The 127,104-nt window shown below is 36.1% G+C and overlaps 2 protein-coding genes across 7 annotated transcripts; both read right to left on the reverse strand.

Moving 5' to 3' along the window:
* Nucleotides 1–948: 948 nt before the first annotated feature.
* On the reverse strand, nucleotides 949–55,619 carry LOC138715522 (zinc finger protein 184-like). 5 transcript variants are annotated; one of them, XM_069848557.1, is made up of 8 exons: nucleotides 55,481–55,619; nucleotides 40,020–40,157; nucleotides 39,804–39,941; nucleotides 39,587–39,724; nucleotides 39,371–39,508; nucleotides 39,154–39,291; nucleotides 29,059–29,141; nucleotides 949–1,232 (listed from the first exon to the last, which is right to left on the reverse strand). In XM_069848557.1, exons 2-8 carry the CDS (start codon nucleotides 40,077–40,079, stop codon nucleotides 1,187–1,189), a joined length of 741 nt encoding a protein of 246 aa, XP_069704658.1. In that variant the 5' UTR covers nucleotides 40,080–40,157; nucleotides 55,481–55,619; the 3' UTR covers nucleotides 949–1,186. The 5 variants fall into 5 exon arrangements, with proteins under 5 accessions (XP_069704658.1, XP_069704657.1, XP_069704654.1 ...); XM_069848556.1 differs by lacking the exon at nucleotides 949–1,232 and adding an exon at nucleotides 11,360–14,397; XM_069848553.1 differs by lacking the exon at nucleotides 949–1,232 and adding an exon at nucleotides 11,443–14,400.
* A 4,497-nt stretch (nucleotides 55,620–60,116) lies between these two features.
* LOC138715525 (zinc finger protein 664-like) lies at nucleotides 60,117–94,324 on the reverse strand. 2 transcript variants are annotated; one of them, XM_069848558.1, is made up of 5 exons: nucleotides 94,196–94,324; nucleotides 80,814–80,911; nucleotides 75,472–75,609; nucleotides 73,719–73,801; nucleotides 60,117–63,839 (listed from the first exon to the last, which is right to left on the reverse strand). In XM_069848558.1, the coding sequence occupies exons 2-5, from the start codon at nucleotides 80,904–80,906 to the stop codon at nucleotides 63,077–63,079; spliced, it is 1,077 nt and encodes a 358-aa protein (XP_069704659.1). In that variant the 5' UTR covers nucleotides 80,907–80,911; nucleotides 94,196–94,324; the 3' UTR covers nucleotides 60,117–63,076. The 2 variants fall into 2 exon arrangements, with proteins under 2 accessions (XP_069704659.1, XP_069704661.1); XM_069848560.1 differs by lacking the exon at nucleotides 94,196–94,324 and having other exon boundaries at nucleotides 80,814–81,803.
* Between the last annotated feature and the right edge of the window lie 32,780 nt (nucleotides 94,325–127,104).

Consider the following 127,104-nt stretch of genomic DNA (forward strand, 5'->3'; position numbering starts at 1 on the left):
GCTGAGTGATCACAAAACTGTCACCATTTTTGTAAAATGTTTCACAGCGAAATTATGTTGGCTACAGACCACAGCATCATCATGACTAGATGTGGGCTGCAACATGCCAGTAGCAGCATCCCTGCCACTCAAGCATGAGCAGTGAGAAGTGTGATGTTCCTGTTATGCATTAAGATCCTTACCCTCTGTTGGGGGATATAAAATGCATTAAAATGAGACACTTTGATTCTATAATCAAATATGGATTATTCTAAGAAAATTTAATCTGTAGCTAGACATATGAGATGTTGCAAATATTAAGATCGAACTCGACAAAGAATGTCGAGTCCAACCTTAATATCTGCAATGCTTCATATTTCTGTTTCACAAATGACAGCCCTTAAGAAAAATACAGGCGTGCATAAAAGGACATTATGTGAATCAAGAAGGAGGGAAAATTAATTTCTCCTGGGAAGATTAAAAAAAAATATACAACCCCAACTAGGAAATGCATGAGACATAGTGCAAAACTTAGTTGACAATGCAGTCACACATGCATTTCCAGAAATATAACTAAAAACAAATTAGGAAATTTTCCTGGCTAAAACAATGCCTCAATATGTAACATACAATTGTGTTACATATTCAGCAACAATGCCTCACATACAATTGCGTTACATATTCAGCAACGAACCAAGAGAAATCATCAGTTGGGAATATGTATGCATATGAAATGGCTTTTGAAACTTTTCCATTGTGAAAAAAAAAAGGAAAGAAAAAAATAAGATGAAGTTGCAAAATTATGTTACACTATAAAAAGTTCCTCTGGTATATGCATAATCTCTCCACTTGGTTATAGTAGTTGGAACCCTTCTTGGAAATAAAAGTGCAAGGGATCTATGGTTTGGGAATCTGAATGGTACAATAGAGAATAGCGTTTAGGTGGCTGGTGAAATGTTGGTAATGAATATCACCTTCATTACAGTAACTGATGGATTGTATTTATTTACTTACTCATCCAAACTTTTACTCACTTATTATAACTCTATAACATAGCCTATATTTCCTCCATATATACTTAACACTATCAATGGGTCTCCAAATCCCCATACGTAACAGTACCTTACTGAAGTCTTTAAACAAAGCACAAACCGAAGACACTTCCCTCACAATTGAGACTTCATCTTCCTCTGTTGTTGCTGTCAATTTACTCTCCTCTTTTACAGCAATCACGACAAATCTCTCCTCTCCTTCTGCAAATAATAAATATAATAGATAAGAATGATGCATGCAGATTGAAACATCGAAGAAGGCTGAAACACAGCAAAATAAATTAACAAGAAATGAAACTTAATACCAATCAGTGCAATTTTATTGACATCAAAACAATGTGAATGTGATTGGACTGCGCACAATAAATGAGTTACAGTTGAAGTTTCTTCTTACACAATGAGATGAATGAAGAATATGTTTGAAACATGGGCACGAGGTACAGACAATAGCATCAGTAAAATCTGATATTGAGTTACCGTGAATAAATAGTTAAAAGAGAGAGGTGGAGACTTACTACTACTTTTAATTAGGTCTATACATAATAAGTAGCAATAATTTCACTATTGTGGATTCCAATTTAGCAATAGGCCTACTTAAAAAGTACTGAATAAATTAAATTTTCTGCGAGTTCGCTTCAGAGTGTTACAACAAAACAGAATGACAATAAAATACGTAACACTGTGGCTAAGAACGAACATATATAAAAAAAGAGAAACAATTCTAGTTAATGTAAACGGTTGTAAATAAATGGATATCATTATTATTTTTGTTATTTAACAAGTCGAATTCTATCTCAGAAATATCATTTTCAAGGTTTTTAGTTCATGGTGCTTTTTCTCTACCTGCATTCAGTCTGAATTATCCAGTGATCATGCATAATATAAATAGGGCATTCTTATGTTGACCAGTCACACTCCAGCCTCTAACAAAATCTGATTGCAGATGGTGAGTGGTCATACACCAGCATACTGATAGGTCCGAACATGCAATTCACTGTGCAGATCAGTTCCAATCCACCTACTACTGCCTAGCTACCTTGGGACTGATGCTCTACGCTGCTATCTATTCTTGGATTAACATTCGGACATTGTGGCAGTTGCCTGAACAACATTCCAGAACTACCTGATATCTTGAAGTAGGCTCCAAAGGTCCAGAGCAAAGTAATGGAAATGGAAGCAGGTAATATATTCAATGAAGTATATTTCACGATATGGTAGTACCGGTATATGACGGATATCTCGTAGAATATTAGTTTAAGAGCAAATATGAGATAGAAGAGTCTGCATCAGTTCTTCAAGACAGCTGCTTCCCTTTACAAACCACAGCATTCGGAAATGGGAGGCAGTGTGAAGGGATATACAGCACTGAGGAGCAGCACTGGCTTGGAACATGCCATAAGAAAACATGAGTAAGGTTCTATGTAAATTTTCTTGAGAAATATTATTAACCCCCAGAATAAAACAAACTGTGTACGACTCCTTGCGACATTAGTGACCAGACGATATGAGAGCAGAGAGGATTACTGTGGTTTACAGAAATATTATTATTAAGATTAATCTAAACAACTTACCACATATAAAAAATACATAGGCTACGTTACAAAACGTCTCCAAAGACATCACAAACTACACAATTATTTAGAATAGGCTACAGAAATATACAGTACCAAGGAAGAGTCGCTATTGGTGTTCCCAATCAATAAGTTGGACGACGTAAGAGGCTCATACGACATCAAGTATGTCTAAATATTACATAGCAAATACGAAAGTGTTTTAATAAAACTGTGGCAATTTAACTTACCTGAATAGGATTAATAGAATACTAACAAACCTACATCAGGAAAGTATTAATATAAAATACATAATAAATCAAACCAAAGCAGGAACTGATTCTTGCCATCATAACGACTGTAAAAACAATATATATATATATATATATATATATATATATATACACCCATACAGTCAACTCTGGATATAGTGAACTCTGTTATATTGAACCTAAATCTTGGTCCCAACCCACATACATTAAAAAGTACATTAATATTTCCGTTCATAGTGAATCCTCACTTCCGTTATAGTGAACCTTGTATCCTGATAAATTCTTATTTGAAGTCAGACCTTCTTGTATAAAATTGAAAGAATGTGTTGAGAACAACATTCTAAGTTTCTCACTCCTTTAGTCGAAGGACAAAGGTAGGATTAGTGATTCCTAGACAATGAGCTGTACTGCAAATCCAGGTAACGCATGACGATCTTGCCTCACTCCACCGTCAAAGGGTTGCCATTCTGTTCTCAGGCACTTTACTCTACCATTATTACTAATCCTCCACTGTCAAAGAGTTGCCATTTGTTCTCAGAAACATTTCCACTATGACTGATAGCGTCAAAACAACGGAAAATGAAATTGCCTTCTTTTATTAAAAGGGGGCGGACATTATGTCTAGAGCATAAATGAAGGTAAGATGTAAATGGCTTTCAAAATCCATCAACCCTCTCTCAGTTTCCATTAGGTGACACTGGAAATTCCAAGGCTGAGTACGTAGTCACACCATAACAGCGTTTGTCATTTGCACCTGATCTAGTGTTCCAACAGTGAATGTACTTTATAAAAATGTCAAAGCGTAAAATGTTTTCTTTGAAAAATAAGGCAAATATTATAAGTGACTTTGAACGTGGTCTTTTGCAAGCAGACGTGGGTCAACAGCATAGTTTAAGTAAATCAACTGTGAGTAACAGTATACAGTGTAATCCATTCCACAAAAATGAAATATTTAATTTTCTTGTTCACAATTTCATTCATTTCTGTCATTTAAAGTTAGGGGAGAGACACTTCGGATATAGTGAACGAAATATGCAAGTCCGCAGAGGTTCACTATATCCGGAGTTGTGTGTAGCTCTATATATATATATATATATATATATATATATATATATATATGTTTTATTTATTTATTACATGATTCTGTATTCACGTCATGGCGGATTAGATATTATATATAAAATATAATCGTATTCTCCAGTGCCCTCTTATATTCTAGATTACGGTACTGATAAAGAAGTAATCCAACATACTGTCAACAGTCTAGTATATACAATCACGAAGCTTGAGTTGTTGAGAGTACTAGGAACAATAAACTGTGCCGGTACTATTTCGCATTGTCTGTGATGAGGCAATAGTAGCAATCCTAGTGGTTAGCAACTATCTATGAATGCATATTCCCTACATATTGAGCTTCGTGACTGAGGGTACTAGGAACAATAGACTGTGCCTGCATACTAGTTCGGAGCGCGGAGACGCTGGCTGAGGAGGTAATATGTGCAGTGTGTCGAGCCAAGCCAACGCATCCCATCACAGAAGCCAACTTTCTGACCATAATTTACAATGTCTTCTTCGACTGTGTTCTACACGAGCATTGACCAGTTGGTGAGGGGAAAAATGAATTAAAAAATTCAGGAAAATCAATGTTAATGATCAGCAAAAATAATTTGTATCATTTGTTATTTACATCATCTGATTCCTACCCCCCCCCCCAACTCCTGCTGCACAGTTGATGTCCAAGGGATAGAACTGAGCTAGCGAGCAAACTGTGCCTGCTCCATAGTGCACTGACATGACGACTCCTGAACTAGACTGTGATACTGTAGGCTATTTCCGCCATAACCTTTCATGCCCTATTATGTAACGAAAGATCCTTCCCACCGTCATATTGCTTACACACCTCAATACTGCGAAGGGTAGAATGACGCAGCAGCTATGAAGAAATGGTGAAGGCGCTCTTCTCGAGGATACTTGGCCTTGAATAAGTATTCTGCCAAATATCCGGCAAAATGATTTTTCCTCACTCCAAAACGAGGAATGCTGCCCCTCAACTCTCCCCACACGCGCTGTATTGTGTTGGTGTGTGTTCCTGTGCCAGGGTCTACAAAATTGTAGGTATGATTCACCGTGAGGTGTACGTAGCTTTCTTCCCGTAAACAATTATAGGCACGCCAACAGTCACTCACAATGGTGGTCCCAGGCAAAATATATCTATTGATAACAGTCAACAAAGTGTCGCTGTCCCTTGATTCCACTGGTACCAAAAATGTTTTCTTGCTTGTGCGGTCCAGGCCCCCAAACACCCACTGTCCTGCCCCTATTCTGCCACTTCGATATTTAGTTTTCCCAAATTTTGCCTCCCCTAACTCCACCGTAATACCTTCCCCACCAATCTGCGCGTTGTCTTCCTGAATGCAGCCAATAAACACTTCTCGGCAGAAACTATACCAATCTACAATTGTCGAGTGCGATAAACCTAATTCTTCCTTTATAAATTGGTGTCTAGGTGGCTTGAGATGGAGCAACACAGAGACAAAAAGGAAAACATCTTCAATTGACAAACGGGAATTTTCCAAAAATGTTCCTTTTCTGGCAGAACCGTACCATCCACACTTTTTCGCTTTCCTCTTAAGCTGTTTCATGTATTTCCCACAACGAAAACTCAGAGTACTTTCCAGCAATTTTACGTTTCCGCCACAACGTTTACAATTTGCCTCTCTTTTCAGCACGCCGTGGTCACACAAAAATGTCAGCACTTGATTATCCGCTTTCAAACACACAGAATCGAAAAATTTAATCTCACATCCATTGCACGCCATTATTACACAAAGAAATAGTATGAAACATGCCGGGGCAGAAAATATTTTAGTGTTACATATTATCCACGTAGCTTTGGAATTGCGTATTATCGAACGTACAGTGAAAAGCAAAATATTCAGTGAAGTTGGGAAGTTACAAAACTAGTAAAGTTACAAAAGTACCTAATGAATTCTACACTGGATAATTTTCACTGTAAGTCATGGTTAGACCTCGGATGTTCAGGCAAATTCCTACTTTTTTCCTGGGACTAAAATCTAAAAAATATATATTTTATATTAGGGCCTACACGTGTATGGGGTCAATTTGGCAAAGTTTTATAATGCCTTAAGCGTTACAGATTATCCACGTAGCTTTGGAATTGCTTATTATCGAACGTACAGTGAAAAGAGAAATATTCGGGAATCTTTTATTAAAGGAGCCTTTTGTGCTCGAGGTTGTGGGTTCGATCCTGGCTTAGCTCAATGGCATTTAAGAGTGCTTAAATGCGACAATCTCATGTCAGTAGATTTACTGGCATGTAAAAGAACTCCTACGGGACAAAATTCTGGTACACCGGCAGTTGCGAGCGTCTTAACTAAACCATAATTTAAATTTAATTTAACTTAAATCCAATTATACAACATTTTTAACGTCTAGGAAACAATGGTACATTATGGTAGTAATTAAGACGCGAGTATGTTTGTTTATGAAACGAGAACAAGCGAGTTTCATAATTTTCGTACGAGCGTCTTAATTGCCATTATATTAAAGTTTTATACGACTTTTTATGCTCGACCATATTTCTAACTTGAAATTATTCATAAGTATTCATGTTATGATTATCTAAGTGAAGAGGGGAACTGACCTTCTAAATTGTGAGATGTGCACAGACGCGAAAGTATTGATTTTTTCCGAGGAACGAATGTTATTGACCTTTTTTTTTATAATCTAGAGAATAACATGAACATTAGTCTTGATATAACCTGGAAATTGATTTAGAATTGAAAAACGAGATGAAAAATTGAATTTATTTGGAATATTATTTACAATTAACGCTAATTATTATAGTAACAGAATATAACCTTCTGTGACAGTATTGGATTTCCAGCCTCCATGACTTTTGGCTAGTTGTCTTTCGATTGCATATCCGAGAATAATCGATACTTGCGATTTTATAATGGTACAATGGTGATTTCTCATTGGCTGAACAACTGAACTATAATGAATAGGTGTATTTTAATGAGGTGCAGTAAAGGGCTACTACAAGGTGTATAATTACTAAATTTCGGCATGGTCGAGCATAAAGATATTGTGACGCCCACGTGAGATTCTATCTCACGACCGACGGAGGAGAGGCTAAGTCGGTCTTGTGTTGGGCGGGGTTCGCGCGCATCTGCCTCCTGGGGCATGGCTACGCGCGGTGAAGGAGGGGAGCAGCAGCGTGCGAGATGATTCAAGAATGGACACACGCGTCGAAATATCGCGAACTATCTAGAACTCGTACTTTCTCGCAACGATAGTTTAGCTATAAAAGAAAAAACGCGACCGAACTTGGGCAGTTTTTTCAGTTGATTAGTCAGCCAGTCAGTGATTAAGCCAGAGCAAGCAAGCCAGTCTTCGACTCGAGTGTGCGTCCGCAACTGTATCAGCATCCGAAGCCCTGAGTTCGAGTGCAGTGGACCGCAGTTGGAGGGACCTGAGTTCGAGTACAGTGAACTGTCTCTGAAGGTCTGTGGTTCGAGATACTGTGAACTCGAGTGACTGAGCTAGAAGAACTGTGAACTGAGAACTGATAGTTCTGATTTGTAAATATTAGTTAAGATTAACAGTTCATTGTTGTTCGTAATAGTCCAAGTAAATTGTCATTGCCGTCAGTGGAGTGCTATAACGAATACTGTGTTGAGTGAAAATCCTATTGTTGACGAGAGCGTTTAAGGTGAATTGTAGAAAGGAATTATTGTTGGAAGAATAAAATCCTATTGTTGAGTTGAAATAAAGTTCACAATATTTATGGAAATTTGACATAGAGGAATATATCGTTATATACTTTAACTTACCTAAGCACTTCTTCACATAGGTATTCGTATCATTGATTACTAAATTATAATAGCCAGCAATTCGATATTAATATAACTGGGAAGATTAGCATGAGCCAACCACGCGCCTAAGGCAAGACTCTTCCTCCCTCCTGCCAACCCATTACAATACAATACCAGGAGATGATAGCATCATCATCTACTGGCATACCAATGATTGGCTCGTGTCTTACCTTATGAGGTGTACAAGCCAATCTTTTACAAAGCTTTTCGTGTAGAATATAGAACTTGTATTGTCAACTTGTATTGTCTTACCTTATGAGGTGTACAAGCCAATCTTTTACAAAGCTTTTCGTGTAGAATATAGAACTTGTATTGCCTTACCTTATGAAGTGTACAGGCCAATCTTTTACAAAGCTTTTCGTGTAGAATATAGAACTGGTATAACTTTAACCCTTATTGCAAGTACTGACCTACAGTTCCAAACATCTGTCATTCCTTTACAAAGGATTAGGTTAATTTCAATTAGCTTTGTTCCCTAGTTAATTGACAAAGTTATAGTTTAGTGAGGCAACATTAATCCATTGTACAAACGATAAAGTTAGCTTAACTTAGCTTGGTTTCTAGTTCAGAGTTTAATGAGGGGACAGTAATCACTTGTAGTTACAAACAATTAGGATCTTGGTTTTACTTAATCCCTAATCCAGTGTCAAGTTTAGAGGGTTTCATCAAGCAATAGTTATTCCTTATACAAATGATTAGGTTTGCTTGGCTTAGCTTAGTCCCTAGTTCAGTGTCAAGGTAAGAAGGGTTAGTAAGACAATAATTATTTCTCATTCCAAAGAGCTCAAAAGAAGAGCTTGACTTGGCTTAGCCCCAAGTTGAACAATAGGGTTAGAGCTTATGGTTAAGCCAGTAACATGCTGTATCAGACAGGATGGTTTTGTCTTGGACTGTCTGATGTGATGGTGATTACATGCATTGTTATGAAACTACAACATATTGCATCTGACATCATAAGAATGTACAGTACAATTATTTAGTTCTGACAATCACCGGCAATGTGCACCTGGGTCAGGCGAGTCCATCAAATTACGCCAAGGGATGTTCAGGTTAGTCTGTTGCTTGCAGTCAGAGCGATCGGATGTCATGCATGCGGTGTAGCATTGTAAGGGTTTATAAATGTGTTCAGGCAACAAATTCAAGAAGGAATAGTACGAGAGCTGTGAACAGAAGTCGACAAAAGAGAATGTGCAGGCTATACTGTTTGTAAAGTCTCAATAATGTATAAAATTAGTACAACTAAAGAAGCAAAGCTTGTGATCGGGTGCAGTTCAGTTATAATACTTATATACTTAGGAAAACTTATTATATATCTTTTACGTGTTAAATTTTATGTTACCTTGTGACTTATATACTTACTTACATGACTTATATACTTACTTATATGACTTATATACTTATTTACATGACTTATATACTTACTTACTTATATGACTTATATACAGTGAAAGCTCTCCTTACGGACACTCCCAAGATACGGACAGATTTTTATGTCCCAACTGAAATAATATAGAAATAATGATAAATTTAACTCTCGTTTACGGACACTCTCAGACACGGACAGCTGTTTCACAATCCTAAAGCTTGCTTCACCTCCTGACTGCGGACAGAACTTGATTTTCAAGAACTAATGTGTTTCAAAAATAGAAAATTTAGTTTTGAGAACTGTACAGAAATTCCTTAACATGAAAGAAGACAATAAGGGTCTCGTAGGCTACCACTAGCCCAGCCGGCTACCCCTTGTTAGCTGGAAGCGGGTGGATAAACAAAGTCATAAAATTTAACCTGTCTGATGGGTCCAAGGTTTCCGCGATCGTGAAATTGTATTCAACACATGAGAGGGTTAGTACGGTTATTCTCTTCACTTCAATCAGTTGTTCTCTTTCGAGAGACATGGCACCTTAACGTACAGGTTGAGTTGAAAACTGTAAATTACTGTAATGCATAACTGTAGGCGTAAAATAAAATTGCATGGCACAGTACTGTATTTTCCTTTTTCGGTCTTATCTACTGTAGTTCAAAGTTGCAAAGCATTTACTGTAGTAAACTGTAATTAGAATTAAACTACAGTAATACATTTCATTTAAAGCGTAAAGGGATACATAATGCATATTATAAGTTTACTGTTTGATTGGGGAGCCTCCCTCCCAGATGCGGACAGACTATTGCGTCCCTTCGTTGTCCGTAAATGAGAGGTTTCACTGTACTTACTTACATGACTTATATACTTACTTACTTATATGAATTATACTTATTTACAAATGGCTTTTAAGGAACCCTCAGGTTAATTGCCGCCCTCACATAAGCCCGCCATCGGTCCCTATCCTGTGCAATATTAATCCACTCTCTATCATCATATCCCATCTCCCTCAAATCCATTTTAATATTATCCTCCCATCTACGTCTCGGCCTCTCCAAAGGTATTTTTCCTTCCGGTCTCCCAACCAACACTCTATATGCATTTCTGGATTCGCCCATACGTGCTACATGCCCTGCCCATCTCAAACGTCTGGATTTAATGTTCCTAATTATGTCAGGTGAAGAATACAATGCGTGCAGTTCTGCATTGTGTAACTTTCTCCATTTTCCTGTAACTTCATACCTCTTAGCCCCAAATATTTTCCTAAGAATTCTCAAACACCCTTAATCTCTGTTCCTCCCTCAAAGTGAGAGTCCAAGTTTCACAACCATACAGAACAACCGGTAATATAACTGTTTTATAAATTATAACTTTGAGATTTTTTGACAGCAGACTAGATGACAAAAGCTTCTCAACCGAATAATAACAGGCATTTCCCATATTTATTCTGCGTTTAATTTCCTCCCGAGTGTAATTTATATTTGTTACTATTGCTCCAAGATATTTTTCGAAGGATAAATCTCCAATTTTTGTTTCCATTTCGTACAATATTCTGGTCATGAGACACAATCATATACTTTGTCTTTTCGGGATTTACTTCTAAACCTATCGCTTTACTTGCTTCAAGTAAAATTTCCGTGTTTCCCCTAATCGTTTGTGGGTTTTCTCCTAACATATTCAAGTCATCCGCATAGACAAGAAGCTGATGTAACCCGTTCAATTCCAAACTCTGTCCATTATCCTGAACTTTCCTAATGGCATATTCTAGAGCAAAGTTAGAAAGTAAAGGTGATAGTGCATCTCCTTGCTTTAGCCCACGGTGAATTGGAAAAGTATCAGATAGAAACTGGCCTATACAGACTCTGCTATAAGTTTCATTGAGACACATTTTAATTAATCGAACTAGTTTCTTGGGAATACCAAATTCAATAACAACATTATATAAAATTTCTCTCTTAACCGAGTCATATGCCTTTTTGAAATCTATCAATAACTGATGTACTTTACCCTTAAACTCCCATTTTTCTCCAATATCTATCGAATAGAAAAAATCTGATCAATAGTCGATCTATTACGCCTAAAACCGCACTGATGATCCCCAATAATTTCATCTACATACAGAGTTAATCTTTTCAAAAGAATATTGGACAAAATTTTGTACGTCAGCTATACAAATAATAATATAATATATAATACAAATAAAATACCAAGACATATTACAGTGCATACAAAACGAATTAGAAACAATACAAGGATATTATTCTACACATACAAAAAATTATCCACTTTAACAGGGATACAACATGTAGAATATGTCACCGAGTTTCGGCAATGAAAGTCCAGTTATATTGTTTCGAATATTTTATTCTTGTTTCGGTTTACAAATGGAGAGTATAGATCTATGTTAAGAATTAATTAATGAAGTGTGTGCAATATATTTTCTCTTCTTATGAAGTGATATTCTTAAATTAGTATTAACTCAGGACAAATTTTTCATTCTGGTTCATTCAATGTGTATACTATCACTTTAGTATTGCAAAACTCGCGATTACAAATGAAGCAAGTGTTCGTACGGGTCAATAGCTGCTCTGAATGCAGTACGGCTAATTTTATTCGCAACTTCAGCGTCCTCATGCCCATAGCGAGTAAAGATATCTTCATTGGGCGCGGACACGTGACACTAGCACTCGGCTGTGGTTCATAGTCTTGCAACAGTAACACTTGAAATTCTTTTTAGGTTTTCTCCAGAATAAGTATACATTAGTAGACCTTAGAAAACTCACGATTCTTTCACCAGTGAAAAGCAGCCATTGAAAGTCTCTACCACGTCAATGCCTGCATCTCTTCCTAGCTCTACATAAAATAATTCTACTAATTTTCGGTTGCAGACAACTTGTGCTTCTTTATATTGCAGCGCCTTTCTATCAGAGCTTATTTCAGAGAAATGGATTCATATGACATGACAAAAGTCAGAATTTAGGCTCCAAAATGAAGGAAGTATTCGCGAAACTGAAACTGAACACAGCTTACAATATAGGAAATGATAAGCACAGGATAACCAACAGACTGCTATCAATAAGCCTGAATTTTACACCTAAAACACAAGTGATAACACAAACTTCTAGAATTTGTATTGTGAATGTTTTAATTTCAATGGTAGCAAACTCTTAATAAAGCAAATTAATAAGGATATGAATGTGCTAACAAGCAAACGTTCTGATGGGGGCAGATAAAAAAGTTAAATTTTTTTCTTCTACCATGTTAATAATGTCAAAAGAAGTGCTTATACAAATTTTGGCCACTCGACGCAATTACGAGGGCCGTAAAAAATAAATTCGCCAGAAACAGTTAACAGAAAGAAAAAACATAATTTCACTGGACAAATTTATTAGAATGGCCACAGCTTGTTGAGCTATTTTTCAACATATTTTCCATCGGAATTGAGACATTTCTCATATCATAGGGTCGACAGAGAGAGGTGCAGACACAGTCAAACGCTGGTTCCGGACTGAGGTGGCAGACTTCTACGACATAAAAATTGATCCCATAGTATGAAAAAGTCTCAATTCCAGTGGGGGATATGTTGACAAATAGCGTAACAATTGCTGCATCTGTTTCAATAAATATTTCTATGAAATTGTGCTTTTTTCTATAAACGACCCCAAGGAAAATCACGTTCTGGACGGCCTCGTAATTGCGGTCGAGTGGCCAAAATTTGTATAAGCACTTCTTTTGACATTATTAACATGGTAGAAGAAAAAAATTTAGCTGTTTTATCTGCCCCCATCAGAACATTTGCTTGTAAGATGACAAATTCAAGGAACAGATAGCATTAGAGCAACCATTGCATGCATGTGCCACCAAAAAGCAGGAAACAAAGAATGTTTGAGGTATACTGTATCAGAATGTTTTATTATACTACATACATTATGTTTAAAGAAAAGAACAATTTTCTTGTTTTATCATCAGCGTAGAACACCATAATTACGCATGACTCAATTTAAAATTATACGTAATGAATAATGTTCTTAATTTCATCCAATTCCGTTGTTCTATATTATGTGTTACATAGACTGTGCAACTGCAATATCTTTGTTAACATCCTCAGTGTCTCATGAGCTTAATTTTAGTCCAAACACTTAGCTCCAGCGGAATATAATATATTATCACGACAGCAATTTCCAAAATACCACATTTAAAGAAATAACAAGATGTCATTATTCAATCATACAATACTTTCACAAATAGAACGTTATTGCTAGAAATGCGTAAAACGTACACATATATGATGAAAATTAATAATGGAAATAAATTGAAGAAACTTGTATTGAAGATATGTTGTAATAATGCATACTTAATTTCTTCATAACATTCTTAATTAAATAAACCTTTAATTATGTGTTCATAATAATCGCGTATTGAACCTCAATAACACGGTTATTTACCCTTTCTATTTTAACATCACTTATAATAAACTGGTTTGTGTGGAGAGAAATGTTTTCCTCTGTGCACATTATATCCACCGAAAGAACAATCAAACCCTCAGTGATAACATATTACCTATAAAAAGAACTACGTATCTGAACCACTGTCAATTATCTACAGTGCTTCGCATGGCTTCTCAACTACGTATGTACTGATGCACCTTTTCTTCATGGTATTCTATCGTCTGAAGCATGTCATGTAGTCGAGCAGGTACGTATACAGTTCGCAAACAACGCGTTGGAGTGGTTTCTCTCCTGTGTGCAGTATGGAACAGATGAGAAAGATTTCCCGCATATATTGCATTTCAATGCCTTCTCGCCCGTGCGAGTACGAACGTGCAGCCTATAGCATTTCTCACAGGCATCACATTTGAATGGCTTCTCGCTCGTGTGCGTATGAATATGTTCTCTCAAGCTTCCCAACTGTGAGAAACATTTTCCACAGATATCGCATTGGAATGGTTTCTCGCCAGTATGGGTACGTAGATGAGCTTTCAAATTTCCAGACTCTGAGAAAAATTTCCCACAGATGTCGCATTTGAATCTCCTTTCGCCAACGTGTGTGCGAAAATGTATTTTGAAACTATGGAGAGTCTGCAACAATTTTCCACAAATAACACATCTAAGAAAACCATTATCTGTTTTACTGGGTAAGTGTGAAAGCAAATTCTTCTTTCTTCGAAGTATTTTCTCATAAATCTGATGATCAAGTGTACATTTAAAGAGAGGATTTTCTGAGGACACAGCATTTCCAGGGTTTGTGCACTTCTCCAGCAGTGATTCATTCCAGTCAATATTCAAACTGCTGCAATCAAAAGATGCATTTAGTGAAAGACAGAAAAACAACATGCCATAAAATAGTAATTTGTGGTAAATAAATTATGTATGAAGAAACAATCACCGATGCTGCCTAAAGCAGTGGTTCTCGAATACTGTGAAGACGAGAATTATTTTGGGTGAGACTTTATGCATTTTGTTAAAGACAGACACTTTTTTAAAAAGATCACTGGAACCTGGTCCATCTGGCAGTAACAAGAATAAAAGGAAAAATAGATTGCAACTGTCGCCATTACCAGGCTACAAGGCCACCTGCGTGACATTGAACCATGGCTCCTCAGATGGAGAATCAAATTAAATACATCTAAAACACACGCCATCTTATTTAGCAGAAGAAATAAATTCAATAGACCGGGTATAAATCACACGAAGTTAGCTATAAATGGATCACAAATCGAGTGGAAAACTTCAGTTAAATATCTCAGAGTAACACTAGACAGATAGCTCACTTTTTCTGAACATATAATACAAAAACTCAGACTAGCCAATGCTAGAATGGTGGAGCTTTATCCAATATTAAATAAAAGCAGACATCTAAACATACACACAGCTCTAACTTTGTATAAAACATTAATTAGGTCAGTAATACTATATGCTTGTCCTGCTTGGGGACATGCACCTATTACAGTCCGTAAAAAATTACAAGTTTTCCAAAACAAAATTTTAAGATTCATCACAGGACTTGCTAGAGTAACTCCTGTTGGATTGATTCATGAAGAACTAGACATTTCGATCATTCAAGAATATATTTCAAATCAAGCATTCTGCACGTACACCAAGTCTTACAGCAGTGCGAACCCACTAATTTCTTCACTAGGAAATTACAATTCTGCATTAGATAAACATAAAAGACCTAAGAGTGTACTCCACCCTCTAGCTTGGAACGACAACGTACAAGACGAATACCAACTTGAACTCCAAACAACCACTTGACTCCTCAGACATACATGTCAATTAATGCACTAATAATGTTATTTCTCTGTTCCAGGGTCATCACGTTATTGGCTGCATAGATGCTTTGAATTCTTTGTAACTAATTAATATGTATTTTAATGTTTGAGTACGTCAAATGATGATTAAATAACAACCTCCCACCACAACATATTCATGACCCCATTGTAGCCAATTGGCTTGTCGTCAGCACGACACCTCATCCTGCTCAAGGTTTTTCCATGGTTTCCCTTGAGTAATAAGACAAATGTCGGGATGAGCCCTAAAAGAAACGGGCCACGGACCACTTCCCTTCCCCCACTCTTTCTCTTCTTCTATCACAAAGAACTTGCTAATTTCTTAGATAATAAACCTGTATTATGATAATAGGGGAAATAATTATACTGTAAGTTCACAGGGCTAACGGCTTCGAAGCTGGGTACCTGGTTCTAATGAAGTGCACTGGTAGCAATCTAAAACATGGGGGTATGAAATAGTTACTCTGCCTGCCATTGAAATTCACTTCAACTAAATCCCCAAGGTAAAAAAAAAAACAGTGTTGGGTTCTTAGTCATTTTCCCCATGTGTAGTGTGTCAAAAAGTGTTGCCATAAAACGGACGAAGCCATCAAAGCTACTTACTTTGACATTTAAATACCAAATATTCAGACATTAAAGCCTGTAGAATTCTTTGAAAATAAGCTGAACTACTTCCATAAGGAGCAAGCTTTTTTCCTTTGGGAACCATTATTGACGAAAAAGGATTACTAGTAAGTTATTAACTTCTATTTGTATTACAATGCAAAAGCCAGTAAGTCACATACACTTGCCGAAAATATGATTTTACCGACAGCTATGAAAATGGTGCAAGTTGGTGAAAAAGAGGCTGACAAGCTCAAGGAAATACCTTTCTCCAATAATAAAACTCAAAGAAGAATAAACGACATTACATAAAATATTTGTTTGAAAGTTCTTGAAAATATTCAAAAGAGCACTTGACATTGCAGATGGACGAATCCACAGTATTTGTAAGATGTGGTGCTTACCAAGAACAGTAGCTAAAAATTTTCTGATACCATTTGCAACGTCATATTTAACCGAAATGACTTTCTCAACTGTCATCAAAACAAACGCAAGAAGTTGTTTTAAACTTGAAAATTATATCATTGTGTGTGCATCGAATACAGAGAACAACTCTGTGAAGCTATAGCCAGCAAGAAACTAAATGCTCCGTCCTACAGGTCAGACTATAGTGGGGGATGTCATTTGGCTTGGATCTGTGGCAGAATACAGATCAGTTCCTGTGATGTAGGTATGGTTTAGTCCAAATACTGTAGTTTCATACAGCACTGTTGTATTTGCACCACATCAGCGTATTTAAGATCAATCTTAAAGTGTATAAGGGCCCATCTCTCTATCAGTTAGTGGGTGTGAAAGTATGACGTCATGCACCAACAGAAGCGAAATTCGTAAGGTCGCTTTCTACATCATCAAGTTATCTATAGTCGATCTCCCTACTTCACTTATAGTACAGCCTGCCCGGAAGATCTGAAAACGTCACTTGGGAGGGGAGAGAACATAGTGAAAATAGCAAGTGCGTGCACGCTAAACATCGAATTTGAGTTGCTAGTCCGAGTTTTCAAGTTCTGCTATCCCGTCCATTTTACCATCACTGATGCCACCGAGACTTACGATACTGGGGTCTGTGATGTTATAACTCATGCTTTGTAAATACAACATTTTCACGAACAGGACGGCACTTCCAAGATTGGAGTTTACGGAATATTTGACAGACGAGGGTTTGTGTAAGAGGGGGATCCAGGAAATAACGACCGTTCGCGCATACCCGCTGCGCAGCTGACTCCCCTTCATTGTTTGAAGGTCAACTGGCTTCCTTAACATGTGTTCTCATAATGTTGTGAATACTGGTTGCAACAAGTCGCCATTGTGCATTTTGTGTTACTTCAAAATGAACGACGTGATTGATAATCCCGCCGACTGTGAGGTGAGGAGTGTGATTCGATTTTTGAATGCCCGACATTTGAAACCTGCAGAAATTTACCGGCAATTGAAAGAAGTGTATGGTGATACTGTAATGAATGAAAGAAATGTGAGAAAATGGTGCGAAATGTTCAACAATGGGCGAACAAATGTCCACGATGAAACTCGATCCGGACGCCCATCACTCATCACAGAAGACCTGAAGACTAAAGTGAACGACAGAATCTTGCAAGACAGGCGCACATCACTCGACGAATTGCATATTGCCTTTCATGACATTTCTCGTTCTTTGCTTGGTGAAATTGTGTTGCAACATCTTGGCTACCACAAAATCTGTGCACGATGGGTTCCACGGCAACTAAGTGACCACAAAACTCAGAGAATGGCCTCAGCATTGACATTTTTGATGCGATATCACACAGATGGAGACGCCTTTCTTGATCAAATTGTGACTGGTGATGAGACCTGGGTGTCTCACAACACCTCATAGACCAAGCGCCAATCACGTCAGTGGCATCATCCCTCATCACCCAAGAAACCGAGAAAATTCAAACAGACTCTCTCAACACAAAAAGTCATGGCTACTGTCTTTTGGGATCGCAAAGGTGTTCTTTTGCTGGATTTCATGCCAAAAGGCACTACGATCAATGCAAATCGTTATTGTGAGACTTTACGAAAACTACGACGAGCCATCCAAAACAAGAAGCGAGGAATGCTTTCGAGAGGAGTTGTGCTTCTTCACGAAGCCGCACACTGCTGCTTCAACTCGAGAATTGCTGGATCAATTCGGTTGGGAAATCTTTGATCATTCGCCCTATAGTCCAGACCTTGCTCCTAGCGATTTTCACCTTTTCACTAAGCTGAAAGACTTTCTGGGTGGTACGCGTTTTGGAAGGGATGAAGAGTTGAAGAAGACAGTGAACACCTGGCTTAATGAACTGGCGGCAGAGGAGTATAACACGGGAATTCTAAAGCTAGTGAACAGATACGACAAATGTTTAAATGTAGGTGGTGATTATGTAGAGAAGTAAAGGAAGCTTCAGTTATGTAACAGACTTTGTTTTTTCAAATAAATATTTTTTTTTTAATTATTACAACAAACGGTCGTTATTTCTTGAATCCCCCTCGTATTTGTATGATGTTGGTTTCAATAAACCATCACTGTAAGGAATGGTCTCTTTTTCAAGCCATTCCTTCAATACATTTGTTGAATTTTAAGTGGAAGTTCTATTTAAAGCAGCATTACCATAAGGAGTGTTATCAAATGCAACAGAATGTGAGGTCAAATTTGGAATCAAGTTCTCTCAATTCCATTTCTCATAATTAACTTGGATTGTTTGACAGTGGTAATTCCCAGATCTCATCTGAGATTTCGAAATTATAGCTCGACCAACTACAAAAAGACCTTCAACTTTTCCAATATTCACGTTGCCATGGAGAAGGAGATGTCATGACTATGCGAGCAGCTCGCTAGTCAGACTCCAATTGTGAATCCGATTCAGAAGCTGTGTCAGTAGTGGAGCTTTCACTTTTCAAAGGCCTGCAACGCACACTTGCTTTCCTTCCATTATTATAAATTACAATCTGTTTTAACTAGCCTATACACAATAAATCGAAGTGGAATATTAATTGATTGAAAAGTGAAAAACTGGATGCGAACACGACTGTTGTTTCGAATAGTTTAAAACGTACTCGCTGCGAGAAGTCGATCTACAACACAATAGACCCCACTATAACAACCTGCGCACTAACGAACACTGGTTTGTGGCGCAGGTTTTAATGTCAGTGGTCGGGCTATAGTATGCCATTAGAAACGAAGCGCAGCTCACCTCCAATGTGTATTATTACTCGTTGCAGGTGCTGTGAGGTACAAAATATTTAAGGAGTGGACTTTCAAAACATAGTTTTGTACATTATTTATTTTCAAAGGAAATTGAAAAAAAAAAAAAAACGCGATAAGGAAAATGAAAAATCTCGAAACCAACTCCATACCTACATAACTGAAGAAATTACTGTATTTTCATGCAAAATCGTCTGTATAATATGGAAACTAAAACATATGTACACATATATGATTCTTTAAAATATATTCATTTCTTCTCCCAGCTGGATAATTAATTACAAATAATCCCAGGTGGTGTATCCTCCTTTCACTAATATCGTAATTTTTAACTAATAGCGACATACTTGCTTTCGTTTCTCCCAGCAATATCCCAGATTTTAGCAGAGTTCTGGCACTAATATTGCCCTACTAAAGCCAATTGCGTCTTTCAGTTTCATTCTAAACGCAGTGACTGTTGCAACACGTTTCTCGATTATGTAAAGTCGTACACTGTCCTTCGCACTACACTTTCATCATGCGTCTAGTCCGAAGATACTCGTTTTAAATTATTATTCTCTTTTTCTATGACGTTTCTAAAGACGTACCATTGCTACTCTTAATTTTCCTGGTTTCTGCAACATGTTTTCATACTGCTAGAGGACACATACTACTCGCTTTTGAACTATGTGTAGAGGAATTTCATTCCCTTGAGAAGCTTCCTTGGATGTAAACACCAATACATCGCTTATAACTTCTTTGGTTCACTATAAAGTTTCTTGTTTATGTTACTTAATTAGTTAGGATACAATTAATTATGATACTTAATCACTCATTTAAAGTTTGTGTGACTGCAACCTGTGTATATTTTGTGTGGCTTTACTTTGTTTATAGTGTTTTTTCTCTCTCTCTTTATTTTTAGTGTAGCTTTATTTTGTAAATAGTGTATTTTTTTTCTCTGTTTATTTCTATTATTGTACTTGTATTCCTGGTGTTGTGGAAGCGAAGGCCTTATGGCCTTAACTACATCAGAATAAATAAATAAATAAATAAATAAATAAATAAATAAATAAATAAATAAATAAATAAATAAATAAATAAATAAATAAGTAAGTAAATAAATAAATAAATAAATAAATGAGCTTCTTCCCGTTTAATTTTGAAATAACTTCTGGAGCCATTTCTTTAACTACAATTGCAAATTACAAACACTTAAACTCTATATACACAATTTAAATACATACACATTATAAATGAAGGCTCCAGGAGAAAAACATGTTATAGTCCTGTCGCTCTAATTTCTGGCAGCCAATCACATTGCAGGTCGGCTACATTTAAACGTGTGTGTCTTGTGATTCGCTCATGAAGATGTTAAGCATTTCCTAAGGCTGGATAAATACTTAATATATAATCGCCCGCCATTTTGGCTCTTTCGTTTGCATTCCCAGAAAGCACACGAGGACGTTATTTGCCACTTAATTATTTGCTGAATTACAGTGCGTTTGATTTATTATCATAGGAGCTATGGCATGATAATGTTTAACGATGTGGCAAATAGATCCCTCGTCTGGTAGCTGGGCAACAAAGAACAAAAATGGCGAACGATACTACCTACCTAGACTTTATAGAGCCTCCACTTCCCAAGATGTAAGCAAAGAGGAGGAGTTATGCCGGGAATAACAGCGTCGCGACTATAAGTCCAAATTTTTCAATTTTCTGATTTTAATGCTATCTTGTGGTTAAATGGGAGTGCTACAAGATGCCAACTTCAAACAGGGGAAGAAATTGCTTGTTCCCAAGTAATAAGCAATAAAGGAAATAAGTGGAGGGGAAGAAGCTGCCATATCCATGTTAAACATGGAAAGAACATGTGAAGTCAATGGTATTTTTTATATTAGTGTGCCTGAAAGAATTAATTTATTACACAGCTGTTATTGGTTGGTATTCATTGTTAGCAGTTAGCTGTTGTTATTATTTCATGACACATTGTGTTAAAATTATTCATAGTACAGAGTTTATTATGAATTTAATCATCTTATTAGAAAATATTACATAGTTATCATCAATAGTTGTGTCATCTAGTAACGAAGAAGAACCTTCTCGCATTGAAACAATTCATTCAAAGAAAAAACGTAAGTACGGGTGGATGGCTGAAGTTAGCAAGTTAGTCCAATTACAAAGTCATAAAACAGGTCGACTGTCATTTTTTGAGCTTGTTAATGAAGTGAAAAGGAAAGAAATTATTAAGATAATGAATGATACGAGAAGAGAAACTAAATTAAACTTTTATAAAGTGATGGCAGTTCCTATAATATTAATGGCTGTGAATTTTGAACTTCAACTAAAAAAGAAGAACAAAAGATTACAACAGCTGAAATGAAATTTTGAATTGAATATCTTTAAGTTAACAGATAAAATAAAACAATATAGAAAGTCGACAGAATGAATGATTCCCGCATTACAAAATTAGTTTTCAATTATAAACCGTTAGGTATAAGAAATTTTGGCAGACCAAGAAAAAAATAGATAAAACTTTTTGACTAAAACCTATGAAACTGGAATGAGCCTTGTTGGCTTAAACAGTGAAATGTTGATGCTGAATGATATGAAATCACATGGCAAGATTAATAACTATTTCTTTGGCTTGATTACTATATTGCCAGTACAAAGCCGACGATCTAGGAGAGATGAATGTGATGCAAATTTCCGTGATGCTGCCTACGCCTATCATGTTTGTGTTTCTGTGGATGGAAAGCCAACTGAGTTAATGGTGTGCCGAAAAGCATTTCTATCACTTCATGGAATAGGCAGAGGCAAAGTAGAATTTCTCTTAAGATCACTGAAGATGTCAGGTGGTCCACCAATAGATCAGCGTGGTAAACACAAAAATCGTGAGCACAATCTTTCTGAAGAAACAAAGAAACAAATCCATGACCATATCAACAGCCTAAGTGGTAGAGAGAGCCATTACACCCTCAAAGATACTAGAAGGAAATACCTACTGCAAGAACTTAACATAAAGAAACCTTATGAAATGTTCAAAGAGAAAAATCCTGTCTTATCTGTGCATTATGAAACATACAGAAATATTTTTAACTGCGATTTCAACATTGCTTTCGGGTATCCCCGAACAGATATGTGCTCACAATGTGGTATTTTCTGTGCAAGAAAAAGTAGGTTGGAGGCTCAGATTTTAGCAGCTAAAAATGAGGAAGAAAAAAATAAATTAGGAACTGAAATTCAGGACATCACAAGTGATAAGGATATTCATCTCACGAGAACAGAATAATGGTACAGTCTGAAACGAAACGCAAAACTTTAGAGCAGGAAAGAGACGCAAAGGAGGCAAATGTATTTGATTACAGCAGAAATTACCCTGGCCTAACATTACGACAAGCGAAGTGCATTACAGAAGGCAACTCTCTGCTTTTTTCTTCAACATTCACATCTTGTCTACTGGGAAAAGTGTTTTCTATGTATACCCTGAAACAGGGCAGCGATGAAGTTTGTCCTCTTCGTCATCACTTTATCTGCAACTACTTGGATGAACAAGTAACAGACCTGAGGACCTTCTGTGGCTCTTGCCCAGGTCAAAATGAAAACAATACAATCATGAAGATTTTTCACCATCTCTTGCACAAAGAAAAAAGGCTGAAGTCTATCACTTCTACGTATTCAGTTCGAGATCATTTCTACAATGAGTGCGACATGAATTCAGGATTAATCAAACAGAATACTGAAGCACAACTTCCACGTGAATGGACTGATGTTATCCGCAGTTCAAGGGAGAAGCCTTGCAGACTTGAAGTTGTCCAAGTTGATCAAGATATGATTAAAAATGGGCTGGTCATTTGAATGGTATCTATCATAATAAGTTGCCATGTGCTATCTATCGTATAAAGGGTCTACAAGTAAATGAAAATCATCCTGGGCTCATACAATGTCGAAATCTCTATTCTGGAATTTGGAAGGACATCCCAGTTTACCTACCAAGAAAGAGAACTATGCGAAGTCAACAGCATCAGCAGCAATGTCCAGTGAAATTCACCATTCCTGATACACTCTATGAAGGTATGACACAATAGGGCCTACTAACATTTCTACTGTGTAATTTAATTTAATTTATTATTAGAATACTGTTTATTTATTTTAGTTCATTGTTTAGGACTTCTGGAGAATTCTAAAGAAAAGAACTCTGATCTTCAGGTACTCAAAACATTCTGCACCAATCCACAAGCAGTCGAATATTTTTCAAATCAAAGACACAAGGAATGAAAAAAAGCGAAAATCTCTTCAATAATAATAATTAAATAATAATAATAATAATCCGTGGCGCTACAGCCCATGAAGGGCCTAGACCGACCAGCCGGCTGCTGGCCTCACGCCCACATGTCGAAGCAAAGGTGGATGATCATCCAACCAGAATAGAGGTATCGTGTGGTTAGCACGATGATCCCCTCAGCCGTTATAGCTGGCATTCGCAACCGGATTTCGCTACCTATCGTAGCTCCCCAAGTGCATCACGATGCTGGGTGGGCACCGGTCCCATACACTGGCCGAAATTTCATGAGAAAATTTCTTCCCCCATGAGGACTCGAACCAGCGCGCACTCCGTAACGCGAGTCCTAGGCAGGATGCCTTAGACCGCGATGCCATGGCGCGGGACAATAATTAACTTTTTTTTTGTATATTAATGATTTAAGTTAGATCATTGAGTACCTCTATCATAAGATTATTTAATATTTTCTGTGTTTTAATATTGTAATTATAGGGAAAAACCTGCTATGTCCTTATTTTCTCGAATATGTTTTACTTATCCAACAATTTTTGTAACATTCAAAGTGAGATCCCTTGTTTTTTGTGTTTTCAATTGTCATAAATGCATTAAATGATAACACAGTAGGTAGAAAATAACAAAAAAAAAAAAAAAAGAATAAGATATACATTTTAAAAGTCTGTAAACTTTAAAAACCTTCTCCTGTAAAATTTAGAAAATGTGACTTAACGTGTTTTTCCCCTGGATTCTTCAAATGCATCCACTGAATATTTATAAAACTTCCGTAAAGTAACACAAAGAGATTCAATACAAGCACCTATCAGGAAGCGAACATCTGGCAAATATTTTGCAAGTGGACTTTATGCCTGATCAGGAACCGGTATCTGTCTTTTAAATCTCAACAGACTTGAAGCTTTCAGATCTTTCATGCGACCTGTACTTTATAACTACTGAAATATTTTATCCTTACATTCAATCATGTTTATGTTCATGTTCCTAAATACAAAATAAATGTATATTAATAAGAATTTTTCTGTTTTATTTTGTAAATCCTCTTGCAATCTTCCCTCCAATGTTCTTACTATACAAATCCTAAAAAGTCGCAACCCAAACTTCTGCAATTATTGCACCATTTTCTATTATGTGCTAACAGTCTATATTTCTGTACTTCAATTTCATTAGCACAGTAGGATATTGTCACGGTATGTTTGGATCTTTAATATTGTAATCCGGCAGAATGAAAATTCGGCTATCTTTCCTGAGCATGTATCTTTATAAAACGGTTTCCGGTGTATCAATCTTTGACTATTTCGGTGCGCATGCATCGATCCCCTTCGACCTCCCACCTGAATGCTGGAGGGGAAGGGGATCGTCATGTGGATGACAGTCGGAACGCAGGGGGTTGGGGAATTGGTCTGAAGCAGGCTGTGAAGAGGGCAGAATCAACCGAGCTGGTGAGATCAACTAACTTGAATTTGACCTTTGGTATGTAATGAGGATACACCGGAAATCTGGAGCTTGTAACTGTGGGATAGGTTATGTGTGGGTTGAGAGGTTTTAATAGATATGTAAAAAGGGCTGTTGTTGAATGAGATATTCTTGTCACTTGTTTTTGAAAGTTTGCTGTTAATTCTATATAAGTGAAAGATTATAATAAAGGGAGATATTATAAATTTGGGATTGTTCTGAAATTATTTTTCAAAGTTTTTCAATCAAAAACTGATGTAGTGAGAAACCGCTTAAATATTAAGCAAAATTGAGAAATTTTAATATAATTCAGAGGGAAGTTTAAATCACATGTATTCCAGAGGTAAAGAAGAAAGTTTTGATATAGGACTCACAAGCGTCAAACTAGTATACACAATTATAAAGAAAATAGCAAATGATAAAAAAATCGGCAGTAATTTGAAACTGAAGACAAGTCAATATATATCGGTAAATATATATACACAGTGGGCCCAAAAAAAAGGCACTAAATTTAAATGGTTATATTCCAGTAGATAATGATTTCACTTGAAAGTTTATTTCAAAGGCAAATTTCACAGTCCTTGTAGACTGGGGAAGTACTGTGATAATTTTTTACCATTTATTAAACACTAGCCGTACCCGTGCGCTCCACTGGACCCATTAGAAATAAATATAAAGTAATTACATAATTAGAATAGGACATTTGATCCAGGGAACATTCGTATTTGATAGAAGGATAAATCGTTTAATATGTTACTTAATTTAAATTGCATCCAAATAATTAACATGCGATCATTTTGGTCCAGAGACACTCATTTGGTGCAATGACAATTCCTTTAACATGCTTTTTAATTTTTATTATATGCAACCATAGTTTAATGAAGATTGACATCATTTAGATTTAATGTGTATATTTTATTTTACTTGTTATAGGTTTCCATTGAATTATGGTAATAACTTAATTTTAACCCTTGTTTTCTACGTATTCAGTAAATGGTGCTTGGCCCACTATGGTACTGAACCTTTCAAATAAATTATATTATATAATATACATATTATATGATATTATATTATATTATATTATATTATATTATATTATATTATATTATATTATATTATATTATATTATATTATTATATTATATTATATTATATCAGAAGTTACTGTAATAATATTATAGCATTATGTCCATCTAGAGAAACTACACTTTCCAATGGTGAAATAATAATTAATTATACAAATCGGTTAATTTTGCTTCCGATATTACTTCATACAAACACAGAAACATTCTCTGTAGGCTATCGTTCATAGCTTTCGATTGTTGCTGTCCAAGGCCCCTTATAGACGAAGTCATTTGTTTTTTAATTCATTACACGGCCTTAGATGGCAGTTATTTTAATTTTAAAACTCATTTATCTCATTAAATATCAGTCCTATCAAAATTTTGCAAGGAATAAAACTTATCGCAAATTATTTTGAAAGAAACTATTGTTATGTAACATTTTTCACAAAAATCAATAATAAGCGAGATATTTCGATTTATTTAATTCAGGCCCCCTTATAACCCCCCCCCCCCTTTTAAATAATGTATTTTGAATGCCATATAGCCTAAAATCTAAGTTACAACGAACTTAATTTATATTCCAATTTTCATCGAAATCCGTTCAGCCATTATCGCGTGAAAAGGTAACAAACATACAGACAGACATACATACAAACAAAAATTTCAAAAAAGCTATTTTCGGTTTCAGGGTGGTTAATTATATATGTTACGACCAATTATTTTTGGAAAATCGAAAATTACCAGAAAAATTTCGGCTACAGATTTATTATTAGTATAGATTATTTTTTATTTTTTGTAAGGTAGTGCAAAATCGATCGTTTATGCCGAACTAAGCATTCTGGTCTTACGAGTTCAGCAGGCCAAGCCGTTTGTTGTGCTATCATCATTTGTTTTCTTCCATTTCGAGTTTTCATTTTGTGAATAATGGGTCAGTTAACGAATGAAGATAAGATTTTCATTACACATTTGTACCAATATGATAATTCATCTGCCCGTCAAATTGTAAGGAATTACACTCAGCAAGAATGGTTTGTTTCAAGTGTACAACAATTGATTAGCAAGATACGGATACGATATCTCTCCTGAGAGATTACTGCATGAAAGATCGCATTTCTCAGATTCTCTACTGGTTTCCGCTGGAGTTTGAAATGTGATCTTAATCCTGTGGACTATTTTATATGGAGTCAACTACAAAAAGCAGTTTACTACAAAACAAGAATTCGTAATATTGAATATTTAAGAAAACGGCTTCTTGAATATTGGGATCGGCTTGATCAAAGACAGATGTCCAATGGTATTGGACAACGCCTACAAATGGTTGTGCGGGCAAATGGCGGTCACATAGAGCATCGATTTTAATTTTGATTATTTGAAAGATCATTAATTATTATTATTAATTTTACCAACATTCAGTTTCTGCATTTTGAAATAATAAATTGTCTTCAAAAACCACATTTTTCGCATTGTGTATTGACCTCCATACGATTTTAATTGAGCCTCAAAAAAACATAATAAAAAGTCCTGCTCATCTTTAAAGTCCAATCTTTCCAACAGTGTATTCATCATAAGTTAATGTTATGTATTTCCGAAAATAGAGTATTTCTAATTTTGTGCCATTTTTTTTGTCCACATAGTGCATAGTTGCTAACTCCAGCCAACATAAATAATTTGCGTGTCTTCAGGTATACTCTCATGATGATATTGATGATTTGTGAGACAGATCTCAAATACTGGATGTAATTAAATTCAAGTGATAGTACAGAGAGGAATTCTCTTAAAAAATAAAAATGGCCATAAAAATTCTGAATAATGTAGATAACTACCCAAGTGCATTGAACTATCTATCCTATCTATTTTCAAGCAGGAAATACTAGAAAATATGAAGATACAGGAGAGGGAATCATTCTCAACTTATGATATAGGAGCAGAACATCAACTTGTGATGAAAATAATAAGGCTGCATAAAATTTCGGTAGTGCTAGCTGGCACTTAATTAGATCGTGATTCTGACCCTTGAAACTTTAGTTGAAAATGTGTGTGCAAGGAGTTAGAGATCACATATGAAGGCCATCTGCAAACTAAGTTTTATTCTCATGTGGACGTAAGTTTTGTACGTAATAATACCTTCTTTTTTTTTTTTTCGCAGGAATGGATTGTGAGTGAAGGTAATGTAGCCTTTAGTTACTTTACAGCGACAGTTGCAAAAGTGTAAATCATGCCAAATGTGAGGTCCAATTAGTAAAAAGATATAAAAAAAAATTAAAGCAGTTGAAGTCCATCAGCAACTTTGCGAATTTTGTGGAAACTATGCACAGAAAGAAATCAGAGGAGTGGGGCCATAAAAAAAAACATCAAACTTTCTCCAACAAGAAACTAATGGTCAAGAAAATTAGCAGTTCTGGTAGATTAATTGGAACGAGGCACCACAATCAATGCAGGGATGACAGACATGGTGGAAGTTAAGAAGGGCCTTTCACTGTTCATGCATTGCTCAAATTATAGGCAGCAGAATTCTGTGACAAGGGTATCCTAAAACTAGTGAAATGCTGTGATAATTTATTGACTCTCTTTTGATGGAAATATGCTAAAAATAATCGAATGTTGCAGTTTCAAGTCTGCAAGTGAATGGATTTCTGATAATGACCTAATGGAAGTTACTACCTGGATAATCTTCATATTTGCGTGCTATGACGACAATGATAAGTCTGGAATATCCAAGGCAATGCTCGTTTAGTTTGTTCCAACTTGAATTGAAGGTGTGGATTTTTGTAATCTCCGTAGGGTAAGAATGCCCTAAACAAAATCAAGATGAAAAATATTCTAGAAATGCGGAGATGAATTATAGAAAAAAAAATAATACTTCTTAAAATATCATAAGATGGATTATGGCTTTTGAGCAGCAATTGTATTTCAGTCCCAGATAGATAGACGTTGACATGCACAGCAGCCTACACAACTGCTTATACAGAGAAGAAAATGCATTAAAACAGCACAAATGTATGCATTATGCCATTAGATAACTGAAACAGTGAAATCAAGGAAGGAGTTATGAAAAGAAAAACTGCACTCACCTCTCAGCCATGACTTGATCCTCCTGTGTTGGTGCTTCCAACGAAAGCTCCTTCTGCACTGTGTCCACATCACGTGACTCTTCCTGAAAAAGAGCAATCAACAAAATAGAGAGCTGCAGCACTAGTATTAGCTGGAGAACTAGTCTCCAGGTTTGTAAGCTGGAGATCTGAAGTTGATTCATATAGATTCCGAGCAGAATTTTAATAGAAGAAAGGTTCCAGAACAAAATTATCATGAAGTTTTGCTGTTCCCCATACCACAATCCCATTATTAATGTATCACCACCTCAAGTGTCGTCGTCATTGTCATCATCATCATCATCATCATCATCACTGAATTAAATCCATGGGTAACTACTATACAAATATTATTTAAAATATTGTCACAAATTTATGATATAAAGAACACTAACCACTTTAAGAATGAAAACTATTATAGAATCATTAACCTCAAATCTGAACTTACAGACCTGTTACTAAATCTACGTATTACTCTGTGAAAATATTTATTAACCCAGAAATGCCTGAAATATCTTTTTGCAATTTTTGTGTATTTTACAAATCACATTTAATGCAGTATATAATTGAAGTACACCTATGGTGTGGAAACATTCTAGTTGTAACTGGTTGAGCTAGAAACAGGTGTCCTTTTAAAAGGACAGTAGGCATATGAGCATACATTTTGAGGAAGAATTGTAAACTATGCTTACATGAAAGGAAACAATGTATTTGTTACAATTTATTATTACAGACGTGGACAAATTATTAACAAAATTGACGATTTTTATGATACTTCTGTTCACAAAATTTGACTTTTCAATTTAGATTACAGTTGACAATTCTGCGTATTTTTGTCATTACAATAGACAGAAATATGCAAAAATGTCAACTTTAGTTTCAACTGAAGAGTTAAATTTTGTAAAAATATATAATAAAAATCTTAAATTTTGCTAATAAATTATAAATTAGCAAAAATGTCAACTACAGTCTAAATTGAAGAGTCAAAATTTGTACAACTATAAAATAAAAATCTTCAGTTTTACTAATAATTTGAAAATATCCAAAATGTCAACTGTATTCCAAATTGAAGAATCGAATTTTGTAAAAATATATAATAAAAACCTTCAGTTTTGCTAATACTTTGTCAATATGCAAAAATATCCAATGTAGTCCAAATTTAAGAGTTAAATTTTCTAAAAATATACAATACAAATCTTCACCTTTGCTAATAATTTGGAAATACGCAAAAATGTCAACTGTAGTCTAAATTGAAGAATCATATTTTGTAAAAATATATTGTAAAAATCTTCAACTTTGCTAATAATTTGTCCACGTATGTATTATTATTATTATTAACAAATTATTACGTTGTTATTTTATTATAGTTTATTATTATTATTATTATTATTACTAATATTATTCTGAAGAGCGATGCATTGTGGCTATATTCATTTTAACTCTAGAATGCTTTCGTCATTGAATAGTACCGTACTGCTATTGATATGCAAAAATACGTAATAGGTGAAAAAATGTTATGTTTCGAGGAAGAGGTAATATTGGGAGAGAAGAGACGATACATACAATGAAACAATTGCCGTGGTAATGTCGAGAGACAGGTTTGAGTTCATTTTCTCAAATCTACATTGTTTTTTTTTTTTAGTAGGTTATTTTACGACACACTATCAACATCTTAGGTTATTTAGCGTCTGAATGAGATGAAGGTGACAATGCCGGTGAAATGAGTCCGGGGTCCAACACCGAAAGTTACCTAGCATTTGCTCATGTTGGGTTGAGGGAAAACCCCGGAAAAAACCTCAACCAGGTAACTTGCCCCGACCGGGAATCGAACCCGGGCCACCTGGTTTCGCGGCTAGACGTGCTAACCGTTACTCCACAGGTGTGGACTCTACATTGTTATGACAATGACAATTTAGATAGAAAATAAGTCCTCTTCCAAAAATAGTAAATGAAAAACAATAGAAACTTACAGTATGTCCAATCAATACCTCCCTTCAGAACATCACATCACCAGTCTTCCACTTGTAAACAGATCTTGCTGTGCAAATCTGGCTTTCAGGTGTGGCGCCCTGTGAAGCAGACTTGAATAATTTCAAGGGAAAAATTGTTATGGAGCCGGGTATCGATCCTGGGACCTTTGACTTAGCGCACCAGCACTCTGCCGACTAGCTACCAGCAACTACACCTGACACCGTCTCAACTTTTCTCTTTATATCCATACACCTCAGTGGGCTGACAAGACGCCAGAAACCCAATTTTGAGTGCACACGAACACCGTGTGACTTGAATTGTGGTTTTCTGTTAACGTATACCTGAAAGCCAGATTTGCATGATATACATATGTCACTGAGGTAGTTCCCATTGTGCAACAGAACAGCCTTACACTTATCTTTGAACTGTCAATGAAAAGTCTTCACTCATGAGGGTCACACGAGCATCAGTAGCATTAAACACGCCAGCTATGTTGTTACAGAACACAAGTTTGTCAGCATAAGAAATCTTTTTCCCTGTTCTGTAAAATGTGACAGAAGTTCCAGGTGCTAATACGATTTTATCTTTCAATCTCGAAGCCAGAAGTTTCGAGATGCTCTTAGGAAGGTAAATCTCTTACCAGATGATCATTTAACTCAGCCTGTGTAAACTGTTGAGGCTGCTTTGAGTCTTCAAGTTCACAGATAGTTGAAAGTCCATGTCTGATGACCGTGGTACAACTTCTTCCAGGCTTGAATTGCTTTCACCACCAAGATTTGCAGGTCGAGAAGGGACAGGCTCTTTCTCACTATGTGCAACTGGACGACTTGCAGAGTCCAAATTAGTAGGATATTTTAAAGCACTTTTATTCTTTCTAGTTATACTTGCAATGTTGCACAAGCAACACTGAAGGCCAACTACTTCCGTTTGCCATAAACCCACTGCCTTATATTTTCAGCACATGTAATGGGGAGCCTACTGTTTGTCCAGATTGCCAACTGGCATGCCAAAGTAAGCTTTATAAAAGTCTGTTATGTATCTTCTCTGTTTTTTTTTTACTTGGTTATTTAACGAGGCTGTATCAACTACGAGGTTATTTAGCGTCGATGGGATTGGTGTTAGCGAGATGATATTTGGCGAGATGAGGCCGAGGATTCGCCATAGATTACCTGACATTTGCCTTATGGTTGGGGAAGACCTCGGAAAAACCCAACCAGGTAATCAGTCCAAGCGGGAATTGCACCCGCGCCCGAATGCAACTCCAGATCGGCAGGTAAGCGCCTTAGCCAGCTGAGCTACGCCGGTGTCTCAGTTTTTGCTGAGTATAATTACCACATGTATAGCAAAACGAATCAGGGCTATCTTCACACCGACGACAATGGACCACTTCACACGCACATTCGAACTCACTGGAATTCAAAAGATCAAAATTCTACGGACTGGAGCCAGACCATTGACAAAACTAAGATATTTCTTAAAAATCGCCGTTTTGTAGGGAGAATATTCCAACTGTCTCTTTTGTTACTGAGAACAAAGTGAAGCAACCTACCAGCAACCTACCAGCAGGGGCATATTTTGCGGGCTACCGGCGGTAGCCCAAGGAAATTACAAAAGAAAAAGTTTATAATATAACATAATGTAATAATTTTGTATTATTAGTTTTACCATAGTAATTAAAATTAAAGTAATTGTTAGATATATTTTGTGTAATAATAGGGTTAGCGGTAGCCCAAACCCTTTAACCAGTATATGCCACTGCCTACCAGTAATATGCTGGGCTCAGGTCGGTAATCTGTCGACTACAAGTAGAAAACAGGGAACCCAGGGTGAGAAGGAATTGGAGAGAAAATTGTGAATCATTTTTATTCTGATTAAGTCTCTCAGAAAAGTAATTTTATGTATTTGCTCAATGAAGAAAAATTAAAACTAGTATCTTCTATAATACCAATTTGAAACAAAACTAAGGCTGGTTTGAGAGCTTCCATTAGGTAAGGAATCAGAAAATATGAAGTTTTCATTTAGCATAAATTGTGTATACCAGTGTATGGCCAGCACAATCTCTACTGCAGCTCTGGTCAAATGATAATTGGATGCCCCAGTAAATTAGAGCTATTCACGCATGGATCCAGAAGGAAATACTGGACTTCAAGAGCGCAAAACAAAATCGGTGCATAAAACTCAAAGAGAAATTTAATATGAAATAATACCATCATACTTTCAAGTGGCTTAGAGAAATGAGCCAGTTTATAATGTCTATGGGTGAGTACTTACTTACTTACAAATGGCTTTCAAGGAACCCGAAGGTTCATTGCCGCCCTCACATAAGCCCGCCAGCGGTCCGTATCCTGTGCAAGATTAATCCAGTCTCTATCATCATACCCCACCTCCCTCAAATCCATTTTAATATTATCCTCCCATCTACGTCTCGGCCTCCCTAAAGGTCTTTTTCCCTACGGTCTCCCAACTAACACTCTATATGCATTTCTGGATTCGCCCATACATGCTACATGCCCTGTCCATCTCAAACGTCTGGATTTAATGTTCCTAATTATGTCAGGTGAACAATACAATGCGTGCAGTTCTGTGTTGTGTAACTTTCTCCATTCTCCTGTAACTTCATCCCGCTTAGCCCCAAATATTTTCCTAAGCACCTTATTCTCAAACACCCTGAACCTATGTTCCTCTCTCAGAGTGAGAGTCCAAGTTTCACAACCATACAGAAGAACCGGTAATATAACTGTTTTATAAATTCTAACTTTCAGATTTTTGGACAGCAGACTGGATGATAAGAGCTTCTCAACCGAATAATAACACGCATTTCCCATATTTATTCTGCGTTTAATTTCCTCCCGAGTGTCATTTATATTTGTTACTGTTGCTTCAAGATATTTGAATTTTTCCACCTCTTCGAAGGATAAATCTCCAATTTTTATATTTCCATTTCGTACAACATTCTGGTCACGAGACATAATCATATACTTTGTCTTTTCGGGATTTACTTCCAAACCGATCGCTCTACTTGCTTCAAGTAAAATTTCCGTGTTCTCCCTAATCGTTTGTGTATTTTCTCCTAACATATTCACGTCATCTGCATAGACAAGAAGCTGATGTAACCCGTTCAATTCCAAACCCTGCCTGTTATCCTGAACTTTCCTAATGGCATATTGTAGCGCGAAGTTGAAAAGTAAAGGTGATAGTGCATCTCCTTGCTTTAGCCCGCAGTGAATTGGAAAAGCATCAGATAGAAACTGACCTATACGGACTCTGCCTATGGGTGAGTACACGCCTACTAAATGCAATATTGTTATATATACAGACTGCACCATAAGTAGTGTTATTAATCTCTGGGGATTTCAAACAAAAAGGTTTAATACAATTTTGCTCGTTTTTGGTTCCTTTTCGAGATAAAAACTGTTTTATATAAAACATTCCATAGCGAGTTTTGGGAAAGCCATCAATTTAATTCCCAATATGCTCAGTCAATTTAAGAGAGCAATGTATTATAATAATAATACATTATTGGAAGACTTTTAGTTTTCTCCTTTAGATGTGCATAAATTTGATCCAAACAAATGTAACTTTTCGTTCTGAAAAGGAATTTTAAAATGTTACATTTGTTTGGATCAAATTTCTGCATATTTAAAGGACAAAACTAAAATTCTTTCAATAATTTATTTTCATAATACACTGCTCCCTTAAATTGACTGAGAATATTGGAAATTCAGTCAATGGCTTTTCCAAAACATGCTATGAAATGTTTCAAATAATACAATTTTTATCTCGAAAAGGAAGTAAAAAGTAGCAAAATTGTATTAAACTTTTTTGCTTGAAATATCTCAAGGAATAAGCCCCTGAAATCAGAGACATTACTTACTGTTCACCTGCATATTAATAGTTAAACCAAGACAAGTTATGAAATTTTACCCATTTAAACTATGTTTTCAAAGAGATGTTACATGCAGCACTCAAAGAAATTGCTGCATATTATTTTATGGCAAAGCTATGAAGAAATATGCGAATTAACTTTTGTGCTCAAAACAATATTGCATTAAACTAATGTGCAAAACTTTTTGAGCAAAAAATAAAACACATACATCGCATATTTCATAAGTTTTTAATAAAATAATACGCAATACATTGAGCAATGTATTTAAGTTTAAAAACAATATTACATACTATGAAATATCATTTAATCACCATTTGATTAGTTGACTAGACGTACAAATTCAGTTAACATTCGGGGAGTTTTTAAAAATTAGCAACAAATATTGGTATACTATACACATTAAACTAATTTACAATTCATGTTTTGATTTTCAGGTAAGTCAGTTATTAAATACAATAAATAACGTTTTAATTTTTCAATCTTATGACATCAATTTAATATTAACATTTATCCTCTATTTCGTTGCATTTCTTTATGAAAGTTTCGAGTATTGACTGCGCAAGTCCATACCTTTCAGCCACTTCAGTCCCCTAACTTATCACTAAATGCAGTCGTTTTCGTGTTATACCTGCCATCATTAAAAACTAACACTCTAAAGTGAAAGGTGTCAGTGACAGGAACTATAAAGTCAAATACTCTTAAGGGTGACATGCCCTTGGAGAAGGTACAGTTCTACTTAACACACTCCTTGCATAGAATGCCAAAATCTGTCAACAAAAGAATGAAAGAGGGTAAACGAAATAACAAAAAACATCAAGAGGGCGATACCAAGTGGAGAGTGAAATACTAAACATAAAAACCAAATAAATTTAAAAAATGTACATATTACGTTTTTATCATTACATTGGGGTTTCTCAAAAAATTGATCATTGTAATGACGGATGAAACTTTTTTTTTACTTGGTTATTTAATGATGCTGTATCTACTACTAGATTATTTAGCATCGATGGGATTGGTGATAGCGAGATGGCTTTTGAAGAGATGAGGCCGAAGATTTGCCATAGATTATCTAACATTTGCCTTATGGTTGGGAAAAACCTCAAGCGGGAATCGAACGTGTGCCCGAATGCAACTCTGGATCAGCAGGCAAACACCTTAGCCAACTGAGCCTTGCCAGTGGCGATGAAACATACTGAAAGTATAAGAAATACACTGGGACCGATCGAATTTATCATTATATTGGATTTCGTTGTATGGAGGTTCGACTGTATATTCAACTCTGATATTTACACATTGCAGTGTATAATGCTGAAGTCATGAGTATGGGCAGAAAATGTCATTATGATACTTTAATCTGTTCAATATCTTGACTCAGACTTGTCACTAGGTTCACAATTTCATCTTGAATAAAGGCTGGTTCACAATAAACTGGGAACGGAAACGACAACGAGAACGGAAATGTTGTTAAAATAAATGTATTTAAATGTGAACATTCACAATTAACTATTGCAAATGGTCACATTTAAATACATTTATTTTAACATTATTTCCGTTATCGTTCCCTTTGTCGTTTCCGTTCCCGGTTTATTGTGAATCAGCCTTTACTGTTCTGTACCTTAATCAAAATACGTACATTTTTCACTTTTAAATTAGTTTCAAGTAGTTTTTGATGAGTATATGACTGTCTACAACAGCCAATTTCAGTCGTAAATGCCTATATTTACATTACTTCCTTCTTAAGGGCTCAAAATATAAATTGGTACAAGTTCGCATTTTTTTATTGAATTCAATTTTTTCATTTTCACCCAGGCAGGTACATATATATGATTTTTTATGATATTTGGCACAAAGTGTCATCTCATGTGTCCCACAATTTAACAATTATTGAAATCATATTAAATAATGCTGTTACATCTAAACTGGTCACAGAAAGAATGAACAGCCAGAAAGCTATACTTGCGCCAAGAACTTTTCATAAAAATCTAAATACACATTTGATTTTAACTTTCCGAGCCACCGACAACGGTGTCAAGTAATATCTCATGCAAATGATCCCGGTTGGACACAGGCACCTTTCGCGCCATCTTGCGTGCCACCACCAATTCAGCAGTAATTATTCATTTCATCATCCAATAAAAACAAAAGGTCGTAAGATTTTTACTTCCACGAGCATTTCATGTGCTCTCTAACAAATTTGGTAGACAGTGGTTGTTATTAAGTCCCTCGAGGCGATAATATATTATTTTAGGTTACTTACGTTTTCTTGATTCATCCAATTATACCAAAATATTTATTACGAATCAAGATTAACTGTGGGCACAGCTGTATATATTGGACTGATGCAAAAGTTCGCAGTGTTTCTTCACTGTGACAAAAAAGTTTCAGAGACGAACAGAAGACAGAAATTAATCTGCACCGTAAAATATATTCTCCTACATTATCTATGACTTCTTTTATTTTTTACATTAGTACGTTATTTTACGACGTTTTATCAACATCTCAGGTTATTTAGCGTCTGAATGAGATGAAGGTGATAATGCCGGTGAAATGAGTCCAGGGTCCAGCACCGAAAGTTACCCAGCATTTGCTCGTATTGGGTTGAGAGAAAACCCCAGAATAAACCTCAACCAGGTAACTTGCCCCAACCGGGAATCGAACCCAGGCCACCTGGTTTCGCGGCCAGACGCGCTGTTACTCCACAGGTGTGGACTCTATGACTCTCTGCCAACAATAGGCTAGTTTTTTGATTCCGGATCTCAAGAAGCCTGCTGGTGTGGAGTTAATATAGTTGTCAAGCCAAGTTTATAAAGCATCTTCATTATCAAAGGAGTTTCCTTGGAGATTGTTGGACAAAGAAAGGAAAAGTTGGAAATCTGAGGACTTCCAAACCAAGCTCCTGGATAGCTAGTTTCGCCATGTTAGCAGAGTAGGGGCATGTTGTATCTCGTGTTGAGGTAGTCTTCCCAGTTGTTTTTCTTCGATTGCGGTGCAAGACGTCTGAGTTACTGGCAATAAATTCAGCAGTTATGGTTACATTCCTGGGAACCAATTCATGGTACATGATGCTCTCTTTATACCAACAGATGCAGAACATCATTTTGTGTGCATGGTTACTAACTTTTGTATTGTGTTTTTTCAGGGCTCAGGAGTTCCTTTCCTTTTTTGATGTTGACTTAAAGGCACTATTTTCGTTTTTCGTCACAAGTAACAATTTTCGGTAGGAATGGTCGATGTTGCTCATGAGCTGATGACGAGCAAGCAGAAATGGCCACCTGCTGATTTCTGTTAAAGGGTACACCTGATTTTTTAACTTCGCCCATGAAATGTAACTGCCACACGATCGTTGACTGGTCACAATTCATCATACCTGCCAATTCTCGGATTGACTGACTTGGATCATCATGAATTAAAGCATTCAGAAGATCTTCATCAAAGTCCGATGGTCTTCCTGAACGTGGCGATTCATTCACGTCAAAGTGGCACTCTTTGAAACGGCAGAACCATTTCCTTGTAGTACTTTCTCCAATGGCATTCTCCCCGTACACAGCACAAATTTCTCAAGCCATCAACACTGCCTTTGATCCTCTATTAAACTTAAACAAAAGAATATATCAGAAGTGTTCTTTTTATCCCCTTGCTTCACATTCCATTTTCATCAGCCCACAAACAACACAAACTTTCTTCAGATCCGCAAAAGTTAAGGAGTATTTACAAGCACAACACTACAAATGACAAAATAACGAACTATCTCCTAACAATGCAGTGTTGTGATGACGAGCAGAACTTATGCACCAACCTAATAGATGGCATTTTTAACTAATGGAATACAAGTTAACTAACTCAGGAAAAGGGGAGCCAGCATAGCCCATAATCTCCAGTAAAAACAGCTGTTCATTTCTGCGTGAGAAAAGAGACTTCCCTGAAACTTCAAATTTGTTGTGAGGTTATAGCTTTGGTTCATGTATTCTGAAATTATCCAGGCTCACGTGCAATTCCAACAGCTTTCATTTCTGCACAACACAGGGACATAATGAATAATATATTACTTATAGCCTCTTTGAGGTTATGTCTATGGAGCATATAGATAATAATGAAACTGTCAAAAGCACTCGTATGGCAAACAGTACTGCATGAGAAATATATAGAAATGGTGTGTGACGAACAGCATACAAGTTAAGAAAGTGGGAGGACAGTCAGAGCATTTCATGAGCCCCACTTACCTTAGCTTCACTCTGCACCATGGGAAAAGCAATTGGCACTGCTGTTTTCTCGCATTTCATCTCTGAGGTAAGATTATGTTTTCGGTCCTCGCAGTCTACCTTTATCTCAGTCGAGAGTAAATCCAATAAATTCTTGTCCTGGAGAACACACACATCAGTAATGAATCATACACATTTACCATTCTGTAAATAATTTCACACATCAGGTCCCACTTACCTCTGCTTCAGACTTCACCATGGGAAAAGGAATTGGCATTGCCGTTTTCTCGCATTTCATCTCTGAGGTAAGGTTATGGTTTTGGTCCTCGCAGTCTGCCTTTATCTCAGTCGAGAGTAAATCCAATAAATTCTTGTCCTGGAGGAAACAGACAACATTAATGATTCGTATACATTTATCATTCTGTAAATAATTTCACATGTCAGACCCACTTACCTCCACTTCATACTTCACCATGGGAAAAGGAACTGGCACTGCTGTTTTCTCGCATTTCATCTCTGAGGTAAAATTATGTTTTTGGTCCTCGCAGTCTGCCTTTATCTCAGTCGAGAGTAAATCCAATAAATTCTTGTCCTGGAGAACACACACATCAGTAATGAATCATACACATTTACCATTCTGTAAATAATTTCACACATCAGGTCCCACTTACCTCTGCTTCAGACTTCCCCATGGGAAAAGGAATTGGCATTGCCGTTTTCTCGCATTTCATCTCTGAGGTAAGGTTATGGTTTTGGTCCTCGCAGTCTGCCTTTATCTCAGTCGAGAGTAAATCCAATAAATTCTTCTCCTGGAGAAAACAGACAACATTAATGATTCGTATACATTTATCATTCTGTAAATAATTTCACATGTCAGACCCACTTACCTCCACTTCATACTTTACCATGGGAAAAGGAACTGGCACTGCTGTTTTCTCGCATTCCATCTCTGAGGTAAGATTATGGTTTAGGTCTTCACAGTCTGCCTTTATGTTAGTCGATAATAAATTCAATAGATACTTCTCCTGAGAACACAGACATCATTAATGAGTAATTTATATTTGCCATTTTGAAATAATTTTGATTATGACTACATCGTGCGCGCACGCACGCACACACACGCACACAGAGCCCATATTATGTTTTTTTTAATTTGGTTATTTTACGACGCTGTATCAACATCTAGGTTATTTAGCGTCTGAATGATATGAAGGTGATAATGCCGGTGAAATGAGTCCGGGGTCCAGCACCGAAAGTTACCCATCATTTGCTCGTATTGGGTTCAGGGAAAACCCCGGAAAAAACCTCAACCAGCTAACTTGCCCCGACCGGGATTCGAACCCGTGTCACCTGGTTTCGCAGCCAGACCCGCTGACCGTTACTCCACAGGTGTGGACTATATTATGTTCCTTTTAAGAGAAAAGGATTTATTACATACATACACATACATATGTAATATAACTTTCACAGTGCAGAGAAATATCACGACGAGCTTAGTGAGATAATACATGTAGATATAGCGTACACATTCAGAAACTGCCAGTTCAAAACAATACATGGTAACGCATATTAAAAACAGCACTTTAACAGCGGTAGATCGAGTTCCTTGACTTCTAATATTATTTTTACTGTTACATTGGTTAATTGATGGTTAAACTTGTTTTATATACCGTAAAATGGGGTGAATAGGAACGAATTTTTACTATGTTTTATTTCTTTGTCTCAAAGATTAAATATAATAATAAGAGTGTTTACTGTTTACTCGTTACGAAAAAAACATAAACACTCATTATTATATTTACTCTTTAACTCAAAGAAATAAAAAATACTAAAAGTTTGCTTGTATTCACCCTTTTATGGTGCACATCAAAACTGCTGATCAATAAAGTCGTAGAAGACAATAGGTTTGGCACATCATAGATCACGACAGGGAATAAGAAATTAATTTTAAAAATTACAATTCAAGCCAACATGTTAAGTGTCTTACATTTAATAAACGGTAATGGGAGTAAACATCGTCATTAAAGGAGATAAATTTACAAGTTGGGAACACAAACTAAAGGAATAAATCAGGAAGTGAAATAAGACTGCCTGCTACCAATTCAGTCATTCCACATCAAATCGGACAAATTTAAAGAAAATTGAACCTTAATGTTTGTATTTTTGTTAAGCAATTTTATTTTAGTAAAACTGAATTATTAGGGAAAACACGGAAATTCTACTTGAAGCAAGTAAAGCGATAGGGTTGGAAGTAAATCCCGAAACGACAAAGTATATGATTAGGTCTCGTGACCAGAATATTGTACGAAATGGAAATATAAAAATTGGAGATTTATCCTTCGAAGAGGTGGAAAAATTCAAATATCTTGGAGCAACAGTAACAAATATAAATGACACTCGGGAGGAAATTAAACGCAGAATAAATATGGGAAATGCCTGTTATTATTCAGTTGAGAAGTTTTTGTCGTCTAGTCTGCTGTCAAAAAATCTGAAAGTTAGAATTTATAAAAACAGTTATATTACCGGTTGTTCTGTATGATTGTGAAACTTGGACTCTCACTTTGAGAGAGGAACAGAGATTAAGGGTGTTTGAGAATAAGGTTCTTAGGAAACTATTTGGGGCTAAGAGGGATGAAGTTACAGGAGAATGGATAAAGTTACACAACGCAGAGCTGCACGCATTGTATACTTCACCTGATATAATTAGGAACATAAAATCCAGACGTTTGAGATGGGCAGGGCATGTAGCACATATGGGCGAATCCAGAAATGCATGTAGAGTGTTAGTTGGGAGGCCGAAGTGAAAAAGACCTTTGGGGAGGCCGAGACGTAGATGGGAAGATAATATTAAAATGGATTTGAGGGAGGTGGAATATGATGGTAGAGACTGGATTAATCTTGCTCAGGATAAGGACCAATGGCGGGCTTATGTTAGGGCGGCAATGAACCTCGAGGTTCCTTAAAAGCCAGTGAGTAAGTAAGTAAAACTGAATTATCTTCGCAGTTATTCAAAATTAAAATTTATATAATAGAATGTGCATAGTTATAGTATATAACAGTGATATCTTCGTTCCTAAGTAACGAAATTCATTCATATTTGACTCATGTTACTTTTATTATATATATACTAAGATTACATAAAAATTAATGCACCAATTTTTTTCTGACATTTTATTTCTTAAAATGTCATTTTATGAAGTTAGCACACATTTTTTTAAATAAAAAATAATCACTGCATTTCTTAGTTTCAATACTATATGCGTGTGCAAAATTTCAGAGTGGGAGAAACATAAATGCATTTACAAGAGATTAACTTACCCAGCCTAGCATGGCTGCTGAGTAGGAGCGTCAGTACATGAACGCCATGTTGTATGGATACATAGGTACACAAGTATCTGCATATTATACACTAAAGCAGGGATTCCCAACAGGCACTTTAGTGTGCTGCAGAATTTTGGAAATGTCCCATGAAATTTTGTCTTGTAAAAAAAATAATGAAACATTATTACGAGAATCAGTAATGGGTAACCGCTGCATTCAAAGTTGCTGAATTGATAGCAATAAAGATGAAACCACATACTATTGGTGAGAACTCAATTGGACCAGCTTGTCAGGTTACTGTTGCAACCATGTTCGGGGAAGAAGCTAAAAGCAAATTTCTGAAGTGCCTTGTCCAATAACACGATTGGTCGAAATATTGCAGAAATGTCTGAGGACGTAAATCAGAATGTCGAACAAATTAAAGCAAGCAAGCAAGCAAGCAAGCAAGCAAGCAAATTGTTCTTCAATTAGATGAGAGTACCGACAGAAACAACAAACCCAGTTACTTGGATTTTGTTGTTTTGTTTATGGAACAAGTATTATTGAACAATTTTTGTTTTGCTTGGAACTGAAGACAACGACTGGAAGTGACATATTTGAAGGAGTGAGTCGTTACTTAGGAGATTCAGTTTAACATAGTGTGATGGCTGTGCCCACCATTTATGTCGGGAACATATGTATGAAGGATTTGTTTCCAGAGCAAAGAATGCAAATCCATCAATAATAGTTATACAGTGCTTTCTGCATAGAGGAACATTGGTAGCTAAGACAATTGGAGGAGAGTTGTCCAAAGTGCTCGATGGCACTGTACAAATGGTGACATATATAAAATCACGTCCTGTAAAGGTACGAAACTTGTCATGATATCGATTCAGTCCATAAGACCTTACTTTTCCACAAACACGTACGATGGTTATCCAGGGGCCAAGTTTTAAATCGAGTTCTTGACCTGAATAAATTGTAATGTGCATTTTTTGAGGAGGGTCACGTTTGTTTACGGCATTCTTGAACAACGAAAGCTGGTGTTTTAAATTGGCTTATCTTGCAGACATATTACAAAAATTGAACCATCTAAACTTGTCACTACAAGGATGCCAAGAGAATAGTATAATTACCTCGAGAAACAAATTAAAGGTTTCCAGAGGAAACTCATTTCTTGGAAGTACTCTATTTCGAAAGTAGATCTATCAAACTTCCCTACATTGCAGAATATGGTTTCGCGAAATAAAGCTGAAGACTTCAAACAACTGATTGCCGAGCATATTGTGAACCTGGAAGAAAAAATTCAAAACTATTTTTCATCCCTGTCCACAACAAACCTAGACTGGATTATGACGCCTTTTGATTCTGCCGACAGAGTTGAAGGTTTGGATCTGATAGCAGTAGAAAGAGAAGAACTAATTGATTTGTGTTGTGATTCTACAATGGAAGTGAGACCAATTTTATTGATCGTGTGGATTCCTTCCGGCTAAGCATTACAGAATATTAGCCATCTATATCAAAGAAAGCTATTGCAATGTTCTCAACATCTTGCTTGTGTGAGCAGACATTTGTGGCAATGAATAATATAAAATCAAGTTGCAGGATTCGTCTGACTTTGAAGCTGATTTACGAGTTGCATGTTCACACATTCGACCCAGGTTTGACAAGATCTGCGAGCTGCATCAATCGCAAATGTCACATTGATAGAAATTTTTTTAAAGGCACTTAAACTTTTTGTTTGTTTTGTAATTTGAAATAAGTTTTGTAATATGGATATAAATTAAGTTTCTGTCAGCTGCAACTCGACATTAATAATTTCAATTCAAATTTAAATTTAATATAAATCTCAGGCAATGACACCTTTAAACCAGTGTGCCCCGAAAATTTGGCCTTCAATCAAGTGTGCTGCAAAATGGAAAAGGCTGGGAACTCCAGCACTAAAGCACTAGATAGAATAGTCAGAGAATATATGGAATTAAATCACTATTCACGTAGGTTTGTCATGATACCTGGCACCTTCATGAACAGAGGCGGTGCTACACAAAAGCGAAACAGGCTGCTGCCTAGGGCCTCGCAACTCAAAAGGCCGCGCAACTACGAGTATTTAAAATTTGATTTTTCATTCAGATATCTATGTTTCCTTTTATTTACGTGTTATTTCTTCTTCCGTTCCCACATTCTTATTTATCTTCATCCTCAATAATAATAATAATAATAATAATAATAATAATAATAATTGACACCAGAGTCTAGTTCTCAAAGTGCAGTCAACAAAGCATTCATTCCTTCCTTCCTTCCTTCTCACTTGGACGCCTTTCTTGGGACTCGTATTTTCGTTCCTCCAGCTCCATGCCATGAGGAAATATTATAAATGATTATAAAACTGAAATAATTATCACAAATTGTTAAATCAAATTTGAAATGTTTAAAACATGTTATACAACACCAATAAAAGTTCTTGAATTATAAAGTTCATAAATATTCCTTTACCAATAATGAATGTAAAATTACCTCACATTGTCACTCAATATACATAAATTCTAATGAGCCATATTTATGTTACAAGCAGTATCACAGTTGACATCTGACCGACAAGTAAGACTCGTTCTTGTTGCGGTAAAGTTCCTGTGTTGTTTATTCAGTTATATTTTCCCAAGAGAGTTATCATTTTTTTTTTAATTTACAGTGTTATGTTTCCCTTGTAATGTCCAAGAGAGAACGCGACAGAGGTAGAAAATTCGAATCAGGTCATTTAAAAAACAAAACCGAGTGGCTACAGAGCAATTGAGGAAGCAGTTATGCGGTTCAATGTTAAAATATATTAAGATTGGTGAAACAGTGCCCATAACTGTCTAGCTTTTATTAGTCAGTTAATCTTTTAGTACTTTGATTTTTATTGTATTTGTAAATTTAATATTAATTGTAATTGTAATTGTATTCTTAATATTGTAGTTGTAGTCCCCTGGTAGAGGGGGAGAGAAGGCATGATGGCCTTATCTCTACCAGGTTAAATAAATAAATAAATAAACAAATAAATAAATAAAATAATAAATAAATGAGTATTCTGCAAGAAGTAATGATTTGATTCTTCAAGAACCCTCCACTTCTACAAATAAAAGTGAGTACAATCAATCTAATGAAAGTGACACTGGTGATGTGCCTTTTAATGAAAACGTTAATGCAGCAGGTTCAATTAGGTGGATGACCTTAAGACCCTGGTCGACAGTTATGGTCTTCGGCTAGTACTATGTCAGCCAACTCGACCTGGCTTAAACAACTCTCGAGGTACAGGTATTGACAATATTGTTACCACTATTCATAATGATAGATCTAATGCGGTAGTCATTCTGACTATTTTCTCCGACCACGACGGCAATTTTATCTAAAGCCAATTTAACTAGAAATACGTTAACATCTGATGACTATAACAATTCCACAACATACTCTCGTGTAATTAGTAACTTCACTATCCATTATTTTATTTTTTTACTTATCAATATAAATTGGATTTTACTTTACAATATTGATAATATTAACGATAAAGCCAACTATTTTACAAATGTTTTAATGAATGTAATTGATACTGTATTTCCTTTGAATCCCGTTAAACAAAGACACTGTAGACTTGGTAAGTGTTCCAAGTGGTTTACAAGTGAGCTTCAAGAGCTTAAAGAAACCTGTTTATTCTATTACAACCTAGTAACTCATCATGCAATGTCTGAACTTGGGAATAAATACAAGAAACTCAAACGTAAATATAAGAAGGGCATTAAAATGGCGAAAATGCTATTTCACTCTAATTTAATTAATTACTCTGCTAATAAATCTAAGACTACGTGGTCTATCGTTTCTGAATTACTGAATAACAACTCTAAACCCGAGAACAAACATTCCATCAAGATTTCAGTTCAGTGAAAAGTAGAAAAATGAAATGAGTTTTGATTTCGAGGAAAGAAAGAGGAAATGCTGTTCTAAAAGTATCTGTGTGCTAGGATTAGTTCAACTCATTCTCCCTGACCGTTCCCAAGGCATCAGGTAGCTCTGCCAACATTCAGGGTGCTCTAAAATTCCCCTTACAAACTTCTAGGACTTGTTAAGGGGACTAAGTAGATAATATTTTGAATTGGAACCCATGTCCGGAAACGTACCGTTTCCGTGCTACAGCCATTTGAAAACATGTTTTTAACGCGACCACTTTTACAAGTAACTTGTTTTATTATGAGGCGTGACCCAGTACATCACTTGTTTTACGATTCAACTCATTAATAACCAAAGAAACAAAATGGAAACTGAATCATTTGTTACAAACACGTTTGTTTACAGTTCAACTTAAATTGTTTTTGTCCTTTTCAAATGATGGTTAACATTCAAATCCACTACAAATGCGGTTCGATGTGGCGACCACCAACTTCGTTGCATGCATTGTACCTACGAATGATGTTTTGGTAAACACACTCTATCACACCTGGTGTATCTGCAATCTCTCCTGCAGCGACCACAACTCCTGCCACCAGATCTTCTGCTGTCTCTACAGGAGTCTCATAAACCAAACTCTTCATACGACCCCAGAAGAAAAAGTCCACTGGAGTCAAATCCGGTGATCGTGGAGGCCATGCAATTGGACCACCTCGGCCTATCCATCTTTGTTCGAATCGTCGGTCCAGATGTTCCCAAACAGCAAGTGAAAAGTGAGGAAGTACGCCGTCATGCTGAAACCACATATCTTGATGGACGTTCAATGCCACAGCATCCAACAACACACTCAATACGTGTTGTAGGAAGATCACGTAGTTGGGACCTGTTAGCAGGTATGGAAGAATGTACGGTCCAATCACATGACCATCCAGAAAACCTGCCCACACATTGATAGAAAATCGGTGTTGGAATCCCTGGACATGCGTGGCATGAGGGTTTTCGCCTGCCCAGACATGGCTGTTACGTGAATTGAGTACACAATCCCTAGTAAATGTACATTCATCTGTGAAGAGAATACGCCGTTGATGCAGCGGTGCAGAAACCATGTACAGAACTGAACACGTGGAGCAAAATCAGCTGGCAGTAGTGAATGTATATGAATATGTATAGTGAATGAATAAGGTGCTTAGGAAAATATTTGGGGCTAAGCGGGATGAAGTTACAGGAGAATGGAGAAAGTTACACAACGCAGAACTGTACGCATTGTATTCTTCACCTGACATAATTAGGAACATTAAATCCAGACGTTTGAGATGGGCAGGGCATGTAGCACGTATGGGCGAATCCAGAAATGCATATAGAGTGTTTGTTGGGAGACCGGAGGGAAAAAGACCTTTAGGGAGGCCGAGACGTAGGTGGGAGGATAATATTAAAATGGATTTGAGGGAGGTGGGATATGATAGAGACTGGATTAATCTTGCACAGGATAGGGACCGATGGCGGGCTTATGTGAGGGCGGCAATGAACCTTTGGGTTCCTTAAAAGCCATTTGTAAGTAAGTAAGTAAGTAAGATAGAACTTAGAAATTTTGAATTCAGAATGATATATAATTTGTTAATCAAGTAAATGGAAAAAAAATTCCAGGATTATATCAGTATTAGTCAGTGTCTAATTCTGCCCCAGTGATGTCTGATAGTGCCCCTTACTGGGGCACAATGAGACACTATGCTGCTGTAATATTAAATGTTTGTATGTAATAAAATTGTTGCATTAAAATTCTGTGAGTTTGTCAGATGTTAAGTGAAAGTATAAATAATGTGCATCCCTAAAAAAAAAAATTGGTATACTCCTAGAAATTTAGCAGTTATAATTTGTTTTAAATTTTCTGTCTGATTGTGCCCCCTCCTCCCCTATATACCAAAATCTACTGGAGCGCCCCCAATCCACAAGTTCACGAGCCGCCACTGTTTGTGTGCTTTGGGGTGACGGACGCTACAGCAGAGAGATGAATCGAAAGCCATATAATAAAAGTACACTGTGGATATATTTTACTCTAATTAAAAATTAGATAGGCCTAGCTGCTCTTTTTGGTTTTAACAATGTTCCTCTGTGACGAAAAAATTATAGAACCTATCGGTACATGTAAGCAATTTGTGAAAGAATAAGTGTACATACTTATGATACCTGGTTTTGACGTTCAATGTTGAATATTCGTTACCTTCAACATGTGCACAAAAAGTGATAGAAGTGCATGTTCAGTACGTGAAAAATGAAGAGATCATGACTGCCTTGACAGCAGATCATAACACCAACACGTTTCAGGGTTGCCATTAGAGTTGGGCAACACGATTCTTTTTCAGAAGTCGATTCCAACGATTCAATCACACATTACGAATCGATTCTAACGATTCGTTCACGATTCTTCTCAGTCTGCGATTCCAACTATTCTTTTGAATCGTCAACGAGTTCACGATTCTTCCCAGTCTGCGATTCCAACTATTCTTTTGAATCGTCGCAAGACACTTTCCTTTGCAAACCACGCGTAGAACAAAAACGTTCTACATCTCTCTCATAGATGGCATAAGAGGCGAGACATTGGATTGTCTCTTTCTCATTGGCTGGAACCATTCAGTATTACCTCCATTAGTCTACAAAATTACCCAAGATAATGTCTCTAAATTATAATTTATCAACTGAACCTTATTATGAAGTACATTTTTTGCATTACATCTCTATTTAACTATGCAAATTTCAGGTTTGTGTTCATTATTTTCCATACTTAACAAATGCAGTACATATTTTGATTTCACTCTCACTCGGGAGCATTCGGCACGGTTCGGAAATGTCCGTTGACAGGTTACATCAAACAACGAATAGAATCGTGGGTTACGATACCATGCCGATTCCTTAATATTCTTTTGAATGACGATTCGTTACGATTCTTTTGAACGACGATTCGTTACGATTCTTTTGAACGACGATTCGTTGATACCACGAATCGATTCTTACGATTCTTTATTATTAGTCGTTCGAATGAACGATTCGTTCACGAATCGACCCAACTCTAGTTGCCATACGTAGGACTATAGTCGTACGCATACGACTATTTTGACTATAATAGGGATATCCTGAACTAGCACCAACAGATAGCGCACGTGTACTATGAGGGATGCGCTTTGCGTGTGCATTTGTTTTTCGGTATATAAACATTGTAGTGTATTAGTATATTAAATACTCTTAAAAAGAACTAAAAATGGCAAATTTTTGTTATGTTCCTATATGTAAAAATCGGGGAAAGCTTTCTGTCTTCAATCAGGCCCCGAAATATTCTGAATATATGCTTTAAACCTTAAAGAATATAAGTAATAAAATTGGGCCTCGAAAGTGCTAGCTATTAAATAAAAGTAACTACTTCAAGTAAGGAATTGTTGACTATAGTTTCTTTTTGGAAGAGGAAAGAGAAAAATTAATAAAAACATATGCAACCTCGACAGCGAGCTATGTTAGCTTAGAGCCTTAGATTATATGCGGTAGTTGGAGTCTCCGAATTTTACGCCTGCAGTAAACTCTCGATAAACTGGAATGTTTATTATCCAGGACGATCCCTAGTGAAATCCATTTCGTGAATAATGTTTTTAATGTACTGTACCATTAAAACCATGTTTTAAGTTCAAATTTTCAAAATCATCCCACACAGTATTCAAAACTACATGTCCTTAACCTACAAAACACACTACTAATCGTGATACTATTGCGATTATATTATATCCTATTAAAATGGCATTTGATCTTTCTGCAACTACAGAAAAAATACAAGGAATTCAATCTCGATAGTCTCTTCCCTATAAAAAAGAAACACCTAAGTGACTGCATATCCTGTTTTTAGCGTACGGTTCTTAAATACTAATTGTTAAAGAGGGCAATATTCACCTTCGACATATTTCCTATTTTTTTATTCGTGCATATTGTTCTCAAATTTCTCGTTTAGGTTCATGAACATTCAATTTACTCGTATTTATATTCTACATACTGCAGATTTCCCCACCCATCTCGGGGAATCGCTCAATATTATACAGTATGCAAATCAAGATTTCAGGTATAACTCCCTGTAAAGTTGATTTGAATAATTTAGAGGGAAAAATTGTTCCGGAACCGGGTATCGAACCCGGGACCTTTGGTTTAACGTACCAAAGCTCTACCACTGAGCTACTCGGGAACTCAGTGGTAGCTCAGTGGTAGAGCTTTGGTACGTTAAACCAAAGGTCCCGGGTTCGATACCCGGCTCCGGAACAATTTTTCCCTCGAAATTATTCAAATATTATACAGGTTTATGTTATTATTTATTGTAAATTAAATTAAATTATGAGGCAAGAAAATATTCAATTATATTAAATTATACTAGGTTATACAAAATAACTGTAAATATAATTTTGACACGCACAGAAAACCAACAAGCGGGAAAACGTAATCAACTGTAGCATATGACAAAAATAGCCCTACAACATGTTGCGCCGCATGGAACGTCCTGCCATCTGACGGTAAAACTTCGCATAAGATATCCCTATTGTACGATGTACGGCCAAGCTCTATGTCGTACGCAATTTTGTACGACTATTTCACTAAAAGGAAAAAATAACTGGGAACTTATGTTGGTTTATTATTAAAATAAAATTCATTCTTAATTCGTCCCTTTTAGACAAGTTTTCATTTATTACGTCCTGGGGTCCGTTTCACAATCCTTACAAATTAACAATTTGCAAATAACAAGTAAATGATTACAAATGCTTGTAAATTGTGTCTCACAATACTCGTCCTGACAATACTATCTTATTAGTTTCTAAAGTTTGACGAACTTTACAAAATCAGCTAAAGAAATTTACAAATAGGCATTATTGGTTACACAATGTCGCCAACGACAGTTTACAAAAATCGCTAATAGTATAACACTTTATAAATCAAATGGTAACATTCCTGACTGTCAATCATACTGCACCAAGTAACATAAATATTATCTCGACTCCTAGTTATGCACCTAAATAAACTTAGATTTTATAATGATACCTTTCAGCTACATTCCTTGCAAGAGATAATCCAGTATATCAGTGGTCCTAAAGGTGGGGTCCAGAGACCCCAGAAGCTCATTCTGGGGGGTCCATGAAGGTTGTGGGCAGGACATTTTCTATTTCTTCAGAAGGATTTTTAGTTTTCATGTGGCAATAATGTCACAAGTGCATTGACTTTCATTCGTACAACTTATAAATTCGTTCAATAAAATTGTTGTTCACAGCCTTAGTGTGTAAGATTGTAAGAAGGATTTTTTGTGTGGCAGTAATGTCTGAAACGTGTCGACTAACTTGTCTGTATGTACCTACTGTACAACTTATAAGTTCGTTCCATTATTGTTGACAGTGTTTGTACATTATTAAAGTTATTAAACAGTGTAAGACTGTTAGTTAAACACAATAACCACAAACATTTTATAATTCTGTCTATAATGGATCACTGGCTCAAATCTCATCATAATATCGGTGATGATGAAGTCAGATATTATTCTCTGCTTCCTAAATCTAATAATATGTGGTTTCCAATTCCCTATATCAGCTTAGAGACTCACAATCTCACCAAAAAGGAGGAAGATGAGCTTGTTGAATTATTGTTACACTGTTAAAAAAAAAGTTTAAGTGAATATAAGCTTTTCGATTTTTGGCTGAAAGTTCATGTAGAACATAAAGAACTTTCAGAGCCTTGAAAAACTGATTGCAGTTTCCCATGATTTACTTGTACCTAACAGATATTTTCTTTCTTTTTTTTGTGTATGGAAATTATTGAGAGAAACCGAATAAATGCGGTGACAGACCTAAGATTAAAGATAATTAACACTGATCCTAAATATTATGTAATTTAAGCACAAAAGACTTCCATAATTCTCAATGAAGCAGCAAAACTTGTAAAAATATATTCCTTTTTCAATATAAGAACATTTTAAAAATATTGTATTGAAACTAGAACCGGAATATTGTTTTGCTTGATATTTTTTATAAACTCTGCTGTAACACATCAGTCAAAGCCATTTTCTCAGAACAGTATTATATTAGGTTTTAATTAATATACTGGGTTAAAGTCGGAATGGGTAGCATAGTCGGTATAGCGCTGGTCTTCTGTGCTCAAGGTTGCTGGTTCGATTCCAGGCCAGGTCGATGGCATTCAAGTGTGTTTAAATGCGTCAGGCTCATGTCAGTAGATTTAGTGGCATGTAAAAGAACTCCTGAGGGGCAAAATTCCGGCACACCGGCGATGCTGATATAACCTCTGCAGTCGCGAAATAAACCATAATTTAAAAAAAGAATTATATCGTTTATATCGATCAAAGCACTTTCACCACAAAAGCAAAAAAATGAATGCTTCTTACAAGGCTGTTTAATCTTAGAGTTAAGGTTTTTCTTAGGTTGATTATAACATATGTAGTACATGGATACATTTCCCGAACAGCAATCATTTGACACATTCGGCTCGGAGTAATCTGAACATTGAACAGTGATACGATATGTGCAATAAATTAACTAATGAAGAGAATGATTACGAGGCGTGTTGTTAAAGTAAGTTCCGTTTTCAATTATAGCCATCACATCGCTGCAATCGTTATTTTGCGCATGCGTGTTTTCTTCTTCAGTCCTCAGGCAAGCTGTGCATGCAGTTTCAGAGCTTCAGTCCGTGAGTGTGGTTAGTTGTGATCAGTTAATGTTTAAAGTGATCGAGCACCCCGCCGACTGTGAGATGCGGTCTGTTATCCATTTCTTGAATGCGAGAAACATCAAACCAGCTGACATTCATCGTCAACTTTGTGAGGTGTATGGTGATGATGCCATTAGTGATGGAATGGTCACGAGATGGGTTAGGAACTTTAACGAGGGCCGCATCTCTGTGCATGACGAGCAGCGTACTGGTCGGCCATCTTTGATCAATGACGATTTGGTGTGTGCCATCGATGAAAAAATTCATGAGGACAGGAGGTTCACAATTTCTTCTCTTTCCTTGAATTTTGCACAAATGGCGCGGAGTGTTCTCTACAAAATTGTGACAGATCGATTACGATATAGAAAATTGTGCTCACGATGGGTACCCAAGGTGCTCACCGAGGAACACAAAACCAAACGAGCTTCCGGTGCATTGAGCTTTCTCACACGTTACAGTGAGCAAGGCGATGAGTTTCTTGACCATATCGTGACGGGTGACGAGACTTGGGTGTCTCACATGACACCTGAATCAAAGCAGCAGTCCATGAATGGAGACACACTGCATCGCCAAGGAAAAAGAAATTCAAACAAACCATGTCAACATGCAAGATCATGTGCACTGCTTTTTGGAACAGAAGAGGAGTCCTACTCATCGAATTCTTGCCTCAGGGTGAAACCATTAATAGAGAAACCTATTGTCAGACATTGAAGAAGCTCCGTCGCGCAATTCAGAACAAGAGACATGGGATGCTGACCGACGGAGTTGTGTTGCTTCATGACAACGCTCAGCCACACGAAATTTGGCTGGGAACAAATTGACCATCCCCCCTTACAGCCTGGATTTGGCTCCGAGTGACTCTCATCTCTTCCTGCACCTCAAGAAGTTCCTCGGTGGTCAACGTTTTGATGGCGACGATGAAGTGAAAACAGAGTGTGGGAGTGGTTCGCATAGCAGGTGGGCGAATTCTACAATGAGGAGATAGAAAGACTTGTGCCACGACTCGATAAATGCCTCAATAATGGTGGAGATTATGTTGAGAAGTAATTGAAGTGTGGGGAATACAATGCAATTAAAATGGTTTGTAAATATCTTCCTGTTTACTTACTACAACCTTTTGGAACTTACTTTAAGAACACTCCTCGTAATAATATTATCTATTAAATTATAGCTATACCCTATTGTTCTATTGTTGTTTAGTCAACTGTCAGAAGACAGGTCTGAACCTCGCAAGTGATAGCAACAAAGCACCACCCATGAGGCAACTAGGCCAGGCGATAATGGGGTAGGGTAGCCAGTTTCTTTCCTCCTCCATTGCATACATCGCCAATTAGTTACACATTATACTAATCAGACTTTAGATGCTTAGAAACAATTGTTCTTCCTCCAATAGGTATCGTCAAGTGAGATAGCTATACTGCCTGATAACAGATGTATATATGAGCGAGAACCTCAATCAGAGGCAAGTGTCCCCTATGTATGAATTTTATTTATGTGCAAGTCAAAATTCTAAATTACAATTTACAGCCATGGACTTCTAAATACGGTAAAATTTCATTGCGTTTGACAAAAAATAAATAAATAAATAAAAATAATAAATTCGACATTCACCAGAAATTAAAACACACTACTAAGGTATCTATGTTATGTCTGTGTGTGTTTCACGCATTATTCATTACAAACGTCGACTTGGTTGGCGAGTTGGTATAGCGCTGGCCTTCTATGCCCGAGGTTGTGGGTTCAATCCCGGATCAGGTCGATGGCATTTAAGTGTGCTCATGTCAGTAGATTTACTGGCATGTAAAAGAACTCCCGCGGGACAAAATTCCAGCACATCCGGCGACGCTGATATAACCTCTGCAGTTGCGACAGTCGTTAAATAAAATATAACATTTAACATTTCATTATAAACACTTTAGGAGAACATGCAATTCCCACATATTATTTACAAATTACCACAATTTGCATTAATTAGGATACTTTATGTACTGTAAACAAAAAAACAAATTTCAAGTTCCCATATGAATCAATAAAGCAAGTCATAAAAAGAATAAGTTACAGCGAACAGGCAAAACATCAAAATTCAAAATGGAAAGAATCATTCAAAGATCCAAAACTAATTCCTGATCTACCTCGAAAATCTGCCGTGGCCATGTTTAGATTGATTACTGGTCATGATTGCCTCAGTAAACACCTCCATCGTATTGGAGTACTGAAATCACCTAAATGCTTACTGTGCACCAGAGAAGAGGACATGGAGATGGAGCACCTGGCTAATTGTGAAACTCTTAGGACATTTGTGGACCTTCCACCAAAATATTGGGAAGCAAGAAGGATGACGACTTCATTGTTAAATCCAGAGCATTAGATACACACACACAAATAACAGGGCACTCACCTACACATCTACTGCACTACAGCGGCCTCTGTCTTGAGTGCAGAAGTTTATGATATTTGATACTCCGACGCTGAGAAAAACAGTTTCCACAGATATCGCATTTGAATGGCCTCTCCCCAGTGTGAACCCGTGCGTGACTTCTGAGAGTTCCCGATTCCGAAAAAGACTTTCCACAGATATCGCATTTGAATGGTCTTTCGCCAGTATGTAGGCGGGAGTGTTTCCCCGGAAAGAGAAAATGTCTTTCCACAAACATCGCATATGAATGGCCTCTCTCCCGTATGTTGACGTGCGTGCGTTGTCAGATTTCCAGACTGCAGAAAACACTTTCCACACACATGGCACTCGAAAGCTCGTTCGCCCGTGTGTACGCGTGAGTGCATTTTGAGGTTCCACGCTTGCGAGAAACTCTTTCCACACACATCGCACTTGAACGGCCTCTCCCCTGTGTGTAGACGTGCGTGCCTGTGAAGACTTGTGACTTGCGTGAAACACTTCCCACACACTTCGCATTTGAATGCCTGCTGGGCTGTGTGTTCATGAAAGTTCGCTTCTGTGAAAGATATCTCTGCAGCAGACTTTTCGAAAGCTGGTATGTGAGATGACAGGGCAATTTCCGGACTCTGCTCCATCGTAATGTGATCTTCATGAGAAACACTGCTGTATTCCGATGACACACTATCATCATACTGAGCGTCAGTCCTGTAATGAATGTTGGACGTTAGTCTAAACATGGTAGAAATTGATAGAATGAAGCTAATTAATAGGCACAAACATCAACAAAATTAAAATCAAATAACCAAATTTAAATGCTAGTAGTCACTAACAAGAGCGGATATCAAGTTTTCACTGGCTACATTATAAATGAATAATTCCGAGGAAAAATTGTTCCGGGACCAGATATCGAACCCGGGACCTTTGGTTTAACGTATCAATGCTCTACTAACTGAGCTACCCGGGAACTCTACCAGACACCGATCCAATTTTTCCCTCTATATCCACAGACCTCAAAGTGGGCTGACAACCGTCAAGCAACCAACATTGAGTGCACACTAACTCTGTGTGACTTAAATTGTGGTTTTCTGTTAACGAACAGTGACGTGTATTATGCAAATCAAGTTTTCAGGTATAATTCCCTGTAAAGTTGATTAGAATAATTGGATCGGTGTCTGGTAGAGTTCCCGGGTAGCTCAGTTGGTAGAGCGTTGGTACGTTAAACCAAAGGTCCCGGGTTCGATACCTGGCCCCGGAACAATTTTTCCTTCGAAATTATTCAAATCGACTTTACAGGGAGTTACACCTGAAAGCTTGATTTGTACATTATAAATTTCTACAATAATGCTGTGTGTAACATAGCCGATATTTCAAATGTTACAAGAATTGTCATGATAGGACTGGATGTGTCACGTGTTCTGCCGGCTATAATCTTGACTGCCACTCTATATAATTATTACAGATGCTAATAAGATAAATACACATACCAAACTCAATAATGGGAAAAGGTCTTTAAATTAAGCAAATCATTGTATATGACTCTGCATGAGATTAAAACGCGCAGATGTAACTAGGTTCAGTAGCTAGCAGTTTGCTTAGTATCAGAGGTGTAATATCTGAACAGATATTTGAAATGCACCATACAGGATTACAAGGTACTGAGAACTGTATCATCCGACACTGCTATATGTCGAGCGAACGTCTGGCAGAAGGAGGACGAGCTCGGTGGGTGCTGGGTGTGGTGAAGGAAGTTGCGCACGCATCTAGTGCAAGGGAAGGTGCGGTGTGGCGCGAAGCGGGGGGGGGGGAATCTGGAAGTTTTGCAGAGCCACGCGAGCCGATTGCTGTAGAAGCTACGCGAAGTAGTACATTCGAGAAAGTGTAATCTAATGAATAAAAGCGAACAGCCTTCGAGTCGGCCAGTTTAGTTTCAGTTGAGCCAGTCTAGTTAGACAGTCTGCTGCGAGAAACCTAGACGTATCCAGTGGAAGTCTTGGGTTCGAAGCAGTCAACTTAAGTGAGTACTGTGGCAGCGTCCAGGCGAGGGCAACGCGTCCGGAAGTCTTGGGTTCGAAGTACAGTAAACTAAGGTAAGTACTGTGGCAGCATCCAGGCGAGGGCAACGCGTCCGGAAGTCTTGGGTTCGAAGTACAGTGAACTTAAGTGATTACTGTGGCAGTGTCCAGACGAGAGGAACGCGTACGGAAGTCTTGGGTTCGAAGTACAGTGAACTTAAGTGATTACTGTGGCAGTGTCCAGACGAGGGGAACGCGTACGGAAGTCTTGGTTTCGAAGTACAGTGAACTTAAGTGAGTACTGTGGCAGCGTCCAGGCGAGGGCAACGCGTCCGGAAGTCTTGGGTTCGAAGTACAGTGAACTTAAGTGATTACTGTGGCAGTGTCCAGACGAGAGGAACGCGTACGGAAGTCTTGGGTTCGAAGTACAGTGAACTTAAGTGATTACTGTGGCAGTGTCCAGACGAGGGGAACGCGTACGGAAGTCTTGGGTTCGAAGTACAGTGAACTTAAGTGAGTACTGTGGCAGCGTCCAGGCGAGGGCAACGCGTCCGGAAGTCTTGGATTCGAAGTACAGTGAACTTAAGTGAGTACTGTGGCAGTGTCCAGACGAGGGGAACGCGTCCGGAAGTCTTGGTTTCGAAGTACAGTGAACTTAAGTGAGTACTGTGGCAGCGTCCAGGCGAAGGCAACGCGTCCGGAAGTCTTGGGTTCGAAGTACAGTGAACTTAAGTGAGTACTGTGGCAGTGTCCAGACGAGGGGAACGCGTACGGAAGTCTTGGGTTCGAAATACAGTGAACTTAAGTGATTACTGTGGCAGTGTCCAGACGAGGGGAACGCGTACGGAAGTCTTGGGTTCGAAGTACAGTGAACTTAAGTGAGTACTGTGGCAGCGTCCAGGCGAGGGCAACGCGTCCGGAAGTCTTGGATTCGAAGTACAGTGAACTTAAGTGAGTACTGTGGCAGTGTCCAGACGAGGGGAACGCGTCCGGAAGTCTTGGTTTCGAAGTACAGTGAACTTAAGTGAGTACTGTGGCAGCGTCCAGGCGAGGGCAACGCGTCCGGAAGTCTTGGGTTCGAAGTACAGTCAACTTAAGTGAGTACTGTGGCAGTGTCCAGACGAGGGGAACGCGTACGGAAGTCTTGGGTTCGAAATACAGTGAACTTAAGTGATTACTGTGGCAGTGTCCAGACGAGGGGAACGCGTACGGAAGTCTTGGGTTCGAAGTACAGTGAACTTAAGTGAGTACTGTGGCAGTGTCCAGACGAGGGCAACGCGTACGGAAGTCTTGGTTTCGAAGTACAGTGAACTTAAGTGATTATTGTGCCAGTGTCCAGACGAGGGGAACGCGTCCGGAAGTCTTGGGTTCGAAGTACAGTGAACTTAAGTGATTACTGTGGCAGTGTCCAGACGAGGGGAACGCGTCCGGAAGTCTTGGGTTCGAAGTACAGTGAACTTAAGTGAGTACTGTGGCAGTGTCCAGACGAGGGCAACGCGTACGGAAGTCTTGGGTTCGAAGTACAGTGAACTTAAGTGATTACTGTGGCAGTGTCCAGACGAGGGGAACGCGTACGGAAGTCTTGGGTTCGAAGTACAGTGAACGTAAGTGAGTACTGTGGCAGTGTACAGACGAGGGGAACGCGTACGGAAGTCTTGGGTTCGAAGTACAGTGAACTTAAGTGATTACTGTGGCAGTGCCCAGACGAGGGGAACGCGTCCGGAAGTCTTGGGTTCGAAGTACAGTGAACTTAAGTGAGTAATGTGGCAGTGTCCAGACGAGGGGAACGCGTCCGGAAGTCTTGGGTTCGAAGTACAGTGAACTTAAGTGAGTACTGTGGCAGTGTCCAGACGAGGGGAACGCGTACGGAAGTCTTGGGTTTGAAGTACAGTGAACTTAAGTGAGTACTGTGGCAGTATCCAGACGAGGGCAACGCGTCCGGAAGTCTTGGGTTCGAAGTACAGTGAACTTAAGTGAGTACTGTGGCAGTGTCCAGACGAGGGCAACGCGTACGGAACTCTTGGGTTCGAAGTACAGTGAACTTAAGTGATTACTGTGGCAGTGTCCAGACGAGGGGAACGCGTCCGGAAGTCTTGGGTTCGAAGTACAGTGAACTTAAGTGAGTACTGTGGCAGTGTCCAGACGAGGGGAACGCGTACGGAAGTCTTGGGTTCGAAGTGCAGTGGGCTGTTATCTGGAAGTCTCGGGTTCGATGTACCGTGAACTTGAGTGAGTGAGCTAGAGGAACTAGCCAAGGCGAACTGTGAACTGAGAACTGACAGTTTTGTTTTGTAAATAGTGCTGCGTGAACATTAGTTGAAATAAGTACATTGTTGTTCTTCTCAACAATTCACATGAATAGTCATTGTCGTTCTGTGGAGTGCAATAACGACTGCTGTGTTGCAGTGTTCAGTGGAATATCCATTGTTGACGGGTGTGATTAAAGATATAAGTAAAAACCACATTGTTGTTTAAATTAAAAGTTACAATAGATATATGGATATGAATAAGAATATGTATTGTCAACTTTTTCATATATCTACATGTAGTGATGGCCAGGGCAGCCGAGAAGGAGGGGCAAAGGGAGCAAGTGCAAATGGGCCCGTGAGCAGTAAGGGCCCGTCAGATTAAGTGAGTCTGATTACTTTTTATTATCACGGATACATACCAGTACTATAACAATTTGTAAGAAGAATTGTTACATGAATCTGACATATTAACCAACAATAATAGAATTAATACAAATTACCACTTCATTATGTAAATTTTTAACTTTTATATATAATAGAATATCGGTTTCCCATGTTAATCATCGACACAAGACTCAAGGGCTATGAGATTTGCCTGAAATATGTTCCCGTCGCTTGTACCGAACACATTCAATTGGCTTGTCCTCTTAACTACCAACCCATGCCGGGCCACTGCAATATGTTAGTGGACTCTCCCAAATCCAAGCCGGATGATTACGTTTCCTTTTCAGTAGGGCCTACATAGTATGTTTCGTGACGAAACTTTCGTCTTTTCGATGTAGTTTTTCTAGTAAATTCTGTTCATTAGTGTTACCAGTGGACAATGGACAAGTAGGAGCATAAGTCGGGAGCTGAGAAGCGCAAGGAGAGACAGAAAAATTGGAGGATATTAAGAAAGGGAGTAGAACTTTGAAGTTGGTGTGGAATTGAACGATCTTGGAAAACTAAAAAGTAACAGACAAATTGTGTCATTGAATGTGTTATTAAAAAACAAGAGTCTTTCCAAAAATAGTATTACAGTATTTTCAAAACTCAAGCATGGAGAATGTGTTCCCACAGACTGGCTAGTGTGGAGTGAAACAAATCTGTGAAAATATTACAGTGACTGATCTGTTTCACTCCACACTAGCCAGTCTCTGGAAACACATTCTCCATTCTTGAGTTTTGAAAATAATACCGGAAAGGCTCTTGTTCCGTCACTTAGAAAGTTATTAGGCAGGTTGGGGGTACTTTTTCGAACAACACATTGAATGACACAATTTGTCTGCCACTTTTTAATTTTCCAAGGTCGCATGATACTTGCCATGACTCAAGAGTTAGGAACTGGCGTGTGTAAATTTGTTTCACTTGCACATATTAACACATCATTTTTACTAGTGTTTGCTTGTTCTGATTCAATCCTACTGTTATCAGAATTTTTTTCTAAACAGCCACAACCATCAGTATTCACTTCTAAGCATGAACTGTCTTCATTTTTGACAACCTGAACAGACGGACTTGAGATTGGTTCATTTTCTGCACCTTCACTAGCAATGCTCAATTTCACACCAACTTGAAACAAATTGAAGGAAATAAAAATTTATTCAGAGTAACAATGTGTCAAGAGAGACTGAGTAACCTTGGCTTCTTTGTGGCCTGACTCCATGTTGGGCATATATGTTGACATGTTATAATAAGTCAACTGTCATTATACAAGGAGCACACTCAATTGAGTGACTTGGTGGCCGGGATTCCACAGTATATGCACTGTTGGGCGATAAATCTACGTAAAGATTAATTTTTGGTCCTCCAAATCTGTTATGGTAAAAATGACAAAGGACCGAGTTTTCAAACAAGAAGATTCAAACACATGTAAATTTTCGTTTTGCAAAGGATTTTACAATGTTTCATTTGTTCGGGTAGAATTTCTGCATATTTAAAGAACAAAACTAAAATTCTTTCAATTATTTGTTATCATACTACAGTGTTCTCTTAGACTAAGCATACTGGAAATGGGTTTTCCGAAACAGCAAAGAAATTTCAAACGCATATTGGTTCCGTTAAGTTCAATGTTAATTGAAAGATGAGTTCTATTCAGTCAATACTTAACATAAACACAATAAAACATGTTATAACAACATTTACACAGATTTTAAAAACAAACGTTTTCGCCAGTTTTGATTGGCATCTTCAGGTCGTGTAGGTAGGTTTAAAATCACACGCAAGTAACGGTCATTCATCCACTACATTTTAATGTATACAGTTTTCGTCATACGCTACCACTTAATGTAAAGATCAGTCGTGTCGCCGGCCTCATGGATTTCAAGACGTTCTTCCACTTTTTGTAAGTATTGTTTTAGAAGATTTAAATAATACTTAAATGCTTCTAAATGTTCTTTCATTCTATCCTTACAATTTACAGGATTTTTCCTGCTCTCCATAACGGCCACACGACCGACCTGTTCGTAGCATCTTCAAATCTATCTTGAAAACTGTACCTGCAATGACAGAAGAGTTTTGCTGTTTCCTTGGTTCACACACGCCTCTTTCAACAGTGATTCTACACACACCGTGGAGGCTTTTTGCTATATTCTATTCTCTGTTTTTAAGTGATATTACAGTTGTAACTTTGGTTTTTAACGTCATTTACCAAGTGTTCACTTTTTATAACTTGTTCCATTCGACCTACACGACCTGAAGATGCCAATCAAAATTGGCGAAAACGTTTGTTTTTAAAATCTGTGTAAATGTTATTATAACATGTTTTATTGTGTTATGTTAAGTATTGACTGAATAGAACTCATTTTTCAATTAGCAAAGAAATGGTTCGTATAAAACAATTTTTATCTCGAAAAGGAAGCAAAAACGAGCAAAATTGTATTGAACGCTATTTGTTTCAAATATTAGAAAGAATACCCTATTGAATTGATTTATATTACTTATGGTTCACCCTGTATATAGGCCTATATGTATTTAAATATTTCATTGTGGTTATGTATCAAGTTGTCGTAAACTATTCAGGAAAAAAATTTTTCTTTTTTTTTTCTGGAAACTTATGACATAAGCAGAAAACAATTTACGATTGTCATTTCAATGTTATAAGGATACATTTTCACATATATAACATCACAATGCTAATAAGGTAACTTATTGAATATGAGCAACACAGAACAGTTTTTTCAGCTTTTCTCAAATTTACCATTTTTGGAGTATGGCCCTTCTGGAAAGCAGCTATTCATAAGGGAGCGTGGCCACTCAGATTCCTCCGACTACAAGAAACGCAAGGCATAATGGATGGAAATTTTTGGCTTCGAGTGGGCCTCATTTTATTCGCTGGAACTGTTTCCGTAAGTATCGCATTATTGTGGCAGACATTTGTGGTATTTTATACTTCGCCGATGAGAATAGCAATTACCACAGATATCACACTTGAATGGCTTCTCGCCTGTGTGGACCCGTGCGTGGTCTCTTAGAGTTCCCGAATCCGAAAAAGACTTTCCACAGACATCGCATTTGAATGGTCTTTCGCCGGTATGTAGACGTGAATGTTTCTTAAGACCTCCCGAAAGAGCAAAAGCCTTTCCACAAACGTTGCACACGAATGGCCTCTCTCCCGTGTGTATCCGCGCGTGCGTAGTCAGATTTCCAGGCTGCAGGAAACACTTTCCACACACATGGCACTCGAAAGCTCGTTCGCCCGTGTGTACGCGTGAGTGCATTTTGAGGTTCCACGCTTGCGAGAAACTCTTTCCACACACATCGCACTTGAAGGGCCTCTCCCCCGTGTGTAGACCTGCGTGCCTGTGAAGACTTGTGGCTTGCGTGAAACACTTCCCACAGACTTCGCATTTCACAGATGACTTTCTTGTGTGCAGACGTGCATGTTCTTCGAGATCCGCAGATTCCGAGAAACACTTCCCACACACACGGCATTTGAATGCCTGCTGGGCTGTGTGTTCATGAAAGTTCGCTTTTGCAAAAGATATTTCTTCAGCAGGCGTTTTGCAAGCTGGTATGTGAGATGACAGGGCAATGTCGGAACTCTGCTCTACCGAAATATGCTCTTCAAGACAAACACTGCTGAATTCTGATGACACAGTATCGCCATGGAGAACTCCAATCCTATAACGAAAACTGGACCTTAGCCTAATAATAGTAAAACTGACAGAATGAAACTTAATAATAGGCACAAATATCAACAAAACAAAGTTCAAAGAAACAAATTTAAGCACTAGTAATCACGAACAGTAGTGGATTTCAAGTATTCACTCTCTATATTATAAATGTCTACTCTATTTGCTGTAAATATTGTTTTCGATATTTCTGACGTTCCAGGATTCATTATCAGGGACCCGGATGTCACATAATGCTTGACTGGAACTCTATAATTATTGCAGAAGCTAATAAAATAAACATACATTTGAAACTCATCAATCAATGGGAAATTGTGTTTAAATTAGGATAATAATTTGACATGGTTCTGCATGCTGTTAAAGTCAACAAACTACTAGGTGCAGTACACGGCATTTTCCTTAATATCAAAATTATAATATTTGAACATATGCTTGAAATGTCCCATTTGCTTTGTTTGACAAACTGAAACTAACGTTACAAAGACCTGAACACTGTAATGCAGATCATCAGATACTGTTCGATGTGCACTTTAAAATGTATTCAATGAAAGAAATCTGCTTATGAAGAGTCTGTTGAATAAAGGAATAACTTCAAACGCGGAAAGTATAATAGGAGAGCATGAGAGAAGAACTGATAAAAAAAAATTAAAATACCAAATGAAATATTACTCAAAATTGGAGCCCAAAAATAGGAGCATCAGAACAGTAAAAAACTTTAAACCATACTCTTCAATCATAACCTTCAGATGGAAAGAAATAAATGGTATACCAATAAATAGCAGTGGTTTGGAGAGCATCAATAGAGATTTTGCATTTGTTGTTGTTTTTCTATTCGTAATAGCAACTTCTCTTTATAAAAGTACTGTATCTTACTCTTCACATTCCTTGGCAGAATGACCTCTGTGATCTCCTCGTACCATGATCTCCTCAATCTACCATGTAGTCTTCCTCCAGCTGGCGACCATTGGAACATTCTTTTAGATCTACGTTGTTGACCCATTCCCATGAGGTGTCCAAACCAATTCAACTTCATTTTTGTATATTTTAATATGTGTTCTACAATAACGCTATTGCTTTTTTATATTTTAATATGTGTTCTACACTAACGCTATTGTTTTGTATATTTTAATATGTGTTCTACACTAACTCTACTGTTTTGTATATTTTAATGTGTTCTACACTAACACTACTGTTTTGTATATTTTAATATGTGTTCTACACTAACACTACTGTTTTGTATATTTTAATATGTATTCTACACTAACACTACTGATGTGTATATTTTAATATGTGTTCTACACTAACGCTATTGTTTTGTATATTTTAATATGTGTTCTACACTAACACTACTATTTTGTATATTTTAATGTGTTCTACACTAACACTATTGTTTTGTATATTTTAATATGTGTTCTACACTAACACTACTGTTTTGTATATTTTAATATGTATTCTACACTAACACTACTGTTGTGTATGTTTTAATATATGTTCTACACTAACGCTATTGTTTTGTATATTTTAATATGTGTTCTACACTAACACTACTGTTTTATATATTTTAATATGATGTGTTCTACACTAACGCTATTGTTTTGTATATTTTAATATGTGTTCTACACTAACGCTATTGTTTTGTATATTTTAATATGTGTTCTACACTAACCCTACTGTTTTATATATTTTAATATGATGTGTTCTACATTAACGCTATTGTTTTGTATATTTTAATATGTGTTCTACACTAACGCTATTGTTTTGTATATTTTAATATGTGTTCAACACTAACACTACTGTTTTATATATTTTAATATGATGTGTTCTACACTAACGCTATTGTTTTGTATATTTTAATATGTGTTCTACACTAACGCTATTGTTTTGTGTATTTTAATATGTGTTCTACACTAACACTACTGTTTTATATATTTTAATATGATGTGTTCTACACTAACGCTATTGTTTTGTATATTTTAATATGTGTTCTACACTAACGCTATTGTTTTGTATATTTTAATATGTGTCCTACACTAACGCTACTGTTTTGTATATTTTAATATGATGTGTTCTACACTAACGCTATTGTTTTGTATATTTTAATATGTGTTCTACACTAACGCTATTGTTTTGTATATTTTAATATGTGTTCTACACTAACACTATTGTCATGTACATTATAATATGTGTTCCACACTAACGCTATTGTCTTGTACATTTTAATATGTGTTCTACACTAACACTATTGTCTTGTGCATTTTAATATGATGTGTTCTACACTAACGCTATTGTTTTGTACATTTTAATATGTGTTCTACACTACCGCTCTTGTTTTGTACATTTTAATATGTGTTCTACACTAAGACTATTGTTTTGTACATTTTAATATATCTTCTACACTAACGCTATTGTTTTGTATATTTTAATGTGATCTACACTAACGCTATTGTTTTGTACAGTTTAATGTGTTCTACACTAACGCCACTGTCTTGTACATTTTAATATGTGTTCTACACTAACGCTATTGTTTTGTATATTTTAATATGTGTTTTACACTCACGCTATTGTTTTGTATATTTTAATGTGTTCTACACTAACGCTATTGTTTTGTATATTTTAATATGTGTTCTACACTAACGCTATTGTTTTGCATATTTTAATATGCGTTCTACAGCGTTCTACACTAACACTATTGTTTTGTACATTTTAATATGTGTTCTACACTAACGCTATTGTTTTGTATATTTTAATATGTGTTATACACTAACGCTATTGTTTTGTATATTTTAATATGTGTTCTACACTAACACTATTGTCTTGTACATTTTAATATGTGTTCCACACTAACGCTATTGTCTTGTACATTTTAATATGTGTTCTACACTTACACCATTGTCTTGTGCATTTTAATATGATGTGTTCTACACTAACGCTATTGTTTTGTACATTTTAATATGTGTTCTACACTACCGCTCTTGTTTTGTACATTTTAATATGTGTTCTACACTAAGACTATTGTTTTGTACAATTTAATATATCTTCTACACTAACGCTATTGTTTTGTGTATTTCAGTGTGATCTACACTAACGCTATTGTTTTGTAGAGTTTAATGTGTTCTACACTAACGCCACTGTCTTGTACATTTTAATGTGTTCTACACTAACGCTATTGTTTTGTATATTTTAATATGTGTTTTACACTAACGCTATTGTTTTGTATATTTTAATGTGTTCTACACTAACGCTATTGTCTTGTGCATTTTAATATGATGTGTTCTACACTAACGCTATTGTTTTGCATATTTTAATATGCGTTCTACACTAACACTACTGTTTTGTATATTTTAATATGTGTTCTACACTAACACTACTGTTTTGTATATTTTAATATGTATTCTACACTAACACTACTGATGTGTATATTTTAATATGTGTTCTACACTAACGCTATTGTTTTGTATATTTTAATATGTGTTCTACACTAACACTACTGTTTTGTATATTTTAATGTGTTCTACACTAACACTATTGTTTTGTATATTTTAATATGTGTTCTACACTAACACTACTGTTTTGTATATTTTAATATGTATTCTACACTAACACTACTGTTGTGTATGTTTTAATATATGTTCTACACTAACGCTATTGTTTTGTATATTTTAATATGTGTTCTACACTAACACTACTGTTTTATATATTTTAATATGATGTGTTCTACACTAACGCTATTGTTTTGTATATTTTAATATGTGTTCTACACTAACGCTATTGTTTTGTATATTTTAATATGTGTTCTACACTAACACTACTGTTTTATATATTTTAATATGATGTGTTCTACACTAACGCTATTGTTTTGTATATTTTAATATGTGTTCTACACTAACGCTATTGTTTTGTATATTTTAATATGTGTTCAACACTAACACTACTGTTTTATATATTTTAATATGATGTGTTCTACACTAACGCTATTGTTTTGTATATTTTAATATGTGTTCTACACTAACGCTATTGTTTTGTGTATTTTAATATGTGTTCTACACTAACACTACTGTTTTATATATTTTAATATGATGTGTTCTACACTAACGCTATTGTTTTGTATATTTTAATATGTGTTCTACACTAACGCTATTGTTTTGTATATTTTAATATGTGTCCTACACTAACGCTACTGTTTTGTATATTTTAATATGATGTGTTCTACACTAACGCTATTGTTTTGTATATTTTAATATGTGTTCTACACTAACGCTATTGTTTTGTATATTTTAATATGTGTTCTTCACTAACACTATTGTCATGTACATTATAATATGTGTTCCACACTAACGCTATTGTCTTGTATATTTTAATATGTGTTCTACACTAACGCCATTGTTTTGTATATTTTAATATGTGTTTTACACTCACGCTATTGTTTTGTATATTTTAATGTGTTCTACACTAACATTATTGTTTTGTATATTTTAATATGTGTTCTACACTAACGCTATTGTTTTGCATATTTTAATGTGTTCTACACTAACGCTATTGTCTTGTGCATTTTAATATGTGTTCTACACTAACGCTATTGTTTTGAATATTTTAATGTGTTCTACACTAACGCTATTGTTTCCTATATTTTAATATGTGTTATAAACTAACGCTATTGTTTTGTATATTTTAATATGTGTTCTACACTAACACTATTGTCTTGTACATTTTAATATGTGTTCCACACTAACGCTATTGTCTTGTACATTTTAATATGTGTTCTACACTTACACCATTGTCTTGTGCATTTTAATATGATGTGTTCTACACTAACGCTATTGTCTTGTGCATTTTAATATGTGTTCTACACTAACGCTATTGTTTTGAATATTTTAATGTGTTCTACACTAACGCTATTGTTTCCTATATTTTAATATGTGTTCTACACTAACGCTATTGTTTTGTACATTTTAATATGTGTTCTACACTAACACTATTGTCATGTACATTATAATATGTGTTCTACACTAACACTATTGTCTTGTACATTTTAATATGTGTTCCACACTAACGCTATTGTCTTGTATATTTTAATATGTGTTCTACACTAACACCATTGTCTTGTGCATTTTAATATGATGTGTTCTACACTAACGCTATTGTTTTGTACATTTTAATATGTGTTCTACACTACCGCTCTTGATTTGTACATTTTAATATGTGTTCTACACTAAGACTATTGTTTTGTACATTTTAATATATCTTCTACACTAACGCTATTGTTTTGTATATTTTAATGTGATCTACACTAACGCTATTGTTTTGTACAGTTTAATGTGTTCTACACTAACGCCACTGTCTTGTACATTTTAATATGTGTTCTACACTAACGCCATTGTTTTGTATATTTTAATATGTGTTTTACACTAACGCTATTGTTTCGTATATTTTAATGTGTTCTACACTAACGCTATTGTTTTGTATATTTTAATATGTGTTCTACACTAACGCTATTGTTTTGCATATTTTAATATGCGTTCTACACTAACACTATTGTTTTGTACATTTTAATATGTGTTCTACACTAACGCTATTGTTTTGTACATTTTAATATGTGTTCTACACTAACGCTATTGTTTTGTATATTTTAATATGTGTTATACACTAACGCTATTGTTTTGTATATTTTAATATGTGTTCTACACTAACACTATTGTCTTGTACATTTTAATATGTGTTCCACACTAACCCTATTCTCTTGTACATTTTAATATGTGTTCTACACTAACACCATTGTCTTGTGCATTTTAATATGATGTGTTCTACACTAACGCTATTGTTTTGTACATTTTAATATGTGTTCTACACTACCGCTCTTGTTTTGTACATTTTAATATGTGTTCTACACTAAGACTATTGTTTTGTACATTTTAATATATCTTCTACACTAACGCTATTGTTTTGTATATTTTAATGTGATCTACACTAACGCTATTGTTTTGTAGAGTTTAATGTGTTCTACACTAACGCCACTGTCTTGTACATTTTAATGTGTTCTACACTAACGCTATTGTTTTGTATATTTTAATATGTGTTTTACACTAACGCTATTGTTTTGTATATTTTAATGTGTTCTACACTAACGCTATTGTCTTGTGCATTTTAATATGATGTGTTCTACACTAACGCTATTGTTTTGCATATTTTAATATGCGTTCTACACTAACACTATTGTTTTGTACATTTTAATATGTGTTCTACACTAACGCTATTGTTTTGTAATTTTAATATGTGTTGTACACTAACGCTATTGTTTTGTATATTTTAATATGTGTTCTACACTAACGCTATTGTTTTGCATATTTTAATATGTGTTCTACATTAACACTATTGTTTTGTATATTTCAATATATGTTCTACACTGACGCTATTGTTTTGCATATTTTAATATGTGTTCTACACTAACACTATTGTTTTGTACATTTTAATATGTGTTCTACACTAACGCTATTGTTTTGAATATTTTAATGTGTTCTACACTAACGCTATTGTTTCCTATATTTTAATATGTGTTCTACACTAACGCTATTGTCTTGTATATTTTAATATGTGTTCTACACTAACGCTATTGTTTTGCATATTTTAATATGTGTTCTACACTAACACTATTGTTTTGTATATTTTAATATATGTTCTACACTAACGCTATTGTTTTGTATATTTTAATATGTGTTCTACACTAACGCTATTGTTTTATATATTTTAATATGTGTTCTACACTAACGCTATTGTCTTCTACATTTTAATATGTGTTCTACACTAACGCTATTGTTGTGTATATTTTAATATGTGTTCTACAATAACGCTATTGTTTTGTATATTTTAATATGTGTTCTACACTAACACTATTGTTTTGTATATTTTAATATGTGTTCTACACTAACGCTATTGTTTTGTACATTTTAATATGTGTTCTACACTAACACTATTGTTTTGTATATTTTAATATGTGTTCTACACTAACACTATTGTTTTGTATATTTTAATATGTGTTCTACACTAACACTATTGTTTTGTATATTTTAATGTGTTCTACACTAACGCTATTGTTCTGTATATTTTAATGTGTTCTACACTAATGCTATTGTTTTGTATATTTTATGTGTTCTACACTAACGCTATTGTTTTGTATTTATTAATATGTGTTCTACACTAACACTATTGTTTTATATATTTTAATATGTGTTCTTCACTAACGCTATAGTTTTGTATATTTTAATATGTGTTCTACACACACTATTGTTTTGTATATTTTAATATGTGTTCTACACTAACACTATTGTTTTGTATATTTTAATATGTGTTCTACACTAACACTATTGTTATGTATATTTTAATGTGTTCTACACTAACGCTATTGTTCTGTATATTTTAATGTGTTCTACACTAATGCTATTGTTTTGTATATTTTATGTGTTCTACACTAACGCTATTGTTTTGTATTTATTAATATGTGTTCTACACTAACACTATTGTTTTATATATTTTAATATGTGTTCTACACTAACACTATTGTTTTGCACATTTTAATATCTGTTCTACACTAACGCTATTGTTTTGCATATTTTAATATGTGTTCTACACTAACGCTATTGTTTTGTATATTTTAATATGTGTTCTACACTAACACTATTGTTTTGTATATTTTAATGTGTTCTACACTAACGCTATTGTTTTGCATATTTTAATATGTGTTCTACACTAACACTATTGTTTTGTACATTTTAATATGTGTTCTACACTAACGCTATTGTTTTGAATATTTTAATGTGTTCTACACTAACGCTATTGTTTCGTATATTTTAATATGTGTTCTACACTAACACTATTGTTTTGTACATTTTAATATGTGTTCTACACTAACGCTATTGTGTTGTATATTTTAATGTGTTCTACACTAACGCTATTGTTTTGCATATTTTAATATGTGTTCTACACTAACACTATTGTTTTGTATATTTTAATATATGTTCTACACTAACGCTATTGTTTTGTATATTTTAATGTGTTCTACACTAACGCTATTGTTTTATATATTTTAATATGTGTTCTACACTGACGCTATTGTCTTCTACATTTTAATATGTGTTCTACACTAACGCTATTGTTTTGTATATTTTAATATGTCTTCTACACTAACGCTATTGTTTTGTACATTTTAATATGTATTCTACACTAACACTATTGTTTTGTATATTTTAATATGTGTTCTACACTAACACTATTGTTTTGTATATTTTAATGTGTTCTACACTAACACTATTGTTTTGTATATTTTAATATGATGTGTTCTACACTAACGCTATTGTTTTGTATATTTTAATATGTGTTCTACACTAACACTATTGTTCTGTATATTTTAATATGATGTGTTCTACACTAACGCTATTATTTTGTATATTTTAATATGTGTTCTACACTAACACTATTGTTTTGTATATTTTAATATGTGTTCTACACTAGCACTATTGTCTTGTATATTTTAATATGTGTTCTACACTAACACTATTGTTTTGTACATTTTAATGTGTTCTACACTAATGCTATTGTTTTGAATATTTTAATGTGTTCTACACTAACGCTATTGTTTTGTATATTTTAATATGTGTTCTACAGTAACACTATTGTTCTGTATATTTTAATATGATGTGTTCTACACTAACGCTATTATTTTGTATATTTTAATATGTGTTCTACACTAACACTATTGTTTTCTACAATTTATTAAGTGTCCTACATTAACAGTATTGTTTTGTATATTTTCATAAGTATTCTACATACACTAACACTATTGTTTAAATATTTTAATATGTATTCTACACCAGTGCTATTGTTTTGTAACGTTTAATTGGATATGTCATGCATAATGTCGTATTAGTTCACAAATAGACTTTAAATCTAAAGAATACAGTAATGAAGATAGTAATACATTAAACAGACCGAGGCAATATTTGCAACACCTGGTCAAGCCAGTGATGTTCAGCTCTATATATACATTACTCAAACAGAACCAGATCTGCTCAGCAGATCGGGAGATCCTAAAGGTTCAGAAACTTTTCACACAAAGTTAAACGCTAATTAACACAGAAACAGACAAAAACAAATATGAAATACTATCATTGACTATTTATTTGATTACTGAACAAAGGACCATATAATAAAACATACGGCACAATTAAGAAAAGATTTCTGTTATATTATGGAACTGTTTAATTGTAGACAAGCAAGTGTAAGTATGCAGACAGCATAGAAATGAAGTTAAGAATATGAATGAAGCCATATATGAAAACATCAGGGTTACATCGTTACTATCTTATTCACACAATAGAAATAAATGGGTTCAAGAAGTTAAATAATTCTTCCAGCTATAGTACAGCAACAAAAATAAAAGAAATAAGATTGGAGAGGGTGGCCGTGTGGTAAGATGGTATCAGCTAGGATTTGTAAAGCAGACGACAACTGATGAGTGGGAAGACAAAAATGATGACCTGCTACAAGTAAAATCCAAAAGATCGAAAATGACTTACTAAATACGTTCAAAGTTCTTCAAATACTACAAAAAATGCAGCAGCAGTCATAGTGAGAGTAATAGTGTGAGGTGGTGGTGGTTGTTGTGATGACGACGTCAGCATCCTTGATACACATTATTTTAAGGATCTTAATTATGTAATTTCAGTTCCAAAGCATTTAGGCCTAGCGTTAAAATCATCAATTATATCCATATATGAGATAAAAATACCACAGAGTCACAAACTGATATTGTAAATCAGCACTTAACTGAAGTTGTGAAAGAAAGGACGAAGTGAAGAGTCACACATATTCCACTCACCCCTCAGTCAATACTTCGTCCTGCTCCGCCGTCACTTCCAGCTTCAGCTCCTCTTTCACAGTGTCCACATCACATGACCATTCCTGAAAATGAGAATAATTGACAGAAAGACAGGGACAATTTAGCTAAATAACAAGGCCATAGGTCTTCTGCTGTAGCTAGTGGCCTGAATTTCAATGTAATTGGCTCCAAGTGGAAATCTTCATAAATATAGTCACTACTTTGGAGAGATATTTAAGAGGTTAGCCAATTTCTCGTAACATAAAAATTGAATTAACTGTCATTACACGAATAATGCCAGAACTAGAATACAATTCCCAGTCACCAACTTAGAAGAATCCACTATAACCTATAAAGGTTTCATTCACTTGACATAAAAGTCTTCTGAAAGCAATTTTTAATTGTTCAATTTTACATTTGCTAGTATTTTTGTCCACACTCTTTATAAGACTCTTTAAACTCTGTGAGTAAACGAAAGTTATGAAGGAACATTATTCCTTGTGAGTATTGATGTAAAATGCTAATATTAATTAATGCGCTTCAGTTTTGGTCTAATTCATTAACCAAACTAATTTTCTATAATTTTCATAGCTGCTTATTATTAGTATTATCTGGACCAGTGCTACTACTGTTCACACGTTTCATATATTATGACAAAAAATTGAAGGAATTTTATCAAGCTGAAAATACATGAAGCAAAAATAACAACGTGGATGCATTTGTGACCATATGAAATAATAAACTAAGAAATTAATGTTTAAAGAAGTTGCCGATGGAATTAATAAATGAGCAGTGGCTTAAGCATTTCAGTGAACATCATATCTTGAACTGACTGTGACAATGTTTTCTTTGCAATCAACATTTTTTCACCACTTACGTTTTACATGACCGGTATCAATGAAGTCATACAATCTGACACACTCTGAATCAAGCCAAACAAGGTAGTGAGATCTGGGGTGTTATTTCAATGCTCTTTAAATTATTCTGAAAGAGGATCGTCACTGTAATGAAAAGTATCTCGTTTTGATTCACCGAAGTGCAAACATTGAGTAACTCTTAACAAAACACAATCAACAGTTGGGTAACAATCACTTTGGGCACAAAACTGTGACATGTGTTACCTGAAATTTTAATGGTAATATTTCAAACTAATTACAGACAGGAAGTTGAACTGCATTTTCAAGAACTGGACTTTTGTGTACCATGTTTCATGTAATCACTGTAGTCTTCAGTGAATGGAATAATTTACCAGCATAACAAAACTGTAGCCCATTGTTTATATTTGACAGCTAGTGAAATTGTGTCCCTAGGTAGAACAACTTCGTCTGTATATTCGGGACAAAAGTACTACAGGTGTTTTAAGTACTTTTTTAAAATAACTGATTAAATGGCGATCTTACTCGTGTTAATTATGTAAGCATGTGTGGCTTACAGCTGTTTCGGTGCTACTTGATAGTAAGATCGCCATTTAATCAATTATTTATATTCAAGTACGAATGATTCAACATGGATTATCAAGACAACTCTACTTTTTGTAATTTAAAAACAGATATCAATGACACTTCTAATTCAGAACACACTGGATCAAAGGAATAACCAAGTAGGTAACTAACAGTGTTCTCAGAGTGCTAACATCCCCATCATATTTCAACCGTCACTGCAGACAGAGATGGTGCCAGTGACCAGTGACGAACAGAATGCAAATTAAAATATGGAACGAAATGCACCAGCTCACTCCATATGCTCCACTCACCACAGAGTCACATTTCTCCGTGGAGAAATTAGTCGGCACTGATGTTTCTCCATATCCAATCTCAGATGTGTTGTTGTAACTCTGGTCCAAGCTTTCAGTCTTTATCTCAGTCACATGCAGATCCAACAAATTCATTTTCTGGAAACCACAGTGACATCATTAATGATTCACATATTTTTGCTATTTTGAAGCTGATTTCAAGTGTCAGAGGCTGTGCTATGGTTCTGTACACCCATGTTTGGCAGCGCAACCGAAAAGTTATGAAAGAGTCCAAAGTAAAATGGGGCCGACACTTAACAGACGCATAAAACTAAGTAGAAGCAATGCACCCACTCTGAAGATAAACAACTTATGGCGTCATGTGTGATCAAGTTCAATTCACACTAAACATTATTCCATATTATTGTGTTTGTAATCTCTTTCGGATTCGGGTATTTTATTATAGTATTCAGTACTACTTAAAGCAGCAAAATATTATGAAAAGAAATTACAACCAAGAGAACAACTGAAAAAGTTATACTGAAAGTAACTGTTCAACTTCAATGTGAGAAACATGAACAGTTTGTGTTACTTTGTAAAACGATTCAAGCAATTCAATATATGACTTAGATACACACAAACATATAAAACAAATGAACTCTTCGGCTTTTTCTTGCCATTTACAGAAGCATTACCTGTAACGTGTGTGTGTGTCTGTGGGCATGCACATGTGTGTAAGTAATTTGTAACGAAAGTCCGCGACAGTTGCTGATCTTTACTACTACTAAGCTGCGAAATTGAAGTTACATCTGCAATACCATCTATATTGGACAGCCATCACGTGAATCAGTGGCATGCCATACATGAAAGGCAAGGGAACTATTGTTGTCTCTGTTTATAAAGCGAACAAGGAGAACCTACTATCTGTGTCGTCTTATATAGTAAAGTATTATTAACGTCTACTTTGGTGTGCTATATAACCCAGTTTAAAACCAAATTAAAAAGCATAGGCGCAAGCCCATCTCCCTGCTTCAGGCCAGTGTCTATATTAAAAGGGGCTGACATGCCTCCACAGATCTTAACTTTAGCCTTCGAATTTGTCTTCGCCATCCTCGCCAACCTGATTAATTTGGTTGGTATTTTAAATTCAATCATAATTTTGTATAATTCTTCCCTTCTAATACTGTGATAGGCTGTTCTAAAATCTAGGAAAAGTTGATACAGACTAATGTTATATTCCCAGAATTTTCCTGCAATTTTTTTAACCGTAAATATTTGATCCATGGTTCATCTTCCCCATCAAAATCCAGCTTGATACTCTCCTATGATCCCCTCATAGTATTTATCTATCCTTTCCTAAGTATATACGTAAATATTTTGTATGTTGTGCTAAGTAAGGTTATACCCCTGTAGTTATAGCTGTCTAACCTGTCTCCCTTCTTATATATGGGGCATATAATCCCTATATGCCATTCCTCCGGCATTTTTCTTCATGCCATATCTGCCTTATTAGATAATGTATGCTTTCTTTAGCATACTCCCACCGTTTTTAATAAGCTCTGCTGTTATCTGTCCCAGGGGCTTTTCTATTTCTTAAAGCCTCGATGGCAATTTCTACATCTAGTTCGTCAGGTGGTTCCATCTCTTCCTCATTTACTTCCATTATACCTATATCTCTTACACTGTTGTCTACATCAGTATTAAGTAATTGCTGGAAATGCATTTTCCATCTTTCTAGGATTTCATCCGGGTTGCTTATAATTTCAGAATCTTTCCTAATCATATTTATTCTGGGTGCAAATCCTTTTCTGTTGAATTTGATCTCTTTATATGCTTGCTTTATATTATTATCTTTGAAATTCTTTTCCATCTCCTCCATCCGTTCATTGCAAACTTTCCTTTTCTTACTTCTACATAACCAATTTGCTATTCTACGTTTTTCCTGATATTCTTCATGCTTAGATCTTGTAGCACAGTTAATATATCTTAATCGTGCAACATTCCTTTCTTCTATGGCTGCTTTGCATTCATTGTCAAACCACTTATTTTTTGGTATTCTCTCCTCATATCCAATGGTTTCCTCACTAGCCACTTGCAAAGAATCTCTAATTGCTATCCAACAAGACTCCATTCCCTTCTCAAAATCTTCCTTCCTCTGATCCAATTCTCTGCTAGTTGTCTCCTTAAATCTATTCTTTATTTCCAGATCTTTAAGTGTCTGTATATTGATCTTTCTAGATGCTCTGAAGCTATTCTTGGTATAGTTACTTATTCTACATTTATATTTCACTTTAACCAAAAAGTGATCCGTGTCTCCATCTGCTCCTCTGTATGATCTTACAGCCATAATTCCCGTAGCTCTTCTTCTATCTATCAGCACATGATCGACCTGGTTAACCGTATGGCGACCTCCAAGTCTGTTTGTGGATGTCTTTATGAGGAATTACGTGGAGTTCAGACGTGTTGGTTCAGACTTTTATCGTGCTGGTCTACAGGCCCTCGTTCCTAGGTGACGTAAGGCAGTTGAAAGGGACATTTTGTTCCTAAAGGATGTATCTACATTCTGTGAAAGTAGCAAAGCTGTAGGATAAAAATATAATTTTTAAACAAATGTTATGCATTACTTTTGGAGTTACTCTCGTAATATAATTATAGTAAAGTGCGTAATAAAAGTGTTCACCCTTTCAAGGCAAAAAAGATTCCTTTTCAATTTCAATTTTTCCTTTGATTTCATTATTATTATGTGTTGATATATATTTCTATGTTTTCTTGCTATGAATATTAGCCAGAATTACTATGTTTGAAGTCTTGTAACAATAAATCAGAATTTCATTTGACTTAATGAATTTTTCCACAATTCTTCTACCTCTCACGAAATTATCAACAGTAATCTCACTAGAGGTTTTGATTTATCTAGAGAAAATCAATACTCGAGTGGAATTTAATTGACTATTACATGATTAGAAGAAAGTATATAAAGATTAGAAGTAATGAAGTACTGTAATACAATAAAATATTGACTTACGAAAATACTGAACTGTCTTCGAATGTATTATTGTACCAGTGTATTGCACTAGATGGCAATAGTGTGTTATGATTAGCTCTTTTCTTGTTATCAGTTGTGCAACTAAAGAATCTTCATTGAACTCTGTGGAGGTTACTAGTCAAAAAGACTTTGTTAATTCAGTTTCATTTTAATTAGAACAGTTGCATTCCACTTCCATTATCCAGATCCCGTCACTTGACAGATGATTTTCAATAAATCTTAGTATATTGAACAATCTCTGATAGGTGACTATCCATAATATCACACAGCAGAAGCTATAACATAACGTAAATATAATAAACAAGTGTTTGAAAAGTTATAATTAAGAATGATGAAATAAGAAAAGTTTTAATTATGGATGATGAAATAAAAAATAAACATGAATAATTTTAAAAGGAACAATTATTGAAAGTATAGTTTTCAAATTTGAATGTCTTAGTGGTTGGTGCTTCAGTTGATGTTATATTGGACATGTGTGTGAAAGAAGTGAACTCGTTGATGTACATGGTGTATTCCTCAATTTATTCAGGATTTCCGAATGGTGCTCTTCATTTATTTGTAAATATGGTTTCAGGGAAGATGTATTGCTATGACCAGTGATCTTTATTAATTCTTGTTCTTGAATGCCAATGTGAGTCATATTTGAAACTGCTATGCATTGACTAGAGTGGTTTGTAATCTTCTGTTTTTTGACGTCCAGACCAGCTTTTTGTGTAGATAACTTAGTTCACTTTGCCCAACAGGACAGTTTTTATACCAAATCCCAGAAATGTTGTATGTAGGGTAGAGAGTAAGGAAGAAAACGATCAGTTTTAATATTGCACTGGACTTACGTTTCTCCGTTAATAATTTATAAAGTCTTACAGGACATCTGTCTATGTTTTCCTTATTGGGAATAAGCCACTTCGTGTCTGCTAACTTGTGGTCACCACCTTGACAAGTTTTTGAAAATATAGAGTTGTAAGCGATTCTTCCTGATGGAGTGCCATCTTCCTGGAAATGTTGTGTGAAACACTTCACCGCTTCTCCTCCACGCCAAGCCAATTCCAGTGATGCAATGTGAAAAAATTTCTTTTCCAAACCCAATGGAGTATTTTCGTCATAAGTTTCTACAGAACTTTTCTTTCTTTTTCCTGGTAGGTTCTGAAGCAGTTTTCTTTTGGTATTTCTGGCATCTCTGGCACACTTAAATTCTATGTCAGAAAATGGGTTGAACTTACATTTATATTGTTCATAGTAATTTTCTTGCAGAATTTTTGCTGTAACGTTCCATATGGTGTTTACAGAGTAATCTTTATACTCTTGTCCGTCTCCCTTTCGCATATTGATGGCCCAGTCTTTCATAATTGTAGCGATCTGTTCCACTGGAGTGTCACCTAGCAGTTTATGTTCCCGCTGAATACAAAATTGATTAAACTGGTTCCAAATACTGTTTCTGTTTCTCTTTGTGTTGTTTGGTGTCGTGCTGTCTATTTCACTAATGTTAGCTTCACCAAAACGTTTGAACGGAGCCGCCATTTTCAGTTGACTCTCTATGCTGTAAACAAATGGCGATCACAAAGCATGTTTTATAGCACCGTAAAGAATTTGCAGTTTGAAATGTTGGCAAACAAAGAAACAAATGCTAGGATAATGATTAAAATAAACAAATGCTAGGTAAGCGATAAAATTAAATAAATGCTAGGGACGCGATAAAATTGTGCGATAAGCAGCCATGATTGGTTGAAAGACATCCTTTCGTACCGTTTCATTGGTCAAAAGTAGTATGACGTAGTAAAAGTGTAATAGTCACTATAATATACGGAATTACCAAGGTTATCACGAAATAACCAACCTACTAGCTTAAGTTGTAAAAGTGGTTTTTGGCACTTGTTCAACAACGTATCCAATCTTTTATGTCTCCAGATTTGTACAGCAAATTATTATCCCTTGGGTGGAAAAATCGGAATAAGGAAATATTTACACATTTGCATTTTAAATCAATTTTCATGAAATTATCACGGAATTACCAATGTTTACCCTAATTATAGCAGAAATTAGAAAAGAAGTCCACAATGCCCCATTTGTTGATGATGATGATGAGACGACTGATATTCGTAGCCAATCGCAACTCTCAGCTGTACTTCGATATGTAACTACTGACGGAGTAATACAAGAATGATTTGTAGGATTCTCGAATGTGAGTGCTGATTGAAGTGCTTCAGCATTAGCTGATTGGGTAACAACGTTTTTTAGTTCATGTTCGCTTTTAGCTTATGGTATTGTTTGTGCTTTTGTTTTTGAAAGACAAAATATATAACAAGATCTTCCCATGTACCTCTAATAAGGGCTTCTTCTCTTCTATATATGTGTTACAGCTTGTTACGAAGGCCAATGGGTCGACCTCGGGTTCCATCTTGATGAAATCCATCTAAGCTGGAAGAGAAGATTTACGAAATGGACATTATTTTGCAGAATGTCACATGTTGAAAAATGTATATAATTCCCTACATACAGAAAGTCGGCTATAAAATTGTCCAAAACTATAACGTCCAATCAATCCATCAAATCAGGCCACAAGTCAAAATGTCCAAAATACAGAAATTTCCACATAAAAATGTTTTTAAGTTAAAATGTCCAATAAACCGATTTGTAAGGGATCTTTGTGGCGATGGAGTTGAATATTTATGAATATTTAGGAGCATTTTATAGCAATATATATACATAATTGTACGAAAATGTACTAAATTACGTTTGAAATAAGAGATGCGTCATAAAGAAGGTGAATATGTAGTGGTTTCTAGCAAAAAAGATAACACAGGAATAAGTTGCAAAACATAAAATATGATGTTATGTGCAATACATGTACAATAATTTCTATTAATGGAATAAGCACGAAAAATAATAAAACAACAATTAATAATGATGAAATAAACAACACACAGTTTTCGTAATGTGACTTCGTTTGATTATCCGCCATTACACGAGCACGCCACAGACCAGTTCTGACAATGTCACAATAAAAAATAAAATCACCAACCTTTCCTGGGCAACTGCTACCATCCTAATCTTCTCATAGACCATTGGGACAGAGGACCTTGACGTCCTCTAAGCTAACTTAATCTAACATAAGCTTTTGGTAAATATTTACAATAACGTTACCAAAGGAAGGTGGACAGCAAATTTTAAGTATATGCAAGGCATATAAAAAGCCTAAACTAACCTAACCTGTCATTGATTCGTATGTGCAAGACGTAACAAAAGCCTAACCTAACGTGTCACAGATTCGAATATGCAAGGCATACCAAATGCCTAAACTAACCTAACCTAACCTAACCTAACCTAATCTGTCACAGATTCATATATGCAGGGCATACCAAAAGCCTAAACTAACCTAACCAAACCTATAAGAGATTCCCGCAACTCTCTGTCGCCTCCATTTACACACAACTTTCGAACTTTATTTTCTATGTGAAACTGACGTGAAACTATGTGTTTATGATCCATATGGCAAGAGCCACCTTCAGTTACAAGCTGGAGCATTGGTACGTTTGGCAATGCTGAGTGGAGGGAAATAGAGGTTTAGATTTTCGACATTAATTTATACAAAAGTAAGTGGATATAATCAAAATGCAGAATATTGATGTACGTAATTTTCACGTAATCCGATATGGTATTTTGAGTTTCACAATACCGCATAAGTATTTACAGCTTGATTCAGGGATTTTGGCCCTTGCAAAAAGTAAGTAGATAGACTAAGAGCGAGTTATCACTACTGGCGGGTTGGGTCGCACAGGTCAGACCGCGCAGTCATAACACCTAACACTTCCTTCTCACCATGTTGCAGTACACTCCGTCTTAAAACAATATTCTTCCACACGTCCCACTATGTCTGTTGACTAAACAATGTCATGATGACTTATATTTTCTTGACATGAGTGTCCCTCAGCTTCGAGCATAGATATTATTTTCATTCTTCCTCTTCCCCTCCTATGCACATTTGTGATTAAATTTCTTTCTTTTGACGCAACACACAACTCGCTCACTAGCCAACCAAGGACAGGGGCCATTAACGCTGAATCGAGCTGTACATACAAAGTCTGTGCCACTTAAAATAACTTAAAAAAATAAAAAGCATACGTGTTTTTTATTGATGGTACAAGGATAAATAAATAAATATATAAAGAAATGTTACTTGTAATAATAATAATAATAATAATAATAATAATAATAATAATAATAATAATAATAATACTAGGCACGACAGTCAATGAAGGACCATTACCGCCTAGCCAGCTGCTGGCCTCACGTCCACATGCCAAAGCAGAGGTGGACGATCATCCAATCAGAATGGAGATATCGTATGGCTAAGCATGATGATCCGCCCAGCTGTTATAGCTGGATTTCACTACCTATCATCGCTCCCCAAGTGCATCACGATGCTGTGTGGACACTGGTCGAAATTTCATGAGAAAATTTCTTTCCCCATGAGAATTCGAACCAGCGCGCATTCTGTAACGCGAGTCCTAGGCAGGATGCCTTAGACCAGTGGTCGTCAGCACTAAAGGGTAAACAGAGCCGCCTCGTGTGCCCCATCATGCAGCAGGAAGAGGTAGAGAGCATACCTGCTAGCAGCTACGAATGCACCATAGTGCAGTTTGTTCTCAGCGGGTAAGAGACGCTAGCCCCAAGGTGCTCTGTGCTGATGATTGCTGCCTTAGACCACGACGCCATGGAGTGGGACAAATGTTACTTGTACCAAAAATAAATTCAGCAATATAATACCAATATAGGGTACTTACGCAGTACCATATTCCAATTAATTACTCAATATGTAGCTGCTAAATTGACAAAGTTTTGCCACTTTATGCTGTTTCACCTCTAATGTGAAAGTTGTAGGATATCATACACATTTTAATCGCATGCGGTTATCTGTCCTTTTCTATGAATATTTCAGATGCCTAGGAAGCGAGTTTTGGTTTGAACCTAGTCACTCACCGTAACAATACTGTTCTCCTGAATTATTTGTTGTAATTTTTTCAAATATAATTTTAAATAAATATAACTACAGAAAACAAATTAAGACTATAAAGTATGCAAAAAAAATGTAAATATAAATATAAACAAAGGAAACTATCGACATGTTATAAAATATGAGGGTGAAAATACAGTTAGGCTTATAAAGATTATGAAAAAGTGCAGAGGCATACCTTCTAACATAATAAGTAACAAAACAGATTATCTATTAAGTATATGCCAATTAGCTCAACCTCAGTGAACTTTAAGTCCTGTAAATACGAAGTGAAAAGAAACATGTTTATAACTAATTGCAAAAAAATAATAAATAATTCTTGGAAACCAACCGAGTGAGTGTGTGCACCTATAGATGGTTCTGATATACAGAGTGAGTGTGTGCACCTATAGATGGTTCTGATATACAGAGTGAGAGTGTGCACCTATAGATGGTTCTGATATACAGAGTGAGTGTGTGCACCTATAGATGGTTCTGATATACAGAGTGAGTGTGTGCACCTATAGATGGTTCTGATATACAGAGTGAGTGTGTGCACCTATAGATGGTTCTGATATACAGAGTGAGTGTGTGCACCTATAGATGGTTCTGATATACAGAGTGAGTGTGTGCACCTATAGATGGTTCTGATATACAGAGTGAGTGTGTGCACCTATAGATGGTTCTGATATACAGAGTGAGTGTGTGCACCTATAGATGGTTCTGATATACAGAGTGTGTGCACCTATAGATGGTTCTGATATACAGAGTGAGTGTGTGCACCTATAGATGGTTCTGATATACAGAGTGAGTGTGTGCACCTATAGATGGTTCTGATATACAGAGTGAGTGTGTGCACCTATAGATGGTTCTGATATACAGAGTGAGTGTGTGCACCTATAGATGGTTCTGATATACAGAGTGAGTGTGTGCATCTATAGATGGTTTTGATATACAGTCTTGAACGGAACTGCAACATTTCTGGTGGGATCATAAAATAGCGTTTACAATGAACCACCTAGAAAATCAATAGATAAGGGATGTACTTGATCTTGAACGCTCAGAACCGCACAAAAACATGTTATACCGTAATATAAATCGCCCATCACAAAAATAGTGGTATAAGTCATTCCCATGTAAAACTGCGCATTTTACCGCAAGAGACATCTGAATGATCAATTCAAGATCTAGGAATTCACACCTGTGGAGTAACGGTTAGTGAGTTTGACAGCGAAACCAGGTGGCCCGGGTTCGATTCCCAGTCGGGGCAAGTTACCTGGTTGAGGTTTCTTCCGGGGTTTTCCCTCAACCCAATATGAGCAAATGCTGGGTAACGTTCGGTGTTGGACCCCAGACTCAATTTCACCGGCATTACCACCTTCATCTCATTCAGACGCTAAATAACCTAAGCTGTTGATAAAGCATCGTAAAATAACCTACTAAAAAAAAGTAAGTAGTTCTTAATACCAGAAACTCACGAAAGACAAGGCAAAAAAAAGAGGAAATTGTGAGAAAGAGTGCAAAAATAGATGTGCTAGTTAAAAAACAAACACACCAGCTTGTTCCAGTTCGAGTCCAGGCACATCAGAGTGTAATAATGTGGCGAACAGTACCGAAAATAGTGGAGTGTGTGGTTTATCTGAGTCAGGCAGGCAATTCCGATATTAGAAATAGTAATGATGACGCCGAATTAATTATTTCACTTGATCCAAATGACGCATATAGGGCGAATGGTGATAGTGACAGTGATCCAATTTCTGACGACAATAAATGAATTGCTTCGCGATCATATCGCTAAACAAGATGATGTTGCACAAAATATGGACTGTGATTGTGATTTTAGAAATTCATGCAGGCAATATACTGACTACCCGAAATACTTGAATAACAGTTTGTTTCTCAAAACCCTGAACAATGGCGAGAAACAACAAAGACCATTTTTAGTGTACTCTCAAAGCAAGTGCAGTGTATTTTGTGTCCCATGTTTATTATATAATGGAACATCGCAGTTCTCAAAACCGAATGAGGGATTTAATGCCTGGACAAACGGCAGTCCCGATTAACTGCTCGTGGGAATTCAGCTGAGCATAGGGAATGTGTTAACTCTAAGGGCAACTAACATCTCAGCTGAAGACAGAAGTTGAATATTGGAGGGAGTGCTAAAACGAGTCGATGTTGTGGTAAAATATTATCTATACAAGGCCTATCTGTGGGTTGGGGTCAGCACATGCTGGAAATTTCGAAATGGCTCTAGAGATAATAGCAGAATTCGATCCCTTTCTAGTCAAACATGTAGAACTTTATGGAAACAAAGGAAAAGGGAGCACATCTTTTCAAACATGTGAAGAGTTTATATCTATTCTAGTAGAAAGAGTGAAGTATATTGTAGATGAAGTGAAGAAAACTAAATATTTTTCCACCATATTAGACTCAATACCCGATATTAAACATGTAGATCAGCCGTCTTTTATTATAAGGTATTTATCAAAAGGTGGATTTCCTGTTGAAAGATTTATCTGTTTTGTCTCAAATTCAGGTCGCAAATCAGAAGTATTAGCTAGCGCATTAATAAATTTATTAAGTAAATATGATTTACACATTCAATCGCGCAGGGGTCAACCATATGACAATGCGAGCAAAATGGCAGGTCATACTCTGTCTGCAAGCTAGAATTACACAAATCAATCCTCTTGCTGTGCAGTGGCGCAAACTTATATGGGACCGAGGGACCCGAGCCCACCCAATCATTTGTCGTACTATTACTATTATTATAATGATTATTATTATTATTATTATTATTATTATTATTACTTACAAATGGCTTTTGAGGAACTCCCAGGTTCATTGCCGCCCTCACATAAGCCCGCCATCAGTCCCTATCCCGTGCAAGATTAATCCAGTCTCTATCATCATATTCCACCTCCTTCAAATCCATTTTGATATTATCCTCCCATCTACACACCACCTGTGAGTCCACACCTGTGAGTAACGGTTAGCGCGTCTGGCCGCGAAACCAGGTGGCCCGGGTTCTATTCCTGGTCGGGGCAAGTTACCTGGTTGAGGTTTTTTTCCGGGATATTCCCTCAACTCAATATGAGCAAATGCTGGGTAACTTTCGATGCTTTTCTTTCTATTTTTTTATTGGGTTATTTTACGACGCTGTATCAACATCTAGGTTATTTAGCATCTGAATGATATGAAGGTGATAATGCCGGTGAAATGAGTCCGGGGTCCAGCACCGAAAGTTACCCAGCATTTGCTCGTATTGGGTTGAGGGAAAACCCCGGAAAAAAAAACCTCAACCAGGTAACTTGCCCCGACCGGGAATCGAACCCGGGCCACCTGGTTTCGCAGCCAGACGCACTGACCGTTACTCCACAGGTGTGGACCTTTCGATGCTGGACCCCGGACTCATTTCACCATGATTATCACCTTCATCTCATTCAGACGCTAAATAATATAAGATGTTGATAAAGCATCGTAGAAAAAAAAAAGAAGAAGAAGAAGAAAGAATAGAATCGCAGTTGGGGAAGTTATCCCCACTCTCACTGCATGGCAGCTGCTCTCTCTGCCTACTGTCTACCACAGCCATGGTGACTCCTCACGCCCTAGTCCGTACTTAGCATAACACAACATTCACCTGTGAACGTAACATTGTCGCCTCCCTCACTCGCAGATTGTATCCCACACACAATCAGGAGCAAAGTGTGCTATGAGACATTGAGACAGTGTCTACCCAACTTCATCTGTGTTTATAATAATTATTATTCTAAGCTATATTAATATTTCGAGTTATGAAGTTACTGGTTACATCGATCACTCAACATGACTTCATTATTGTAAGAGAGATTGCTTGCTGGCGCCACGTTCTTCTGCAATATTCGACGACCAGACCTATTGCAAGGAGAGAAGGAGACACGACTTCACACTGTCTCTTTGGGTCTGCCATTTGGCTAGTTTTGGGCGCATGGGCGCATGTGTAGCAAAGCTCATCATCAAAACTCTTAGAAACGCTGTGAGGCATTTCCCAATATTGTCTCAGTTCTCTCGCGTCTAGTGTGGCTGGCAGGCAGCATTGCTACAATGAAAGCTTAATTTCTAGTGTGCCAAGTGTTAATGTTATGGTGATTATTGCTAAACAGTTATCTTGATAAAACGTGTGCTCAAAACAATTAAGATTCATTTGACTTTTCATTAAATACAGGTTTCTCATCCTTATCTTATAAACAAAAGTACGACATAAAAAATCGAAAACCTACTTCCAATTTAAATATAATTCAGAAGGATGGTAATGTGAACAGAAAATTCAGAACACAATGGTATTCAAAATACAAGTGGTTGACCAGTAGCATAAATAGAAATAAATTGTACTGTTTTGTTTGTGTTATGTTTAGAGGTGAATCTGACAGATTCCACGAGTGATGGACGTGACATCTGGTAGAATAAAAGTCTAAATAAATAGTGTCTCATTTATTTTAACCCTTTATTTATATTTGGTGTTCGCTTTTTAAGCATTAGGAAAATAAAACATGATGGCAGTTTTAAACATTTACTTTAATTTTTATCTGTAATTTACAAATGTAATGATGTGACGGATGTGATGGTGGTTCAGCCTCAGCTATGAGCAGTACAAGTATGGGTAATTATTTCTGCGAATTTTCGATACTCATCAAAATATGTATAATTTATACACAGAGTTCAAGCACTGAAGATTGTAATGTGACGGATGTGACACGTCCAAAGAGTAGGCTTTGTTAAGATCATAATTGAGTTTAACACATTGGAAAAAAAAAAATGACACTAAGTAAAAAACAGTATTCTAATATAATATTCACACTTCACTGAATTAAAAATATTGTTAAAATAGTCTATATACAGAAAAATTAGTAATACATAAAAAAGTAATTAAAATACGAAGTCTTATTTAGTTCAGCTTGAAAACTCCATCAACCTTCTCCCAGTTTCCATTAAGTGACTCGGGAAATTCCAAGACTGAGTACGCAGTCGCACCATAACAGTGTTTCTCATATCTACCCGATCTGTGTTCCAACAGTGAATTTCCTGTCTAAAAATGTCGAAGTGTAAAGTGTTTTCTTTGGAAGATAAGGCGAATATTATAAGTGACACTGAACGTGGTCTTTCGCAAGCGGACGTGGGTGAACAGCATAGTTTAAGTAAATCAACTGTGAGTAACAGTATACAGTGTAATCCATTCCACAAAAATGAAATACTTTATTTTCTTGTTCACAATTTCATTCATTTCCGTCTTTTAATAATAATAATTAATAATTTATTTATTTAGGGTTAGGGGAGAGACATTTCGAATATAGTGAACGAAATATGCAAGTCTGCAGAGCTTCACTATATCCGGAGTTGACTCTATATTTTTTTCTTTTTTTTTTTTTTAATTTCATATAAGAGAAATATAAAAAAAAACGAAAAATTTAAAAAATGAATATATATATATATATATATATATATATATATATATATATATAATTACTAGAATACTAATCAGTATTTAAAATCAGTTGAAGTGTTTGCTTTTTAAATAATTTATTAGTGGAAGATGCTAATTTTGAACGGTTTTTAATGCAGTTATTATACAATCTCGGGCTCAAATTCGAGCCATACCTTAGTCCTGCTTCAGAATTGTATTTGGGTTCAAATAAAGGACATGATATAATGTGTCTCCTTGCACTGTAACCATGGTCATAATAGTTATTATTTCTGTGGTAGTATTTTAATAGGGTATATATGTATATTTGCTTAATATTCAGTACATTAAATTCCTTGTATATGAGGCATGTATAATAATCCATTTTTTTCTTCATACATATTTTTATTATTATTCTCTGTAATAATATTAATGGCATGAGTGAAGACTTCATTGCCCTACACCATCATATAATGCCATATTGTAGGATGGAATGAATTGTACTCAAATATATTTGTCTTAATATTATTTTTTCCATAAAATGTCTTAGTAAAACAAATTTGTAAATAATTGTTTTACGTAGTTTAAGGCACAGATAGTTTATATAATAATCCCACCATATATGTTGATCTATAATAACTAGGTATTTTACTTGGATTGATTTTTTTTTTTTTTATTTTTGGGCATCTACAAATTGCAAACTGAGAGCAATTACTGTCATGGATAACTAAATTTTGAGTTAGATTCATCGAAGACAAACCTGATTTATTTATAGTAAACGGTATTAATGTAGTTTTATCAGTATTGAGCGAGAGGAGGTTTGTATCTAGCCATTTTTTAATTGAGTTTGTGCCTATATTTGCAAGTTTGTAAACCTCCTCCCAATCATTACCAGTGTATATAGCAACAGTATCATCTGCAAAGGAGTACATTTTTACCTTTATAATATTAGTGTCTAAAAGCAGTAAATCGTTAATGTATATAATGAATAAGAGAGGGCCTAACACAGTTCCTTGGGGAATACCAATATTGATTTCTGCACCACTACTTAGTGTGTCATTAATTTTAGTGCTATGGTATCTATTTGACAGATAGGGCTGAAACAGATCCAAAGCAATACCTGTTATTCCAATGCCTTCCAACTTATTTAATAATATCTTATGATTTATTGTGTCGAATGCTTTTCTTAAATCTAGGAATACTCCTAAACATTTTTGCCTTCGTCTAACACTTTTATGATATTTGAAGTTACAGCCATTATAGCATCTTCGATGCCCATATGATTCCTAAAATCAAATAGAAATTTTGATAAAAGTTTTTTTTCTTTTCTTAATGCGTATTTCAAATAATTTCGCAATGTTTGATAATAGAGATATTGGCCTATAATTACTTAGAATATTTCTCCACCTGATTTATATAAAGAAATTATAGTAGCACATTTCAACAGCATAGGGAATATATTAAAAATATAAGTAAGAGGATTTGAGATTAAAGTAACAATTGATTTTATTAAGTTCGAAGAAATTCCACCCTCCCCTGGAGCAACATTGTTTTTTAAGTCATTTTCTGCAATAATTAACTCATTTTCATGAATTGGAGTTAGGAAGAATGTAGTATAATTGTATTAGAAATAGTAGTTCTATTGTTTACATATTCAATGGGGTGTGCTGTTATATCGTTGGTAATTTGAAGCCCAATTTTAGAGAACTATATATTAAATGCATTTGCAATTTTATTTTCATTTCTGATAGGCAGTGCAATGTCTCAAGAGTGTGCAGTTGTTTTATTAAATTCGTACTCTTGGGACACTTTAAACAATCTCGTGTTTCTAATGAAGTTTCTTAGTTTTTAGACAGTATGTCGTCTAATTATCAACGAAAAACGGATAGGCAGTTGTTCACTCTTGAACAGCTGACAACAGCTCAAGAAAGAATTGCTGCAGGCAGTAGTGTGAGATTTGCAGTCAAGTTTGTGGGTGTACATGAAGCAACACTGAGGAAGAGAATACAAGCAGTGAGTTGACTTGTATATGTCCGTTAATTAATATTAACAAAATTATTACTGTTAATATTAGTATAATGATGACAGCCTTAGGTAACAAATTATTCATAATTTCAGGGGACAGTACCATTCTCATTGGGCAGATTTAAATCAACATTTTCTAAGGAAGAAGAGGATGCCCTTGTGGCGTGCATTAAGATTTTAGACAGCAAATTCTATGGGAAAACAAGAAAATAACTTATGCCTGTTGTTTTTCAGTATGCTACACAAAATAACATTGCTCATCCATTTAATAAAGATAAGAAAATGACCGGTGAGAAATGGATTAGAAACTTCTGTAAGAGGCACTCATTAACATTATGACAATCAGAGAAGTGTTTGTTCATTGGGAAGAGCCATTGGGTTCAATCGAGTCCAGTTTGATAGATTTAACGAAATTCTGAAAATGGTGTTCGACGAGAACCCTGCACTTTCAGCCAATGACATCTTCAATATGGATGAGACAAGTGTGCCAACTGTTCCCATTAAACTTCCAAAGATCATTTCTCCTAGAGGAAAACGAGTAGTGTCTAAAGTTGTCTCTCAAAAACGTCGAGAGTCTGTAACTGCAGTACCTATGCTGTGTGGGCACAGCACCTGCTCTTATCTTTCGAAGAAAGAAAAACAAGCCAGAATTTTGTGATCGAACACCATCAGATACTGAGAACGGTATCTGATTCAGGCTTCATAAATTCTGAGCAGCATTTCAGCAAACATGTGGTTCCATCCGAGCAGAAAAGGAAGTTGTTGACACTGGACAACACATATCCCACTACAGCTTGGCTGCAATTCAATATTGTCCAGAGAAAGGCATAATTTTGTCTTTGCCATCGCATGTTAGCCACAACTTGTAGCCACTCAACGTGTCTTTCTTTGGGCAATTGAAGAAGTCACTGTCCGAGGAATATGATTGATACCCACGAATCACCCAGGTCACAATCCACCAAGTGGGTGAGATTTTTTTAAAAAGCCTACTCTAACCTCGGGTTTACTTGATTATAGGATATCGTTATTGTTTTTATGAGAATTGATGTTGGCTAGATTGTAGAATGGAGTGAAGTGATATTATGACGTCACTTGATGACGTCACTTTATGGATGGAAGTGGTTAGGTTGGTAGATTTGTAAATTTTGTTCGTGGTTGGTATTCATGAGGTTTGAATGGCATACCAGTTAAGGATGTGTTTGGATCTGAGAGGATAAAAAGAAGGTTTGGATGGTGAGCGTTTTATTTGTTTTTATAAGGATGGGTTTTTGTTTGCTAGGGTAGTAATTATGTATCGAGGATAATGTTTAATTTATTTATTGTAGACATATTTTTTATTTTTGTTGGTTTTGTATATATGGGTGTGTGTGTGGATCTGTTCGTTGTTTCTTTTTAATGTTTTTCTTTGGGGTTCAAAATTGCACTCTTATCCAAAATACGATATCACCAATAGAAGCGGGGTATCGGGGCTGCAAGCCCCGATGATGATCCTACATGTAGCATATGATGCAAAAAGCGGGGTATCGGAGTGCAAGCCCCGATGATGATCGTTGAGGTGATATTTTAGTGACATGAGATGAATATTTGAGGATGGGATGTTTGTAATTGATTTGGTGATATTGTATTTTGGATAAGAGCGGATGGGTTATATTTCAGAATGGGATGTTGTGATATTCGTTTGCAGATATCCTATTTTGGATAAGAGAGGATGGGCTCTGTTCCAGTATGGGATATCGTGAATTGTATTAGTGATATCGTATTTTGGATAACAGCGGATGGGTTATATTTCAGAATGGGATATTGTTTTGCTGATATCCTATTTTGGATAAGAGCGAATGGGCTCTGTTCCAGAATTGGATATCGTGAATTCTTTTGGCGATATCGTATTTTGGATAAGAGCGGATGGGCTCTGTTCCAGTATGGGATATCGTGAATTGTTTTGGTGATATCGTATTTTGGATAAGAGCAGTTGGGTTATATTGTAGAATGGAATATCGTCAATTTGTTTTTAAAATTTTTTTAGATAGTTTTATTTATTTATTTATTTATTGTTTTGGTTTACGTCGGCCATGTTGTGATGTTACTGCGTTGACGTCATTGGAGCCATATTGTGACGTCATAGTTTGTCCAACTTGAGGAAAATTAAGCGCTACCCTATAGTAAATGAATCCCCTAACCTCTAACACTGCTTCAATTCAGATAGCAGTCAAGGCATTCCAAGTTACGGGGATCTTCCGCTTTTAAAGATGAGGACTTCCTGCCATCATCAGTGACTCAGAGAAGCCTTCTGAAGAAATCGACTTGAGAAATGAGGCAGTGTCATCAAGTGTTGGGCAGAACATTAGGAATCCCCACTTCAAACTATAAATAATCTGGGAGAAGGGAAAAATCCTTCAAGTGAATTTAATGTGTCACCAAAAGATCTCCTTCCCAACCCAAAGTGATGCAGAGGGAAGAAGGGGGGAAATAGATTGAAATCTTCAGCCATTATGACTTCTTCCCCATTGAAGAAGATTGTTGAGGACCATGATACTGCAAGCAAACGACAGACGAGGAAGGCAGTGACGAAGCTGAGTTTCCCTGCAGAAGAGAAAGATGAAATGGAGGACTTTGACGATGACGATGATAATGATGACGACCCAGCCTGTATAGTCTATATTCTGCGTAAAAATATAGAGAAAATTGGATTCAGTGGGCCCATACCGAATGTGCCAGAATCGACAGCCAAGTAAAAACTCATGTAGGTCTATGTGAACTGTGTAAGTAAAAAGCATTTCTGTGAAATCATAAATAAATATTCATTTCACATTTAGAATCAGTGTTTGGCAATGCGTTTTCTTGTGCAAGTACTCTCAGGACGCCATTTGCCCAAGAATACACATTTTCAACATTTTAGTAAAACCAACCTAGAATGCAGATGTTGCTATTGGAAAATGACCCAATACTCCTGGCCTGGTAGGACAAGGAGGCAGGAACAGATTACGCTCATTTTGCTGCTAAAATGTGTACTTTGTTTCACAAAATCTGACAGTAAATATAAAGTGCGTAGTCTTAGACAGTCTTACCGTATATTTCTGTTATTGGCCGCCATTCAGTGCAATTCACAACTGGATTAAGACCCATGCCGATAATTATCCACAAAACTAAGTAAACGTAAACGTTTTACCCAAATGTTATTATACAGAATTTTATTTGTGTGGACTAAAGTCCATGATTTTTTCTAAATGTAAATATTATGATTATGTACCTTTGTTTCAAAGTCGACTCAAATATTCGCCTAATCCAAAATTATTGCTAGACTAGCTTTTGTGAAATAAGTTACAGAACCAGTAGCGACTAGCGAGATCAAGACTGCCGTGATCTAGGCCACGATCAAGGCATACATGTCGCTCACGTGTTTTTCTTACCGGTACACGGACAGTGTCGCCAATTCAGCGGTTTTCCCGCTAAATCTAGCTTTTTTTGGATAATCTTCTCGCGGGTAAAATTATATTATCCCGCTTAGCGGGAATACTAGCGGTTTTTAATCTTTGAAGTTTCTGAAATGAAATTCACATTAGCGTTATTGTTGTTTTTTCAAGTACAATACCGGTCGATTCTAACAATCGGACAGTAATAATAAGTTCGGCGGCTTTCTAATCAAATGTTAAAAATCGACATCAACTGCCGCCATGCACTAGTAATTCACATGATCAACAAAGACTGTGATATAGGCCTATATAGAGATTACAGACATTAAATTCAATTCCTTAAAGAATATTATTTGTGTAAGACGTGTACCACGACAGTGATAACTATTACTCGTTTTATACCGGTACGATATCGTTATATCTTTCTGTGCTATTTATCCGTAAATAAATGAGATATGGGGCCTCAATATCAGCAACGATTTCGTAAAATGTGACTAAGTGAAGTGGAACTTAAAGACAAACACCATTGAATTCTGGAGTGAAGTAGGTAGTTATAGGGACGCATCTAATATAAACCCTTTTCGAGTCGGTTGATCTTACTGTGTTTTCTTGGTCTAATGCTCAAGTGGAGAGAATATTTGGTAAAATCCAATTTTACCGGATGGGGACAGAATTAATTAACATAATTCTGACAATACGGTCGTGTGAACAAGTGTTGCAAGAATTATCAGGTACCACGAGTGGTACCAGGTACGTACAGAAATGAAGGTGTACAGGCTAGGAATAACTTACTCTACCCCGGGGACCTCATAGTCACAGCATTATATTCCTGCGTTAGAAGATTCAGATGGAGATGATCCGGAGGAGCTGCTAATTTGAGTGAGTGATTTTTAAATTACATGTTTCTTATCAATACTAATTGCATGTGTATAAAATTGAATGTCTTGACTTTGTGCCGAAACGAAAGCTTCATTGACCAGCACCTGCGAAAGTTAAACTTGTGCGCTGTATCACTTATTTTATTATTATTATTATTATTATTATTATTATTATTATTATTATTATTATTATTATTATTATTATGGTGAACGTTACTTATGTACCTGACACTGTCATTGCTAAAATACCTTGCAAATAATTTAGAGTATATGGAGTACTGGAAATTAGATGTGATTATTGGGAGAGCTATATGTCCACCCAACCCGACCCAAATACATACCTTACTTATATAATCAAATCGATGTGCGTCAATGAAGGACACGGCAATATTTCGTGAATGTGACGTATTTGAGGGAGAAAATGGAGGGAGTATCAGTGTCGCCAACATAGTAATAATACTACACAATCTAACCTAACCTAATCTCTCACATAATAGTACACACCTAACCTAACCTGTCACGTAATACACACCAAATCCAACCTAACCTAACCTGTCACATAATACTACACACCTGTAGTAACATTCCTCAAGTTTAGTATCATTTCGTATGCATATATTGCCATCCCTGCTAGATGCCGTGTCGGTGCCATCTAGTGGAAGTGGATCGTATGTCGGGGGAAAACTTACATCATTACATTCATCACTTCCGTCCGCGACAGAGCCTTCCAGAGATTCATGGCGCTTTACCCGGTATTCAAGACCTCCACTTCACTCAAGATCAAGACTCTACTATATACTACTCTACTCCGTTCATACATGATGTACTGTTGCGAGATATGGTCCCAAGCACATTCGCGTCACCTTCAACGCCTAGATGGACTCCAAAGGGCAATCTGCAGAGCAATAACAGGAGCGAATTACCGCATTCGCCACACCCAACTATTCGAAATACTGAGTATAATTAAATTCACAGACTGTATCAAGCTGATCCGCCAAAATTTCCTATCCTCACTACTTACTTATCCCAATCCATTGTTGAATACTCAAATCATCTAGCTCAATAGCAATTCCATCCCTAATGATTTTCTCAAATACTTTCCTTACACCTTAATATCAAACCAACACTGTCCATCTGACTTGTCTGCTGCTAGTAAACATTAGTTAAGCAACAATAATCATTATCCAACTAACCATATGCCACCCTTCAGCTTCTTTATAAGGCAAGGGTCCTAGTAAAGGACCTGGTACTTAATCACCCACTGCTCATTTAGAAAAAAAAATCATTACATTTAGTTCGCTCAGTGTGTGTTTTGTAAAATAATGAATGTGTTAATGTAGTGATAATTCCATATAAAATTTATAGTGCTGTAAGAATTGAAATGTGTTGTGACTGTAATAAAAGGGTTCAAAATTGCTTTATAGCGCCACATTGGCAATGATAAATGTGTGCAATATTCGTTACAATGGCGGGTGGATGCTATACCTTGACCTATGATGATTATTATTATTATTATTATTATTATTATTATTATTATTATTATTATTACTATTATTATTAAATTGAATAATACTAAATACGCATTAAAATCTAGAGATTTTTGTTAGAAAATAGCGGGTTTTAGAGAGTCATCTAGCAGGATTATATGAACAATTGTTGGCAACACTGTACACGTACTATAACTTGTATAAAATTATTGGAGGAGTTATTAATTTCTAGAAGACAATGACATCACACTGGACACACTAGCGAATTTCAGAAGCGGAATATAAATTGCAGACTAAGTATTAGGCAGTGTAACACAAATTCCTGATTACTTTACTGTATATACCGGTACAGTTCCGTACGTAATCAGGGCCCAAATTGAAATTGGCATCGATAGACACACTATAAGCACAGTCAAGTATATACAGTCACGAAAGTCCATACGTAGGGAATGTGCATCCAGGCGCGGATCTAGAATTTAATAATAGGGGGGGGGGGGGGCTAATAATAATTGAGGGGCTGGGTGCAAGAAGGGCATTTTAGAGGATGTGCCCTTTTTGAGTAAAACGCTTTATTGTGTTCTCTGATCTGTTATACATATGATCACAAAGTTGTAGTTTAGTACTGTGATCATAGAGGTCAGGAGTACCGGTACCCAAAATGTAAAGGCATGCATAGATAACATTATTACGGTTTGAATTTCCAACATCAATTTTCTCAAAACTTGCATTTGAGAGAAGTGCCTTTCTTGCACCAACCCCTCAATTAACATATGAATACAGTAGTATAATCATAACACAGAACAATGGAATTAAAAACAAATAAATAAATCACAACAATATTGTCACTCTTAGGTTCTAAGTCTTCAGTTAGTTCTAATTCTAAAGGAAATGGTGACTGGAATGGAAAGTCGATTAAATGTTACTTACAGTTTAACGAAGCTGAAGTCGTCTGGGATGTTTTACTTTGGTTAACCTCTTCAACAATTTTCTTTTCAATAATGGTGCCACAACAGTTTATGAGATCGTTTTGCGTTGATTTGCTTGTTAGAGAAGAGTTTTTGGGGGCATTTTTAAGATGAATATGCAGAATCTGATCACCGGCATCAACGCGATATTTAAGAAGCTCCTTGGAATTACCTTCGTTTTGATTTTCGCTTTCCAAGTCAATCGCGCCATCATTCCTGTGTCCTCTTAATGGAATATTTTGTCGGCCGCACAAAATAATTGTTTTTACTATTGGGACAAGTTTCATCCTGTTTTCGCGCACTGTTTGTAACACTTCATTATTCAATTGAACCAGAACGTTCTCTACCTTACCTTCAAACACTCCTTTAAAGTTGTCACATTTTAAGAGAGCAGTTTTGTGATAACTGTTCTCTGAATGTCTCCTGAATATTCCAGAGGCCTTTTTGAATTTCCTTAGAGGTTTCGTAACTAAATTATGTAACGTAACTTTGCTTTGCCCTCCCTCTATAGGTCCGAATAAAACGCACACGTGACAGAACGCACCTTTATCCTTCTTACTGTAAGACAGCCATGGAAATCTTTTAAGCCACGCATGCTGAAATTGTCTAGACTGTCCCGATTCTAGTGTCCTCGGAAATGGATATTTTTCGTCTGGAACCCATGGATTTGTTAGAGCTTTGTATTTTATCTCGTCACTGCATATTTCTTTTTCCACTAAGCAACCAATATCTAATACATTATGAGTCGTCGAACTAGCGTCATCACTTCACCGCACATAACCGATTCCACTGTTACGGTATTAACAGGCATACACTTTTCTTCATCAGTTGTATCATTGTCATCCGTACTGCACTTTTCTTTCACTTCACCACACGGCTTCTTGACGAATTGTAAGATATTTGTTTGAAACTTACGTTCCGACATTTTATAGTTTCTTATAACTGTTACACTAAATAATTCACCTGTGCGGACTGATCACTTCTCGTCTCAATTCAAAAGTCGAATGTAGTGGCTATTGTAAAGTACGATAACAAATACATTGGTAGCAGCCTAGCTGCAGTGTGGTAGGGGTGGTTACCGTTAGATTTCCGTTCCGAAGTCCGAGCTATTGTTAAACCCCATGGTAACGACCCCTAAGGAATGCGACCACTTACCTGATCTATTCACTGCGAACTTTAAAGAGAGTTTGTATGCGAAAGTAAAATAGCAAAATAATATGAAGTTTAGAGAGTGAAGAAATCATATAAGTTATATGAATGAAAAAATAATGCTTTGTACATTTTAAATTAAAAAAAGTCTTTGAATTGATAGGGGGGTCTATAGCCCCCCAGACCCCCCCTTGTATCCGCGCCTGTGTGCATCCATAGATAGTTGCTAACCACTAGGATCTCTACTATCGCCTCATCACAGACAATGCGAAATAGTACCGTCTCAGTCTATTGTCCCTAGTATCCTCAACAACTCAAGCTTCGTGACTCTATATACTAGACTGTGCTATAAGTACTAACAATCGAGACTTGAAAGGGACTTCGATTCTATTTGACCTTACAGATTACAATGGCATAGCATGCAATTTTGAGCAGGGGAAGCTAACTCAAGTTGTCTTTCATGCAATATGAGAAAACGTATTACAAAAATACAGTCTTAAAATAAATAGTAGTCAATTTCAAGTCAGCAGTCGAAGATTGGTTGGAACATCGTAAGTAACACCAATAAGGCATGAGCTCAAATAATACGTACTAAAATATGATTTCACGGTTTACACATATCTCTTAACAAATAGACACATATACATATAACATTAGCTCACTCCCTGTCATACTTAGAGACACAATATTAGTATCATTACGTAAGTATGCGTCTGTCTTTTGGTTGTGTCCTTCATTGACAAGGGAGTCGGTCATTTGTTTTTTAAATCACACTTTTGTTCGTAAGTCAGTCTTGATAATACAATTGTCCTAAAAAAATTCAAGTAAATTGGTGTCAGGAACTGTTATTTCACTCATTATTTATTATATCAGCCACAATGCACACTAACACTTCAACTGAACACAACTGATGAAAAGGGATAACTCGGAAACTACTTATTTTAAATGTTAAAGCTAGCTTCTTGCGAGCCTTGCGACTAGGGTAGTTTAGTTAGAAAGGGATGGAAAATCTGCGGGGTGGATTACACAGAAGAAACCAGTCTGCTTGGAAGCTGGTGTGTGCAGGCTTCTTGTTTACTGCTGCATCACAAATCATCCTGAGCTGCCGCATCACAATATTTAACACGTAAATATAAATTCTATTAAAATTAATAAATAATTTTGTCCATAAACTGCAAGTTTATTATGAAATTATCATTAACTGGGGAAGCTAAGCTTTTTAGCTTACATTGACGCTACGCCACTGACAGATTATAGCCTGCAATTCTATTTGGCCCCATGGATTACGATTCCCATATGTACTGGTGCCCATTGCTCACTTGCTTTCGAACTTCATGGACAAAACTGCTTACTTATGGTAATCATCAATAACTCAATCTCCTTTTCATTCCATGTTGAAGGTGGTGTCTCACAGGGAACTGTCCTATCCGTGGAGAGAGTAAGAATGTGGAGTTAGCGCTATAGGTGAATGAGGACGAGGGGAAGCGTGCCAGGTGCGGGAAGGGGGGAGGCAGACTACACGCCAACTTGCTATGCGGTTGAATACAGAGAAATTGTTTTTAAGAGAAATCAAGTTAAAAAATTACACAAACTGTTTAATAAGACAGGGTGAAATAAACCAAAACATTTCATCGTTGATTTTATGAAATCTCCTATGTGACAGTATAGAAAATAATTTATTTTTCAGAAGAAAAAATAAATTAAATATCAGTAGGGGTCTTTACTGATTCTGGATGATGTCATTTAGGTTCGCTATATTTACCAACGTTTTGTACCGAATTACTTATATATTTTATGTAGGCCCATTGATTTTTAATTAATTTTTTTTTCCTTCTGAAAAATTATGTTGTACACTGCCACATAGGAGGTCTCATAAAATCAACGACGATTTGAACATTTAAGAAAAAGAAAATCACCTGTCCGTTAAATATTTTATATGTGTTTTTATGGTAAATTAATTATTTCATTTCAACATTTAAAAGCATGTGAAATCATTAGAGTACCGGTAATAATTGTAATAGTGCGTATCTCTATTGGTTTCTTAATTAAAATAGAGAACTGATTGAAGTTTAAATCAATAAAACAATACTTTATTACAAGTAGAATGGAAAAACATTCAACTTCATATAGGCACATTGGCTGAAACCAGGAATTAGTAGACACATTCACATACTTCTATGAGATAGCCTTCATTAAATATGGATTTTCAATGCTTCTTGTATTAAATCTTGTCGATTTAAGCAAGTGAACATATAATTCTCTTCTCAAATAAATTCTTGTAGCACAACACTTGTCAAAATAGTTTCCACTGAACTTCTTTTTCATGAAATGGCTGCCACTTCCCTTAAAAGTTGCCCTCACCATTTGTTCTGCGGTAATGCAGACTCTGAAGGAAACAATGTAGACCTCCTTTGTTTTTAACAGATATGAAATCTGAATACACATTGCCTTGGGATGTTAAACATTCTACACAAGGATTGCATTTCAAATTTGCTTTTAAATGCCTTACTACAAAGCCTGCTATATAAAATATAATATTATAACCAAGGTTCGAAATGAACGTTTCCACGGACAGAGACGATCTTATTTTCGTGTACCGGTGCTGTTAATGACGACAAAGATGGAATTAATGACCAGTAACATGATGCGCAGTATTACCACGAGCCATTTTCCTGCAATAATGAACAACTACACTCACCAGCAAAAAAACTGGGCCACCTAAAGTTTCCCAATTTTTTTAAGAGGTGAGAATCAGAAAACCCATTATGAAATGGAGAAAACATTGCTTCCCAGAAAAAAAAAACTCTTTTTTATTATCACTCGCGCTATTATTTTCAACGCAAACAATGAATATAATTAAAAGGTGTAAAAACTTACAAATAGTATCAATTTTCTTCCAAATGTTCAACTGGTTTTGTGGCCACCCAGTTGTTACTAATAGCGGGTATTGCCTCCCCGTGACTGTATGACTGTTATCATTCGCCGATTCAACCCTTCGATCAGATTCCGAATGTCAGTCTGATCGAATCTATTCCCATCTTCTATCAATGCAACCACTTTTGCTGAATCAGTGGGACTTAGTGACATTTGTATACAATGAAATAGCCTACTACAGTACTGCCTCAAAAGAGCTTACCACTCTGTAGACTTCTTCAGCTTAGCTTGAAATGAGTCCGAGAAGTTTAGACACAATATTGCAAGAAGAACGAATCTTCTTTTCAGATCATTGTTGGCTATTACGTATTCAGTATTACATTGTTACGTACCACAAAATAAATGAATAACTAAATGAACCTCAGCATACCTACAATTATTTTAAAAATCCTACAAATATAGTTGACCCGGTTTTTTTGCCAATGAGTGTATATTAAAGAACGAAAGTACGGTATCAAATTAAACTAACACATTCTTAACAAAATATTATGCACATAAATTCACTGGTAATGTTTATTTACTATACATTCATTAGGCTTATTTCGGTCCTTTGAATCTCTACTTCTCTTGTAATTCTGAAGTTGAAAATAGAGCTCTCTTTTTCTAGACGAATTTAGGGTCTTCAATTTGTTATATTATATTTTACTTTTTATAGGATAAAATGTCTTCCATTTCGCGCCACCTCAGTAATTATCGCTTCTTACTATACATGAAACAACATCTCCATTGTTCTTCACTTCCAAAACTTTCCCTGGCCACAATTCCTCCTCATAAGTAACTACCATATAACTATGTGCCTTTAGCATTAATTTAACACATTTCGTCTTCTTTTCCACATCTGACTCACTGTCTGTAAATATGGAGAGAACACCGGAAACATCATAATCTGTATCCAATTCAGTTTCATAGCTCTCATAGTCACTTACAGGGACAGTTGTTTTCCTTCTACCCTGAAGTTTTCGTTTTACCGGACAATCATTCGTGCTAGTACCATTGATGTTGGAACAGCCTGTTTCTTTATTTACTTGACTATAATGTTAAATGGTGTTTTAGACTATACTAAGATACCGTATTTGCAGAAGTAAATAATCACATTGATCACATTTTATTGAAACAAATATTTCAAAATGAAATACAACTATGGTCCACGAAAAATTGTGGTACATAGTTGAGGACTGACTTGTTGCCTTGAGGTTAAACATTTTTCACGCAGAGTCCTTAACCTCTGCCAGTCTAATTATTACGTGAAAGTAAACACTATATAGCCAGCTTTAATTGTACAAAGAATCATATATCTACAACGTACCAGTTCTACAGAGGAGAGCTTAATAAAACAGACAATCACAAACTGAATGATTTCGTGCCTGGACACATTCAATAGAATGATGCACACTGACCTCGTTAAGCATCCACATCATTGCCACGTGTAATGGTAGATGGAAGCATCTATGGGGAACATAATTCCATCACAGTGGCGCCTCAAATGGCAAACACCGAACTCTTGGGGGACTAAGTAGTACATAAGCGTTTTGGACCATAGTTGGGTGCCTGGACCATAGTTAAGGAAATTACGGTAACACTAAAACAATGGACATTTCCATTTACATTACACAGGAGAGTTAACAGCAACTGTTGAAATTAGTTGTCCACTATCTAAAATAGTCAGGTGAAACACACTAAGTATCCATTGTCAGGAGAAAACTGTCTTCAACACCTCACATTAATTTAAGATAAATAGCAAAAAGTAATTACCAATTAAGACACACGTACCAGCCATTTTTGTCGGAAATTAAATGATACTGGATGTTCATAAAAATGTTGATAACCGAAACCCATGTAAAGAATCGATTGGTGGCCTGATCGAGGTGGTTTCGACCAAGTTGGTGACTCGGGGTGCCATGGTGGTTGTCGTGCTCTTCTTTTCGCCTATTTTTCGACTTACCACCAGCCAGCCCTTTTCATTTTCTCGTCATTTTTCATCACTAAATTTCTCTCCGCCGGCATCCATTGCTTGCGGAACGCCCACCATATCATCACAGCCATTTTCACCTTTCTATCCCCGCTGTTAGTTCTTCGACACGTCCGACTACATGACGGGATTTGTTACGAATGCCTGGTGAGGCACATACTTCATCCTTTTCTAGATATTTATATTCATTTCTTAGGTTGAGGTTCTTACAGTAGGCTTACAACTCCCGTCTCACCAGCGGGGATATTCCCTATCTCCATGGTCCGTCCCAAGGTTTTGAGTGCGACTTCCGTATTGTTTAACCCGACAGGGCGCCAAGCAACGGAGCAATAGTGGACCCTTCATACTGCACCTGTATGCAATATAAGGTGGCGAGCCCGTACCAGAGGTCTAGTGCAATCACGCAGAGCTCCAATGAGGTCCGGAGCGATTTAGACGTCCCGGTGACCGACTCTGCTCGCGGGGCAGATATATCGCTCCGACTAATGGGTGTCGCAATGTAATCAACCACAAGTCCCCTGAAGCTGTGCGATCTCGGATTGCTCCGGCTTTGGTAGGCGAGGTCGGAGTTAGTTGAGTAGTCCGGTGGTTGTGTTCAGTGTAGAGTGGGGTGCCTCGGGCTGTTATTCCCGTGTAGGGGCTTAAAACTGCGACACGTCTCTGCTGTGAGACTTGCCATTAGGTGTATAATATCCATTTTGAAGGGTAACTTGCGTAAGGTGGGTTGCTTGGGATTAGGCTGTGGGTTGGGGGGTCCTCATAGCCGGCACAGACCGCGAAGAATTTTTAGGTGTCTTTTCTTACGCTCCCCTGTGGCAGGCTGACGTCGACGGTTACGTAGGAGAGGCAGGTCAAATGTCGTCGCGCTTCTGTACCCTCCATTAGAGAATCAACAACATAAGGAACAAAAGTTAGGAAAAGGCAGTGCGACTGTGGTCATATGACGAACACTGCAATGGACTTGGACCCAGAGTTTGTAGCAGTTAAAATGCCGTCTCCAAAGTTTATTAGCATCACCTTGGACGCAACCAAAAAAAACTATGAAGAACATCACTCCATTCTACGTGAGCCGCGCTCGATGGACTCGTTGGCCAGGTCAGAAATGCAACGCGACTCCGCAGCGGCAGTGTCTGCAAAACTTAGTGAGACGCTTTGGGAGCGAAGTTGAGCGACACTCCTCGCTGAACACCACGCGGGGAGTTGTGCAAACAGATTCTCTAGATGGTATGTCTGATGAAGAGAGCCAACTAGAGCTGGCGGAACAGTCTGTATCCAAGGCTTACCGTTAACTGAGTTAGAGGGACGAACAGACTGAACCCCTGAGTACAGTCTTTCTCACCTTTGAAACGGTTATTCTGCCAGAATACATCTTTGTCGGGTACGAGCGTGTCCCTGTGCGTGCGTATGTGCCGAACCTAAGGCGGTGCTTTAGATGTCCACGGTTCAGACATACGCAGAAACCTATATCAAATGTGCGGCACTGCTGAGTCAGACGACACGTCTGGGCTTGACATCAGGCCTTACGTGCCTAAGAAGATGGCAGCTGTGTCAGCAGAGAAGGATTCTAGGCCTGGTAGAACACCAGAATGTCGCACTCCTAGTTCGGGTGGCGGGTCGAGATCACGCTCTCGATCAACATCCCCGATGAGGAGTGCGACGAACTGCAAATTAATCGCCACAGTCGAAGACTAAGAAATCGCAGACAAGGACTGCAGTTCATAGAAAATATAACAAAGAGAAGATCCCTGTAAAGTCACCATCATGATTTAGCTCCTCGCGATGACTGATATTGTACAGTGGAAAGTTAACGGTGTTCGCATCAGATATACAGAACTACAACAATTGATCTATCATGAGAACCCAACAATATTATGTCTTCAGGAGACACACCTCCGATCTGAACATATCAGGATACAGTGTTCACTGGTATGGTCACCTTTCTGGTATTCTGGCCAATGGAGGTTGTGCCATCTTACTCCGTCTAAGTACCTTTTTCTCTGTCAACAATATTAACATTCCTCATTAATGCATAACCGCTAAAATAACTTTACCCACCATTCAGTTTTCAATAGTCTATGTCTATATGCCCCAAGAAACTCGTTTCATAGTGAATGAAATTGAACATATCCTCTCGCAGGTATCTGCTCTATATGTGTTAGTGGGGGATTTAAATGGATCCCACCACACTTTGGGCTCCAATTCCGATGATGACAGAGGAAATAAAGTAGCAGAAGTATGTACCCGTCAAAATGTCATAACCCTGAATTCAGGGAAACCAACACACCTCTCCTTTGCTTACGGCACATACTCCATGTTAGGTGTCTCCATTTGTAGCCCAGTTTTGGACAGATAGATAGTGGGGTTTAAAAAGGACGCGTGAGCTACTATGTCTATATGCGCCCTTATCTAAAATTCTTCATAAAACAAAGACACAAATAATACAATAATCAGAGTGCTAAAAGAACTAAAAAGCCTTGTCGAGGCAGTATACACAAGGTAATTTGTAAAAAAAATCATAAAAGTGAGCAGTTCTCCGACCCTACAGTAGGTATTATTCAAAACGAACCAATAAAATAATAAAATTAAGGCCACCAGAGATAAATTGTATATCTAATTTCAAAACAATAAAATTTCATAAAATATTCGGAGTATAGGGTCCCAAATGTCAAATTTGTAAAATCAAGTAAAAAAACAACAAATGTAACCTCCGGATGTAAAGGGTCCGGAGGATAAGTAAAAACGGGTCAGTATAAAACTAAATCACCCTGTCAAGTCCTGTATTCGTTAGAAATCTGAGAACTGCACTTGTACAATTAAAATCATTCCCAAGAGCGTCGAGCAGAGTCGGACACGGACACGGTCAGATTTTCTACAAAGAATTAGATAAGTCTGTGGTTTTCTCAACTGTGCTGAAGTGCAGTCATGGGTGTTGGGAGATGCTCAGAACATTGTTTAGCTCAGGGTGACGTATATTTTGAACACTTACTAGAAGAGTGTGCGTACATATGCATTATACAGCATTTCTCAGAAGATACAATTTTTGTTACTTTGTGAATAAACAATGAAAGTTAGAAAAAAAAGTTTCAGTAAAAATTGTTTCTTTTTAAAAGTAGTTTCCAATGGTACCTTCAAAAACCAATGTTCTCATTTGAAATTTCAAAGTTGACCACAGGTACCCCGATTTGTTGCGGGAAATAGTACTACTACCAATTGATTCTTTACATAGATTTCGATTATTGAAATTTTTTATGAACAACCAATATCATATAGTTTTCGAGAAAAAAAGGCTGATAAGGATAGTCTGAAACACCCGGTGATTCCAAAAGAACTATACAACTAAGTGAGAGCAATCGACAAACAGTGGATTTATTAAAGATTTGGTTACATTACTAAAAACTGTATTCACAAAGGTATATCATTCACGTTAAATGAAGTTATATGTCTGTGAATTTATATATATATATATATATATATATATATATATATATCACACAACTTCACAGTTTGAAGTTCCAGAATGAAGTTTTCTATGAGACGAGCCGTTCCTTGAAGACCAAACTGATAAGGAAGTCTGCGCTTCATTTCCTGTCGTGAACCCTCTCTCCAGCATTTCCATCATGTTTTGTGATAGATGACGTGATGTCTGTATTTTCTTCCTTCAGCATCTGGAGCTTGTGAGTGATCATCGCGCTGTAACATATAACACAGAGGTGATGCAAGTTCACGTGTTTGTTATTCAACCAGATAGTCCGTCCAAAATGTAAGATGCCGTCAATTCGTGCAGTTAGTGATTGATGTTTCATATGTGGGGACGAGGAAAAATTAACGTCTACTTAGCACACACATTCCTGCTACCTTCAACGAATGGCACGTAAGTATTGCCTGGAATCCTCCCACTAAGACTTAAGCTTGTTTTACGTTCTATAAATCTAAGACATGGGTCTCTCTGCCTAACTTATATTTTTAATGGAGCTATCATATACATTTTTACGTTCTTACAACACATTACCTTCTCCGGGTTGAGCTCACAGTCATGGTAACACTGATAGCAAATGGAAAATTACATTTTTCACATGTGGTAAAAAATTCAGTTGGAACTTTGGTTTGTAAAAATAGAAATATTTAGCATATATCTGTTTTCATATTAAAGACCGAACATATACTCCATAACACATAATCAGCATATACTAATCACAGTAACCAATTCGGTTTCATAAATCTCAAATTTACTTAAAGCACATTTGCGGAGTCTTATTGCAAATCTGATATGTTTTGGTCTGCAGAACGACCGGAAGATAGGCAATTCTGCTGACTTAAGGGGACACTCAACTTAAAAATTGGAGAAAAAGTGTCATAGAAATGAAAAATTAAATTTCTACATTAATTTACGTGACAGAACTAAATCAATACGCAGAATTCTTCGCCTATTCATTGAGAAGTCACAGTCAAATGCACAAAGCCAAAAAATAAAAAAAATGATGATTAAAAGTGATATTTGAATTAATGATTGATTAAAAATTGAAATATTTTTCATTTTGAAAAGTATTGGATCTAATGAGCTGAGATTTTGCATGTTACTTTCCATGTGTATATTAAACTTTTTCTCCAAATTTGAAAAAGATTGGTCAAATAGGAAAAAAGTTCCAAAATATAGTTGAGTGCCCCCTTAATCCCTCATTTGAAAAGTGTCCTACTACCGGATCCACACTTTCATGTCCGTTATCATCGAATGAAAATCCAGTTTGGAGAACGAGATTGCGCAGGAATAAAGTGGATATACGCATTCGGATGGGTTTGTGGTCACTGCTACAATATGTCGTGAACTATACACAATTCGAAATGCGTGGACAAAACTGGGCATTTTGAACAATGGCGTAATGACCATCAGTCCCGTAGAAATTGCTTAAATATTAGCTAGCACTTTTGCAGAAATAAACACACGAAAGAACTATGATCCGGAATTTTTAAATAACGAAGAACGATGCGGAAAACGAAATTTAAATTTCACATCAGGTGACACTGAATATTACAATGCACATCCGAGAGTTAGGCGCGGCACTAGACATGTTCCTGACACCTCCCTGGCCCTTACCTATGTTTTGCAAACTCCCACGAGCTAGCAAGTCCTTCCTGCTGACAATGTACAACAGAATCGGTACTGAGAGAATATTTCCAACTGCATAGCTTTCCGCCATTTTAATTATAGTCCAGATAACGGGAAATTATTCCTCTTTATTTGGAAGGTACAGACCACTTTGTTTCACCAGCTCTGTCTGCAAGATTAAACGCCTGATTTGTGTACTGGAATCGGAAAACCGATTGTATAATGTGCAATGTCGTTTTCGTGATCCTACATCGATCTCAGACCATGTTATTGGGCTGGTGACCGCCATTAAAGATGTGTAGGTGAACGAGTATCTCTGTCGTACGATGACAACTTCAGTTTACATTACAGCTCCATATATAAATTTCATCTGTGGGACGATAGCTGCAACTATTTATTAACGTATTGCCAAAATGAGCTGTTTTCAATGGCTTAAATTCTCCAATCTGAAATTTTAGTGTGTTCACTTCTACAACCATCGTGGACTCCATGCACGTACTGAACTGCATCTTAATGGAGTGGAGTTACAGTACAGAGACATTGCGAGATTTTTGGGCCTAATCTTTGATTATAAATTGACCTAAGAAGAACATAGGCCTGTACAAGGTTTTGAGAAGATGTTGTGAAAAATTCTTAAATATTTTACACCATTTGTCAGGGGTTCGCAGGAGTTCAGACCGTACAATGATTTTGCGTTTTTACCGCGTCCTTGTACGATCAAGGATGCATTATGGCTGCATTAATTAGAGCTCAGCAGGGAAATTAAAAGTAAATCTTTCAGATACAATCCGTCACCATGGGAACGGCTTGCTACATGAGTCGGATAGAGAGCCTTTATTGTGAAGCAGGAGAATGATCTCTGTATCGGCGATGTAATTTCTTGTTGTGTTCATGTGCTGATAAGCTCTGCTCACAGACTGAGCACAATTTCTTGACTCATATAACCATTGACATCTTTACTGGCGATTCGGGTGAAAATCCATGGAGCCGTCGTCCAGCTAGTGTCCTGTTTCTGAGATTGACATCCCTTACTACCCGATCTCGGACTGGGATATAGCCTACCACTACCCCACCGTGGATTATGCAGCATCCCATGTTTGATGTAAGTCTGAAGGGAAGTTTTAAGAATTTTACACCAGCTTTCTATTTACAGATTTCATTTTAGTGAAATGTTATCACAGTTTTCAAATTACTCTTTAGTCTTCACTGATGGATGTACATTAAATGATTATGTTTTTGGTTGTTCCTTCGTTGCAAATATAAACTGAACTAATATCAGTGGCGTAGCGTCAATGTAAGCTAAAAAGCTCAGCTTCCCCAGTTAATAATAATTTCATAATAAACCTGCCGTTTATGAACAAAATTATTTATTAATTTTAATAGAGTTTATATGTATGCGTTAAATATTGTGATGCGGCAGCTCAGGATGATTTGTGATGCAGCAGTAAACAAGAAGCCTGCACACACCAGCTTCCAAGCAGACTGGTTTCTTTCACTTATTGTTCTGTGTAACCCATCCCGCAGATTCTCCATCCCTTTCTAACTAAACTACCCTTGTCGCAAGGCACGGAAGAAGCTAGCTTTGACATTGAAAATAAGTAGTTTCCAAGTTATCCCTTTCGTGAGGGTTTGTTCAGTTGAAGTGTTAGTGTGCATTATGGCTGATATAATAAATAATGAGTGAAATAACAGTTCCTGACACCAATTACTTGAATTTTTAGGACAATTCTATTATCAAGACTGACTTACGAACAAAAGTGCGGTTTAAAAAAAACAAATGACCGTGTCTATTTGTTAGATATATGTGTAAACCATGAAATCATATTTTACTACGTACCATTTGAGGTCATGCCTTATTGGTGTTACGAGGTTCCAACCAATCTTCAGATTGCTGGCTTGACATTGACTACTATTTATTTTAAGACTATATTTTTGTAATACGTTTTCTCATATGTACATGAAAGACAACTTAAGTTAGCTTCCCTTGCTCAAAATTTCATGCTACGCCACTGACTAATATAATAGTGCTTTCACTGCCGAACTGTATACTTCTTACAGATCTTTATTGTTTTTAATTAGACAACCTCGAAGTAGATACCTTATCTGCTCCGACTCTTTAAGTTCAATTCAGTCTTCCCAATATCTTTTATATGAAGAGTCCACTGCAAAAAGGGGGAATGCCGTAAATTTTGAAAAATGAGATGAAAGTTTAGTACTATAGATCAAAGGGAGTAGAATACAATACACGCTATTGCACTGCAAGAAAGATGATAGTTTCAGGTCTACATCGTGTTGACAAATTGGTACGTATAGGTGTAGCGCCTCGTGCCATGGCACTGCCTAAATAAAATATAATTAAATCTTATTTTTAATTGTACATTTAGAACGCTATGTCACAAATATTATAAAAAATATGGATTCATTATGGAGTGATTGCAGCAGAACATCACGCTGTGTCAGAGTAACAATGCCGTCCGCCCGCTCATGCGCTGTTGTACATATCATTATCATTCGAGCCAGCTGCCAACCACCTCTGTAGGGGCATGCGCAGAAGTGTTTTGTAATCCATTTCATATAGTAGCTTCACGGCGGTGCAAAGGGCAAGGGGAAAGGTCTTTTCTGTGCCATTCAGTAGACAATTCGATTCGAGATGGCTGCACTGAATAACGAATATTACATGCCAGGCTAACTTTCTTACCGGCAAATACGTTATTGAAAGACAGCGAGCGTAGAGCTGGGGGAAATAATTTAACTACCGATATATTGATATTGCAATACACTGCAAACCCAATTTCGATAAACGATATATATTGCAGAAAATATATCGGTATATCGAAATAATTAACGATATATCGCTAATCCGTAAGCAAATTAATAGATACATTTGCAGGTGTACCTACATTTATTACAGTAAACTTACTTACCTATTCCTTATTAGCAATGAAATTAACATAACAGTCAAAAGATTAAATGTAAAATTGCAACAAAAAACAATACATTTTCAATACCGTAATTATTATGTTGTTCCTAACCTAAATCAAAATTATGGTGGAGGTAAAATATGATACAATGACAAAGTGTTAAGTGAACCCTATATGGGTCAGTATTTGATATTGAAACATCCATTCACTGATAGTGTTCTGCCCCAAGGTCAGGTCTTTCACTGCAAACCCAGCATTCTCCAGTCTTTTTTTTCTGCCTTTCTCTTTGTCTCCGCATATGATCCATATGTCTTAATGTCGTCTATCATCTGATATCTTCTTCTGCCCCATATTCTTCTCCCGTCCACACCTGTGGAGTAACGGTTAGTGCGTCTAGCCGCGAAACTAGGTGGCCCCGGTGGGGCAAGTTACCTGGTTGAGGTTTTTTCCGAGGTTTTCCCTCAACCCAATATGAGCAAATGCTGGGTAACTTTCGGTGCTGGACCCCCGACTCATTTCACCGGCATTATCACCTTCATCTCACTCAAACGCTAAATAACCTAAGCTGTTGATAAAGCGTCGTAAAATAACCTACTAAAATTAAACATTATTCTTCTCCCGCTCACCATTCCTTCTAGTGCATCCTTCAGTAGGCAGTTTCTTCTCAGCCAGTGACCCAGCCAATTCCTTTTCCGCTTTTTGATCAGTTTCAGCACCATTCTTCATCCACTCTTTCCAACACAGCTTCGTTTCTTACTTTGTCTGTCCATTTCACACTCTCCATCCTTCTCCATATCCACATTTCAAATGCTTCTATTCGCTTCTCTTCACTTCATAGTAATGTCCATGCTTCTGCCCTATACAATGCTACACTCCACACAAAGCGCTTCACTAGTCTCTTCCTTAGTTCTTTCTCCATAGGTCCGCAGAAGATGTTCCTTTTTCTATTAAAAGCTTCCTTTGCCATTGCAATTCTCCTTTTGACTTCTTGGCAGCAGCTCATGTTACTGTTTATTGTACACCCCAAGTATTTGAAGCTGTCCACTTGCTCTACTGTCTCATTTAGAATTCTCAAGGTTTCCTTCTTTACTTTTCTTCTTATGACCATGGTTTCATCTTATTGGTATTTATCTTCATTCCATACTGCTCATAGCTGTTTTTTTAGCTCCAGTAGCTTATCCCTTAGTATCATCTAACAACGCCATATCAGCAAATCTTAAACACTTTATTCTTCTTCCTCCTACTATCACTCCTCCCATGTTCTGAAAACAGTTCTTCACTAAATCCTCCAAGTAGATGTTGAACAGGTAAGTGACAAAGGGCATCCTTGTCGTACTCTTCTCCCTATTTCACTTGCTTCTGACATTAAATTTCTTCTCCTTTGACTCGTTGTTTCATTTATGGGTTACTGAAAAGCCTTCTCTCTTTCCAATCCACGACAATTTTCTTTAGGATTCCCATCAGTTTATTCCAATCCATGATTCAATTATTCTAATTTTATATAGGATTCAATCCAGGACACAAATATAATGCTTTTTTCTAGATAACAACGTAATCATTTTGAAATGTAAGTAAACAGTTCTTCTATTAATTTTTAAATGTCAGTAAACAGTACTTGTATTCATTTTTAAATGTAAGTAAACAGTAGGCCTACTTAGAATATTACAAGTTATAACAAACTTCACAATGGATTTGATACAATCCTTCTATAGTAAGTTCCCACTGCAAGTTATTGTTACACTCCAACATTCCTAACATCAATGGTGGTGATGGTGGTGATGGTGATGATGATGATGATGATGATGATGATGATGATGATGACGACGACGACGACGACGACGACGACGACGATAGGGATAGAATGTTTATGTACTAAAATATATAATAAGAAAACAATGTCAATACTAGATTGTGCATAGAAATCCTAGCCGTAACAAATCTCAAACCAATATTATAATCCTTATTTCTCTTTCCATTTCGAAACATAGAAATAAAAGTTTTGAAGTCAGACGGTTCCTTTTCAGAGTGGCAGCACAGTCTACTATATGCAGTCTCGAAGCTTGAGGTGATTTTTTGCAAATCTCGTGATAAAGCGCTCCAAGCGGTTAGCAACTAGAAACAATAGACTGTCCACGGTCGACTTTTGACTGAATCGTATTTATATCGAGTGCTAGCTCGTTGCGTATTTCACATTGAAGCTTGTGAAATGTTTGTTATTGGTTGTAATGAAAATGTTAATGGCTGAAATACAATAATTGGAATAATAATATTTTACTAGAGACGTAGAAAAATTAAGTTTGTTTTAATTACATTTATTGATCACGGTTTATTTTCAATTCTGCTGGGATTATTATCGGTTAGGCCTACTTTTTTTTCAAAGGATATATTTTTAATTATAGCTGTTAATTTTGTTGTTATTTTTATTTGTTACTTTATTAGAGACGTAGAAAAAGTCTGTTACAATAAAATTTATTAATCACGTTTTATTTCCAATTCTGGTGTGATTATTATTGCTTAACCTCAACTACGTAAGCCTACACTACAAGTACCGGTACACGTACATAAGTTAATCCATTAATTCATATTTCCATTATTATTGTTGTAAAGGGTAATGCAAATTAATATTTATTGGTTTCATAGTTAATTATCGCTATAATCTTGAATGAGTGAAGCGATTATAGTAAATTTCAGTTCGTTTTGCACAAACAAAAATAATATTAACCTATTTCTTGCAGGTATCTTCGAGTTTATGGTGGAATTTAGTATACTTCATTAAAATAATAAATTAACTTTATGTATTTAATATTTCAATAATGGAAGGAAGGTGCTAATTTTTCCAAAAGAACACAACGAAAGTGTAACATATTTTGTCGGCTGCTAGGAGAGAGATCTGCGATGATGAGGCGATAGTAGCGATCCTAGTGGTGGGCAACTATCCATGTTTGCATTTTTACTACATATTGAGCTTCGCGACTGTATATGGTAGACTGTGGTGGCAGTTCCTCCTGGCTTGGAGAACATTAAATACTAAAACAGTAGTAGATAAACCTCCCGTCTCAGTCTCACGTTCGCACACGTTGCATTTTGAATTTGGCACTGCATATTAAACAGTTCGAATTCCAATTCCAGACCAGCCATCAGAGAAAGGCATTGATTAGACTGGTTATTTCGAGGTTGCACAATTATGTAACTGCCCACTTTCATTAAATCCATCTCTCAGGGAATTATCGGAGTTAACTAGTGTGGATTTTGTTGTTCACAAAAACAAAAACATATACAAAAAGCCGATAAATTTATGAGAAAACCGATATATTATACGAAATATTGAATCAAAATTTCGATATCGATATATCGAAACGAATATATCGGTATTTCGTAAAAACCGATATATCGTTCCCATCTCTAAGCGAGCGTAGGGAAAACAGTGCGGCATCGGCGTAATATATTATAATTATGCATGCAATTGTGCTGTGTTCACGGGAAGTAATAAATTATGAATAAAATAAATACTTCATTATAAAATACACTTCCTTCATCATATGAAGATAAACAGAAAGCAAATACATATGGAAAGATTAACTCTAGATTTGAACATGAATGTGTAAATGGAAGGTGCTAAAATGTTGATACAAAAAACAAATATATTTGTTGATGTGATATTAAAAATTCTTTCTTCTGTTTTCCTCGTGTTCTTTTTGGTTGTATCTCGCATTGGTCTAAGGAAGGTGTGATGGATTTAGTTCACATCTGTTAGCAAGGTACCCAATTTTAGCCAGAAAGTCATTGAACTCTTTGCTGATAATTACAGAAAAATAGAACTCAAGATTAGAATAGTTTAAAAAATTTCAAAGTTCCATAAATTTATTATATTAATTTATTAGTAGGTCTAATATTATTACTCCGTTATTATTATTATTATTATTATTATTATTATTATTATTATTATTATTATTATTACTACTACTATTACTGTTATTTGTATAAAATATTCACGATATAAAACGATACACTGTCGTTGCTTTTCGTTTCTGACTTGAATGTTCCGGCACTACTGAGACAAAGTGGCTTCATCCGCCACTGTATGCAACACAAAAAAGGGGGAATGTCAAAGTTTAAATTTCATTTCCTGCAAAATGAAATAAATTCAATATTCCCCCTCTTTGCAGTGTACTCTTCATATATTGATCCACTTGTGTTAAGAAACCAGATTCTTTCCATACGCTCCTAAACTCTCATTGTGAGATTGAAGTAGTGTGGATTCCTGGTCACTTTGGATTTCTGACAATGAGGGAGCGAATTCTACAGGGAGGAACGGCGGTATGGATGGCTCTTTGATATATTGCCGGGAGAGGTGGAAAGATGTACAAATTTAAATATAAAATATGGTGGCAATGGGAAGGTGAATGGTCTGCACAAGAGGGAAATAAATTGATAAGTACCTAAACAATAGCGCTCGAATTTTGGATTCGTCCACAAATGCATCACGACAAAAAAAAATGTACTTACCCGGTTGAAGATCGGCTGCTGTCGTCTAACACGTGGCGAGCCTCAGCCGCGGTGTGATATGTGCCATGCTCCAGTTACGGTCGAACATACTTTATTGAATTGTAGGACAAATGACCGTGTCCGTCGTTATTACGTTACTCGGTTCGCTCTACTTGTCGCTCTGGGAAATGATTTTAGTCGTGCAAATGCAGTGCTGAGATTTCTATTCAGTACAGCACCTGTCAAGATGATTTAGTTTTTTAATTAATCCGTTGTTGATTATCCTCCGTATCTTTTACACCCGGAGGTTACTTTTGTTGTTTTATATTTTCTTTTCTTAAACATGATATATTTCGTATTTTCTACATCGGAATGCTTTATGGAGTTTTATTGTTTAGAAATCGCCGGATAATTTGGTTCTGGTGGTATTTGTTTCGTTATTTTATTGTTTCTTTTTATACACCGCCCCAGGTCTAAGAATTGCTAATTTTTTTTTTTTATATTTTTCTGCGAAGCATCTTGTTAGTAATGCACTGTGTATCCCTTTTCAATGTGAACAACTTTTTATTTCGTGTTAGAATTCAGTTAATAGTATTAAACCCCATTAATGAATTATTTGAATGCCAAGCACAAACATATCTAGCATTCCCTATTTTTATAAACGTTTTCCTTCGGCCATCCGGATTATTCGAAGTCCGGATTAACGAGGTTGTATTTCAATATGAATTTTTATTCTTGCGTCTAGCTAATAATGCATGTTAATTATTATTTGAAAGCTGATGTCTGGTGTAGTGTTTAGTTTTCTATAATTATTTTCGTCTTGTTTGAATGCTCGTCTATTATTATTATTATTATTATTATTATTATTATTATTATTATTATTATGAACGCACAACAAATTAATAACGCCCGGCATCTAGCCATTCTTCTAGATAATCGCTTCTTTTTTAGAGCCCACTTCAACCATCCAGCTTCTAAAGCAAATATAAATGTATATAACGCGGCCTTGCTATTGCTTGCAGGCCTTCGTAGGGATCGAACTCGCCACTTCTAAGAACATCCATCACTCAGCTTTTAAATCTCTTGTTCATGATTGCGCTGTTTCTTTCCGTATTGCATTGGAGAAAAATGTGCTCAAAATAAATTAATGCAAATCCAGAGAAGATTCGTACTTCGTATTTCCGGCACAATTTCAACAGTTCCTGCACTCATTATAGCTGGCATTGAGCCACTGTATTAACCGCATCTAGAGCCGAAATAACATTTTGCAAAGGAAAGAAATTCTTCACTGATACTTATTAGTTATTACAATTATAAATATCGAGGCTAATTCCTTAAAGCGATCGGTTTGGAAGTAAATCCCGAAAAGACAAAGTATATGATTATGTCTCGTGACCAGAATATTGTACGAAATGGAAATATAAAAATTGGAGATTTATCCTTCGAAGAGGTGGAAAAATTCAAATATCTTGGAGCAACAGTAACAAATATAAATGACACTCGGGAGGAAATTAAACGCAGAATAAATATGGGAAATGCGTGTTATTATTCGGTTGAGAAGCTCTTATCATCCAGTCTGCTGTCCAAAAATCTGAAAGTTAGAATTTATAAAACGGTTATATTACCGGTTGTTCTGTATGGTTGTGAATCTTGGACTCTCACTCTGAGAGAGGAACATAGGTTAAGGGTGTTTGAGAATAAGGTGCTTAGGAAAATATTTGGGGCTAAGCGGGATGAAGTTACAGGAGAATGGAGAAAGTTACACAACACAGAACTGCACGCATTGTATTCTTCACCTAACATAATTAGGAACTTAAAATCCAGACGTTTGAGATGGGCAGGGCATGTAGCACGTATGGACGAATCCAGAAATGCATATAGATTGTTAGTTGGGAGACCGGAGGGAAAAAGACTTTTAGGGAGGCCGAGACGTAGATGGGAGGATAATATTAAAATGGATTTGAGGGAGGTGGGGTGTGATGATAGAGACTGGATTAAACTTGCTCAGGATAGGGACCGATGGCGGGCTTATGTGAGTTCGGCAATGAACCTTCGGGTTTCTTAAAAGCCATTTGTAAATAAGTAAGTAAGTAAATATAAATATCGAGGTGGTCCATATTATAACCATTTCTTGGAGTGTGGTCACCCTAGTCAATACCAAGAACTCATGTGTAAAAGCTATACTTTCACATACGATTGCCATATTTGCACTGATGGATTCCCTTTACCAAATAAGGAGGAAAACGACAAGGTTGGATGCGCTTTTGTTGTCTATAATAATTTAGAAATATTTTCTTCATTGTACAAACTATTCTCAAAATTTTCAATTTTTCAAGCTGAACTCCGGGTCATTAACTATGCGGTACACTGGCGTTCCTAGATACTGTACCTGGCCCTGTTAATTTATAGTGATCGATAATTTATTGGTTTAAGCATAGTCTAATACATACAGTCGCGCAACTCATACGTGTAAAATATATCAACATTTGACAGCTAGCCCTCTAGCGGCAGGCAAATTAAAAGTGTGCAAAACTACATATTATAACACATCAGGAAACGGGCTTTGCGTAATTTATTTTATATTTTTATGCTATACAATAAGTGTATATGGTTCTTATTAATTTTACTTTAGAATCCTAGAAGAATTTCACACGCAGTTAATCTACAAGTTTCAGAAGCTGGGAATAAACGTAATTCTTTCTGGTCTTTAAACTGAATCATGGCCCTGAACACGTGTCATGGTTTCAAATAATATAATTGTTCGTACGGAGATGGTTGATTCAGTTCATTCCTAAACATATTTATGATTCATTGAAACTCTGTATTTGCTGTGAGTATAGTCAAAATTAGTAGCTTCGAAAACAGGGACGCCATTTCAGTTTTTGCTTAGAGGGAACAAGATTTTTTGGGTATATCTCGTAGGGCGAACTCATCTCCCTATTTCCTACGAAATTAACTATTTTCCGTACCTTAAATTGGGGTAAACTCGACCGGTGAGATAAACTTGATAATAAAAAAAAGGGAGGATTTAAATCTTAATATGATAGACACTGAATATATTTATAAACTTCATTATTTTTTCCATTTCTTAAGAACCGGTATTTCTTTTACTATTTTGAGTCACAGGTATTTTTGCTGATATGGTTTAATTTTTTTATGGCAAGTTTACCGCATTTTACATTACATTTCCAGTTTTCACACATAGGTTTAATTTTAACTTATCCTACCTATATAGTACGTATACATGCACTTACTGTTAATATGACGTAGGTGAGAACAAATAAATGAACATACAATTTTGTTGAACAAATTTTAACTTCAATTAACTCAGAAAATGTACTTTTATTTTGAGTAAATAATCACTGGAACTGCAAAATCAACACCAATAACAGTCATGCAAATTATTACAGATAATATTGCTATTTTATATTAAACAAAAAAAGCTCTTTTATTTCTTGAGAACTTAATACGTCTGCCACATGAATCTACACCAACACATCAGAAATTTATCGACACAATCTGGATTTATTTAAGAAGTGAATATTTTGTAAAAGGATTACAATACTCCCTGAATTCTTGAAAAATTAAACCAGGATCCCTACTTGAAAAATATAAAGGAAAAACACGAATACAAAAATTATGAAATTACTTGCATTAAAAACTATGGATACATTATCCAAAATCGGAATAGTTACACATTTACACATAATTATGGTCTCTGCAACAAATTAATACACTGTAAAAGGTATTCACTGTGATCTTATTTGCATTTACCGTACATTAGAACAACTCCACACACTACGATGGCGTATTAGAAGCTGTTAATGCCTGTCTACAACAATTAATTTACAGATTAAATTCACTTATTATAGCAGCCATATTTTGCGATTCAAAATCCGCAGTTTAGGCTATTGTTTCATCAACATTAGAAGACAATGGAGAAGGAATTCTATACCAAAATCAAGTTTCTAAAACAACAGACAAAAATGTTATGTTACTTTATAACGGATACTTTCTCATTGTGTATTGGAAGAAAATGAAAATGCAGACTTTCTGGCAAAGATATAAATCACAATCCAACAAATATTTCATTCTGAGATTTCGTATTATTCAGCAAAATTTTTCATAAACAAATTTTAAGAGACAATATTATATAATAGCAAAAGAAAAGTAGTGGAAATAAATCTTGGTGTGAAAAAAAATAATACAATTTTGATTGATAATTCTCCAAGAAAAAAAAAAACACCAGTGGCTAAGTGGCTATCTTTAGAATAGCGCCAGGACATGACTAGCAGGACAGCTCTTCAAAATTGGAATTCACACATCAAACTGATTTCTCTGCAGAGAAGAGGATTCAACTGTAAAGTTGCAGCACATACTAAACTGCAAAGCTATCAATATATTATATATATATATATATATATATATATATATATATATATATATATATATATATATATATTCAAATAAAGGTGGTAATAACACAACAAACGTTTACTTGCTCATTAGAAAACAAATGGAGAAAATCTATTCCACTGAGCATTTCATTAAGTGATTAATTGAAATAAGTAAGAAACACTAATGTAGCAAAGTGTAACGGTATGGTTTCATTTAAGCAAAGGCATTAACTACCTAGTCTTTTATTTTGTTAAGAGTGTATAAAAACGGAATATTTTAATATTAAAAACACTACAGTTCTCACATTTTCTTCTTTAGTAGCACTAGCACCTACTTAATTTGCTTTATCTTAAACTGAGGAGTGAGGCAATTGCCTCCCTTGTCTTTCTTAAAATTACTGTTACTGCAATTTACAGCACTGCACACATTGCCTTTAATCCGACTCATGATTAAGGCTGGTATTCATAGTCGACACTTTCGATTAAAGTGTCCTTTGGAAGACGTAAAGTATCACTTTTCCGTTGCACACTCGACACTTTGGTGCAAAGGAACACTTTGGATGAAAGTGTAGTTCCGACCACACTTTGAGCCGAAAGTGGCACTTTGTATAAAAATGGCGGGCGTCTTGGAAGTTGTCGATTATTAGAACGTGCGGAAGAGATGGCACAATTAGTGGACAATGTACAAATTAGAGATAGGCCTAAAGACAATCCTGTGGAATTTTATAATGATATAGAATTAAAAAAAACGGTTCCGATTTAATAAAGAAACTTATTGAGATTGCTTATATTTTCGATGACTGGTTGACAAAAACGAATAATAGACTTTTGCCAGTGCCTCCAATAATACAGTTATTGACTGCATTAAAATTCTAAGCTACAGATATGTACCATACATTAATATATATAATATTATAGTTCAGGTATTTCTGTAGTAACATTCGTATATTTATAACCTCAATTCGATGAAGTGATATGTAGGTAGATATGCCTATATAACCTATTTTTTATTACTGAAACGAATTTTTTAACTTAAATAATATTAACTAACTTCAATCTAAATTAGCATTGAGAGACCTCACGTACCTGCCTTCTAAGCAGATTCCATAATTATATTGGGTTTAAAATGATTTTGATTTTTGTTGATGACCTGTATTTTGAGATAAGATTTATCATGATGTTGATATAATCATTACTGTTTTGATACCGGTAATATATATTTTCACGCCAGTAAGCAATACATCTATGTCTCTAGTTCATGTGCAGTCATAACCTCACCATGAAAAGAGATCTCATACTATTAGGCCTATTTTGTTTTGCATTGTAGAAACATTTGGCATTCAAAATATTCCTGAACAGTAGGCAATAATGGAAACGAGAGAGAGAAAGTAGTAGTAGTAGTAGTAGTAGTAGTAGTAGTAGTAGTAGTAGTAGTAGTAGTAGTAGTAATGTGTTTATCTCATTCTTTTTTTACTTCTATTCACTATTCACGAAAAAGACAAAAATGAAAATAACGATATATCAATGAAGCAGATACGTATAAAACCTAACCTAACGATATAAATTTAATGATTATATATATACACAAAACTTAACCTACTCAGTCCAACTTAACCTAACTATATAAATTAATAGAAGATATGTAGGCTGTAGGCTACAAAAATCTAACCAAACTGTATAAATCAGTGGAACGGATGCATATAGAATCTAACTTAGCGACATAAATCAATGAAAAAGATATGTACAGAACCTAATCTAACAATATAAATTAATGGATCAGTTATGTACTGTACAAAACCTAACCTAATTTCACCAGCAGTATCACTAACTATTTAATAAAATGTTATATATCTGAACTGACTGAAATAATCTAAACTATCGGCAACAAAAACTAGAAACTGAAATAAAACAACTTTAAATATATATTTTCTTCCTCGCGCAATCAATAGGCTCCCAATTCAAATCACAAGCATTGTAATTTGTAGGTTATACGTCATTAATTTGTTATTGTTTGTTCACTTGTTTTGAAAGGCATTGTGGGACTTCTATTACCAACCAAATTGTAACTCTACACTTTGCTGGCGTAAAGTGACACTTTGTGAAGTGCACTTCTTCAATCGTCTATGAATACCACTAATATGAAAGAGCCACTTTCGTCAAAAGTGTCACTTTGCAAAGTGGTGATATAAAGTGTCGACTATGAATACCAGCCTAAAACGTTATTTTAAAATCTCGCGTCCCTTAAAAGCTCGTGCTGACTGTATCAACCCTATGACCAGTGCCTTGCCTGCCGCTTGGGCGCTAGTGTCGCGAATGTTGGCAAAAAAAAGTGTTGAAGTTGCGCGACTGTATGTATTAGACTGTGGCTTAAGTGTGGCTTCTTTAGATATTACTTCTATGAATAGATTGCGAGGATAGTAGTTAGTGTTGCCAATCGTACATAAATATACTAGCATTTTAGAATTCAATATTTCATCTCCATTTTCTGATTGTAATACAACATTAAGTTTAGTTATAAACGTCTGATATTGTCAATTATGAGAATAATTTATGCTTAATATACATAATCATTTTCCTCAACAAATTTTTAACCTCCCCAATAATGGTGCCGCCTATTGAGAATTAGTGGAACTGATTCAAAGTGTGTCAATTTGTTATAATATCTTCGATTCTGACTTATCCCGTGGTTAAAAAGTTGGTTTATACGATCATAAAATCGTAGGTCAGATATGTTTGAACGGCAGTGTACAATGGTGTAGAGAAAACAGCAAAAATGTATGGATATTCACTGACTGGAAAGCTGCGCTGAACGCAAGAAATAACAAATATGATTTGAACCCAATTACTGTCTCTATAAGATTGGAAGTGAAAAAATGATCCTATGTCTGCCTTTCCTGGATTCGTGGGCATATTGGGTTCACAGGAAATGAAAAAGCGAATCAACTTGCGAAAACAGCTGCTACTTCTTACATGAAAATTGTATACAACAGATTTCCAATGTCTTAAGCAAGACGTTCAATACAATATATACAACTCAGAACTGGAAAGACCTCTGGACGACTATATGAAAAGAATCACTCACCAAGGAACTTTTATTTACTGATGTGTATTATCGTCTTCAAAGGAAATTACAGGAGCCTGACCTTGTAACTAGGTACCCAATTTCTTTGTGGACATGAAAAGGTTAAACATTACTTCCAAAGATTCAAAATAAAGAATCTAAGTGACTTCCCGTGTTATTGTGAAACCTTACAAACAGTAGAATATCTCTCATTCGAATGTCCGATGTTTGGATGGTGAGTGATAGAATGCCATTTAAATTGTTGCGTTTGAAATTTATGAAGCCTTCACACACGTTACTTCGTAAACCTTGTCGTTACAGGCAGTTTATAAATTTTATTCAAAACATTTATCGCAAATTGTCATCCTGATTAATTTCTATTAACTGTTACTTACTTACTTACTTACTTACAAATGGCTTTTAAGGAACCCGAAGGTTCATTGCCGCCCTCACATAAGCCCGCCAGCGGTCCCTATCCTGTGCAAGATTAATCCAGTCTCTATCATCATACCCCACCTCCCTCAGATCCATTTTAATATTATCCTCCCATCTACGTCTCGGCCTCCCTAAAGGTCTTTTTCCCTCCGGTCTCCCAACTAACACTCTATATGCATTTCTGGATTCGCCCATACGTGCTACATGCCCTGCCCATCTCAAACGTCTGGATTTAATGTTCCTAATTATGTCAGGTGAAGAATACAATGCGTGCAGTTCTGTGTTGTGTAACTTTCTCCATTCTCCTGTAACTTCATCCCGCTTAGCCCCAAATATTTTCCTTAGCACCTTATTCTCAAACACCCTGAACCTATGTTCCTCTCTCAGAGTGAGAGTCCAAGTTTCACAACCATACAGAAGAACCGGTAATATAACTGTTTTATAAATTCTAACTTTCAGATTTTTCGACAGCAGACTAGATGATAAGAGCTTCTCAACCGAATAATAACACGCATTTCCCATATTTATTCTGCGTTTAATTTCCTCCCGAGTGTCATTTATATTTGTTACTGTTGCTCCAAGATATTTGAATTTTTCCACCTCTTCGAAGGATAAATCTCCAATTTTTATATTTCCATTTCGTACAATATTCTGGTCACGAGACATAATCATATACTTTGTCTTTTCGGGATTTACTTCCAAACCGATCGCTCTACTTGCTTCAAGTAAAATTTCCGTGTTTTCCCTAATCGTTTGTGTATTTTCTCCTAACATATTCACGTCATCCGCATAGACAAGAAGCTGATGTAACCCGTTCAATTCCAAACCCTGCCTGTTATCCTGAACTTTCCTAATGGCATATTCTAGAGCGAAGTTAAAAAGTAAAGGTGATAGTGCATCTCCTTGCTTTAGCCCGCAGTGAATTGGAAAAGCATCAGATAGAAACTGACCTATACGGACTCTGCTGTACGTTTCACTGAGACACATTTTAATTAATCGAACTAGTTTCTTGGGAATACCAAATTCAATAAGAATATCATATAATACTTCCCTCTTAACCGAGTCATAAGCCTTTTTGAAATCTATGAATAACTGATGTACTGTACCCTTATACTCCCATTTTTTCTCCATTATCTGTCGAATACAAAAAATCTCATCAATAGTCGATCTATTACGCCGAAAACCGCACTGATGATCCCCAATAATTTCATCTACGTACGGAGTTAATCTTCTCAAAAGAATATTGGACAAAATTTTGTACGACGTCAACAAAAGTGATATTCCTCGAAAGTTACCACAGTTGGTTTTGTCCCCCTTTTTAAAAATAGGTACAATTATGGACTCCTTCCATTGTTCTGGTACAATTTCCTTTTCCCAAATAGCAAGTACAAGTTTATAAATTTCGCTATATAATGCACTCCCACCCTCTTGTATTAATTCTGCTGGAATTTGATCGATACCTGGAGACTTGTACTTTTTCAGATTTTCTATCGCAATTTCGACTTCTGTAAGCGTGGGTTCGGGTATAAATGGCTCAGCAGTTTGTATTTCAATTTCGTCCCGATCATTTCTATTTGGCCTATGTACATTTAGTAGTTGCGCAAAATAGTTTTTCCATCTGTTTAGGATTGATGGAGAGTCTGCAAGCAAGTCACCATTCTCATCCTTGATAACGTTTACCCTTGGCTGATATCCATTCTTAAATTCCTTTATACCCTTATATAAATCTCGAATGTTTTTATTCTTACTATTTGTTTCTACCTCATTCAGTTTTTCCTTCAAGTAACCTCTCTTTTTATTCCTAAGTGTACGACTTGCTTCCCGTCTTTCATTGAAATAATTATCTCTCTTCTCCTCAACTGGATCCTGTAAGAATTTCAATTTTGCCTGTTTCCTCCTTTCTACTACCATGCAACAATCTTCATCAAACCACGGTTTCTTTTTCTTAGTTTCATAATAACCTATGCTCTGCTCAGCTGCAATTTTGATACTATCTCTGATATTTTCCCACACGCTATTAACATCTAATTCTTTCTCAACTTCGTCGGAACTTTCTAAAGTGGCAAACCTATTCGAAATTTCGACTTGATAATTTTGCTTAGCTTCCTCGTCCTTTAATTTCAAAATATTGAATTTAGTAATATTAACTTGTTGCTCTACTCGCTTGGCTACTGATAATCTTTCTCTTAATTCTCCAATCACCAAATAATGGTCAGAATTACAGTCTGCACCCCTGAAAGTTCGAATATCTACTATACTAGTATGTCTCCGTTTATCTATCAAGATGTGATCTATTTGGTTGTGTGTCAATCCATCTGGAGAAGTCCAAGTATATTTATGTATATCCTTATGGGGGAATGTTGTACTTTTGACAATTAAATTTTTCGATGTGGCAAAGTTGACTAATCTAACTCCATTGTCACTACTAATTGCGTGTAGGCTCTCTTTTCCAATAGTTGGTCTAAAAATATCCTCCCGTCCTACTTTAGCATTGAAATCCCCCAATAAAATTTTCATGTGATATCTAGGGAACTGATCAAAAGTATGTTCCAATTCCTCGTAGAAGCTATTCTTTATATGGTCGTCTTTCTCTTCTGTAGGGGCGTGAGCATTTATAACTATGATGTCGCACCATCTACCCTTAAGTACTAAATATGATAACCTGTCACTGATAAATTCGACCTTTTTTACTGCTGATTTTATTCTTTTATGAACAAAGAATCCTGTTCCTAATTGGTGATTATTGTTTCCTTCCCCATAATACAACAAGTAATCTCCTATTTGTGATATGCCATTCCCATCTAACCTAACCTCTTGTACTCCTACGAAGTCTATTCTATATCTAGCTAGTTCTTTTGCTACTAATGTTACCCCTCCTGTTCTATAAAGACTAGTTACGTTCCAAGTGCCAAATCTCAAATCCTTATTCCTTTGCTGTGGTCGTGCCAGAGAATCAGTCCT

This window comes from Periplaneta americana, chromosome 15 (genome assembly GCF_040183065.1).
Source record: "Periplaneta americana isolate PAMFEO1 chromosome 15, P.americana_PAMFEO1_priV1, whole genome shotgun sequence".
Classification (NCBI taxonomy): domain Eukaryota; kingdom Metazoa; phylum Arthropoda; class Insecta; order Blattodea; family Blattidae; genus Periplaneta; species Periplaneta americana.

What these genes read in the sequence shown, in the direction of transcription:
- LOC138715522 (XM_069848553.1), bottom strand. Translation starts at nt 40,079, where the DNA reads ATGGAATGCGAGAAAACAGCAGTGCCAGTTCCTTTTCCCATGGTAAAG. An exon ending in TGGTGCAGAGTGAAGCTAAG is followed by an intron (nt 29,142 to 39,153) that starts GTAAGTGGGGCT and finishes GCTCTTTTTCAG; the next exon opens with GAAGAGTCACGTGATGTGGA. An exon ending in GATCAAGTCATGGCTGAGAG is followed by an intron (nt 14,401 to 29,058) that starts GTGAGTGCAGTT and finishes TTTTGATTGCAG; the next exon opens with CAGTTTGAATATTGACTGGA.
- LOC138715525 (XM_069848558.1), bottom strand. Translation starts at nt 80,906, where the DNA reads ATGGATTTCATCAAGATGGAACCCGAGGTCGACCCATTGGCCTTCGTA. An exon ending in AGAAGAAGCCCTTATTAGAG is followed by an intron (nt 75,610 to 80,813) that starts GTACATGGGAAG and finishes TGTGGTTTCCAG; the next exon opens with AAAATGAATTTGTTGGATCT. An exon ending in GACGAAGTATTGACTGAGGG is followed by an intron (nt 63,840 to 73,718) that starts GTGAGTGGAATA and finishes TTTTCGTTATAG; the next exon opens with GATTGGAGTTCTCCATGGCG.